The 140864-nt window shown below is 51.9% G+C and overlaps 3 protein-coding genes and 2 long non-coding RNA genes across 6 annotated transcripts; 3 read left to right on the top strand and 2 right to left on the bottom strand.

Annotated features, from left to right (window-relative positions):
• Positions 1-32106: 32106 nt before the first annotated feature.
• Positions 32107-34128, bottom strand: CEBPB (CCAAT enhancer binding protein beta). The gene has a single exon (XM_004746212.3). It carries the CDS (start codon positions 33690-33692, stop codon positions 32652-32654), a length of 1041 nt encoding a protein of 346 aa, XP_004746269.1. The 5' UTR covers positions 33693-34128; the 3' UTR covers positions 32107-32651.
• Positions 34129-54491: 20363 nt separating this feature from the next.
• Positions 54492-77287, top strand: LOC101670792 (plasmanylethanolamine desaturase). The gene is made up of 6 exons (XM_045082097.1): positions 54492-54736; positions 62376-62495; positions 71229-71320; positions 72494-72638; positions 74089-74301; positions 76286-77287. Exons 1-6 carry the CDS (start codon positions 54613-54615, stop codon positions 76405-76407), a joined length of 816 nt encoding a protein of 271 aa, XP_044938032.1. The 5' UTR covers positions 54492-54612; the 3' UTR covers positions 76408-77287.
• On the bottom strand, positions 70546-86034 carry LOC106005261. 2 transcript variants are annotated; one of them, XR_006607350.1, is made up of 3 exons: positions 85728-86034; positions 83645-83712; positions 70546-70902 (listed from the first exon to the last, which is right to left on the bottom strand). It is a non-coding gene; the product is annotated as an uncharacterized LOC106005261 (long non-coding RNA). The 2 variants fall into 2 exon arrangements; XR_001178494.2 differs by lacking the exon at positions 70546-70902 and adding an exon at positions 81336-81959 and having other exon boundaries at positions 85728-86031.
• A 17-nt stretch (positions 86035-86051) lies between these two features.
• Positions 86052-116015, top strand: UBE2V1 (ubiquitin conjugating enzyme E2 V1). The gene is made up of 4 exons (XM_004746213.3): positions 86052-86148; positions 104107-104255; positions 113137-113262; positions 114453-116015. Exons 1-4 carry the CDS (start codon positions 86127-86129, stop codon positions 114597-114599), a joined length of 444 nt encoding a protein of 147 aa, XP_004746270.1. The 5' UTR covers positions 86052-86126; the 3' UTR covers positions 114600-116015.
• Positions 116016-137476: 21461 nt separating this feature from the next.
• On the top strand, positions 137477-139853 carry LOC101679830. The gene is made up of 3 exons (XR_199021.3): positions 137477-137782; positions 137877-138182; positions 138777-139853. It is a non-coding gene; the product is annotated as an uncharacterized LOC101679830 (long non-coding RNA).
• Positions 139854-140864: the final 1011 nt, after the last annotated feature.

Genomic DNA, 140864 nt, shown 5'->3' on the forward strand with positions numbered 1-140864 from the left:
ATTTGGCCAACATTGGCTGTGAACACCATCTTTCCTAAACTTTTTCCTTTGACACCCCCTCCCCTATCTCCCCACCATCAAGGCCCTCCCCGTAGCGGCCCCAGGACCTGCCCCATTATGATTAATTAAGCCCCCAACTGTGACCTGTGTCCATGGTCCAGGCCTCGTGCCTGGTGATCTCAGCTGGGTGTGGTGAGGGTGGGAGGGATGCGGAAGCAGCAGAGACATTCTGTGGGATGATAGGGTCCCCCCCCCCCACTGCCTGCTCCCTGAGAGAAGCTTTGGCAATCGCAGGAGACAGTGGGTTTACCAAGAAAAGGAGGAAGAAAACACAGGCAGAGGGCAAGAAGCTCATGGGTGAATCAACACCCAGTGGGCGGGTAGAGGCAGGACAGTGGGCTCCGTGGAGTTGCTGGCCTCAAGGAGGTCAGTGGCCCAGGAGGGGGACCAAAGGCTGAAGGACACCAGCAGAGAGTGCGCCTGTTTTGAATGTCCATGTGCCAACTGTTATCCACTCAGACCGATTTAGTATAGGTATCCACAGTCCCATTTCATGTAACCAAACACGGAAGATCAGAAAAAGTAAAGTGACTTGCCCAAGGTCACATAGCATCTAAGTGGTGGAGCAGAGATTTAAATCAAAGTCTACAGCTCAGAAAAGGATATAAAGTACAGTCTTTATAGTCAGACCCAGATCCTGACCTGGGCTTCCCCACTTGTAATCAAGCGTCCTTGGTCATGGTACGACTCCTCTCTGGGCCTCCCTTTCTCCATATGCACGATGGCTATAACAACATGCTAACCTCATGAATTGTCAGGTGGCATCTATGAGCCAACACAGTTTTTCTCAAATCAGAAAGGGGTACTATAAGGCTGCTAGTGTGGTCTATAGTTGAATGCCCCCACTGCTGGGGAGCTCATTCCCTTGCAATATAGATTTTTTTCAGCCAAAAAACTTCTCCTTATTTTGAACTAAATAAAACCTGTCTTTTCCTGGGACCATCCCAAGGCGGCCATAGAGAACTCCCTGTCCTCCGCTCCTCCTCTACAAAATGGAATGAGGACACTGACCTTGCAAAGAGGGCACAGTCATTTGACCTTTATTGTGCTCCCCCTGTGTGCCAAGCAGTGGTCTCAGCACTGGGGACGCAGAAGTTAGACCAACAAAGTCTCTGATATCATGGGGCTGACACTCTACAAAGAGGAGACAGACATTAAACATATAAACCTCTAAGAAATATAACCACTAAATAATCATTTACTTGGCAAATCTAAATACCAGAAGCGCCCAAACAAGAGGGAACATTTAGAGTTTATTTTTCTCTTCATCCATTTTGAAAATGACATCATTATATAAATCAGATAATGTTCCTTCTTAGCTCAAAACCCCTCCACAGCTCCCAGCATCTTCGGGACCAAGTCTAGATACCCTCAAACAGCCTACCCAGCTCTGCGTGATCTGGCCCCACAGACCTTTCTGGCCTCAGCCCTCCGTCCGCTCTATATGAGCCACACGGGTCTCCTCACTATTCCTCTAACATGACAAGCTCTTTGGGTTCTCAAGGCCACCGCACATGCCATTCCTTTCACCTGGCTTTTCCTCTCACTCTCTAACTGGACAACTCCTCAACACCCTCCACCCAGGTTGGCACATGTGGGCCCTGTCTTGCCTATCAGCTTGGCTCTCTTGGCATCCTTCCCCTGGCCCCTGCAAAAATCCACGCAAAACGGAAAGAAAAATAGCCAAGGAGTGTGAGTCATTTGTTTACAGGCTAATTAATTACTAAGCTCGAAAACCTGATTTCCATTCTTCCTTTTTTTCCCCTCTCTGCCCTTTGAGAATGTTTGGAATCTACATTGTTTCCCAATGCAAAAGTATGTCAAGTTTATTTTTAGCATCGCACATGATGGCTGGGACTGTTATTCATCCCCCCTCCCCCCCCTACCCCGAGTCAGTGGGGAGCCGGCCACAGAGCTCTCAGGCTGCTTAATGCTCTTCAGATGTGGATCCTGCAAGGCCAGCAGGTCTGGAAGAGCCCTTGTGGCCCTGGAGTCAGTGGGTCCCTACCTGAGTCCAAAGCCCAGGGACTGGGGATCCAGGTTCCAGGCTGCAGTTTCTCCTCCTAACCAGAGGTGGTGCTGTAGGGGTGGGAAGCAATTTGTCCTACCCGGGTTGAACAAATGCCTTTTCTCTGGACTAGCAAGTGGGGGACTTGGGGATTTCCGCAAATTGTCCCCCCCACTTCCTGCCTTGACAAGGGCAGTGGGAGAAGCCCATTTGATTCACCTTTGGTTCAAGCAGGACAGAAGAGTGCTCATGCTCTGTCTGGTTGATACTGTGCATACTCTGTTCACTCCCTGCCCCCATACCCACTCTTACCCTCCCCACACCCTCCCCCAACCCCTTCTTGCTGGGAAGTAGTGGCCACCTGTTGTTGGAGCCCCTGCCAAGGGCTTCCTTCCAAGATGGCTGCCTCTGGTCCCTGTCCTGGGATGGGGGCCAGCAGCTACCCCAAGGGGATAAGAAAGGACCGATTTGCAACAAACGGTTTCCCAGCAACGGAGGTGACAATATGGCTGTGACATGGAAGACTGTCACCCCCAGAGGGCAGGACTCTGCCAGTCGTGTCTCTCTGGGTCCCCACTGCCTGGTATAGAGTGGGTGCTCAGTAAAGACTTGTTAAAGGTCTTTTAACAAGTAGTCACCTGATTCTAGCCTCACTGTGCAGTATCAGTTCAGTCACTTGCCTCTTCCAAGCCTCAGTTTCCCATCTTGCAAATAGGTAACTGACCTCTAACCCAAGATCAGGGGTTGCAAACTCAGCTGCCTACAGGAGTCAGGCAGGGACATAAAAGGGAAGCAGGGGGGGGGGGGGGGGCGGGTGGCAACTGCGGCCATTTCCTGCCTATGGATACAGCATCTCCACTCCAGCGCACAGTTCATGTGAGCCCTGAGTTCCCGGATTTTCCCATCTCTCAAGAGAAGCCAGAGATCTGGATGTTTGTATACAATACCCTCATTTTTCAGTGCTGGCTACTCATTTGACTTTCAGCAAAAGCACCCCACAGACAAAACCCAATGCACCTCAAGGCTGACCCAGCCCACGGACCACCAGTTCAAGTCCTTGGTGGTTCACATTTGTGGCTCACTAGGCCTTGAACAGGCCCGTCACAGCCCAGCCTGGGACAGGGGGTTGGGACGGAGAAGGCAGCACAAGCCTCACCCCATGTGGGAGTAGCTATTATCCCGGCTTATGGGAGGGCCAGGCCGGACTCGTTGGTGCTGGGGCTGTGGGCATCGCCTGGAGAGCTTTGCCTTCCACTTAATTAAGGAAGCCGATAATAATCTAGGTGGAGTGTGGAGATAGGTCGAGAATGAGTTAGCAAACTGCAGCCGGTTGATTGTATCTATTGTAAAAAGCCCAGATATAATATCAGATTAGTACACTTTGTGTGCCTATTATAACACCATGTCATTATGGGATGTGTTATAATTAAGGCCTGAGTGGGCCCCCTTCTCTCCCTGACTTTGCAGGTCCAGGCACCTAGGTTCCTCTTAACTCCCTCCTGGCCATGACCGGCCCTGTCCATGGAGCCTGTGAGGCGAACGTGGCCAGCCATCAGCCTGTCCCCCAGGGTGCCAGGCCCGGTGCTGGGCCCTAGGGACAGTAGTGCCACTGAGGCAGATGAGGTCCTGTCCTCAGAGAGCTCAGAGTCTGGGCCGAGGAAGGCTGATAATTACAGAAGCAAAGCAACATGCACAGCGAGTGATGTCATGGAGCTGGGGCGAGGGTTTGGGGGGCAGTTGGGCCAGCGGGGAGCCCCCTCCAATTGCGACCTGCAGGAGGGAGGAGCACGCTCCAAGCACCAGCCTCAAGCCCTGGGCTGGCATGATCTGGGCTGCCATGGCCCCTCCCGCCCACCCATCCACAGATTCAGTCACTCTCTGGGGAGCACTTACGGGATGCCAGGCCCAGGCTGAGCGCCAAGGGAGCACGGTGAACAAAACAGACAGCGGTCCTTGCCCTGAGGAAGAGGACAATCAAAGGAAGAAGACAGACATTAAACAAATAAACAAATGTATAATGATGGCAAGTCAGGAAGAAGGATTATGGGGATGAAGGTGATAGTGGAGGGTGACACTTTAACAGAGATGAGACCAGAATAAAGTGAGAGATCCAGCAGTGTGAAAGAAATGGGGAAGAGTATTCCAGGCAGAGGGAGCAGCAAGTGCAAAGGCCCTGGGGTGAGATCAGGCTTGGTGTGTTAAAGGAACAGCAAGGAAGCCACTGTGGCTGGAACACAGCAAGTAAGGGAGAGAGTATGGTGGGCATGAGGTCAGAAAGGCAATGGGGCCAGATGAGGCCAGAGCGTGTGGCCCTTGGAAGGATTGCAGAATGTGTTCTGAGACGGGAGCCATGGAGAGTTCTAAGCAGAGACAAAATCTGACTTATGATCCACTTGGCTCGAACAGAATCCCTTTGGCTGTGTGTGGAGAATGGACTGAGTCAAGGTAGGAGCAGCAAGACGAGGGGGGAAGTGCTTTGAGTCCCATGTACAAGTGGAAGGGGGGACCCTGGCTGGAGTCTGGGTGTGTTTGAAAGGTAGAGCCGACATGATTTCCTGACCAGTTATTGGATGTGGGGCAAGACATGAGCAACTCATCCCAAGGCTTGGGCCTGAACACCTGAAAGGGCGGACAGAGCTGCCATTTCCTGAGAGTGGGGGGCTATGGGTGGACTGGGTAGCTGGATCTGTCCTCTGCCCACTCTCCAAAAGCCCCACGCTGACCCTCACCCCAGTTTCTCCCGGGGTCAGGGTTGTGAAGGGAGAGAGTGAGGCGTCGGCCCCACCCAGGCCTCTGGGCAGGAAAGGGGCACCCAGAGCCTGGCCGCAGAATGACACAACACTTAATAATTTCTCCGCTGAGTTTTGCAACGGGCACCCTTTATCGGCTAGTGAAGGGAGTGGGGTTTTGCAATAGCCCCAATGGGTGATCATGGCTGGTGCCGGGCCGCAGGGATATCAGGCCAGGCCATAGTCATCTTCTTCTTCACCCACAAGGACTGAGTCCCAAACAGGCCATCCAGGGCTGAGCCATCATGGTGGCATGGAGGGCTGGGAGCAGGCGCTGGCCCCAGAACCAGCGGGTTAAAATCTGTCTCCTCTACTCAGCTGGTGACATTGGGCAAGTCACTTCCCTCTCTGAACCTCAGCTCTTCCTCTGAAAAAAGGAGAGCAATTAAATGAATTATTTTTAAATTTTATTTTAAATTTTAAAATTTTTAAAAATGAATTATTTTAAAATCACTCTCATACTGTTATCCAACATACCTTTTAACAAGTTCTGAGCACCTACTCTGTACCTGGCCCTGTGTTGAGGACTTTCCGTTCACCATCTCATTTAATCTTTGTATCTATCAACCAGGGCACCTGGGGGCTCAAATTGTTTGAGCATCTGACTCTTGGTTTCAGCTCAGGTCATGACAATGGGGTTGTGAGATCGAGTCCTCTGAGGACTCTGTGCTCAGCACAGAGTCTGCCTGAAGGATTCTTTCTCCCTCCCCGTCTACCCCTCCTCCTGCTTGTTCTCTTTGTCTCTCAAATAAATGAATAAATCTTTTTTAAAAAAATCATTGTATCCACCTTTAAATTGTTATTTTTCTATTTTACAATGTGAAAAGTGAGGCTCAGAGAGAGGGAGTGACTGCCCCAGGTCACCCAGCCTGTCCGGTGTGGAGCAGGGACTCGGACCCTGGCCTGCCCAACTGCAAAGCCCGTTTCTGTTGTTAGGAAGTTAACTGAGGCTCTCTGAGCCTGTTCCCTCGCCTGTAAAATGGGAATTACAAGCTGAATGGAATTAAGCAGTGCTTCTCCCATGGGGTTGGTGCCTGGCACCCAGGAAGCACTTAGAACATGGCGGCCATCGTCGTAGTTACTGGCCAGCACTACCCCTGGGGGTGCCACGCAGCCAGGATACCTCCTCCTTCCCCTCACTGCCCAAGGCAGCTACATGGGGCACAGACAGGACAGGGCCTTTAGAATCACACCCATGGCCCGGATCCCTCCTGCCTTCCTGCTGTGATCACTGAACCCATCACTAGGGTGACAATTCCTATCACTCCAAGCCATTTACAGGCCAAAGAAGGCCACTGGCCAACAGTAATCCCAGGGTGTTGGGCATCTCAGGACAGTCTTGTGACAGAGAGTCATTTACCCCATCCAGCAGAGGAGGACACCAAGGCTCAGGCTGGACCCATGACTTGCCCCGGACATGAAGCCAAAGAAAAGGGAACAGGAATGTTGCTTCCACCACGACAGGCCCTCCAACCACTCAAGGTGCTGATGGCAAAAGATTTCCTGGCAAAGTCTCTCTCTCTCCTTCTTCTCCCCTCTTTAACTCCCTGTCTGTCTTCTTCTTTGTGTCTCTCAGACCAACCCTCAAAGCGTGGCTCCCTTTGTCTCTCCACTTTGTCTCTGTCTCTCCCTCAGTGTCTCTCCATCTCTCCATCATGTCTCTGGGTCTCTCCCCTATACACTCACCCTCTGGGCCCACCCACCTCTTCTCCATTACTGGCCATAAACATTTACTGACGGAAGGTGTCTGGCCACCTAACATGCCTGAAACACTCACCCAACCCCACTTCCCTTCTCACGCCACCACCCAAGGGCTCCCCAGGAAGGGATCCAGATGAAAAAGGTCCTCCGTTCAAGGGTCCATAGCTCATGGGCAGACCTGGCCCCAGATGGATTCAGGCTTCTCCCGGGCAAGGGCAAAACCCGCCCACCACCCTCAGGGTGAATGCTGATTGGCTCAAGTCAAACATGGCCCTCTCTCTCCCCTTGCAGTGATTGGCTGAGGCGAGATCTGGAATACTCTGTGGCCAGTGAGATGGGGAAGTCTGCCAAGAGACTTCTGGGAATAGTTTCTTCATTCTTAAGAGGACATGTGAGGGCCTTTTCCTGCCTGGGCCCTGGCTCTGCAACAGAGAGATGGCAGGAGCTTTGGCACCATCATGGAGCTGTGAGGAGCTGGGCTGAGAGGAGATGGGAAGAACCTGGGGCCTCCATGATGCCCAGCCCCGCTAGTCTCCAGCTCGCCCACCCATTGTGCATTCAGTCATTCAGCAAATATTGATTGAGTACCTACTGTGTGGCAGACCCTGTAACGGGCACTGGGGCTGCAGCAGAGGACAGGGTCAAAGTGATCTCTACCTTGCATTCTGGAGTAGGGGACAGACCTCAATCAAATAAACATCTGAGAAGGTGTAAAAATATGGCCATAATGAGGGCTGCCAAGAGAGATCCGTGGAGATGAAACCAGAAAGGGGGATCAAGAAAGGCTTCCCTGAGGAGGTATCTTAGGTCTGAATGCCCAGAAGCAGAGCCTGAAACATGTGATTCATTAAAGAGTGCTTTGGGGAGAAAAGGAAAGAATGAAACAGGACACGTGGGTAGAGTGAAGCTAGGATGTGGTCTCAGCTGAAGTCTAACTTTGATCTAATCTCATGGGCAGCTCTGGAGCTTGAACAGTCTACAGAGAGAATCGCCCCCTTGAACTAAGTAGGCCGAGCTTTATTTCTCTGATTTAATCAGTCATTGGTTGTGTCCGTCCACCTCTTTGGGGGTGAGAGGACCACATAAGTGGGGAAGCTCCTGTTCGGTGAGAGCTCTAGAAAGCAGCTCTAGCTAGGTGCCCGTAGGGGCCAACGTCACATGGCAGCTGAGAGAGGAGTGCAGGGTCCAGTGTAAGGGTATCTGGGTGCGTCATCACAGTGCCCACTTCAGGAGATCCCCCTGATGTGAGATTTGGGCACTGCCTAGGTAAGGATCAGCGAGGAAAGCACTTCAGTAGTGAGTGCAGCATGTCCAAAGGCCCTGAGGCAGGCAGTAGCCAGATTTACTAAAAGGAAACCAAGGTAGCTCTCTAGCAGAGTGAATGAGAGTGAGAGTAATAGGAGATTAGGAGACACGGGTCGGCCATCATGCGGCAAGTGCAGGTGGTGATTAGGAAGTTAATCCTTATTCTGAGGGCAGCAGGAGTCATGGGTGACTGTTGAGCAAGGGAGGAGGTGATGAAGCTTACATTTTTTGAGGCTCTGTCTGGCAGCATGCGAAGAACAGACCTAGGGCTGAGACCGGGAGCAGAGATCATTTGGAGGCTATTGTAATATTACACTCAGGTGAATCACCCAAGCTTGAATGGTGGTGGGGGTTGAGAGCACAGAGAGGCGGGGACAGGGTGAGGCGAGACTGTAGGAGGTGACAGTAATGCTAGTTATTGATCACTTCCTACGAGTCAGGTGTTGTTCCAAGCACTTCACAGAGAGGCTCTCACTTAAGCACATCCCTCTGAAGTTATGAACTCTTGCCAGTACTTTCTGTTCCACCTCGATGGGTCCAGGACACTTCTAAATCTCAGGCATCCGGGGGACCTTGGGGCAGGAGGGATCCTGCCCACAACCCCCAGCTGGGAACCCCACGACCCCCAGCTGGGAACACATGGGAATCTCGCCCTATGTCACCAATCACGTTCTCATTTCAGCGTCCTTGAGAACTCAGTGCGATTATTACATCCATGGATTACCAGCCACAGATCCCATTTCTACCAAGTTCCTCACTCTTTCCTACGGGGAAAGACACCACCCTGTGTGACCCCGCAACCCAGAGAGAGGCAGGGGCTTCCCTGAGGCCACTGAGCAGGCCCCTGGTGTAGAGGCGTGTAGCACTGGTTTGGCGATCAGGCCCTGTGCTGTTATCTGCAGCCAGAGGCAAGAGGCCCAGTGGGATACCTGGGGCGCCTGATACAGTGGCCTGTGGTCGCAGGCAAGCCACGCCCAGCCTAGAGATAATCAAGACCAGATTCTGGCCAGTGATTCATTACAACACCACGACACCATGGCCAATCCCCCCTCCCACCAGGGAGTCTCAAGACTCAGAGGCAGGATTTCCTGGGGCTGGGGCTGGGGCTGGGGCTGGGGCTGGGGCTGGAAGAGGGATAGGGATGGAGAAGCGAGATCCAGGGGTCAGCAGGGTCCCTTTCCAGGAGGAATCCACACAACAACAGCAACAAAAATGTCCAGGCTGCTTCTTGGTGGTCAGTGGCTTGCTTGTGGAATACCTGCTCTGTGTCAGGTCCTATGGGACACAATGGTGACCAAGCAGACCTGGCACCTGTCCTCAGGGAGCCTCACTTGCATGGAGGAAACAGGCATCAAAGAAGGAAGATACCATTAAGACAATGGGTAGTGCTGAGTGTTGGAAGGAGAGATGTGGGGACTGTGCCTCCCCAACGAGGTGACTTTGAGCTAAGGCCTGAAGGATGTGTAGGGAGAGCTCTGAGAAGAGGTGGAGGAAGAGGAGGCTAGAAGGGGATATAGCATATGCAAAGGTCCTGAGGTGGCCCAAGTATGGAATGTTGAGGGTAAGAGAGTGGAAGGGGAGGGCCACAGGGATGAGGCAGGAGCACGAACAGATGGGCAAGTGGGTGATGAGGAGGTGAGGCCGAGGTGAGGTGTTCGGATTATAGCTTACGCCTCGGGAGCCATAAAAGGCTTCAGGCAGGAGTTGTGTGGCAGAAGTGATGAGACTGGAGTCCACTGGGTCTGCTGTACAGGATCGCATAGAGAGACCTGAGCAATTGCAAGTGCTAAAACCTGAGGATCCAGGCCTCTTGGGTCTCCTCACTTCCAATATACAGGGCTCTAACAGCCAGCAGGTAGAGGCCCGGCTGGGCCAATCCCAGGCACCCTGTGGCCCCTGGCTCTCTGCCCCCACCTGGACCTCCTAGAGAACATTCCAGACAGCGATTATCTCAATTCTAAGCACTAATTAGCTCAGTTTCACCTCAGGCCTTCCCAGGGCAGATCTGAGAGGGCCCCCTGGGGAGGCAGCCTCCAGGTACAAGGTCCCAAGGGAGGACTGCACGGCCAAGAAGCAAGGGGCCCTGAGCTGCTTCCTAGGACAAGTCAGGCCCGCAGCTACAACCCAGATGTGTGGAAAACGCCATGCTGGGGACGTGGCTTCAGCACCCTGGGCCCCTGGGCGCACACCCTCCCTCCCTGGCACTCCGCACCTTGGCCAGCCCCAGGCACCCGGCCAGGGTGCCCAGCCCCCACTCCCACCCAGATCCAGATCCAGAGAGCTCCACTGTCTCCTTCCTTCTCACTGATTTCTTTGCTACTCTCACCTGAATCCGGCTCCGTGCAAGCATGTGCGTATGTGTGTGTGCGCACATGTATGTGTGTGTGTCTTTCTCTCTCACCATCTCTCCTGCCCTTTCTCTTTCTCCCCCTGTCTCCCTGTCTTTCCTTCTTTTCTCTCCTTCTCTCTTTCCTGTCTCTCTCTGTCTTTTTCACTTCCTAGCTGTCTCTCTCTCTCTGTCTCCCCACCCCCGCCACGTGTCTCCCTGTTTCTCTGTCCCCTTGTCCCCCAACCCTGGCCCAAAGCCAGTCATGCTCCCCTTTCCCCTCTTCTCCAGCCTGAAGCTTGGTGGAAGGGGTGGGGGGCTGCTCTTCTGGTCCCAGCCCCTCAGGGGCACCAGATGGGAGTGAGTGGCCCTGGGCAGCCTCCAGGCAGAGGAGTGAAGATGGTGCCTGCACACACTGCTCCAACCTTGCCGGTTTTTCCAGCTCAGCCCCACCCTGGACTGAGCCGCCCCCTCCCCGGGGGACCCACCCTCCCTGGGCCCAGTGGGGCTGGTAGAAGGTGAGGCCCAACCAGGAGTGTCCCAGGAAACGAAAGCCGAAGCAGGATCAAGTTGCCTGGGCCCTCCATGCTGGCTAGGCCCAGGCTAGAAGCTTTACAGCCCTTTTACACAAGGGGAAACTGAGGTTCAGAGAGGGGCTTCAGGTCACACAGCCTGTTAGGGTCCAAATTCCAACCCTGGCCTCAGGAAGGAATTCACACACAACCAGGGGTATTCTTCCTACTCCTGGTCCCCCAGGTCCTTCCGCAGAGGCCACCCATGGCCTATTTCTTATGTGTCCTTCTAGAACTGTCCATGCATATCCACATTTCTCTGCTTTTATGAATGTTTTAACACAAGTGCTGAAACCACCAGCACAAACCTGCACCTGCTTTCCCACCCAGCCGTATCTTGGAGATCTCGGCTTATCAGGACCTTCTTCCTTATTTCCAGCTCCTGCTGGGTCCTCCAGGGAGTGGGTAGCCTGCATGACCAGCTCCACCAATGGACATCCCGGTTGTTTCCAACCTGTCTTGTTTTGTTTTTTTTTTTTAAGAAAACGTCACAGCCACCCCACCCCCCACAGCACAGGCACACGCATGAGCACGCGCGGCTGCTGACCTGTAGGGTCTAGTCATCCTGGAAGGCGGCAGTGAGCCTTACCCAGAGATGCGCTCAAAATCCTGGAGAGGGACTTGTGAAAACTGCAGATTTCTGGCTCTGCTCCACAGCACCTTAAGTGGAGCAGAGGGACCCGCAGAGCCGGGGGCCATGGACTGTCCGGCTGAGTTTTCATGCTCTGTTCCTGGTCACTGGGTTCCTGAAGGGATGCCCTGCCCTTATGCTCAGCTGCTCCTTCCGGTTCTGTTCATGTGGTGCCTCCAGAAAAACTGGGGGAGGGGAGGACGGAAGGGGTTCTATGCAGTGAACTAAAAGGCAACAACGAAGCAGAAAAGCTGAAAGACAGGGATGCCTGGGTGGCTCAGTTGGTTAAGCAGCTGCCTTCGGCTCAGGTCATGATCCCAACGTCCTGGAGATCAAGTCCCACATCGGGCTCCTTGCTCAGCAGGGAGCCTGCTTCTCCCTCTGCCTCTTCCTGCCATTCTGTCTGCCTGTGCTCGCTCTCTCCCCTTCTCTCTCTCTGATAAATAAATAAAATCTTTAAAAAACAAAACAAAAAAAAAAAAAAAAAGAAAAGCTGAAAGACAGAAACAGAGGCAAAGAGAGTCAACAGGGCATGCCCACGGCTGCACAGGCGTCGGTATTAATAGGCAGCAAGGCTGAACTTGAACACAGGTCCCCTGACTCTTGGGCCAGGAGCTTTCTGTTGCATTCCACCCACCCGGGTCCAGTCTCCTGTTACTGGTCATTGCTTACCTGTGTACCCGTCCACTCGTTCCTCCTGCACCTGTTCGCTGCCCATGCTGTCACCCAACCCACACCTACCTGTCCAAGTCCATCCACCCATCTGTCCATCCATCTCTCTGTCCGCACCACCAACCACCCATTCTCCATCCTACTATGAGCCAGTGCTGTTCCATGCTGGGAACACAGCAGCAATACGACAGATGGGTTCCCGCCCCAGGAGCCCGGCGCCCCTGGGAGAAACTGACCAGAGATAGATAATCACACACATAGATAATCTCCCACATAGAGACGCCAGACAGGGGTTCTGTCTGTGCAGGGGAGTGGAAGGGAGAGGTGGGGGGATGAGGGAAGGCCTCCCTGAGGACCCTCTCCTCTGAGAATCAAGCAATGGGTAGGCATGAACCCGGTAAGAAGGGAAAGGAAGCAGTAGAAGGAGCACAGGCCCGTCGAAGGGATGGGGAAGGCCGAGAAAAGGTACAGGTGGGAGCTAAGTGGCGGCTGGGCTGTAGGTGTGAGCAGGGGCACCCTGGGCCTGGTGAGGATGTCCTACTGGAGCCCCAGCTGGGGCTGGGGGTGGGTGGGGGGGGTTGGGTAGGGAGGCAGTGAGAGGATCAGAGAGGCCAGGATGGAAGCCCCAGAGCAAAAACCATTAAGGCAGGAACTGGGTTTCCCGTAAGTCCATACAGGAGCGGGGCTGGGAAGCAAGGAAGCTCCACTCTGGGCCGGGTCCTGCCTCCTGCCCCTCTCCCCGGGAGGACCAGCCCCAGCCTGTCTTCCCAGTCTGAACGCTGTCTCCCTGGCTTCCTGCCAGCCCCCAGCTCCCTACCAGCCCTGGCCCGGCCTCCCCCTCCCACTCACCGGCCCATCCTGTCCCACCGCAGGGGTGGTGGGGGCCTTCCCTCCCTACCCCCAGCTCATGCAGGGGCACCAAGCCCTCACGGTGGGAGGGGGTGGTAGACAGGGACCCCTCAGGCATCACCCATTTAAGCTCAGTGGGTCACTCCATCGACAGCCTGCGCCACTCTCGACAGTAACACGATGTTTACATGTTTACGATGTTTACAGTCCAGGCTGTGAGCCAGACCTTGGGCTCAGCACTCGCCACCAGCTCTGTCCTTGTGCTCCGTCCTCTCCCGGGCTGCCACCACCTCCCAACCCTGAAAGGAAGTCACATCACATCCCACCTCTGCTCAGAAGCCCCCCTGCCCATGACGCACATCCACACAACGCCCTCCAGCCCCCTGCCCTGCCCTGCCTTCACTTACCCCAGCCTCCCTGCTGCTCCGGGAACAGAGAAGCCTCGTCACATCTCAGGGCCTTACACGTGCCAGTCCCTCTTTCTCCAGACACCCCCGTGGCCCTCTCCCTCCCCGCTTTCAGGTTTTTGCTTCAATATCACCTTCGCTCGGTGGGCGCTCCCCCAGCGCCAAGTCCACCGGCCCCTCCCGAGGGCCCTGGGTCAGCCACAGTGTCACTATTCCTTTCCGGAAAATGCGGGGCTCAGTTCCCACTGATAACCTGTCTGTGCCTTTCCAAGCTTCACGAGAAACTCCCATCACCCCAAGCCCACCTTGACAAGAGACCTGGGTGCTGTTGTGCGGCAAACAGTGTCGTTTGCCATTTTTCCCCTCTCGTTTCCATCAGCATCATTGCCAACCGCTTCCTTCCTAGGCACGAAGTGTGTGGCCATCCTGGGGTATGATGGACGCCTGCTTGCAGACGGGCCTGACTTGCAGAGACTCAGGAACAAGAGGCCAGAGATGGGCCGGAACACAGGGAGTGGTGGTAGGCCACGAGAAGATGTGCTCTGTGAGTGGGCACGGGGTGGGCTGCGTTGCCGAAAATGTACCAGCTCCTCTGGGCCCCGGTTAGGTTTACATCGAACATCCGGTAAGAAGGGAAAGGGAGCAGTAGAAGGAGCACAGGCACGTTGGCGGGATAGGGAAGGCCGAGAAAAGGAAAGTTTACATCTTAAAAAGTTTAACAGGTTTAACAGAGGGGCGCCCGATCTCACGGTTCTGAGTTCGAGCCCCACGCCGGGTACAGAGATTACTTAAAAAATAAAACATAATCTTTAAAAATAATAATAAAATATAAAAAAAAGTATTAATAGAAAAAAGAAGGACAGCATTAAGGTATAGGCGACTACTGCAAGTTTGCACCTTCAAATCATAGAACCACGAGGAAGGGGCTGGCCCCAGGGTGGGGGGTCCAAGGCTGACTCCAGCCTGATTGGAAATGTTTTCACGCTTTAAGAAAATTGGATGTGTGTATTACTAGCATTGTTTGGGGTTTTTTAAAAAGATTTTATTTATTTATTTGAGATAGAGAGAAACCATGAGCCGGGTGTGGCGGCGGGTGCATAGGGGCGGAGGGAGAGGGAGAAGCAGGCTCTCCACTGAGCAAGGAGCCCAATGTGGGCCTTGATCCCAGGATCCTGGGATCATGACCCGAGCTGAAGGAAGACGCTTAACTGACTGAGCCATCCAGGTGCCCCAGTAGCACTGTTTTAAATCAAAATTTAATCGTGCACAAGGCGAAAAGACAGGCCAGCCTTAGGATCAAAGAGCAGTTTGCACCTACCAAGCACCTACTATGTGCTCTAGGGGCACATGCTAACAAGGTCTGGCAAGTCCCTATTTCCCCAAGTTTCATCTTTGCTCAGCCACCAATGGCAGCTGGGGACCAGGAGACCTGGCTTCTTCTCATCTCCCTATGGCCTAGCACAAAGCACTTCTCCCCACTTCCCAGATGAAAGGACTGAGGCCCGCTAGGTTAAAGAACGTTCCTGAATGTCCAAGGACACAATCAAGGTGAACGTGCTGAGTGACCTCGCCAGATGCCACAGTCCTGCCCAGGACCAGCCACAAGAAATGCCAAGGCCCTCGTCCTGAAATCATGAAGAATTTCCAGACGCAGCGGCACACCATTAAACCACGTGCGGGGCCCCTCCTGAGGCACGGAGCACTGTGTGCGTGACCGTCCAGGAAGCCCACCCCAGCCCCGCTGTAGCTCACCAAGTACTTCTTCAAAACCCAGAATGGAAATTAAGAGTGTTTTCTAAGTAACCTCCAGCCAGTCTGAAAGCTCCTTTCTCTAGAACTTTCCATCCCATGCCAGCTGTCTTAACCTGTAGGTGTTTGCGAGGCCTGAGGGCCACAGAGGCTCCCCCTTCCCACAGGTAGAAATAAACAATAGCAGCGACCCTCTCTGAGTAGTCAGTGTGTGAAGGCATAAGTCAAGTTTTGAGCACACTGTCCACCAACACCATTAGGTATCTGCTCTCATGGGCAGGCTCTGGAAGTGGAAACTGAGGCACACAGTGGAAAGCCACTCACCCAGGGTCACACAGCCAGATGGAGGAAGAGCGGGGATTCACACTGAAGGCTGTGGAGCTCCGGAGCCCACACACTGGCCCAGGAAGGAGGACAAAGGACAATAGGAGGCGGGCAAGGCTGGCAGGGCTGCTCCAGACTAGGGAGCGAGGCCCTGGTGACTCGAGCTGCTGCCTGGGCCGACCTCCGTCCTACTGCCTGCTCGCCCCACTTGGAGTCTTGAGCGCTGGGCTGGAATGGCCTTCACCAGGCAGTGGTTTCGCCATCCCTGCCAGGCCCTGGGGAAGCCTCTGGGAGCCAAACACTGTCCAGCCAGTGAGTCCAGGCCAGAGCACTGGGTAAGGAGCACACCCCAGGGTCCTCCAGCCCCAAGTTCAAATCCTGCCTCTGCGACCCACCAGCTGTGTGACCTCAGGCAGGGTAATCCCCCTCTCTGAGCACTTTGGTCCTTTTCGGTTTTTCCTTTTACACTCAGGTACGAAGGGCTGAATTATCCAACTCCTCAGTTCCTTTTTCTAAGATTTTATTTATTTGAGAGAGTGGAGAGAGAGAGAAAGGGAGGGGCAGAGGACGAGGGAGAAGAAGACCTCCCGCTGAGCAGGGAGCCCAAAGCGGGGCTCAATCCCAGGGCCCTGGGATCACGACCTGAGCCCAAGGCAGACGCTTAAGGACTGAGCCCCCCAAGTGCCCCTCCAACTTCCCAGTTCCTGACATGCTGTCTGCATTGTCATGCAGGGGCCCCCCTCCCTACCCCGGTTTTATTTATTCCCTTCAACCCCACCTCATTCCCCTGTGTCTGATGTGCATCTTAAATTCTTTTTCCTTTTTTACTCTGATTTTGAGTTTAACGTATGTAAAGTACCAAGAGGAAATCTGTCTCGCTGAGTTTTTATCTCAGTGAGTATTTACTCACGTGTGCATAAATCCATATCAATGCCACCCAGGTCAAGACAGAACCTTAGCAGCAGCCCAGAAGGTTCCCGAAAGACCCTTCCCGAGCAGTGAAGCTCCTCCAGCCACAGAAGGAACCACTGTTGTGACTTCTGGATTCATCAGACCTGGCCCAGAACTTTCTATCAGAGCGATCACAGGGTACGTGATCTTTTGTGTCTGGCTTCGGTCCCTTGGCCAATGTGCTCTCCATTCAGCCATCGTGTGCAGGACTCCATAGCTTGCCCCCCGGCACCGCGGCATAGTAGTCCATTTATAGATGTCCCACAATTTGTTGATCTTCTCACGTGCTGAAAGACATCTGGGCTGTATCCAGCTTGGGGCTATTATAAATAAAACTCCCATGAACATGCTTGCAGGTCTCTTTGGTAGACATATATTTTCATTTCTCTTGGGTTTCTTGGAGGTCAAATGTTTTGATTTGCTTTTCAACTGACTGTCGCACAACTTCTGAACTTACAGAAAAATTACGGGAGTTATAAGGAACCCCGGGATCTCCTTTGCTCAGATTATTAATGTTCTGTCCCACTTCATCATTTCCCCTCTATTTATGTTTCTCTCTTGTCCTGAATGATGAAGAGTCAGTTGTGGATGGGATGTCCTTTGATTCCGCAAACCCTCCGGCATGGATCTCCCGGCCCCCGACCCCCGCTACACACACACAATACACAAACTTGTGACACTTACCATCGATACAACACCACCCTCAAACCCACATGTCATATTTGACATTCCATAATGGTCCCCAAGAAGGTCTTTATGATTTCTTCCCGGTCCGGGACCACACCTCACTTCCTTCGGTTGTATCGGGCTCTCTCAACAGCTCCTCAGTCTTCCGTGGCCTTTCTCTTGTCCTTGGCAATTTTGAGGATGACAGGCCAGCCTCTTTGTAGCTTGCCCTTTACTTTGGATCTGCCTGAGGCTTCCTCATGGCTAGCTTCAGGTCACGCCTCTCTGCACGGACCTCGCAGAAGTGATGGTGTGCTCTGGTGCGCCGAGTCAGGTGGCACGCAGTTGTGCTCTGTCCTGCTGCTGGAAAATGGAGAGGATAAAAGCTCCCACCCCCCAGAGCTGTTACAAGGATTCAAGGAGACAGAGCCCAAGGCCCAGATTTGTACTTATTATCTCTCCTGCATTTGGAGGGAGGGCCAGGCATGGGATAAAGAACACACACAGGGCTGGCCCCATCCAGACCTACCCCCGGGGCCCCAATCCTCGCCCTGCCTCCTAGAACTTGCAACTAGGATGCAAAGAGAGACAGGGAGGCAGAAGAGCAAAATTTCTTGGCAGACCAGGCTGGAGGCCCCCTAAGGCTGGCTCCACCTGATCCCTAACTAAGCGGTGGGGACCTGAGGCCCTGAGAGTGCAGAGGGCTTCCTCAATGTCATAGGGCAAGCCACCCAGCTCTGCCCAGCTGTTGGATCCTCTACACCAGGGATTTCCAACTGAGGGTGACTTTGTACCCCCAGGGAACCCTTGACAATGTCTGGAGACATATTTGTTGTTGTCACAACGAGGGGTTGGTTGAGGAGGTGCTGCTGACATCTAGTGCAAAAAGGCAGGGAACCTGCAAAGGCACAAGACAGTGTCCCACAACAAAGACTGATCCCATCCTGGGGCACCTGGGTGGTGCAGTCAGTCAGGCACCCGACTCTTGGTTTCAGCTCAGGTCATGATCTCGGGGTCATGAGATCGAGCCCTGCTGACTGCAGAGTCTGCTTGAGACTCTCTCTCCTTCTTCCCCTACACCCTCCCCCAAAATAAATGCAACCCCCCCAAAAAAAAGAATGATCCTGTCCTAAATGCCAGTGGTGCCAAGGTCGAGAAGCCCTGGTTTACACTAAACTAATGACAGCAAGGGTGAGGCCCTGGCCAACTCACCCTGCCCACTTTCACAGATTTTACTTATTTATTTATTTATTGGAAAGAGAGAGAGAGCAAGGAGAAAGAGAGAGAGCGTGAGCAAGTGGGAGGAGGCAGAGGCAGAGGGAGAAGCAGGCTTCCCGCTGAGCAGGGAGCCTGACTCGAGACTTGACCCCAGGACCCTGAGATCATGACCCGAGCCGAAGGCAGATGCTTCACCAACTGAGCCACCCAGGCGTCCCAATGCCAGCTTTCTCTCAGAGCTCAGCTGGCTGCAAAGGAAAGGCCGCTTGGGCCTTCAGCAGCATCTGGACCTTAAGGAGAATCCTCCTTTAACAAAAAGGGTTTTGCTACCCAAGTCTGTTTTTGTTTTGAGTCTGCAAGGGTTCTAATCAACACTGCTAGAGAAGGTCTAAGGCTGTCCCAAGGTCTGGGGAGCCGAAGGGCAGGGCTTACAGGGGTGTCAAGATCAAGATCCCTGGACGGAAAACTGCAGGGAGTGGGGGATCTTAGACCATCCCCCTGCCCCCTGCAGCCAGATGGCTGGGTTGGGGGTGGTTATGACCTGAGATCCTGCATCTTTTCTGGGGTCTGATTTTATAGAATCTGAGGTTCCACATGCTTCTACTTCCAGGTAAAGAGAGAGACAACAATGTCTAGGGTGCAGCAGATTCCCAATAAATGATTTGTTGAAAAAAAAGAATGAATTGTGGGGTGCCTGGGTGGCATTAAGAATCTGCCTTCAGTCATTAAGAATCTGCCTTCAGCTCAGGTCATGATCCCAGGGTCCTGGGACTGAGCCCCACATTGAGCTCTCTGAAGAGCGGGGAGCCTGCTTCTCCCACTCCCCCTGCTTGCATTCAAGCACTGTGTGTGCGGCATCTTATTTAATCCATCCCCATGTTGCAGAAGAGGGAACACAGGCACAGAAAAGTGAAGTTACTTGCCTAAAGTCCCAAGCTATGAAGACGAACATGAAAGAATGAATGAATGAATGAATAATGAAGGAATGGAAACCAGTTCCCATCTACATCAGCATTTTCCCTTCAAATATTACAGAATCAAAAACCTGGTTACAACTCTTCTTGGGACCTAAGGATCCCAGCTTAAGCCTCCTGACCCCCGGGTCCTCTCCAGGCTAGTCTGCTCCCTCTCACTAAGTGCAACTGTGTCCCTAAACCTAAGCCTGAGGTAGAAACTTATGCCACAAAAGCCTGGGGACCCTAACGGAATGGGACCCTTTTGTTTTCTTTCTACCAAGGGCTTTCTTTCCACCAAGCTCCACATTGCACGATAGTCAGGGATGGGACAGGACACAATGCACAGATGAGGAAACAGGCCCAGGAGGGAGAGGCACTTAGATCAAATATCTAAGTGACAAAGCTGAGATCTGAACAATTGCCCATCAGACTCGTGAACCTGACAGGAAGATGGTGAGGGAACAAAGAGCAGTGAGGGAAACTGTGGGACACTGGCAGGGGGACTGTGGAGAGTCAATCTCCATTCATTCATGGGTAACACTCTCCCCAAACTCCCTCTCAGTGTCCAGACCAGCTAATGGCGACAGAGGCACATTCGATGGTGTCTGTCATTGAGGTGGTTGTGGGCGTGGCAACATTCGTGGGAATGTTGGGAATTCGTGGGAACAGATCATGACCGTGAGGCAGCTACACACAAAGGCACATTGTGATCAGAGCAAAAAGGCGTCAGTCGGAGGGTCAGAGAGCCTGTGGAGACATCTCTAAAAGACATCTATAATACAGTGTCCCAGGAATTTATGTCGCCTTCACGCCAAATGTGACCTGTTTGAGAATCGCTGTCCAGTGGAGCGTTGTGCAAGCTGGAAAACGGCTGGCAACAACCTCAATGGCCATCGAAAGGAAAATAATTCTGGGGCCTCCATGCAATGAAATATTCTGTGATCGTCGAAAGGGATGAGTTGAGGGACAACTGGGCGATGCAGTCAGCTAAGCGGCTGACTCTTGATTTCGGCTCAGATCATGATCTCAGGGCCATGACGGAAGCCCCACGTTGGGCTCTGTGCTCAGCGGGGAGTCTGCTTGAGGTTCTCTCTCCCTCTTCCTCCTCCCCTCCCCTGCCCCGCTCTCTCTCTCTCTTTCTCTCTCTCAAATAAATAAGTCTTTCAACAAAATTAAAACAAGGCAAAAAAAAATTTTTTAAATAAAACAAAAAAGAGTGAGGCAGCTCTGCAGTGCCAACAGGAGCAACCTCCAGAATACGTTGTTGAATGAAGAAGGCAAAGTGGAGGGGCGCCTGGGTGGCTCCGTGGGTTAAAGCCTCTGCCTTTGGCTCGGGTCATGATCTCAGGGGCCTGGGATTGAGCCCCGCATCGGGCTCTCTGCTCAGCGAGAAACCTGCTTCCTCCTCTCTCTCTGTCTGCCTTTCTGTCTACTTGTGAACTTTCTCTCTCTCTGTCAAATAAATAAGTAAAATCCAAAAAAAAAAAAAAAAAAGGCAAAGTGAAGACCAGTGGCCAGTGCTGCAACGTGGGACATGTGTGGCCATCACGTGTGGGCCCGCGCCGGCATGCTAGCGCAGACCTCCCACAACAAGAAAAAACCCCGGGAAAGGAAGGGAAGTGTGAGGGCCCCAAGGGCGTAAGACCAGCTTTTCACCGTAAACCCTTTCATACCGTCTGAATTTTGGACAATGAGCAGAGAGTATATATTCAAATTGAATAAAACATTAAAATAAAAATGTGTAATCTCCATGAGGTAGTTGAACTGAGAACATCCATAAGAAACGTGGCACAGGGGCGCCTGGGTGGCTCAGTGGGTTTGGGCTCAGGTCATGAGCAGAGATTGAGGAGGGCATCCTGCCTGCCTCTCTGGGCCAAATAAATAAATAAAATATTTAAAAAAAAAAAAAAAAGAAACGTGGCACAGTTTGGGGGCCAGAGCAGAGGGAGGAGGGCATCCCACCGGGCCAGGTGGGAGTGGGCAGAGCAGGGAGTGTGATGCCGAAACAGGAAACAGGTAACATATGGGAATTAATGAGATAAGCATATACATTGAGAATAATGAAAGCTGGGATGCCTTGCCTGGGTGGCTGAGTCAATTAAGCGTCTACCTTCAGCTCAGGTCATGATCCCAGGGTCCTGGGATCGAGTCCTGCATCAGGCTCCCTGCCCAGCAGAGAGTCTGCTTCTCCCCCCTGCCTCTCCCACCCCTGCTTGTGCTCACGCTCAGTCTCTCTCCCGCTGCCTCTCAAAAATAAATACGTAAATAAAAATTAAGAGTAATGAAAGGTAACATTCTTCTCACTGATGGGAAAGATCGTTCCAAACATGGAAAGATCGTTCCAAACACGGAAAGAGAAAATTAAAATAAACTCTGGGGCGCTGGGTGAGAAGCAGAATTATCCGTGTCAACTCCTAATTTTCTAAATAGATGGTACATGATAGAAGACAGATAATCAGATACAGAAAGGCTACTGATTTAAGTGTAGGTCCGTGTGCTTACACACACACGGTCTTAGAGAGGGAGCGGTGACACTCAGGCAGCAATGAGCACACTTTGTGCCGAGACCGGTCCCCACCAGAAGGAGCCAGGTGTCCTTGGAGAAATGGCCGATTCCAGGGCTGGGGCTGGGCGGACAGGAGTTGAGCTGGAGCACCTAGAGGTCCTCGTGCCAGAAAATAGGGAAGTACTCAGAGAATGAGGGGGACATGTCAGAAGGGCACAGAAGCCAGCTAGAAGGGGCTCCCAACCTCCCCTCAAACACTTACTATTGCAAAGGGGGGTAGTAATTTTACAGCTGTGAAGACTGGCAGAGCGCTTTCAGTCAAATAATCAAAGTGAAATCATCAATGTCATCACGACGGGAAAAACTGTAACCACATGAGGTGATGGATGTTCACCAGACTTCCTTGGTGATCATTTCCTAATATATACATCTACCAAGTCATGATGTTGAACTCCTTAAACTTATATGATGTTATATGTCAATTATATTTCAATAAAACTGGGGGAGGGGCAGGGAAAGTGAACAGCACGGATAACGGGCTGAAGAGAAGAACACAGCACCACGTGTGTGATTTACCTGCCGAGGACTCGGGCATAACCTGAGTCTAATCATGAGGAAACAACAGATAAACATGGCGCAGACGAGCTGGCCTGTCATTCTCAAAAATGTCAAGGTCACTAACGTCAAGGAAAGACTGAGGAGCTGTTCTAGATCAAAGGAGACTAAAGAGACACGGCAACGAAATGCAACACGTGATTCTGAACTGGACCCTTTCAGCACACCTAGTTAGGGCAGCTGATGAAAGCTAAATGGGTTCAAGGAGATGGTGGTAATGAGCTGTGTTAATTTCCTGATTCTGATGGTTATACTGTGGTTATACAGAAATTGGCCCTCTTTGTAGGATATATATATATATATATATATCAAAGTATTAGGGGGTGATAAGGCAACAGGTCAACTATTTATTTGTTTATTTATTTAGGAGAAGAGAGGTAGGAGGAGGAGCAGGGGGAGAGATAGGAGGAGGGGCAGAGGGAGAGATGGAGAATCCCAAGCAGACTCCCCACTGAGCACAGAGCCCGGAGCAGGGCTTGATCTCACCACCCTGAGATCACAACCTGAGGCAAAATCAGGAGTCTGATGCTTAACTAACTGAGCCACCCAGGTGCTCCTATTCTTTCTTAAATAATTCAGGGAAAAAGGTGTTCCTTATACTGTTTTTATAACATTTCTATATATGTGACATCTTTTTCAAAACGAAAAGGACTGGAGACTGAATGTTCGTATCCTCCAAATTCATACGTTGAAATAACCCAATGTGAGGGTTATTTCATGAGTGGGTTTAGTGCCCTGATAAAAGGTACCCCAAAGACCTCTCTCACCCCTTCCACCGTGAGAGGACCCAGCATCTAAGAATCAGAAAGCAGGTCCTCACCAGACACCGTATCTGCCACCAACTGATCTTGGACTTTTCAGCATTCAGAGTGTGAGAGATAAAATTCTGTTGTTTTCAAGCCACTCAGCTTATAGCACTCAAAACTTATAGCGCCCAAACAGACTAAGAAAAAAAAGTTTAAATTGAAAAAAATAAGAATAAGATCTAGGGTTATGAATGTTTATAGCAGCAATGTCCACAATAGCCAAACTATGGAAAGAACCTAAATGTCCATCAACAGATGAATAGATAAAGAAGATGTGAGATATACACACACACCCACACACACACACACATACATACATACAATGGAATACTACGCAGCCATCAAAAGAAATGTAATCTTGCCTTTTGTAATGACATGGATGAACTAGAGGGTATTAGGCTGAGCGAAATAAGTCAATCAGAGAAAGACAATTATCATATGATCTCCCTGATATGAGGAAGTCAAGAGGCAAGGGAGGTAAGAAATAAATGAAACAAGATGGGATCAGGAGGGAGACAAACCATAAGAGACTCTTAATCTCACAAAACAAACTGAGGGTTCCCGAGGGGAGGAGGGTAGAGTGAGGATGGTGGGGTTATGGACATTGGGGAGGGTATGTGCTATGGTGAGTGCTGTGAAGTGTGTAAACTGGCAATTCACAGACCTGCACCCCTGGGGCTAATAATACATTATATGTTAACAAAAAATTTTTAAAACTAATTTTTAAAGAAGATCTAGGGTTAAATACCATGAATAGGAGTTCACATCCTCACTCCATTTCCTCTGTGTACTATGTGTACCTACGTTCACCAAAGGACATGTATTCTATAATGTTCATCACAGCCCAATTCCAAAGAGTCAAAAGCTAGAAACAACCTAAGTGTCTCTCAATAATAAAATGTAAAGAGTTGTGGTACATCATGCAGTAGGATTCTAGGCAGTAATGAAAAGGAACAAACCTTGATACATGCAATTTGGATTAATGTTACAGTTACAATACTGAGTAAAAGAAATCAGATAACAGAGCGCCTGGGTGGCGCAGTGCTTTAAAGCCTCTGCCTTCGGCTCAGGTCATGATCTCAGGGTCCTGGGATTGAGGCCCACATTGGGCTCTCTGCTCAGCGGGGAGCCTGCTTCCCCCTCTCTCCCTCTCTGCCTGCCTCTCTGCCTACTTGTGATCTCTGTCAAATAAATAAATAAAATCTTTTTAAAAAATCAGACATGGGGTGCCTGGGTGGCTCAGGGGGTTAAAATCTCTGCCTTCGGCTCAGGTCATGATCCCAGGGTCCTGGGATCAAGCCCTACATCGGGCTCTCTGCTCAGCAGGGAGCCTGCTTCCCTTCCTCTCTCTCTGCCTGCCTCTGTGACTACTTGTGATCTCTATCTGCCAAATAAATAAATAAAATCTTTTTTAAAAAATCAGACACAAATGAATGCATACCCTGTGTATCCATCTATATAAAGTGTAGAAACAGGCAAACTGGGGATGCCTGGGTACCTTAGTCAGTTAAGTGTCTGACTTGATTTTGGCTCCGGTCATGATCTCAGGGGTGTGGGATGGAGCCTCGTGCCTGGCTCTGTGCTGGGTGTGGAGTCTGCTTAAGATTCTCTCTCTGCTCCTCCCTCTACCCCTCTCTCTCTTCCTCTCTAAAAAACAAACAGGCAAGACTAATGTTTGCTGTTAGAAATCAGGATAAGGATTTCTCCTTTCTCCACTTAGGGTGATGGGCGAGGCTGTAACTAGAAGGGATACAGGTACTAGAAGCGGTTTCTGTGCTGCTGGAATGGCCTGTCTCTTGAGCTGCATGCTGGTGGGTCTACGCAGGGAAAAACCACTGAGCCATCTGCCTATGCCGTGTGCTCTTTCCTGTGTGTGCGTATTTCAGCAAAGAGACGTGAAACAGTAAGACGCTCGTATATAAGGACAGATATCAACCCCCGGGGGGGGGGGTGCGTGAGAAGTGGGGGTGGGGTGGGTGGATGTGGGGAGCTGAAATGAAAGGGGGAGATAAAACAAAAGTGTGATGTGGGCTTTGCAAGGACTGGTAGCATCTTCAGAACCAAAAGGAGGGGTTAGCTAATGCTCTACACTTGACTTTCAAAACTAAAGAAAGAAAAGGGTCCCCATTATCTGTATGTCCCTCACCAGCCCCCAGGAGCACGAGCAAGGTGCGCTCGGTGACCAGCCCTGTTTCAGCATGAGGTCTGAGATCTGGCTTGAGTCAGGCAGTCGGGCAGTCCCGACTCCTGCCCCATTGTTCTCTCTTCCAGGGCCTACTGATCCACACCTACCAGTTTCCCTGAGGAGCCTTCCTCCTCCCTGACCTCCTCCGTCCTCGCCAGGGCTCCAGGGCTAGGGCCTGCGAGGGAGGGATCTGGTGACAGCTATAAAAATAAAAGCTCCCCCAGCCTGGCTCCCTGGCCTCCAGACTCACCCCATAGAGATCCCAGCTGCGCTGGCCCCAGACAGGCTAGCAAAGGTGCCTCCCAGGCCTGGCAGGCTACGGGCTCGCTGGAGCAGGTGGTGGCAGCGGCAGCACGAGGCGGAGGGGTTATTCCGGGTGGTGCGGGGTGTCGGATCCTGGCGCCGCCTCCCTGTGCTCTGTGAGCTGTGCAGCAGGGACTGACCCTCTCTGCTTCCAAACTGAGGACCTCCTTCATGGTTTGCGTGTCGAGGATACCGGGCCAGGATTCGACCTTGCTGGGCTCAGCAAAAGAGAGTCTGTCCATTCCACACAGGTTGATTCCACTCGGGCAAATGTGTCAGTTAGAAATAGCTTCAGCTGGGCACCTGAGTGGCTCAGTGGGTTAAGCCGCCGCCTTCCGCTCAGTCATGATCTCAGGGTCCTGGGATCAAGTGCCGCTTAGGGCTCTCTGCTCAGCAGGGGGCCTGCTTCCCTTCCTCTCTCTCTTCCTGCCTCTCTGCCTACTTGTGATCTCTATCTGTTAAAGAAATAAATAAAATCTTTAAAAAAAAAAAAAGAAAGAAATAGCTTCAGCTGCCAGTGACACGGAGCCAAAATGACAGAGACCTCTGTAAGATTGTTTTTATTTTTATTTTTTATATCATATAAGTAAGTCCAGAGCTGCACTACCATCAGGAACCCAAGTGCTATTTATCTTCCAGATTCATCACCCCTAGTAGGTGGCTTCCATGCTTCCACGTTTGCCACACCGTTCAAGGTGGCCCCTGAAGCTCCAGCCATCGTATCTGAGCTCCAGGCAGAAAGTAGGAAGAAATGGGGGGTGGGGGCTTGGAAAGGGTGCAGAGGAAGGAGGCAAAAGGAACTGTACCTCATAGCTGAATCAGCAACCCCCCCACCCCCAGAGCTTTCCTGGAAACCTCACCTACAACTTCTGTTTATACTCATTAGTCATCCCTTGCTGCAAGACGATCTGGGAAATGTAGTCTCTTACCTGCCCCCAACACTAGAGGGTCCCACTGCTAAGGAATAAGGAGGGAGCAACTATCCAATAGGCAATGTTAGCGACGATGAAGAAAAAAATACACATGAAGTAAGAATTCTGGAAAGAAAGAACTGCAAACAGAACTCACGCTACCATTGCCCTGCATGGATTTACCTGTCAGATCTCTCCAGAACACCATGAGGAACTTCATTATCTTCTTAGCACAGAGAGGGAGAACGGAGGGACACCAAGATGCCGTCACTTGCCCCGAATCACACAGCCAGGAAGTGGGGGTTTCAGAACTAGAAAGCAGGGAGCCCAATCCCAGCGCCAGAGCTCTTCACCCACCCAAACGGTCATGAGATTGTTAATAATGACCATGATGGCTGACGCTCACCGCAAGCTCACACGGCTCTGAACACGTTGATGGATTCACGTGTGAATTCCTCACAACGACCTTACGAGACAGGTGCTACTGTTCCATTTTACGAACACGGAAACCGAGGCCAGAGAGGTAAAGTGACTTGTCCAAGGCCACACAGCGAGTGTTAATGGGGTTTATTTCCCAGAAGCAGAATGATGGGCACTTTCCATCTCCTCCTTTTATTGATGCCCTGCCTTGTCCAACCCTCCCACCAGGATCGTGCATTGCTTGGGAAATCAGAGAAAAAGGAAAACACCTCTCCTGTGGTCCAGCCTCCTGCATACCCCCCCTAAGACTCCCACCCTGGAGGCCTCAGGGAGACCAGGCCCCACTTCCCTCTCCAGCCTGGCCTTCTTCCCCTCTGCCCCCCGCCCCCCTCCCCGTGCTCTCTCCTCTGCAGTCAGAGCTGCCCAAGAACTCTCCCCCTCTTGGCTCCCCGCCTTTGCTCCTCCAGTACCCCTTCCTGGCATGGCCTTCCCCTCATTCCTGCCTGGTGAACAGCTCACTGTGGCTCCAGGCCTGGGTCAGAGGCTGCTCACCCATGAGATCTCCCGGGCCCCAGGCGGGAGGCCTCCTGTGCCCTTCACCCACTGCACTTTGCCTCCTTCTGAGGCCGGCGGGCCTGTTCCGTCCCATCAACAAACTTGTCAAGGGCTTTCCAGGTGCCAGCCCCTGCCAGGGACACCCACTCCTTCCTCCTCCAAACAACCTCCGTCAGCCTCATGCTGGCCTCCACGGCTCTGTGTGAGGGACCCCCCCACCCCATGGTTCTCCTCTCTCCATGTCGCCCCTGGCTCCCTCAAACCCTAGGCCGGCTCCTCGCTCTTTCCCAGCACACTGAGCTCTGTCCTACCTCATTTGCTCCTCCTCTGCCTGGAATGCTCTCTCAACACCCACCCCCTGTCCCATCTACCACTCCCCTGCACCTTCATTTTCTTCTTTCTCCCGCAGCAGAGTGTCAACTCGGGGAGCCCAGAGACTGTCCCAGCCCACAGTAGGTGCTTGCTTGACTGACTAAGTACGTGACTATATACCCAGGTCCAAGGAGGTCAAGCATCTTGCCCAGAGTCATCCAGCAAGTAAGGGACAAAGCTCAGAACTTTTTTTTTTTTTTTTTGGCCCGAGCATCTTAACCCTCAAAGGCTGTAAAATCGAGGTTCGCCCATCTGTACCCCCAGAGTGCAGTGATGGCTAAGCTTGGGGCTCACACAGGTACAGATTCTAATATCCATTCTGTTTTCTGGGCAGGTAATGTCCCCTCTCAGGGCCTCAGGTTCCCCCCCTACCTTGGCCTTGAGGATACCCAGGAGGGGCTCAAACCCTGACAGGTGGGGACCCCGGAAGCTCCAGTCTCCCCAGCACCCACCTCCCTCACTCCCCTGCACATTGCCACAGCCAACACAAGGTTGGACACCCTCAAGGAGGGGCAGCCAAATGGACAGCTAGGACTGCTGGGACTCCCTCAGGGGTCACCTAGAAGGCCAGGAAAGGATGGGGGAGGGGGCAGGACAGGAAAACAGAGCAAATGACAAATCTGGGGCCACAGGCAGAGATAGGAAGAGAAGGATTCTCAGGTTCAAAGGTAAGACGTGAATTCAATTGTCACACAAGTCACTCATCAACTGTTGGGACAGTGACTTCGTCTCTCTGTGCCTTGGTTTCCCCAACTGAGGAAGAGGAATGATAAACAGCTCTTAAGTCATTGGGTTACTGTAGGACTAAAAGCCGTATAAAACATAGCACCCAGCACAGCATGCGCATGCCCAATAAACCAAGGCCCGTCCCCCTCACACCTCACCTGGCTCAGATGTCTGCTCGAATGCCGCCTCCTGTGAGGCCTTCCTGGACCTCCCAGCCACTCCCTGCCCCACTTTCCTTCCTTGAGAGCCCTTGTCCCCACCTGTCATTACTTTGTTCTAGTTAGTGGACACTTAGTGTCAGCCTCTCTCCCTAAACCATCACCTCTGTCTTGGTCACCCTGTCCCCAGCCCCAAGCATTGGGCCTGGCACTCCAAAGGTGCTGAGCAAATGCTCGCCAAACAAATGGAAAAAGTAACTGGACAGATAATTATCTCAGAAACAAAGACAAAATGGTCCCAGGGACTCCGGGGGAGGAGGACACGTTTAAGTGTTTCCACGGGGGAGACTCCCTTCTCTTTCCTACCCCAACTCACACATTCTCAGTTGTGCCACCTTGGACAGGTCCCTTCCCTTCTCTGAGCCTGTCTGCTTGGCAGGAAATGCCCATCCACCAAAGCCACAGCCTACAAGAGGCAGCCGGGGTAATTCAACGGGCAAGCAGCCGCCAGTGTCTCTGGCTTTCACTCTGGACACCCACTTTTCTCCCTGGTGAAATCACCAGGCTGTGGGACAACTGCCTAGGATTGGGAAGTATGAATGTGTTTCATCAACTCTCCTGTCCTAAGCAAACACTGGTTGGGGCTCCCAGCTAGTCTCAGTGGTCAACCCCATTAAATGGGTCTGTGGTTAACATGATCAGCCTTCTTGGGCAGACAGAAGGATCCAGCAAGTCCATCTGAGCCAAGGCCTTGGAGGGGCACTTTCCCCATCATAAGCACCGAACTCACACATGCTGTTGTTACTATTCCTCGAGGCTCGTCTCTGGCCTCCTGTCACCACTTCCCCCAGCCTACTCCCTTGTTTTCTGACTTGTGAGTGGCTTCCTCCCTCCTCCCTGCAAGCCTTTAGTCCTTTTAGCCTTGTGATCCATGAAGTGGCTGTTCCTCACCTATGACATCTCCCAGAGTCCTTTGGGCACAGCTCTGTCCACAGCACTCCTGCACCAGGCCACCCAGACCATCAGCAGAGCCCTCAACCTGCTAACTTTTTCCCAACCTTCTTCAGATGGGCTCAGGGTCAAATCCCTTGTCTTTTGCTTCCAAATTGTGAAACTGTGTGCAAGTCACTTAACTCTGGCATTGGGGGTACCTGAACTTGGGGCCAGGCAAGGAGTCATCAGACAGGGCCCAGGACTGGGGAAAGGGGCTAGGATCACAAGAGGCTCTAGACGCCAAGCTTTCCCCAGAGACCTAGGGGTCAGACCCAACTCTGTAACTGGCTTCACCCCATTCCTTGAGCACTAACCCCACTTCTGTGGGCCGCAGTTTACTTTTATCAAATGGGTATTACACCTTCGCTGGAGTGTTTCCGGAGATTATATCCAGATGTGAGCGTGGAAAGGGCTCCAAGACAGTGCTCAGGAGAAGGAAGCCTGGGGTCCCCATGTGGCTGGGCGGCTCCCCTCTCACCTCGGAGCAGCAGCCACCAGCCAACTCTCAGTGATCAAGAGGAAAGTGGGATGGGGAAGGTGCATTTCTGAATCATGACCTCCCCATCCCCAGCAGGACTGAGCCCCCTCCTTCCCTGGCATCAGGCTCCCAGCCTTTGCCCTCAAGCCCAGGTGCTGCTGCTGGTACTTGGCGGGCCCAGGGATATAATCAGTCACCCGCCCAGCCAGGACAGAGCGGAGACCTGCTGGGGAGTGGGAGGGACAATGGAGGCCCAGGACCAAAGTGAGATTTTCTGTGCCCAGTGCCCGTCCAGCCCCCGTGCCACAAACAAAAGGTTGGGGTTAGGGGGGTGGAGTTTGCCTGGCCCCTCAGCTCCTTGACTATAGGAGCTGCTTATCTCTGCCTCCCTTATTCGAGGCTCCCACAGCAAAAGCACATCCAGGCCCCCAGAGGGAAAAGGAGGGAAAAGCATGTCCTCTTCTAAAACCACCATACCAGCAGCTGTTTCTTGACCCCAGGCTGCCCCAGGCCCTTGGCAAACCACTCTCTGAAGCGCCCATCTGACCCCACCCCTGAATTCCTAGGACAGGGGAACCCCAAACCATCTTCGTACCCTTAGGGATGTGACAGAAGTCTGCTCCATGGCTCTAAAAACTGGCCTCACTATCATACCCATCTGTGCCAAGGTTGTTAGGAGGCTTACATGCAATGCATTAGGTCCAGGACTTACTGGACACCCGACCCCTGGTAGGCACTCACCACACTCTCGCTGCACTGAAGACTGGTTGCCAAATGCCAGGAACCTCCCAGCAAAAAATAATAACAAGAGTAAACGCTTACATAATACCTCCTGTGTGCCAGGCCCTGCGGGATGCCGAACGTGTACCCACACTAAGCCCTCCGTGTCCATCCTCAGCTCTCAGGAGCGCTGTCCAGGGCAGGAAGGGCCATGGGGGTGCAGTGCAGAGGGGTGGGAGGGTATCAGGGGGCAGAGAAGCAGAAGACTCGCCAGAGGTCCCTTCTGTCCCAGGGAATCAGAGACAATGGTCCCAGGTTCAAACCGGGCTCAGCCACCATGAGCAAGCACGTAAGGCTGGAACTTGGTGTCCACACCTGGGCAAAGAAGGCAAGCTGGTAAACCTCCTGCCCCAAGGAAGGGGAATGGAAATGTAGGAATCCTTCCCCCACCTCCCTCCACCTGGCCCAGCTTCTCCCCTCCGGCAGGCCAGGGACACACAAACACAAGCTCGCCCACACACCCAGGCTCCTCTTAAAATAAATATATACACACACAAAGTATTTTTTAAACAGCCCGCCCAACTACACTCACCAAAAAGAATCTGCCCCAACTTGGGCTCAACGGGACCAAGACCCTCTTCTCCTACATAATGTGGCCTGCTGGCCCGATCCCCAAACACTGTAGAGAGGTCACAGAGACCCCCCTGAACCCAAGGCTGGCACTCAGGACCAGCGGGCGGTCCTAGACCTCTCCCCAAGCAGGGTTCCCAGTCACTCCTCCTCAGCACCCAAGGGCGCTGAGTCACTCTGAGAGGCTGACCCAGCACTCCTCTGCCTCCCCCCACAAGCCTGGCACCCCCATCTCCAAGCACAGCCTGTGGAGGGAGTAGCAGAGGAGGAGAGGAAAAAGAAACAGCTGTAACACCCCCACCCAACCACCAAAAACGCCAAAATTAACAGGACCCCCCCAACACACAAGAACCTCCCCCACACACACACCAGGAAAGCAAATATAAAATCATAGAAACCAAAAATAAAGAAAAAAAAAAATCAAAAGCCAACTACTGCCCCCAAAAGGCCTTTACCCATTCTTAAAAAAAAAAAAAAATAAAAAGTTTATTAAAGTGTTCTTAATGCTTGAAACGGAAAAGATTCCCAAATATACAGACGCCTCTTTTCTCATAGAAATAGATTATTTTTTATAATACAAAAAAAAAAAAAAGACCAAAAAACAACAACAACAACAACAACACAACATCAACAACCCCGTAGGAACATCTTTGAGCGATTACTCAGGGCCCGGCTGACAGTTACACGTGGGTTGCGTCAGTCCCGTGTACACACGCGTTCAGCCATGTTTAAACCGATTGCATCAACTTCGAAACCGGCCCGCCCGCCGGCGCCTGGAGAGGAGGCAGGGGGAGAGGCAGAGAGTTTATCATTCATCTGTACACATAGACATTTCTTCTTTAAATAACACCACGGGCGGGCGCCCCATCTGCATGTGCGGTTGGTTTGGACAAAAATATAGATATATATATAATAAAATATTAAAATTACCGACGAGCTCCCCGCGCTGCCAAGTGCCCCAGTGCCAAAGTTTTGCCGGCGCCACCAGGGGCGGGGGCGGGAGCGCGGGCGCTTCCCGGAGTCTCCGCGGCCGCGGCGCGCCCGGCAGCGCGGAGGCCGGCCGGCAGGGGGACGCGCGCGGGGGCCGCGCTAGCAGTGGCCGGAGGAGGCGAGCAGGGGCTCGGGCAGCTGCTTGAACAAGTTCCGCAGGGTGCTGAGCTCGCGCGACAGCTGCTCCACCTTCTTCTGGAGCCGCTCGTTCTCGGCCGTGAGCTCCAGGACCTTGTGCTGCGTCTCCAGGTTGCGCATCTTGGCCTTGTCGCGGCTCTTGCGCACCGCGATGTTGTTGCGCTCGCGCCGGATCTTGTACTCGTCGCTGTGCTTGTCCACTGTCTTCTTGGCCTTGCTCTTGACCTGCGAGGGCGCGGGCGCCGCCCCCGCATAGCAGGCGGCCGGGGGCGCCTTGGCGTCGGCGGGGCTCGGCGTGCCGGGCGGGCTGGACGACGAGGACGTGGACAGGCTCCCGCTGCTGCCGCTCGGCACCGCCTGGTAGCCGAGGTAGGCGCGCAGCGCGTACGGGAAGCCAGCCGCCATGCCTGCGGCACCGCCGCCCGGCGCTCCGGCCTCCTCCTTCCGCTTGCAGTCCGCGGGCTCGAAGCCCGGCTCCGCCTTGAGCTCGGCGGGCTGCGGCGGCGGCGGCGGGGGCGGCGGGTGCAGGGGCGCGAAGCAGCCGGGGTGCAGTGCGCCCTTGGCGGCCCCCAAGCGCCCCAGGCTCACGTAGCCGTACTCGGATGCCTTCTTGCAGTTCTTGCCCCCGTAGTCGTCGGAGAAGAGGTCGGAGAGGAAGTCGTGGTGCTGCCCGGAGGAGGCGGGCGCGGGGGCGGGCGCGGGCGGAGCCGCCTCGAAGGTGTCCGTGGCTGTGGCCGGCGCCGGGGCCTGCGGCGCGCCCAGCGGCTCCAGGTACGGGCTGAAGTCGATGGCGCGCTCGTGGTCGCCGATGCTACCCAGCTCGCCGGCGGGGGGGCGCGGCCCGGGTCTGGCCGCGGGGGGCGCCGCGGGGGCCGCCTTGCCGGCGTACGCAGCAGCCAAGCAGTCCGCCTCGTAGTAGAAGTTGGCCACTTCCATGGATTTAAAGGCAGGCGGCGGCGGCAGGGGCAGACATGCTGGGTCCCAGGCCACCAGGCGTTGCATGAACGCGGGTGCCCGGGGAGGGGGCCTGGGGCTGCCCGCTCCGGCCGGCCCGCAGGTGGCGCGGCCTCCTGGCTCCGAACTGTCGCCGCTGTGTCGCTGCTTGCTGCTGCTGCCGCCGGGGTGGCCGCTACTAGTGCGGGGGCTGACGGCTGGACCCTCGCGTGGGTCCTCTTCCCGGTCCCGTGCGCGGCTCTGACTCGCTAAAGTTTCTCCTGAGCCCGGTTATTTATAAAGCGGCCCATGGCAACGGCTGCGTCACGCTGGCAGCCTCCCCGGCCCCTCCCGCCGCCGCCGGGACGCTGTGTGGCAGCCCGAGACCCCCGGGAGGGCGTCGGCTGGGCACGGCGGTCAGACCCGAGAGCAGGAGTGCGCCTTCGGGGGTCGGTGGGCCCCGGGGGGCGGCCTTACGCCCCCTGCCCACCCCCACCCAGCCACCGCGGGATTGGGAGCGAAAGGGGGAGGCGCGACCCCGCCCCCGGACCGCCCCCTCTGGGCTGGAGGCTGTACTGGAAGGGGGGGGGAATCCGTGGAGGGGGCAACGCGATCGCCTTCCCCCACCCAAAACACGGCCGCTGCCCGCCCCCTGCTGGAGGAGGCCGTGGCTTCAGGATCCGCGGCGCCCAGTCCGGACGCCCCACGGAGGAGACGCTAGCGCGCCGGATCGCGGAGACCCCAGTTCCCCCCGCCCTCCAGCTCTGGCTCCTGGAGAGGTGACCCCGGGCGTGGCCCCGCCCCCAAACTTGCCCCCATCCCCAGCTCTCGGAAGGAGGGGATTCCACGCCGGTGGAGACTCCCCTCCTAAAGCCACATCCAATACAAGGACCCTGGTCGGGGGGCATGATGGGCTGTTCACGGGAGCACTCCACCCGGGTCTCTAATGCCGCGACTGCGCCCCTCCCCTAGCCCCGCCCATCGGACCCGCCCTCTTCCTTAGACCACACCTGGGTCTTCTCTGGCCCCACCCGACCCGGACCCGGGCCCAGGAGGTGGAAGGGGGCGGGGGTGCTAGAATCTGCCACACGATGTGACCTTGGGCGAGTCGCTTCGCTTCTCCAAGCTCCGTCCATGAAGGTGCCGTTACGGTTATTAACTGTGTTACTGTCTACGCCACAGGTTCCCAAACATAAGGCTTCATTTTTAAGTCCACTCTGGGAGGCACATCAGAAAGAAGCCACCGCCCCCCACACACACAGGGTAAGAAGCAGCCCTGGTGGGGGGCTACTAAGACACTCAGGGTCACAGGGCCTCGTTGCCCACCCCCCCTAGTCTCCAGAGCTCTTGTCAGGGCACCCTAAGGACCTATTTGCCAACCTGAGAAAAATTTACTCCTGAGGCTGGGGTGGGGGTGTCAAGCCAGACCCCACCGAGAGCCATGTAGGAGAGAGAAGGGATTTTCCCCGTTGTCACCAAGTCCCCACTTTGTACTGAGGGTGGGCCTGGCCCCAGGGTCCACTTTTCCACCCTGGCGGGAGGATGCTTCTGCTACTCCTGCTACACAGAAGGGAAGACAGGCCGGGGCCCATCCTGGATTGGAACAGGGGGCTGCATGGGCTCAGCCCCATTCCTAGGCCATTTGGGCAGCTCCCTGGGCCCACCCCTCTGCCACTCCCAGCCCAGGCCGCCCAGGCAGGAGCTCCCAGCCTGCCTGGGGATAACCCCCGGCCCACTGACCCCAGCCCTGGCCCTGGCGGGCGGGCAGGCATTGCTCAACCTTCAGTGTTATCTGCTGAGCTGGGGTGACCTCCGCCCCAGAGAGCTGGAGAAATGACATCTCCAAGCGCCCTTGGGGGGTGGGGGGAGCAGGGAAGAACAGGATGAAACACTGACCGTGCCCGCTGGCTTTCAGGGCCTTCCCAGCAGCCTCTGGGACAGGGAGGGATCTGAGGCCCCAGGGCTACTCAGCCAGGCCTTCCAAGCGGCAAAGTGGGACGCTCAGAGTTCAGCAAAGTGGGACGCTCACACCACCTCCAAGAGGCCCTCCTGGCCCCACCTGCAAGTGAATTTCCTTCCCAACCTGTCACCAGCTACCATTATCCTACTTGTCCAGTCTACCTCAGTCTCCGCCCCCGCCAAAACCTGCCCATTCCATGAGGGCTGGCCTGTGAATACTGGACCTCCTTGCCTGGGCATGACCAAAATTTACCAGTGGTGATTGCATCTGCTGTTCCCTCTGGACCAAGAACACTGTTCCCCTAGCTCTGCCCAAGATAACTCCTCAGGGTTCAGCCCAAAGGTTACCTCCAAGAAGCCCTTCCCACCGAAAGTCAGACCCTCAGTGGCTTCTTTCACTTTCCTGTATTCTCTTTACAATCAAAATTGTCTCCCTTATGCATGTGGCTTTCTGTCCCCACTGTCCCCTCCCCATGCCATCCTCATTAGGGCAGGTATTTTTGTTTAGTTCATTGATGTGCCCCATGCCTAGAACAGTGCCTGACACAGGAAAAATACTCAATGTATGAGGAAGCGGAGAAAGCCCATGTGCTGGGCTGTGTAACCTCGGGCAAGATGGTTTCCCTCTCTGGGCCTCAGCAGCCCCCCCCAACACACACACACACACACACACACACACACACACACACACACCCCTATCAGGGTTCTGGGGAGACTGCAGTGAGATCAGGGGTTCTGAAGCTCATTAGAGGATTTGCTGTGTGTCCTCAAGCATCTTCCACCCTCTCTGATCCACATTTTAAGCTCTCCGCTTGTATTAACTCATTTAACCCTCTTGAAAACTTAGAGGAAGCAGGTCCTGTTACCTCCACTTTACAAATGAGGAAACTGAGGCCGACATCACATTTAAGGGGGGGAAAGGACTAAAACCTTTCCAGGCTCACCTTCCCCCTTTGGATTTATAATAAATCATAATGGGTCTGGGGATGTCAACCCCATTTTCTGAGTGAAAGAAGTGAGACCCAGAGGAGGCCACCCCGGGGTCACACAGTGAGTGGAGGGGCAACCCAATCCTGGTGACTGGCCCCCAAGAACCAGACTCACCCCGCCAGGGTCTTGTTTGGCTGGCCTCCAGGACGGACTTCACCCACCAGACACTGAGCCTTTTTTGCTGCCCGCCCTTCCCTGCTCCAGATTCCCTACTCTGGCCTGACGGAGAAGTCCATGACCACCGCAGTGCCACCCTCGGCGCGGGCACAGAAGCTGTGTGTTCAGGTGACGTAAGGCCTTGTGTTTATAAAGCTCATTGCTCAACAGGCCCTGCCCGCTGCCGCACCGTGAACACTCAGCCTCCCCTCCAAGGAGGGTCTGATGGGCATGGAACCCCTAGGGCCCAGGGGCCACCAGCATGCCCCGTGTCCCTGTGCCAGGGACAGGCCAGAAGCCAGGTTCCGCCTGACACCACCCACAATGCCCTCTCCCAGCTACCACCCCACCTACGTGTCTGTAGGAGCCCGGGATGGGAGAAGGTCTCAGATGGGGAGCCAGGAGTCAATCCAACCTAGAAACATGTTCAGCGTGACTCTCTGGCATTTTGCTTTATTGTGTGTGTGTGTGTGTGTGTTTTTTTTCTAATGAATTTATTGCTAACATTTAAAAATCAGGAGACTTCACATCAAAATTCCAATTTTCAGCTTCTCTTTTAAAACCAGAACCCGTGGGCTGGGCCTATGTGGCTGCAAGTGTGGGCAGGAACCAGGCGGGGGCTGTGGAGGAACAGGATCTTTCCTACCCGGATACACCCTCCTCTGCCCCCAAACTGCTTTCAAAATCCCTTCTCCCAGCCTCTGCAGCTTCTCCTCGGCCCCATTTTCAGGAGGAGAAAACCAAGGCAACTTGCCCAAAGGGAGTCCCAGTGTCGCTCCCTTGATGGAGAATGGTTAAAGGTGTTCGCAGGGGGTAGAAATCAGCCCGCGGGTAGAAACATAAGTCTGAAAAAGGAACCATCAGAGATGGTCTCTAGTGGATCTGGAATGGGGGGCTTGCAGGAGGTGAACTTTGGTTCCTGTTCTGTACCCTCCTGGCTGGGGACACTCCAGTGTGTCCTCTTGACCTCAGTCCCTGGTCTGTAGAGTGGGGTGATACTATCCCCCTGTCTTGGGCCTTCTGAGCCAGCAGTTGCCCCTCCCACTGGGCCACCATGACACATGGGAGTGCATCTCCTCAGCCCCTCAGAGGGCCTGACCCCAGTCAGTCCTGGAAGCCTCACAAAGTAGGCTGATGGGAAACAGGTCCAGAAAGGGTTCAGACCTTCCCCAAGATCACAGGGAACCAGTAAAAGAGCCAGACCCCTGATTCCAAGACTTTCCCCCACGATACCTCCTCTTTAAAGTCCACTTTCCCCATTTACCAATTGGGGCTGAAATTAGATCCCTGAGGGCTGTCAAACCAAATATCCCGGGACCCAGAGTTTTGGAGTCCGGGGAGGCGCTCAAGGCCAGCTGGTGAAACTTGTCTGTGCGTATGCTGCCACCATGTGGCAGGATCTGGGAATGCAGGAGTGATTTAAGTCACTCTTGTGGCTTTGGGATACAGAAGTCGGCACTGTGGCTAGGATAGATAGCCACAGGACAGGAGAAGGCTCCTGCAAGAAATTAAAATGTCCAACGGACCAATTTCTACAGACAAAAAGTGCTCATTTTCACTTAGTCATTCATCATATATTTTTTGGCACCTATAGTGGCTTGTGCCCTAGAAGGAGACAGAGCGATTCCTATTTTCATGGTGTTGACATTCCCCTTGGAGAAGACAAACAAGAAACAAGGTCAATGAGTAACAGATACATTGTGTTAGATCCTGGTAAACACCCTGGAGAAAAATACAGCAAAGGAAGGGAATGGGGGGGTGGATTTTAATTTTACATTAGGGAAGTCGGGGGAGGCCTCCCTGAGGTGACATTGGAGCAAAAACATGAACACAGATAGCTGTGGGGAGGGTGGGCCCCGCAGGGGGAACAGCACGTGCAAAGGCCCTAATGTCAGAGCCTGCCTGGCCCATGCAGTTGCTGTAGGTGAAGAAGATGGACAGTAGGAAGAAATTATTTCAGAAATAGTGGGGGCCAGGGATGCCTGGGTGGCTCAGTCCGTTAAGCGTCTGACTTCAGCTCAGGTCATCTTGGATCCTGGGGTGAAGTCCAGCATCGGACTCCCCGCTCAGCAGGGAGTCTGCTTGTCCCTCTCTCTCTGCCCCTCCCCCTGCTTGTAGCCTCTCTCTCTCTCTCTCTCTCTCAAATAAATAAATAATTTTTTTAAAGGAAGAAAGAAATAGTGAGGGCCATATCACACAGGGTTTTGTGGGGCACTAAACAGACTTCGGCTTTTACTCCAGGCTAGCTGGGAGCCATGGAGAGTTCTGAACAGAAGAGGAACAGGATCTGACGTGGGTTCTAACAGAATCCCTCTGGCTGCAAGTGGGAAGTAGCGGGTGGTCGCTACTAGCAGTCAAGGCCGAAGCGGGGAGCCCAAGGAGGAGGTAACCCCAGTCCATGCAAACAGCTGATGGGACACTCCCCCAGCAGGGTGGCTGTGGAGGTGGTGAGAGAAGGGGTCAGGTTCTGAATCTTTTTCTGAAAGGAGAACCTTCAGGATTTGCTGATAGATCCAATTCTGAGACAGCCACACTCCCCATGGACAGCTCCATGGCCATTTAAAAGGATACAGTATTTGACTTCCCGAAGCACAGACACCCCCCCCACAGGAAAGAAGTAGATAAATCAGACGATGTCAAAATTAAAAACTTCTGTGCAGCAGAGGGAAAAATCAACAGTCGTAAGTCATCCCTGAGGAATGGGAGAAAATACTTGCAAATCATGTATCTGATAGGTTAATATCCAGAACATGTAAGAAACTTCCTACAACTCAGCAACAGAGGAACAACCCAATTAAAAATGGGGGGAGGACTTGAAATCGACATTTCCATTTCTCCAATGAAGATAGGTGAATGGCTAATAAGCACATGAAAAGATGCTCAACGTCACGGATCCTTAGGGAGACACAAATCCAAGCCACCACGAAAAGACCCCCCCATACCCACTGGGATGGCTACTCTCCAGAAAAATGGGAAATAACAAGTGTTGGTGAAGATACGGTGAAAATGTCGGTGTGAAAGCAAACTGGCGTAGCCACTGTTGGAAACAGTATGGCGGTTCCTCAAAAAAATTAAAAATAGAACTACCATGGGATCAGGTACTTCCAATTCTAGCTGTATGTTCCAAAAGAACCGGAAGCAGGGTTTGGAGGACATGCACGCACACCCATGCTCATCACGGCGTTATTCACAACAGCCAAAAACGTCGAAGCACCCAAGCATCCATTGACGTATAAATGGATAAGCAAAATATGGCCTCTACAAACGACAATTATTCAGCCTTTAAAGGGAAGGAAATTCAGAGATACTACAACATGGATGAACCTTGAGGACACGACGCTAAGTGAAATACACCAGGCACAAAAGGACAAATACCGTATGAGTCCACTTAGATGAGTTCCTGAGAGCAGTCACACTCATAAAGACAGAAAGTAGCATGGTGGATGCTAGGGGCCAGGGGTCAGAGGGGTCGGGGGTTGTTTAATGGGGAAAGAGTTTGATGAGAAGCTTCTGGAGACGGATGTTGGGGAAGGCTGCACTACGTGAGAATGTACTTAATGGCACTGAACTGTGCATTTAAAAATAATTAAATTTATTTTTAAAATAAATGTGCATTTAAAATAATTAAAATTATTATTTTAAAAATAATAATGAACAATTTCATGTTATCTGAATTTTACCACAATTTAAAAAATAAATCAATAAAAAGGACAAGGCAGATCTTCAGATGTCAACATGGGAACGTACCCAAGGGCCCAGTGAAGTAAAAGAAGGATGTGGCGAAGCAGGATCCTGGTCGAGTTATGTTTGTCTTGAAAATATTGGCCATTAGTTAAAGAAAAAATGTTTTTCATTATACGTAGTGTTGATGGTGCAGGAAAACAAACACTCTTACAAACGTCTAGTGGCCGTGTTAAATGGTGGAACCTCTAGTTGTAATTTGGCCCAGAAACGTCGCTGAGCCCAGAAAGGCTGGGCATTTATACTACAAAGATACAGCTGCACGGACAAAAATGGACATGGTCATAGCAGGAGCTTGTGGACAGCATCGGGAGCGCCCATCACGGGGTGGGGGGCACTATGCTGCTTCTGGGGCTGAGTGATGAGGGAGAGGACCAAGGGAGAAGATCTAGACCCGCACTGTCCCATAGAACTTTCTGGGATGATGGCAATGTCCTACATCTGTGCTGTGTCATATGGGAGCTACAAGCCACCTGTGGCCCGTGAGCCCTTGAGGCTAGTATGTAATGGAGGAAATGAATTTCTTTATTTTATTCCATTTTAATTACATTTAAATAGCCTCCTGTGTTTAATGGGTACTGTGCTGAACAACACACATCTAGAATCAAGATCTAGGAGGAGACCATTAAGAGGAGAAGGCCAAGGGTGGGCCGGGAGGTGTGGTGTGCAAACCCCACAGAATTGAGAGGAGATGCAGGAATTCATTCCTGCGTGTGTTTGTGGAGGTTTCTCCCAATGGAAGGGCCACCAGAAACTGGCGACCAGGGGCAGCCTAGGGTATGGGGTGCTCTGAATACTGTTGTGTGATAACACACCCCGGAACTTAGTGGCTTAACACAATCGCCATTTGGTTTGCTCCCCATCCTGTGGGTCAGAAATCTGGGCAACTTCTCTCTGCTCCAGGGCCGGCTGCTGCTGGAACGTTCAAGGTGACTCCCTGACCCCTGAGTGTGACATCTCAGCTAGGATGACCGGGATGGCTGATGGCCAGCTGGGGCATATATCTGCCAGCTTAGTCCTCAGTCCCTCTGTTCTGCATCATGCAGTCTCTCCCTCCCACCGTGGTCCTCCCAGCACAGTAGCTACACATCTTATACAGTCGCTGGCTTCCCCGAGAGCAAAAATGAAAGATGCCAGGCCTTCTTTAGGCTTAAGTCCCAAACCGGCCTCACCATTCATCCTATTGGTGGGAGCCACTAAAGTCAGTCTTCTGCAGGAAGAGGGGGGCTGACGTGGGAGGTGGGAGGAAGCCCTACATTTTTTTTTCTAACTTTAACCCACTGAGCCAGCCAGGTGCCCCTTTTCTTTCTAACTTTAAAATGTTCACAATGGATATGAGTTACCGTATTATTTGTCTCGAGTTTAGAAAGCCATACATTGCATGGTCCTGCCTCCACAACTTGGCCTGTGCTGTTCCCTCTGCCTCAACACCCTTCCCTTCCACCTGCAGCTGAGACGATGCCTGGAGAAACCTTCCCCGAATACCCCAGTCAAATGACTCCCTGTTGGCTCTGCACTCCCCCCCCTCTATGCCTCTAGGATCTCATTCTGCCCCTACTGGAGTTAGTTTTGGGTAATCTGCCTCTCCCGGAAGCCCCTTCAGGTCAACCCAATCTAGGTCATGTCTGTACACACATACACACACACTGAGTAGGTGCTCGGTGAATTCCGGCCCCAAACACTTGCCCTGACCCACCATCTCCCCACCCCACGGGACCTTTGCTCGCATCTGTGGGTGCACTGTCCAGAATCACCACCAGGTGGCAGTCGAGCCCAGCCTCCAACCTCCCCAGCGCCTTTCTGAACCAAGAAAGACCCCGCAGGTTGGAAAGCTGAGAGGTCACCGAAGGCCAGGGCAGGGGGTCCCAAGCCTAGCTTTGAGGATAAATTACCCATCCCAATTGTCCATGCACCTTCTCAACTTCACAACTTGCCTCCCCCTCAAGCAAGCGGGCTTTAAGACGTACCAGCCTTATTTAGGAGGACCCACCTACAAAATCTTGAACCAAGAGAAAGATACCAGACACAAAAGAATGCACCCCGCGAGCTTCCTTTGGTATGAAAATATTTTTTCCAGGGGAGAGAGACCTATTCAAGTTCCTTGGCCATTTCTGAGTCAGGTTCTTTATGCTTGTGCTTTTGAACTTCACTTAATTTAAAAAGTCCTTTCTCGGGGCGCCTGGGTGGCTCAGTGGGTTAAAGGCTCTCACTTTGGCTCGGGTCATGATCTCGGGGTCCTGGGATCGAGCTCCGAGACGGGCTCTTTTCTTGGCAGGGAGCCTGCTTCCCCCTCTCTCTCTGCCTGCCGCTCTGCCTACTTGTGATCTCTGTCTGTCAAATAGATAAATAAAATCTTAAAAAAAAAAAAAAAAAGTCCTTTCTCACCTCTGGCATTAAGTCACTTTCTATTCTTCTATTAATGTGAGAGGGCTTTTTTGGAGTAAAGTATATATAATATTTATCATTTTAACAATTTGTTAGAGTATGATGCAGTGGCGTTAATTACATTCACAGTATTTTGTACATAATCACCACTATCAATACCCAAAACCTTTCCATCATCCCCAACACACACTCTGTCCCTACTAAACAATACCTCCCCATACACCCTTTCTTCAGTTTCTAGCAGTCACTGTTCTTTCTGTCTCTATGAATCTGCCTATTATTGTTCTTCTGTGTCTGGCTTATTTCCCTTAGCATAACACTTGCAGGATCTCTCCATGTCGTAGCATGTGTCAAAACCTCTTTCCTTTTTTTAAAGATTTTATTTAGAGAGAGAGTGTGTGTGTGTGTGTATGTGCATGCAGGGGGAGAGGGAAAACTTCAACCCAACTCCACGCTAAGCACAGAGCCCGACACGACCCATGAGATCATGACCTGAGCCGAAACCATGAGTCAGATGCCTAACCGACTGAGTCACTCAGACGCCCCTAGATTAATTACTGGAGAAACATCAAGTAGCTATGCTGTGGGAGATGGAGAATCTCATCCAGGCACTGAGATACACCGAGCCCTGAGTCCTGCCCTCATGGGGCTTACAGTCTAGTGTTAGGGCAGGTCGGGGGAGACAAACACCCGTATGGGATCATTTCAGGTACTGATAATACAATAAAGGAAAATAAAGCGGGAGCTCGATCTGTGTCAGTGGCAGCATTCTTAGAGGGCATGTCTGAGGAGGTCCGGGAAGAGGCCAGAAGGAGCCGCATCTGGTCTATATAGACTGCATGTAAAATACCAGAGGAAGATCCTGACACATAGTAAATGCTCAACTAACAGGGGCTCACAGCTCTATCCTACCGATGTGTTTCCAGGTTTGCTGAGAGGCACATGTCCTGGGCTACTTTCACATTTCTTCCTCCCTTGCTCCCTCCAGCTTAGAGGCAGCAGCGGCTTCTGCTGAGAAACTCCGAGCTTTTTCATACCCTCTTTTTTGACTTTTGGGCTCCTCCACCACCCCCGTCACCAATTCCTTACAGGAAAATCTCTCTGCTTAAATGCACAGTGGTTTCCTTTCTTGAGGCAAGGAAGGGATCTGAGAGCAAACTGGCAGTTGAACAGCGTAGCAGACTTTCACAGCCCCTTCCCCCTTCTTCCCTGGTGGCCTACAGGCAGGAGAGGCCGCTGGGGGCTGGGGACCAGGCCTGGTTTTGTCCTAGCTCTGCCAGGTGTCAGCTCTGCAAACTTCATCAAGCCAGGTTCCCTCCCTGAAGCCTGCTTTCTCACCTGTCCTGTGGGGAAAAGGGCTGTACTCATTGGGACAGGGTGTTCCGAGAATTTGATGGGGTGTGGCATGGACAGCCACAACCGTAAGAAAGAATATTAAAGAGGAGACTTCCCCTACCACCTGAAAAAGGCACATGCCAGTATAAAACAGTGGGGTCCTGGTGCACAGAGACACGCGCCAACGAGGGAACGCAGTGGGGTGGGAGCCGACCACAGCTGTCTGAGAACCTCAGGGTCTGGATCACAGCCTGCCCGGGAAAGGAAAGATGCTTCAGGAGATGGTGTTGGGAAACTGCCCCCCCCCCCCAAAAAACTGTGAACAAAGGCAGACTCTTCACATGGATTAATGTCTTAACACAGAGGGGGAACACCATAAAATGAGTCAAGTTACAGACACATGGTGGAATACTGCTCAGCCATAAAAAGGAATGAGATTTAGGGGTACCTGGGTGGCTCAGTCATTTGAGCCCTACACACTGTGGGGTGTCTGCTTGAAATTCTCTCCCTCTACTCCTCCCCCAACACGCTCACATGTGCTCTCTGTCTCAAATAAATAAATCTCTAAATAAAACTAATCTAATGAATGAATTCTCTCATCACATCCTCACTAGACATCCATATGGGCAGATGAGTTCATATGTTATAGAAGAAGAAACGGAGGCTCAGAGAAAGTCCCAATGCGCCCTCCCTTACCTAGCTAGTAAGTACGGAAGCTGGAATTCAAACCCGGGCCACCTCCTCACCTTGGTGCCTTCCTTCCAAATCTCCTTGCTCTGCGGCTGTAGATTAATTACTGGAGAAACATCAGCCCGCCTGTACCGCTCCTGGAAATTTCCAGTGCCTTGCCAAGCTGGGCTACAGTTTCACTTTATGCCAGGAGGGGTCGCCAGAGAGTTCCTAATGGTGACAGTCCAGGGTCAGCACCCCAGAGCATGAAGGTGCCATCGTTTATCTAGTGACCTTTAGGATATCTCCAAGTCTGTCTTCCATAAACCAAGGTGCAGCTCTATCCTAGCACCTGTGGTCACCAGCTCCAAGGTGAGAATCTCTCTGGGAATGGATTCTTAGAAATGGCGTCGGAAGAGGAGTGAACATCTTTGAATTGCTCAAATCCCGGGAACTTGCTAAGCCTGATTTACAGCTGAGGAGGATGGGGCCCCCAGAGGATGGGAGCCACAGACATGGGTCACCCCGGATTGTTTGCAAGTACAAGGCCAGTTCTGAAACCGGCTCCTCTGGCTACAGACTTTTCCCACCGCACTCTGTCGGAAGCTCCCACCTCGGCACAAGGGCGGTCCCTGCACTTTTATATGTGTGCGGACCTGTGTCTGACCATTCCTTCTGTCATTCAATCATCTGTCCACTTACCTAACAACTACATTGGTAAGATACCAGATCCATGCTGTTCGAGAATGGCTCCAATAACAAGTGCTTCCTAGATAAGAAAATAATTCATCTTCCTTTCTTACATTAATCTGAAGGATTAATGGTATCAGGCTTCATGGTATCAGGGACCTGGACTCTTCCTTTTTTTTTTTTTTTTTAAAGATTTTACTTATTTATTTGTTTGTTTCTTTAGAGAGCACGAGTTGGGGGAGAGGCAGAGGGAGAGCCACACTGAGCACAGAGCCCAACATGGGCTCCATTTCATAACCCAGACATCATGACTTGAGCCAAAATCAAGAGTCAGATGTTCAAGCGACTGAGCCCCCCACAGGCGCCCCAGGATCCAGACTCTTTCTATCTTAAAGCTCACCCATCTTCAACTGGCAGCTTCCATCTCATGGCCCAATGTGGCTGCCCTAACACTGCTATTACATCTACATTCCTGCCAGTGGGAAGTGGAGAAAAGGAAGCAGGAACCAGCCTCTTTAAGGGCACGACCCAGAACATTTTGTGCCACTTCCGCTCTCATTCTAATTCCGCCAGAATTTGTCACATGTCCTACACTGCTGCAAGGCAGGCTCGAACAGCGGTCAGTAGCTAACATAGCTGGGCAGCTGGCCACGCTGCTAAAACTCGGGGTTTATAACCAATGAATATATCGTCCACCCCCTGCCACCCACACTTTTTCTGAGCACCAACCATGTGTGAGAGAAGTTGCCTCAGACTAGATATAGCCCATACTTTGGAATTTGATTCATCTTGGGTTCAATTGCAATTCTGCCTTTCCCCACTGTGGGGCTCTGGGCCATACTATCCTCATTTATAACCTGGAGGTAAGAGGGTAAGTATGTTCATGCCATGTGAGCACATGCGGACTGAGCATTGAGTCTGGCACACATCTGGCACCAAAGGAACAGCACCTGCTTCCCAATGAGCTAGACCCTGAGCTGGGCTCCCGGGGGCCAGAGGTGACTCAGCAGAGGCCCTGCCCTCAATTCCAATGGGGAGACATTACCAGGCAGCCTCCGGTTAAAAAAAAAAAGCCAAATGACCGGTCAGCGTATAATCCCAATGCGTCAACTGTGCGTGAGTCAGAAGCAGTTATGCCCACAAGTCGTAAAGTAGCAGCTGGACCCAAGATAACTGGCATCCTTCCAACCCCACCCCCCCACCCCCACCCTGGCCCTGTCTTAAAGAAGAGCAAACAGAGCTGAGGGACGAGCCGTGACCACAGCGTGACTCCACGGTTTTATTTTATCAGTCTTGTCCTAATAGGACCCGTGGGTTAGTTCCAGTTTGGAGCGATCATCAACAGCCTCGCTGAGCCTCCCTGCGCCTATAGGAGTGACAGTTTTCCGGGGTCGCTGGGGAGAAACAGAATTGCTGGGGTGAACTAGAAGCCCAGAGTGTGTTCCGGTTGCGGCAAAGGCGGGTGTCTCTCCCCAGCTTGCTTTCAGATCAGTTTCTCAGCCTCAGCACTGGTGACATTTTGGGCCAGAGAATTCTCTACCCTGTGCATGGTAGGACAGGTAGTGGCACCCCTGGTTTCTCTACCTGGGTAGAGAACATGTCCTACCATGTCACCACCCCCCGCTGTGACAACCACAACCACAACTGTCTCAGCATGTCACCACCCCCTGCTGTGACAACCACAACTGTCTCAAGACCTTGTCAAAAAGGGGTCAAACATAGCCCCAGGATGGAAACTACTGCTTGAGGTCTACAGAGCCTGCAAATAGGAATTCTAAGCACAGATTCTTTAAGCAGATTTATGCTTATGGATGTGAAGGATTTTCTTCTCTTTGGGCAGGTAGGATTTTTTTCTCCAGGGAAGGGGTACAATGACCTTGGTAGTCACTAAAGATTTCAGGTCATTATGGCTAAAATTAGTGGTATTTGAATATGGATAAGAGAAATTATATTAGAATCTTCTGTGAATCTTAAATTTCCTCATTTTGAAACCTGTTTCAAACCCATGGCCACGTATGAGAATGTCTTTGTTCTTAGGAAATGCACACTGAAGTATTTAGGAGTAAAAGAACGTTGCACCTGTAACTGACTCTCAAATGGTTCAGAAAAATTATAAACACACAGAGAAAATGATAAATCAAGTGTAGCAAAGTGTTGATGATTGGGGGATCCGAGTGAAGGAGATATGGAAGCTTACTGCACTATTTTTGCAACTTCTCTGTTAAAATAAAATTATCTTAGAAATTATGATTTTAAAAGGATCTTATCATACTCACCTATGTTTTATTCTAGTTCTTAAAACATGGTTTTAATCTGTTATTCCCTGGACTCCGAATTACTCCTGTTCCCTGAATAGTACACGGAGTTACATTCACACTTCATCATCCTTGATCTCACCACACCTGCTGCCGAACATACCCTCCTTCTCTTTTCTCCCTGACAAAATCTTACTCATCTTTGGGCAAGTTAACTTTTCTGAGCCTCAATCTTGTTTCCTATAAATGAGGCCAAAAAGCAAGTGTACATAAGATATCCAGCACACAGAAACAGCCACCTTCAAACACCAGTCTCCCACACTTTTCTCCCCAATCCCACGCTGATCTTGATCCTTATACTCTGCCAGTAAGAAAAAAGATGTAAAACAAAAACAGATGTATTGGTTTCCTATAACTGTGAAGTCCAAAAGAAGATCACACACAGTTCAGGTAAGGTTTGCTCTGGGTATTTATTTAATGCTAATAATAATAGCTATAATTTATTGCCAGGCACTCTTCTAACCACAATGTATTTATTAGCTTATCTTCACAACAACCCCCAAAGCTAGGCATACTCTTGTTACCCCCATTTTGCATATTAGGAAACTGACGTCCTAAGAGAATAAATAATTTGCCTATGGTCACACAACATACAAGTTGTGGGGCTGAGACTTAAAACAAAGTCTGGCTGACTGGAAAGGGGTACCGCTTTCAGGTAAGGTTTGATCCAGCCTCAAAGATCTCACCAAGGACCTGGTTTCTCTTGGTCTTTCCTCTTTCCCTTTTCCAGGGAACTCACCCTAAAGATTACCCCCTCATGGCTGCCAGCAGATTCTGAAAAGACTTTCTTTCTCATTCACATCCAATGGGGTAAAAGCATCTATTTCCCAAAATGTTCAGATTCCTGGATCCATGAAATTCCATGGCAGGATCCTGAAATTCACTCTGACTGGGCCACCTGAAGTCACACACCCATCTCTGAACCAATCACTGTGTTTCAGGTGGCTGGACATCTCTTGGCTTATATTAAAGACGTGGAGTCCATTCCATGCAAACCACAGATGAGAAAGCAGGCAAGAGAGAGTCCTCCAAAAATTCAGAGTATTGTTTCCATGAAGGAAGGGGAATGGGCGTGGGCACCCAGAAGCAGATGTCTCCATTCCCATGACTCACACATACAATAAAACACTTTAAAATTGGGGGCGGGGGGAGAGGAAGACTTAATTTGAGGATGGCTGTGCCATAGCCCAGGCACGCACCACACCGTCTGGTCTAGTCAGTGTAGTCTGGCCATGACCTCCAGGGAAGGAGGCCTTCCTGTCTATAGCCACTCCCTGTGGTGCTAGCAGGGCCAGGAGGCAGGCCCCCTCAGGGTGTTGGCAAACAGCCTACAGCAGGCCAGAGCACAGCATGGGACACTTCCTTCCGGGTAGGAGGCCCTGCTGGGAACAGGGGAGATGGAAAGGAGATGTTCCCATAGACTGACAGAGGGAGCAAACAGCCCAGCTGGGCACACAGGGCATCTAGAGGTAGCGGGATAGCTGGCAATGCTGACTGCATAGCAGCCCCCCATCTCTGAGACTCTTCTCACAGCCAGGACACTCTGACGTCCTTGGTCCTTCCACCAGGCTAAGACATGGACCTTCTTAGATCCCTATGGACCCTAGTCCCACTTTTTCTTAACAGCCCACACATTCAGTCAATCATGAAAGCTAGTAAGCCTCCTTCCCACCGCAGGGCTCTTGCACTGGCTTTTTGCTCTGTCAGGAACACTCTCCCCCTACAGTCCCACATGGCTCCCTCCCTCCGCTCCTTTAATCTGCTCACCTTCTATCTTTAGTCTATCACCTTCTCCATGAGACATTCCTTGGCTTCCATAGTTAGCTATTCAACCTGCCCTCCAGCCCCCACCTTCCAATCCGCCTTACCCTGCTTTGTTGTGTTTTCTCCCCCCCGCCCCCCAAGCATAGTTTAGAGCATAGTTTAGCACGAGTGATTATTGTCCATCTTCCCCTTCTATCCTCCACCCCCGGCTGTCAACTCCAGGAGGCAGAGATTTTTGTCTTCTTTCTTTCCTGTTACCTAGAGCAGGCCCTGCCTTGTAATACTTGCTCAATAAATATTTGCTGGGTGAATAAATGAAGGTAAAAATGAAACTCTGAGTGAAGCTCGTGTTTGCAGTCAGTTTGTGTGGTGCGGAGCCTACATAAATACGCACGAGGCAGGAGCTTAAACATTTCCCCTTAACATAGGGCACTGTGTGTCACTAGGAACGTCTCTCAGGAATGAGACTCCGTTCTCCCCAGGTCCCTCAGCCCGCAGCATGGGGCTGGCTCGGGGCAGACCCTGAAAACACTCACCCAGCACAAGCACACCCAGAAGGTTGAAGAGGAGGCATAAAGAGGGGGGAGAAGGAAGTCTGCTGGCACAAGCCCCCATCACAGCCTCCCTTGACCTCCAGCCCCCTCAGCCATCAGCCCTGTGGACCCTTCTTTTTTTTTTTTTTTTTTAAAGATTTTTATTTATTTACTTGACAGACCGAGATCACAAGTAGGCAGAGAGGCAGGCAGAGATAGAGGAGGAAGCAGGCTCCCCTCTGAGCAGAGAGCCCGATGCGGGGCTCGATTCCAGGACCCCAGGACCACGACCTGAGCCGAAGGCAGAGGCTTTAACCCACTGAGCCACCCAGGCGCCCCCCTGTGGACCCTTCTTATTCATCTCCCTGCCCTCATCTAATGCACCTCCTCTGGGCAGCTAGAGGGAGCTTCTCAAAGCACAAATTGGATCTTCTGCTCTGCGGGGCACCCTGGTGCTGCCCTTGGAAAGGGCAAGATTTCTCTGTAGGGCCCCAAGCACGCCCAGGCCCCCATGGAGCTTCCATTTCTCTGCAACTCTCATGCTATACCCCGGCCTGGCTTACTGTCTTTTCTTCCATTCAGTGAGTAAAACAATCTCTCACCCCTGGGTCTGTGCACAGGCTAGGCCCTGTGTCTGGAAGACCCTCATACCTCACCTGACTCCCTTTCCCCCAGCCAGTTCTTTCTTAACATCGGATGTCAGCTCAGGCATCCCCTCCTCCAGGAAGCCATCTCTGATTTCTCATCCTGAGGTTGGTAGCCATTACATATGCATTCCCACAGCTCTCTGTCTGCCTCTTTCACTCATGCATTAATTCAACACTTATTTGGCCTAAATGATGCCGAACAATCTGGCTCCCTTGTACCCCTCTGATCCCACCTTCCCCCTTTTTCTCCACTCACCCTCTGCTCCAGCCTCATAAGCCTCCTTGCTGTCCCTTGAGCACACCAAGCATGCTCCTGCCTCAGGGCCTCTGCACTTCCTCTCTGGGTATCTTCTTGGCAGCTCCTTCCCTTCCTCAAGGTCTCTGCTCAACTGGCACCTCCTCCGAGAGGCCTTCTGGACACCTTCTGCTCCCCGTCTGATGAAGCCCTCCCTGTCATTCTCCACCCATCTCCGCAGCCTGCTTCACTTTTCCACATCATTGGTCCCTACCTGAAATTAGATGATCTTTTTACCTGTTTGTTGTCTGTCCTGCTTACAAATCTAAGGACAGGGCGCCCACATGTCTTGTTTGCTGCTGCACCATCAGCATTTTGCACAGTATCTGGCCCACAGCAATTCTCAGCAAAGATCTGATGAATAAGTGAATGGAGCCATCCAGATCAACGAGACTTGAGGCAAGCCGGCAGGGGCTCCATCCCCCAACACTGTGACACCTTGTGGGGGTGTCCATCTCGGGCAGCTTTGCAGCCTGAGTCTCAGAGCTAGGAGGAACTGGAGAAGAGAGACTGCAAGGGGGAGAAGGGGCCAGCCACATACCTCTCCAGGGAGACAGTTCACCAGGAAGCAGGTACAGCAAGTGCTAAGGCCCAGCAGCAGGATGACAGTGAGAGATGTGAAGACACATGGCTGGAGAGTCAGCAGGGCCCAGACCAGCAGGGCCTTGAACGTCAGGTGAGGGTGTGGATCTCGGCCCAACACCTTCATTGTCAAGTATAACACACAAGGGAGGTGATGAACATTTTTCTGCACTGTCTCCTCACTACCTCTCATTGTGTTCATTGTGAACCTTATGAAAGCCTATGACACACTCTCTTTCCTTTTAACAAAGGAAAACGGACCTACATAGGCTCAGACACAGAGCTGTGAGACTCCAAGTTTCAAAGGCTGAGCTCCTTCCATGGCCCAGCACTGCCTTTGACATTTGCACTGTCTGCCCATTCCCACCGTGGGCACATGATGCTGCCTCTTCCCTCCTTACTGACTTTGCTCTAACTTGGTGATCAAAAGCACATGTCATCCTCAAGGCCAGAAAAACAACTTGATGCCCACTTGATATCTCTGCTCAGAACATCCAGCGTGCACCTCACACACAATATGCCCAAAACAGAACTGCTGTTCTCTCCCGCACCCCCAACGTGCTCCCACTGTGTTCTCGCCCAGCTCAGTCAATAGCACCTCCATCCTCCCAGTGGCTCAGGCACCAGGAACCTGAAACTTCTATTTCCCTCACCCCACTCCATCTCATTGATCAGCAAATGCTGGCCCCTCCACCTTCAAAAACACATCCAGAATCAACCACGTCCCCCACGTCCACAATCACGCTGGTCTGACCCTCCATCTGCTCCTACCTGAGCTATCGTGGTCACCTCTTCCTGGTGTCCTGCCTCTGCACCGTCCCGGAGTCCATTCCTTGCAGGCAGCCAGAGAGACCCTATTAAAATGCACAGTCAGGGTAACTGCACAACTCTTTACTAGAAGTGCCCAACAGAACTTTCTGTGATGATGGACATGTTCTACATCTGTACTGTCCAATTCACTTGTCACCTGCCACAGGTGACTATTGAAATGTGCTTAGTGTAATTGAAGGGCTGAATCTTTAATCTGACGTAAAAAGCCCCACTCTGTTGGCAAGGCTGTGGGAAACAAGCTCTCTTGAACACAGCTGTGGGAGTATAAATTAGCATGTGATTCTTTTTTCTTTTAAATATATTTATTTATTTGACAGAGAGAGGGATCACAAGTAGGCAGAGAGGCGGAAAGCCCAGCAGGGAGCCCGACACAGGGCTCGATCCCAGGACCCTGAGATCATGACCTGAGCTGAAGGCAGAGGCTTAACCCACTGAGCCACCCAAGCACCCTAGCATGTGATTCTAATCCCAGTATCCACCTACCTAATGATGGTTGTTCTATATCTGCTAAAATGACAAAGACATTTAACTTTATCACAGTGATCCCAGTTCAAGAGTGTGTCATCTTGATCTACCTTCACATGCAACAGTGACGTTGCATAAATAGTTGACAAAATCTAAAGACAGAAACAATAGGCATTCCATTCCATTGTCCATTCAATAGGCAACTAGTTAAATGAATTATGGCCCAGCCACACAATGGAATATGATGATGTTGTTAAAAAAAAAGAATATGGAAATATAACACGTAGGGCACACAGAAAGAAAAAACACAGAAACTGGACTTTATTGAAAGTAAAAACATCTTTTTAAAAGTAAAAACATTTTTGTGCATCAAAAGACATTATGCAAGCAGTGAAAACACAACAAACAAAATGAGAAACAATACTTGCAAATCGTGTATCTGATAAGAGTCCAGTGTCCAGAGCACATAAAGAACTCTTACAATTCAACAATAAAAAGGCAAATAATCCAATTCTTCAATGGGCAAAGGATTTGAATGAAAGCATTGGGCTGAGCCTTAATTCACTCAGCAAGCATTTACTGAGCTTCCACCGCGTGCCCTATGCCGATCCAGACATGGGGATTCGGCTGTGAACAAAGCAAACCCTGGCCCTCGGGAACCGGTTTTCTGGTGGGTGGCACATGAACTGCAAGTTCATTGCCCGTGACAAGCGCTGTCAAGACAAAACTTGATGATGTCACAGTGACCGGAGGAGGGAGCAACTTTGAGCAGGGAAGTCAGGAGGGGACTCTGAGGCGGCAACATCACTGGTTATTAGGAGTCAATGAAAGGCTGTTGACGAGTTCTTGGCCCGGCGTCTAACAGATACTAAGCGCTCACCAAATCGAATAAGGACGCTTAAGGTCATTCTCATCCGTGTACTGTGCTCTCCCTCGGGAGAACAGCAGGTCCTGGGAGTCAGGCTCGACGACGGCTCTCCTCCCCAGGCGCTCAACACCTGCGGGCAGACAGTAGGTGTACGCACGGTCCTCGTCACCTCTGCACGCGGTAGGGCTCTAGAAGCTAGCCCAGGCGGAGAGGGCCCCAGCCAGGGAGCCCTGCTCGAAGTGTCCACCAAGCGCGGGCTCCCTGACCCCGGCCCAGCGCCCCCCACTCGCGCTCCTTGCACACAGGAGCCGCTTGACAGTGCATGCTGAAGAAACGCCCGTTTCTGGGTCCGGCGGCGCACGACCTCGGCCCATTACACAGGCCGGTAAACCGAGCGCGACGGGGGTGCTGCCGCGCCCGCGGTTTCCGCGGGACAGGCAAGGGGCTCCGGCCGGGGGCGGATCGCTGCCGGGAGGGACTCGCCGCCGCCCCACGCTTCCGTGCCCAGCTGCGTCCAGCTGCGCTCCTGCCTCCCGAGCACCGCGGTTGGCTGCGGCTCGGAGGCCGCTGATTGGCCACCTCGGCCCCGGCGCGGTCCCCGATTGGCTGTGACGCGCGGCCGGGCGAGGCCCCCGCCGGCGCCTCCGCCGCGCCCGGCGCTGAGCGGTCATTGGGCGGCGTGATCTCGCCGCGGTTCCGCGGCCCTGCCGCCGCCGCCGCCGCCGCTGCTAGCAGAGCGCACCGGGCGGGCCGGGCGAGTGGCCATGGCGGGCGCCGAGGACGGGCCGGGTCAGCAGCCGGAGCTCGACGAGGATGAGGCGGCGTATTGCCGGCGCTGGGGCGCGCAGCACGCCGGGGCCCGCGAACTGGCCGCGCTCTATTCTCCAGGTAAGACCTCCGCCTCCCCCCCCACTCCGGGCCTGCAGTCACCAGCCCGGGCTTCGGACAGCGACCCCGGGCTCCCCAGATCGGAATCCCAGCCTCGGGCCCTGATGTAGAACTCCAGCCTTGGCTCCTAAACTTGCACATAGTGTTCCCAAGTCCGGGACCCCACCCCAGGGCCCCTTCCAAGCTCCAGGCACAGCTCCGGGCACGGGGCTTTCTAGATGCACAGACAATCCCTGTATCAAGGAACTGCCGTATCAGCTCCCCGGGCCACATACAGAGCTCCCATCGGACCCCCAGATCCGGATCCTAGCCTCAAAGCATCCGCGGCTGCAAAGAGCGCCCCTAGACTTGGGGACCCCCATCCTAGGCAGCCGGTCAGCTGCCTGCACTGCCACTCCCTCTAACCGCCCCCCCCCCCCCCCACCCCGGCCTCTTATAAGTCACATCCCATCCCAGATTCCTCAGATCCGGAATTCACACCCTAGGGCCCCATCTGTGCCCCAGCCAGGGCCTGGGCAGCAAACAGTGACCTCACCCACCAAATCTGGGCACGTCAGCCTCTCTGCTCTAGGAACCGCAACTTAGGGACTCCCGGCTACCTAGCGCCCCAGACGCCGCCCTTCCCCCAAGCCCTATTCTGAGCTTCAGTGGCCACAGACCATCCCCTCCCCCAGCAGAGCGGAGCCTCCGCTCTCTATTCCGGTATCCCGGTATCCCGAGTGGTGAGGGCACTGTAAGTCTTCCAGCTTAAGCTCCTCCCATCTGCAAGCCCCAAGTCCAGCCCTTGCCCCTTTCCCATTGCAGGCATCAGCCCCCTCCATTCTCTAAAACCCACAGCAGTTTAGAGACCTTTGCCGCCTGTTCTGCCCTGGCTCCTTCCCGCTGTGCCTACCATTTATGCTCCAGCAAGCACCGGCTCCACCACTCTTCTCTGACTTCCAGTAGAGCCCAGGGAATCTCACTGCGGGGCCGGGAAGGGGGGGTGTGTGCTGCCCCCAGGGGTTAAGGAAGTGCCTTGGAGAACTCCAGAGTCAGGTGACTGGGAGCCGCAGGAGGCCTCTCCACCCCAATGTCGCCATCACACCAAGCTTTGTTTGTCAAACATTCTGACATCTTTTGCCAGGGGACAGCCACCATGCACAGCCCTTGCCTGGGGTGGGCATGGTTCCACTACCACCTTTGGCTTTCTACCGTGACTGGCCTGGGTTTGCATACCATCTCTGCCATTGCTGGCTGTGTGACCTTGGGGCATTTGCTTTCTTGTTGAGACCTAGATCACCAGAGGCCCTTTCTGGACTTGCAATTCCATGCTCTGGGTGTGGTTGTGTTTTTGTTTGTTTGTTTGTTTGTTTGTTTGTTTTAGTGACTTGGGTACGGGGCACATGATACGGTAGTTTCTTTAGCTTGTTCCCAAAGCACCTAGCCTATGGACCTAAAACCTCCTGCACTCCCTGGGACAGTCTGGGCTTGGCATCCTGACTGCTGCTTACTGTGTGACCCTGGCCAAACCACTTTCCCTCTCTGAGCCTCAGTTTTCTCATCTCCAAAATGGACATTAAGTAAAGTTTACCTGTTCCTCAGGTAGTGTTTGGGGAAGAGGAAATGAGGTCGTCCACTTTGATGCTCCCCCAATAGGCTGGTGTTTCCTGTGAGTCTTGAAGTAAGGGGTTGCACTCTCTTGTCCAGACTCACCATCTGAGACTCAGGGTAAGGATTCCTTTGGTGTCCCGCTCTGCCCACCTGAGTAAACCCTACCCACTTTCAGCCAGATCATACTCAGGGATTCTGAGCTCCCCCAAGAGACTGACCCTTTCTCCATTCCGCTGATGATTGCATTTTTGTCTGGTTCTGATTTCCCCCAAATGCCCTTCACCCTCTGAAGAACAGCCATGCAGGGCTCTGAGAGTACAGACAAGCCTCCAGATGCCCCCAAATCTTCAGTAAAGGCCTTTTCTCCTCTTGACTCAGAGCTGGAAGGAGGCCAGGTGGTGAAGAGTGAGGAGTGGAGAAGCAGGAGACTGGTCAGACTGGTTTCTCCAAATGTCCTAGATCTCCCTCCCTCTGTCTCTCTTCCTTTCCTGTGTGGCCTTGCAGAAGTACCTTGACCTTCTCTGGACCTGACTTACGAAATGAGGAACCAGGCTTGGGGCACCTGGGTGGCTCAGTGGGTTAAGCCTCTGCCTTCAGCTCAGGTCATGATCTCAGGGTCCTGGGATTGAGCCCGGCATCAGACTCTCTGCTCAGCCAGGAACCTGCTTCCCCCTCTCTCTCTGCCTGCCTCTCTGCCCACTTGTTCTCTCTCTTTCTCTCTCTGTCAAATGAATAAATAAAATCTTTAAAAAAAAAAAAAAAAAAAAAAAAGAGGGACCAGGCTCATTACGTCTCGTCTGGAGCATCTTTGTCCCGGTCTCCATTCTAGGCCCTGAGGGCAAAGCAGTGAATAAGACAGAAAAAATAGAACTGGCATTTTACTAAGCCCAGTAAATAAGGAGAAGAGATCCCTTGCCCTGTGGTGGCAAGCATTATGGAGAAATTATATAGCAGGAAAGGGGGAAGTGAAATGTTGTTGGGGGCAGTAACATTTTAGAGGGGCCAGTTAAGGCTTCACTGAATCAGTCATATTTGAACACAGACGTGAAGAGAGGGAGGCCTGAAGATACTTGAGGAGGGATTGGTCCAGACCAAGGACCCAGCAAGTGCAAAGGCCCTGAGGTGGGAGCATGCCCAGAGTTGTTGTAGAACACCAAAGAGTCCCATGGGCTGGGGAAAAATGAGCAAGGAGAGAGTAGGAGAAGCTTCTGGGTTCCAGGACTGAATTCTTGATATTCTTGGGGCCAGAGATGGACTGGCAATGTGACAGTTGGCAGCAATAATAAGGCAGTTGACATAATTGAGATTTCTTTTCTTTTTTTTTTTTTTAAAGATTTTATTTCTTTATTTGATAGAGAGAGATCACAAGTAGACGGAGAGGCAGGCAGAGAGAGAGAGAGAGAGGGAAGCAGGCTCCCTGCCGAGCAGAGAGCCCGATGCAGGACTCGATCCCAGGACCCTGAGATCATGACCTGAGCCAAAGGCAGTGGCTTAACCCACTGAGCCACCCAGGTGCCCATAATTGAGATTTCTTTAGCACTGCTCGTGCTGGACGTTTCCTTCATGGGATCTCGTTTCGTCCTCACTACAACTGTCTCAGGTGTGCCCTCAGTGCTAACTGCATTTTTTAGGGGAGGAAACCGAGGCTTCCCCCCCACCACCACCTCCTGTAGCCTCCTCATGGCCCAGCCCCTACATGTGTTCTTCGTAATGCTTGTCCCGTGTAGGATCAAGCCTGCCTCTGCCCCTCCCAGAGGGCAGGGTCCGCAAGGCCAGGACTGCTTGTGTTTGATTTGCCTGGCACTTCATGGGCCCCCTGTCCATCCCGAAGACGTTTCCTGAGGCTTAGCAAAGAGGAGAGCCTTGGCCACAGTCACACAGCCATTCAGCGGCGGGGCTAGAACCAGAACACTGATGGAAGGAGGGGGGATGTTCTAAGTTCCATGTTCTTAGTCTTCACTGTGGAAGGGAGCCAGCCCAGGGTGGGTGTGCAGGAGGGGCCTGGTGTTCCAGGTCAGTGGAGCAGCATGTGTGCAGGGCCGGCGGCAGAGCGAGTGGGCCTGGTGTCTGCGGGGAACTGTGAGTAGTCTGATTGGGGCGGCACTGGGTGGTGGGACGGCCCTATCCTGTGGGCCCCGAGTGTCTGGCCAAGAAGCGGGGGCCTGGTCCTGCGAGTCCTGGGAGTCATGGAGGGTCCCCTAGCCCACTGCACTCCGGGCTCGGGGTTCACGCAGCAGCCTGCCCTGTGCCAGGATTTGTGAAGGACCTGGCAGGCTTGGCAGGCCTCGTGGGCAAGCCTGGGGGTAAGGCTTCGCACAGCTTCCCAGCAGGTACCCACGGAAACCTGGTTGTGGGTGTGCTACATCTCAGGGGCTCCGGGCTCCAGGGGTGGGCCCTCAGGGGTCACACCACCCTGGCTCACTACACGTACTTCTGGCCCTGGGGGATACAGGATCTCTTAGCCTGGGGCCAGAGCAGAGATTCAGTCCCCCCAAATGGGCCTGACGGAAGCCAGAGACCCGGGGCCCCTTCCCAAGCCGGGCCTGGTCCCTGCCACTCTGGGCTGAGTTTTCTCTCTCTCTCCCTCAGTCTCGTTCTTTTTCCACTTTGTCTCTCCTCTCTGGCTACACTCTTTTGTCTTTTTTCTCTTTGTCTCCCTATCATCTCTCCACGTCTCTGTTTTTCCTCTCTTCCTGTCTCTCTGTGTCTCTGATTCCTGTTCTCTCGCATCTCTTGGCCTCTGTCTCTTCCTCTTGTCTCTCTCCGGTTCCTGCCTTTTCTCTACCTTCTGTCCCCGCACCAACCCGACGCTAAGGGCCATCCAAAGCGCAGGTTATTCAGGGCTTGTCTGACTGAAGCGAGGAGAGTCGGGCCTGATGCCAAGCCCTTGGCCGCCGAGGCCTGCTCCCAGGAAAGCAAAGATGGCCGAGGCCTGGCGCCTGGCCTCCCCTGCTCCTCCCAGCTGTCCACAGCCACCACACGCAACAGGCCAACGGGCATTCACTGCCATAACCCGGAGCCCAGATCATGGACCCTGGCCAGGCCAGGGGCTGGCTCAGGAAAACAGGGCCCAGCACTCTGCCAGAGGTGGCCCGAGCACTTGTGTCCTAACCAAAGCCCTTCTCTCCCCCTGGACCTCAGTCTACCCATCTGAATAGCGATGCTGCTTACGCCCCCTCGCCGTGCAGGCCCTGCCAGGCTGGCTGTCCGTGCTGTGACTTTGGACTAGTTTTTTCACCCGCTGAAAATGAAGATTTTTTTTACCCTCCGAAAAGTTTTACCCACTGAAAATTTTTACCCTCAGTATCCTCACCTGGGAAGTGAGATTATATAGCTCATCCCTGGAAGCACTGAGACTTGAGGGAGTGACCTGGTCTCCGGGTCAAAAAGGCCCCCAAAGGAAGCCACCCAATAGGAGGCCCCAGGAAAAGAGAAGAGACTGAGCCAAACCAGGAGCTCTTGCCCCCTTCCGATGGGGGTGGGCAGCCCCTGCTACTCAGGCCTGGGCTGCCCAGAGCCTTGTGTTCACAAGGGAAGCAGGAAATCAGAAATTGTAGGTGATTTTTTTTTCTTAATGTAGCTTTTCTTTCTTTCTTTCTTTTAAGCCGAGAGCTGGAGGGCACTGGTCTGCAGCATCTCTAACGTAGGCTGCCCCGGCACCCCGGCCTAGCCGGGGCGCGTGTCGGCCATTGTTACTGGTACTCCATTGTGTTGCTGCCCCTGCAGTCCGGGGCGGGGGCGGGCAGGCTGGTGTGGACGAATCCCCTTCTCCTCACCCCTTCCACCTGCCCCCTGCGGGCTTCTGCTTCCGAGTCTCGGGCCCGGGCCACAAACAGGAACCAGAAAGGGGAAGGCTGCGCTGGGCCAGATTACAGTGACCCCAGGTAGGGGCCGCTGGAGCAACAGGGTCACGTGGCCCAAGGGAAGTGGCCACTAAGAATTGGGATGCGAGAGGTTCCAGGCTACTTCTGCTGCTGTGGGACTGCTGTCAGGTCCTCGCCCTCGCTGTGCCTCAGTGTCCTCATCTGTACGAGAAGGGGGCCAAGGGGGTGCCACCCTGGGCATGTTCCTTCTCCTCTCTGACCCTCGGTCTTTGCACAGGGTGAGGGGAGGGCCGCTGTTCTGATTCTGGCCCCAGGCTCAGCCTGCTTTTGTATGGCCTGGCCAAGGCCCTTCTCTCTCTCTGAGCCTTTTTCCCTCTCAGGAGCAGTGGAATGCCTGATAGTCTCTTCTAAGGTGCTTCGGTGAAGGGCACCCAGAGACAAAGCCTGGCAGTTGTCCTCTAAGATTCTGTTAGATATTCGTTCATTCCACAGGCATTTAGTGAGTATCAGCTCTGTGCCAGGGCCTTGGTGAGCAAGCCAGACATGGTCCTGGGCCTTCTGAGTTCACATTCGGGTCGGGGAGGGTGGATGTCATAGGGGCAGCCCTATGCCGGGAGAGTCCAAGAGTCCGAGGAAGCATCATGGATAGCCTCCTGGAGGTGGAGGCTCCAGGCCAAGGTCTGCAAGGCCATTGCCAGAGTCTCTCCGGGTCAGAAGGGAGTGAAGGGAATAGCAAGCATTAAGAAAGGAAAGACACAGGAAGAACCCTCTCTCTCTGCCGTGTCCCCTTCAGTTGTTAATCACTCACAAGGACCTGCCCGGCCATAGGGTCCTAGTCGATAGCTGACTAGCCGGACAGCCTTACGTTCCTTCCTCGGGACCACTCTGACCCTCTGATCTCTCACCTGCAAAATGGCATCACCTCAGCAGGTACCTGGCACAGAGCCACTGCTTAGTAGATGTTAAACACTGATGATAAGAAAATTATTATCATTAAGGGTCTTCCATGCCCTTGGGACCAGCCGCCTGGGAAAACAATATCCCCAGGGGTCCTAGAGCACAGTCTGTACCGCCCACACAATGTTTTCCTTCCTTTTTTTTTTTTTTTTTTAATTTTAATTTACAATTACAAAAGATTTTTGATCGGGGAGTGCATTCACAAACACAAAATCCCAAGGGGAGTAAGTGAAAGCCAGTCTTGATGAGGTAGCTTTTTCTTTTCTTGCATAAATGGCTGCCGGTTAGCCCTTGGCTGTCTTGCATTCAACAGTATGTCCTGACATCCTCCATGTCCACATATAGACAGCCGCCTGGGCATTTTTTGCTGGCTGCAAGGATGCGGCAGACCAAATTAATTTGGCTGATCCCCCGGGCTTTGGCCACTTGCAGTGTTGAGACCCCCCAAAAGACCCCACAGACGGGGCTGCAGTGAGTGAATTGCTTGTCTGAGCTCACATGCCTTTTAAAAATATGTGGCAGGAAATTTAAAAAGATTTCACACCCATGTCCTCATTTCTGGCTTCTCTTGGGAATTAGGAGCTCGGGCACTCTGGGCCCATACTCCCACCTGGCGGGGGGCTGCCCATTAGTGACCCTCCTTCACGCAGGGCATGGGGGCCGCACTCCACGGCCCCCGCGCAGCGCACCTTACCCCATGTCACGTGCCTGGCCCCTCCTCTCCTGTGTCATGCCCCCAGACCCCCCCTGCTCCCAGCAGGAGCCCTAGAAGTGATAACCAGGCCCATTTCTCCTAAACCCTGTGACTCGTTGGACCCCTTGCTTGGTGGACGTTGGGCAGGATCTGATCCTCTGGGGTTAAAAGGTGTTCGTGGCCTCCATCTCCAAGTAATTACGTACAAAAGGGGAGAAGTGATGCCATGGTGTCAGAAAAAGCTCATTAAATTTCCCTGGAGCGTGTCCACACAGAGCCCACAAGGGCCCAGGAGACAAGTTCTGGTCCCCTCCACCAAAGAATTGGCCTGTGCAAGGCCAGCTTTGTGGGCCGGTGCCTTGGGCAGACTCTTCCCCTTCTCTGGGCCACAGTGACCTCATCTGTGAAATCTTTTATTCCCAGCAGCGCCTACGTTCAGCCTGTGCTTGGTGCGTCAGGCTCTGTGACTGTGGCAGGAGAGCTCATACAGGTCCGGCTCTGTCTGGCTTCAGTCCACAGCCCCGTGGCCTTTGCCACCCAGGCTGCGCTCACCCCCGGCCTCCTGTCCCCGCAGGCAAGCGCTTCCAGGAGTGGTGCTGCGTGGTCCTGTGCTTCAGCCTCATCGCCCACAACTTGGTCCACCTGCTGCTGCTGGCCCGCTGGGAGCACACGCCCCTCGTCATGCTGGGTGTTGGTGAGTGCCTGGGGTCCCCAGGGGTCAGGGACCCACCTGCTGTGCACATGCCCATGTGCACATGTGAACCAAGGACATGCCATGGGAACCCCACCTCTGTCTCGGTGACACCTCCGTTCCTCCTCTTACTTGGGCCAAAACCCTGGGCATCGGCCTCAGTTCCTCTCTTTGTCTTCCGTTCCACATCGAGACCCTCAGCAAATGCCCTCGGCTCTCCTTCCTTCCTTCCTTTTAATGATTTTATTTATTTGAGAGTGAGAGAGTAAAAGAGAGCACAAGTGGGAAGCAGGAGGGAGGAAGCAGGCTCCCCACTGAGCAATCAAAGCAATGTGGGGCTTGATTCCAGGACCCCGAGATCACAACCTAAGCTGAAGGAAGACGCTTCACTGACTGAGCCACCCAGGCGCCCCTTGGCTCTATTTTCAAAATGTACCCAGAATCCAAACATTACCTTCCATCTCCACTCTCCTTGCTCTGGTCCAGCCACTGGCCTCTCCTGCCCGGACTTTTGTGGGAGCCTCTTCCCTGGTCCCCAGCCTTCCCCTTTGCCCGCACTGTCCATACTCACTGGTAGCCGGAAGGATCCCATTAGATCATCAGTAAAGTCACGCTACACCCCCGGTTCTCTGTATACACAGAATAAAATACCGACTCCTCAGTACCGCCTGGTCCCAGTTCCTCCTCAGACACCATCTCCCTCTGCTCTTCTCTGGGGTATCCTGCTCCCTCTACACAGACCGCCTCATTGTGTCTCCCCTATGCACTTTTGGACATACTCATATCTCAGGGCCTTTGCACATGCTGTTCCTGTGCCTGGAACTCTCTTCCCATAGACACCTACCTGGTTCACTTCCTCATCCAGGTCTCTACTCAGAGATCACCTCCTCAGGGAAGCTCTCCCTGATACCCTTCAAAAATAGAAGCCCTACCATACACCATCCCCTCGACATAATCCATTATACAGTGTACTTATTTGCTCAGTACCTGTCTCCCTCCACTCAAATCTCAGATCCCCGAGAGCGGACATTCTTGTGTGTTCCCTGCTGCAGGCTCAGCCCCAAGCAGGAGGCCTGGCACACAGTAGGTACTCGATAAATACTTACTGAATCAGGGAACAAAGGAATGAGCAGCCGCAACTTACAGAACCTGCCCATGCTTCCCACTGGTCAGGCCTCCCCTGTCCACAGCTGGGGAGTCAGATGCCACACTTGTCCTCACTTTCCAGACGAACAAACTGAGGCCCAAAGAAGGGCCAGCCGGTGTCACACCTCAAGCCAGAAGCATAACCTAGTTCTCCACTCGCCGTCTCCACTCCCAAGTCCCGGGGGGACTCCTTTCCTTCCTGTCTGCACTCTGGCCTCCCCTCTGCCCTCGAACTCAGGCTCTCCTCCCCTCCCTGCCCCGGGTGCCCAGGCAGAGGCGGCAGCTGTGCCCTCGGTCCGTCCTCCTGGCCCTCCCCAAGTGTTCAGCTCCTGCAATCTCATTAAAAACACTCTGGCCGCCTAAGCCAATAGTGCTCAGGCTGGCTAACGGAGCCATCTGGGTGTGCCGTAGGGTGGGCCTGTGCAGGGGGGCAGGGGGGCTGGGCCAGCTGGGGGAGAGGGAGTTAACCCATCCGGTGCCGGGGAGCCTGGGTCCCCCTTGGGAGCCACACATGTCCCCTTTGCCCCGGGGTGAGAGGGATCTCCCCTGCAGCCTCTCTGCCTCCAAGCACTGCCTTCAGGGGCAGGAATGTGGCCGGCGTGAGCCCTGTTGCCCCATCTGGGGGTGGTTAGGAGCAGGCCCTGGGTTCCAGTCCCAGCTCTCCTGCCCTGTGGCTGTGGGGCTTTGGGCGGGTGTGCTTGTGCTTGCATCTCTGAGCCTTGTTTTCAACATTTCTATGCTGGGGCTGCTCGGGGTACCTGCCAACTCGGGCTGTCCCGAGGCCAAAGTGCAGCTGCATGTAGCTGCCAAGGGACCAGTGACAGAGCAGAGGTGGAGAGGCAGCCCCCGACGTACCACTGTGCTCGGCAGTGGATATTTCCCAAGGGCCTACTGTGCACCGAGCCGCACACTGGGCGCTTTTAACTCAATTCTTTGCTTGCCAGTTGGCCCTCCCCTGGGCCGCCACCGAGTCTGGGGTCATTTGCCCAGACATGCCCTGTACTCAAGCCACAGCCTCTCCCAGCGGGGCCATCCAGCCTGCAGTTAGTACCTGGAAGAGAACATGTTGGAGCCCTGGTGTGTGTCCCAGGCAGGTCACCACCTCCTTTCCCTGGTTGGGATCAGAGCTTCCAGTCCCTGGCTCAGGAGCTCTCTGGCTGTCCAGTCACCACAGGTGACACCAGTTCCCCCATCCCACACCTTTGCCTCTGGGCGATAAGAGTAGACAATCTCCTGATAGTGATGTTTGCACAGTCCCTAATCGATTTAAGTAGCCACCCTGATTTGTGTGTTAACACGCAGGAGGCTAGGCACCATGCCAGTCTGCAGAGCCTACCTCTGGCCCAGCGCTATCTCCCCAGAGGCTCCAGTGCCTCTGGCAGGCCCTGGAAACCAGGAGAGGCGGAAGCATGAAAAGGTGCCCAGTTAATAAACACGGGCCGATGATGCAATGCTGGGAAGCAAAACGAAGATAAGAAAACAGGCAGTGAAGGCCTTTCTGGAAAAGTGGCATTTGCTGGGAGACCTGAAGGAGGTGAGGGAGGAGATTAGATAAATATCTGGGGGAGGGGTCGCAGGGAACAGCAGGTGCAAAGGCCCAGAGGCTGGTGTGTGTCCAGGGAACCGACAGGAAGCCAATGTGGCTGGAGAAGGCTGATCTGAGGAAAAGTAGTTGGTGGCAGCTCAGAGAGGTGGAGGAGGGGGGTGTAGACAGCAGGACTGTGGTCTAGACTTGGAGTTTTGTTCGGTGGGCCATGAGGGGCCACTGATGAGCTACAGGGAGGACGGATGGGGGCGGGAGGGCTGGAGAGAGGCGAGCGTGGTGGCCCAGACCAGGTAGGGCAGTGGAGGTGGTAAAAAACCATCAGATTTCCAGCAAGCTGTGTGAGGCGAGCAGCCAGAGGGCCCCGTCAGCTCGGTGGTAGAGGTGAGGAGGGCCTGTCGGTGGTAATTCTCAGGCTTGGATGGAAGGGCCATTAACAGAGGTGGGAAGAGGCAGCTTGGGGGGAGATGCTTGAGCTGCCTGCCTGAGAGCCCCGGGCGAGGTGCCAAGCACAAAGTTGGAAATCGGCGTCTGGAGTCCAGGAAGGGGGCCAGGGATAGAAATCTGGGGGGTCCTCGCAGTAGAAGAGGTGTCTGAAGCTCAGATGCTGGCGGAGTGCCCCCAGGGGCTGGTACAGGCCGAGAAGAGGCCCAAGGCCCTGGTGCCTCCAGGCTGGCGGGGGAGGAAGAAGAGCCAGCCAAGGGGTGGGCGGGATTACAGAAGGCAGGAGGAGAATGTGTCTCCAGAAGATTTGGGGGTCCACTAGGAGCGGCTGCGGAGCGAACCAGCAGGATGGGGCAGCAAGGGGACCACCGGATTTGGCCACATGGAGGCCATCAGGGACCTTGACAAGGACAGTATTATTCTCAGCAGAAGCGTGAACAAATGATCGTCCCTGGGAGCCTTGAGCTGTTTGCTGAGCGTGGGCGCTAGAGAGCTGGCCCTTGAGGACTGAGTAGGAGTTTCTGGCGGACTAGTAGAGGGGAGGGCGTTCTAGGCAAGGGAGCACAGTGAATGCAAGGACTGATGTTGAAGTCAGAGGTTACCCAGCCTCAGGTCAGGTGAGGAGTCAAGCTGAAACCTGGGAAAAGGTGATGAAGCCGGGATTTGTGAGGCCAGGATTTGGCCCAGGCCCCTGTGGAGCAGCCTGCCTTCAGCTGATGGTGTTTTTCTTTTTTCTTTTTCTTTTTTTTTTTTTTTTTAAGATTTTATTTATTTGGGGGCACCTGGTGGCTCAATGGGTTAAAGCCTCTGCCTTCAGCTCAGGTCATGATCCCAGGGTCCTGGGATCGAGCCCCCACATCGGACTCTCTGCTCAGCGGGGAGCCTGCTTCCTCCTCTCTCTCTGCCTGCCTCTCTGCCTACTTGTGATCTCTCTGTCAAATAAATAAATAAAATCTTTAAAAAAAAAAAAAAGATTTTATTTATTTGTCAGCAGGAGAGAGAGCGGGCAGGGGAGTGGCAGGCAGAGGGAGAAGCAGGCTTCCTGCTGAGCAAGGAGGCTGGTGCAGGCTGGATCCCAGGATGCGGGAATCATGACCTGAGCCAAAAGCAGACACTTAAGCAATTGAGCCACCCAGGTGTGACCACATCTGTCTTAGCTGCTCTCCCTGTCTCCATGCCAGGCCTTGAAATTGGAGGGGACTAACCAGGCACAGCTGGCTGACCTGTGGCCACATGCAGTCCCCACCCGGTGGGTCAGGGTAGCCCAGAATGAGTCCTGTACCCTATTCCAGTGTCCTGCACATGGGATGCTGACCAGCCCCAAGCTGCCCCCAGAAGGAGCCAGCTCCAGCTACTGCCTCCTACACTGGGACAAAGATGCCCTGTGTGTTTGCCTCACCACCCCTGCCCCCATCACAGCCTCTTCAGGCAGCAGGCCAGGAGTCCTGGAGTCACTGCTCTTGAAACAGCCTCTTGCACAGACCCGGAGCTCACAGAGCCTAAGGATGGGGTGTGTTCCTCTCCAAAAGCAATTCCTGACATCTATCCAAAGCACACATCCCTCCCTGCCTGGGAGCCTGCCAAGGCCAGGTGCTGGTCATTTGACAGATGACAAGACTGAGGCCTGGGGAGGGGGGTAACACCTAAGCTACTAACTAGGGCCACTCCTGGGAGCGTTAACCATGTCCCAGCGACTGACTTTACGAGCATCAGCCCAGTTCATCAACTGATTGTGCTTAAGGAAAGTAAGTGCTATGAACGTCCCCATTCCGCAGACCGGGATCTGAAGGCTCAGCATCACTGGGAGCTGCCCTCACGATCGTCCCTGGCTACTCACCTGCAGCCCCAACCGCCCTTTCCTTCCGAGTCTGGAAAAGTCAGGATGGGTTGGGCCCTATCGCTGTGGACGTAAACTAAGATGATGCAGTTTTTCAAAAACAGAGCTTATTTACTAATAGTTTTAGATTTACAGAAAATGAGCAGGGAGTACGTAGAGTTCCCACACAGCCCCTGGCCCCAGTTGCCCTTACTGTTAACATCTTCTATTTTACATTAGTGTCTGTACATTTGTTACAGTCAAGATACCAATACGGATACATTTATTATGAATTAAAGTCCATTGCTTATTCCAATTTCCTTAGTTTCGACCCAATGTGGCCTTTTTCTGTTCCAGGATCCCATCTAGGATCCCACTCACATTTATGTATCATGTTCCTTTAGGGTCCTCTTGGTTGTAACAGTTTCTCAGGCTTTCCTTGTTTTTGGTGACCTTGACAGTATTGAGGAGCCCTGGTATCTCATAGGATGTCCCTCAATGGGAATGAGAGAGCCCACATACACGCAGTGGGGAGGAGCAGAGGGAGAGGGAGAAGCAGAGAGCCCGATGCGGGGCTCGATCCCAGGACCCTGAGATCATGACCTGAGCTGAAGGCAGACGCTTATTAACCCACTGAGCCACCCAGGCACCCCCATTTTTAACATCTTTGATACAGGGCCTGGCACACAGGGAGAGCTCTGTAAGTGGTAGCCACTATCATAAATATTGTTTTTCTCTTATTTTCATTATTATCATTCTTGTCATCTGTAAGGATTAAATGCTTACAACGATTAAGGAGATAAGATGTGTAACCGGCTTAGGACTAGCCTTGGTCCAGTTTAGGGATTAAGAGAGATAAAACATTTAAGGTGCTGGCACAAGGCCTGGCACCTGTAAGTGCTCCATAAATGTTGTGAGTGAGAACAAATACGTAGCTGGCGTCTCAGCCCCCGAGGCAGTGCAGGCATGTGTCTGCCCACAGGCTTGCGTGTGAATGTTCACAGCCTCGACTCCTAGCAGCTGCACCTGGAAACCACCCAGATGTCCAGCAGCTAAAAATGCCCCATGGCGCATCCCAACTATGGAATATGGCTCAGCAGGAAAAAGGATGTGCTGTGGCAGATAAAGCGGGGCGGTGTGACCCAGCACCTGCCTGGGAGGGTGGCTTTAGCCAGGAGTCTGGGGTGATGTTTGCCCCGAGCCCAGGAGGACTAGCCCCCCCCCCCTTGCTGGGGATCTTCAGGGAGAGATGGAGTATGACATAGGGGAGCAGCAAGGGCAGAAGCCCTTGGCTTGGGGCCACCTGGGTGGCTCAGTCGGTGAAGCGACTGCCTTTAGCTCAGGCCATGATCCCGGAGTGCTGGAATCAAGCCTCCCGAGTCCTGCTCTGTGCTCAGCAGGGAGTCTGCTTCTCCTTCTCCTTCTGCCTGCTCCTCCCCCCGCCACCACTGGTGCTCTCTCTCGCTCACTCGCAAATAAATGAATGAAATTAAAAAATAAATAAAGATTTTATTTATTTGAGAGAGAGAGAGAGAGCTCAAGGTGGGGGGGTGGGAGAAAGAGGAAGAGGGGGAGGCAGACTCCCCACCGAGCAGGGAGCAAGACCCTCGGGCCATGACCTGAGCTGAAGGCAGTCACCCAACTGCCTGAGCTACCCAGGCGGCCCTAAATAAAGTCTTTTTTTTTTTTTTTAAGATTTTATTTATTTATTTGACAGACAGCAAGAGAGGGAACACAAGCATGGGGAGTGCGAGAGGGAGAAGCAGGCTTCCTGCTGAGCAGGGAGCCTGATGCTGGGCTCGATCCTAGGATTCTGGGATCATGACCTGAGCCAAAGGCAGACACTTAACAATTGAGCCACCCAGGTGCCCCTAGCCCTAAATAAAATTTTAAAGGGGAAGAAAAAAAAAAAAAAAGCCCACTCCCCTAGCCCAGGTGTCCTCGAGGAGCAGGACTGCCCAGCCTGGACGGCACCTAGGGGTTTTTCTGCAGCCTCCACAGTGTCCCAAGGCCCTGGTCCCCTGTCACCAAGGAGGTAGGGACCCCAGCAGAACTCAGAGAATCCCTAAAAGGTTCCTGGTGTGTCTCAGATTTCACAGGAAGAACCGGCCTGGGGAGGAGGAGGGGAAGGGTTTGTACTCGAAACTGCATTTGTGGCCTGCATGGTTCACAGCTTGCCCCCACCCCCTCCTATCGCCCTGCTCCAGGGGACAGTGAGCTCAGTGTCTGCTGCGTCCCTGGCTCTAGAGCTTAGCACACAGTAGGTCCTCCCCAAATGGTGCTTGATAGACAAAATGATTGAAGAATGATTGATCTGCTTGCTGTGTGCCAACCACTGTAGTTAGTGGGTTTGCACTGATTCATTCCCGGAATGTTTACTGAACCCCCTACTAAGGGCCAGGAACTGGGACGAAGCCATAAACAATTAAAGTCTAAAACCCTTGCCTTTGTGGAGTTGACATTCTTGAGCGAGGGAGACCATGAGCAAACAGAGGATAAGTGCTTGGAAAGAAAGAAAGGAGACAGGAGATGCTGGAAGCTGGGGGTGGTGATAATTTTAGATCAGATGTCTCCAGCAGATGTTTGACAAAGCCCTGGAGGAAGTGAAGGAGTGTGCTGCACCACACCTGGGGAAGGAACATTCCAGGCAGAGGGAACAGCAAATGCAAAGAGAGAGAGAGATGCAGAGGCGTGTGAGAGATGCAGGGGGAGAGGGAATAAGCCAGGAGGGCTGAGATGGCAGTGAGCAGGGGGAGTAATGGGGGACGGCACTGGGGTGCTCCCTTGTACAGGCAGTGGGCCAACCTGCCTCGGTTTCCCCCCGTGTGCAGGGGAAGTAGATTTGGACCTCAAGACAAGTTAAGAGCCCCTCTGTGCCACTTGCCATCTTTGTGGCCTCTGCCTAGTCCCTTCTGTTCTGCAGGCCTCCCATTTCCGCCTCTGTAAGGAGAGCGTGAGGATGGTACCAACTTGGAACAGACTGTGGGACCCCACTGAGATCAACATGCAAAGAGCTTGTGCCTAGTACCGAAAGTGCTCAATAAATGACAGCTGCATTTTTTTTTTTTTTTTTTTTTTTTTTTTTTTTTTTTTTTTTTGGTGATGACCATTCCCATCCACCTAGAGGAAACTAGGACACAGAGAGGTTCAGCATCATGCTCAACATCACACAGCTAGTGAGAGACAGCTAGGATTTAAGTCCAGATCTGACAGCCCTTAACCTCTGTATTATACTGAGCCCTCAAGTGAGTGAACGGTGTTGGGGTCTTTGAGGGAACCCCAGTCCAGTTCCAAACACATTGAGAACAAAGTCAAGGAAAAGGCTGCCAGAAAAGCCAGATTGGAGAGGAAGGCGTGGCTCCCGTCTACACCTGAGGTGTTTCCCAACAGCAGACCCCAGAAGGATACTTCCGTCTAGTCACTGGCAGCGCTGGAACAGAGCAGGCTTCCGTCTGTAGTGCCTGGAGCCAGAGAGAAGCGCACAGTCAGCTCCTAACAGGGAAAAGTTGAGTTGATCTGCTCATGCCCAGTTTATGTCCTCCAGACTCACCGAGCAAATGAGTCCCCACATATCCCCGGGCAGAGCAAGTAAAGGGACAAGAGTGTTACACCTAAGGCTCCATTCAGAGGGAAAAAGGCAACCCAGGTAGAGAAGGGACATCATCCCCTATAACAAATGAGTGAGTGAGCAAGCAGGCGAGTGAACAGGGGCTCCCTACTGTGGGGTGGAGGGCAGGACTGTCCCTTGGGGTCCCCCACCCCTACCTCACCCTCCTCTTGTCCACAGTTGCAGGAGCTCTCATTGCTGACTTCTTGTCTGGCCTGGTGCACTGGGGAGCTGACACTTGGGGCTCTGTGGAGCTGCCCATCGTGGGGAAGGTACGTACCGTTGCCCCAGCCCTGCCACCTAGCAAGGGGTTGGGCTGTCTGACCGTGGGTGAGCCCCCTCCCTCTCAGAGCCTCCCATTTCCCTGTTTGAAAGACAGAAACCATCGTTCCAGTCTGACCCCATGTCCCTCTTCTGGGACGAGAACAGACTAGAGAACCCTCTGGGATTTTCTGGAAGCAAAAGCATGAAGCCTGGGATAGTCAGAAAGCTTTGAGCCCCCTGAATTTGGGGGCCACATCTTGTTCTCCTTTGCCAGCCCTGGTGTCCCTGTTTCTTTAATTGAACTTAACCTTCTGTCAGGTTCCTTTGGTTGTGACAAAGTCCAGTACAAGCTGGCTTAACCAAAGGTCGTCATTCATGTAACTGAACAGTAGAGTAGAACCCAGGGAAAGCGTTGCCGGGTCCAGTAGGACAAACCCAGCAGTCCAGTCATACCATGTTCTCATGATTCTCTCTCCACGTCTCCCTCCGCTTTACTCTCTGTTGGCTTCATTGTCACCTAGGCTTTTCCTTCATCCTACCAGTGTGGCCCTGTAGGCGGAAGAACTCTCCTTTCCCACAGTTAGAGCCAAAGTCCCATGGCTCCCTCCCACTGGCCCAGCGGAGGTCACATGCCCATCCCTGTCCTGCACCGTGGCAGAGAAATGCTCAGATTGGCCGGGCCAGGATCGCGTGCTCACTTTGAACTAGGGGGTTAATTAGTTAGTTAGTTGGTTGGTTGGTTAGTCAGCCCCATCGGAACAGCATGTACCAATACAAGAGGAAGATGAGGAGACAGTTACCAGGAGGGGCGTGGCCGTGGGGGAGAAAAAGAAGGGAGGCCTTCCTGCCACTGTGAGAGCCGTCCTCAGCTGTATCAGAGTGGGGCAGAAAGGTGGAGATCGTCTGCATCTCCCCTCCCACCTCTGAGGGGGGGACTGAGCACCATCCTGGGGTCCCGGCCAAGTCATTAGGACTGTCTTCTGCCAAAGCTGTTTAGGCCTGGACCCTGAAGGCCGGGTGGGCTCCACGTCGGCAGCATGGTGGAATGTTCTGGCATCCCAAAGGCCAGGAGGTGAGCCTGAGTCTGGTGTGCCCAGGAGGTAGTGGAGAGGCGCTGGCCGCCACAGGCCAACTGGTCCCATCTGTCCCTTCTCTGGCCCCCACCCCCACCCCCACCCCAGGCTTTCATTCGACCCTTCCGAGAGCATCACATCGACCCCACAGCCATCACCCGACACGACTTCATCGAGACCAACGGCGACAACTGCCTGGTGACCCTGCTGCCCCTGCTGAACATGGCCTACAAGTTCTGCACCCAGAGCCCCGGTGAGTGCGCCAGCCGCCCAGCTTCTCTTGGACAATCTGCTCTGGCCATCCTGGGTCCTTGTTCCCATTTGGCTTCACGGGGCAGGAGCCGTGGCCGCCATCTTTAGACGGTCCCCATGACCCCCTGCTGCCCGACCCCTGCCCACCTTGCTCCTGGGCGTGGCCTGCCAGGCCCTGAGGGCCGCTGGCTTGGCTGCCTTGGCTTAGTAATTAGAATACAGCCTATGAACTCGGGAAGTTCTGAGTTCTGATCTCTCCCTGCCTGTTTGGGGGAAGAAAGAAAGTCATTTTCACCTCAGTGAGCGGCAGTTATCTGTCAGGTGGGCGGGGCGGGCGGCGGTGGTAAGTACTTTCCTGTGCCCGGTCTTGTTCTAACAATTTGACACCTTGTGCATCCTTGGAGCAACCCCTCCCCCTGTGGGTAGATGTGAGGAGTTTCTGTGGTACAGTGGCCGCTGCAGTGCCCGCCCGTATCCTCTTACACGGGCAGGCGCCCATCCCCCAGTTGCCATCAGTGGTGGTTGCTCCCAGCTGGCCCTTCTGAGAACTGCCAGAGCAGGTCCCACCTCTCCCCTCGGGATAAGTCTGAAGCCCAAGCCTATGGGGCGCCTGGGTGGCTCAGTGGGTTAAAGCCTCTGCCTTCGGCTCAGGTCACGATCTCAGGGTCCTGGGATCGAGCCCCGCATCAGGCTCTTTGCTCAGTGGGGAGCCTGCTTCCCCTCCTCTCTCTCTGCCTGCCTCTCTGCCTACTTGTGATCTCTCCCTCTGTCAAATAAAATAAAATAAAATAAAAATCTTTTAAAAATAAAAATAAATAAAGCCTAAGCCTAAAGTGACAGGAAAAACCTACAGAAGACCAGTCCTCTCACCTCTGGGTGAGACCAACTCTATGAAGCCATTAACTCTCCAGAGCTGCCCCCCAGGATCAGGCTGAGACAAGATTCCCCTAACCCCAACACTGCTTAGCTCTTCCCCTGCTTCCCTTACCCCCTCAGATGTTTTTCTGAACAGAGGACGCCTCCCCCATTCCTCCTCATATAAATTCTGAGCATGTGAACCCGTGTCTCAGGCTCTGCTTCTAGGGAACCTGGACAAAGACTTACTCCCATTTTACTGATGACAAGGTTGAGACTCAAAGAGGCAGAGGCACTGACCCAAGCTCATATAGCCAAGAAATGTCAGAGCACGGACCTGAAGCCGGCCCTGCCTGACTCCAGAGCCCACATCTGTAATGGTTCATCCACTGACTCCATTATCTGCCCACTGAGCAGAAGAAAAGACTGAGGCCCAGAGGGGAATCTGAACTTGCCTGAGACCATTGGCAGGGGCAGGGGGGCGGGGAGAGGCCAGGGAGCTGCCCCAGGGCAAGCGGTAAGGGCCAGGCTGGTGGTGGCCCCGCCCTGTGACCACTCAATGGCCCTGTGTGCACCCCCTTCTCCCTGCCCTGCAGAAGCCCTGGAGCCGCAGTACCCCTGGGAGTGCTTCGTCTTCTGCCTGATCATCTTCGGCACCTTCACCAACCAGATCCACAAGTGGTCCCACACGTACTTTGGGCTGCCACGCTGGGTCACCCTCCTGCAGGACTGGCATATCATCCTGCCACGCAAACACCACCGCATCCACCATGTCTCCCCCCATGAGACCTACTTCTGCATCACCACAGGTGCGGCTGCAGGGTGACCTGGAATAGGCCATCCCCACCCCCCACCTCTCTGTGGCTTCCTCCTCGGGGTCAGTAGGGCAGAGGTCACAAGAGGAGGTGCTGGAATCCTTGTCCAGCAGGAACTTGCTCTTACAACACGCACAGACCTACTATGTGCCGAGCAGTCTAGGTGCAGAGGACACGGCAGTGCAAAGGAGCCAACCTTCCCCACTCCCCTCTCCCACCTCGTGGGCTGGGATTCCAGCCAGCCAGCCAGCAAATACTTGCTGAGCACCCACTGTGTGCCCCACACTGTCCTGGGCTTAGAACACAGCACTAAACAGACACAGACACAAGTCCCTGCCTTGGTGGGTTCCCATGCTCATAGGGGACATGCCAGACCGTACGTAAGTAGTACATTTAACCATGCCAGCTGCTCTGGAGCAGAACAAAGCAAAGGGTAGGAGAAGGAAGTGGGGGCCTTCACCCTTGAGAGAAGGCGGTGAGGGCTCCCTGAGAGGTGACATTTGAGCTGGGGGACAAAACAATGCAGATCTGAAGGAAGAGCACGCCAAGCCACAGAGAGCAGCAGGTACAAAGTGCCTGAAGGAAGAACGCAGATGCCTGGTTGGTTTGAGGAACGGCAAAGTGGTTCGTGTGGCTGGAGCGAAGGGCATTGGCGGCAGAGGAGAGGGGAGATGACTGAGTCTAGACAAGAGAAATGCCCCCACTATGGGGGGCAGAGCAAGGTGAAGGGCAGAGAGTCATGGAGTGAGGAAGCAGAAGTAGCTGTTCGTAGAAGGAGGTGAGGAATCCAAAAACAAGTGTGAGAGGGACCTGACCGCCAAGTCAGGACAGACCAGAACAGCAAGTGCAAAGGCCCTGAGGCAGGAGCATGCCTGGTGTGGTTGAGGAACAGTCAGGAGATCCACATGCCATTGGTTGTTCACGGACTGGTACCAAAGGTAAACGGAGCTGGTTTGCCGGGGCCAGCTGGCGTCCAACTTAGATGTGGCAGAGCTGCTCTCAGCATCTGACAGCAAGTCAGGCCGGCATTGGCTCTTATGAGTCTCACAGACCTGACTGGGTGTCCTTTTTCTCCCCACAAGATGGGGCCCACAGCCCCCTCCTTAGGTGCCACCTTCCCCTGCTGGGCTGTGAATGGCACTGTGGCAGGCGCCAGGTGCTTGCTCTATCAGAGGGCCCGGATCACGCACAGCTCCTGGTTTGCATAGGGAGCAGGGGGCATTGTCTTTCTGGAGGCAGAGCAGAGAACCACAAGAAATATTGTTTTGTATGTCTGAAAGTCATGTTCTTTAAGGGCAGGGGGAAGGGTTAGAATTTAGACTGTTGAGATCAGGTCACTGCTCAGCCAGGCCTAGGATCCCTCCTGGTTTGGCCGCCCACTCGGGAGACTCCACTCCAAGCCAGTCTTCACATCTGGAAAATGGGATGAATAGTACCTACCTCATGATCGGGGGCGGCGGGGGTGCTGTAATAGAAAGTGGGATTGTAAGCAGCATTTCTGGAGCATCTACTCTGCGCCAGTGGGATCCCCAGTGGAAATGTCCTGCTGTGTGGAGCAGGACATTCTAGTTGGGAGTTGCAGAGAAAAACCAACACAACATGGAAAGGTAGTGAATTAGAAGGTGGAGAACGGTTATAGGTTATCATAAAAGCTATAACAAAACAAAAGAGGGTGATGTGTCAAGGAAGGCTTCCTGGAAGAGGTGGCAGGTGAGCCCAGTGATAAGAAACGCTGCCCCTGTGCGTGGCACATACTAAGCACAGGGTAAGAAAGTGAATGAGTGAGAGGAGAAAGGTATGTCTGAGCAGCCCCGAAGCCCATTAGTGGGAGGTCCCCATCCCCAGACTCCTTGGTCAGCCCTTGTCCCCCGCCCTGTGCAGACTTACTCCTAAGTGTTCCTGCCCCAGGCAAAGCCAGCCCTTTCCTTCCATCTCCTCGACTGCTGCTCAACCCTCCGGTGCCCTCTTTCCACTGCAGGTTGGCTCAACTACCCTCTGGAGAAGATAGGCTTCTGGCGACGCTTGGAGGACCTCATCCAGGGCCTGACCGGCGAGAAGCCTCGGGCAGATGACATGAAATGGGCCCAGAAGATCAAATAGCTCCTCCGAGCCTGCCACCTTATTGCCAACCTTCCCCAGCCCCCCCAAACCGAAGCCATCTGCCAAACTCCAGCCTCCTCGTGCTGACCCCTCCAGATGGAGAGGACGCCTCCTGGGCTGGGCCCGGGCACCCCCCAGCCCACCCCTTGTGACACAGAATACTTGAGCCACTGATTTTTCATTTCCTTTTTTTTTTTTTTCATTTTCTTTCCTGGGCCCCTCCCCAGCCACCTGAGCTGCTCTGTCTCCAAGCCTGCCTCTGCAGAAAAAGGAGCTCCACCCTGCCAGCCATTCCTTGGGTAGAGGGGGAGCTCACCCACTCCCTGTCCTCCTCCAGGACCCCCGCCTCACTGGGCGGCCCTTCACCGTGGGTGGCACTGGGGCCATGGAACTGTCTTCTCTGTCTTGTTTGCCCCAGGGGTCTAGGAGCTGCCCCAGGCACCACCTTCGGCCTGGCCTGTCCACCCAAGGATGGCCCAAGTGCAGCAAGCGTCTGAGGGCAGCCAGCCAGAAGAGGCAGGAATCCCCTGCCCAAGCCTGGACCTCCTCCCCCTGTCCCCTCCCCAGCTGCCCATGGGATTGCAGCCAGAGCTGATACTTCTAATCAGAGGATGTGTTCACAGAGCGCAGCCCCTGCAAAGGGTCCTGGTCTTTGGGAAGGGGATACAGAGTCCCCTCTGGCTAGGGGGATGTCCGAGAAGGAAGGAAGGGGCTTTTTTGTTTTGGTTTGGTTTTGTTTTTTTTTTTTTTAAAGGTGCTTGCTTGTTTAATGTAAATAATAGAAAGCCTTAATATCTTTTCTGTAACACGGAGTAATATTTTAATGTCATGTTTTGGATGTACATAATATATTTATAACAAAGCAGCAAGAGTCTACTTATCCTCGGCTGCCTCGTGTTTCCTGGTTGGCTGGTGGGGAAGGGGGTGGTTAAGGATCCTGGAAGGTAAGGCCCCACCCCTATCCCATTCCTAGCTCCCCGCTTCCCGTCTTGGGCTCAGAATGGGAGCTTTGTCACCTGACACAGTGAATCAATGTTGCCTTCTGCTCCAGACACTTTTGGAGGGGACCCACGGCTGGATGAGGAATGTTCTTCCTGCAGGAGATCATGAGGGTAGAGTGATGAAGGCAGATCCCTATTAGTGAATTCCTTCAGCAGATGTTCTTGGCATGTGCCGGGCTCTGACCTGGACACTGGGGCACACAGCAGTCAACAAACAGACAAGGACTTAACCCTGGTGGAGTTGACCTCCCGAGGAGACAATAAACATAAATAAATGCACATGTACATTCAGATGGTGATTTGTGAAGAAAATAAAAAATAATGTATCATATTGGAAAAGCAGGGTGGGGTAGGTTTGGCAGGGTGGTCAGCGAGGGTCTCTCCAAGGAGGGACATTTAACCTGAAACCTGTGGGAGAAGATGGAGCCAGCTGGGGGAAGAGGCTGGCAGACTGGATGGCAAGTGCAAAGGCCCTGAGGCAGAAACAAGTTTGAGGTTTTTAAAAGACAGTGGGCCGGACTGGAGTGAATATTGGGAAAGTAGAAGATAGGGTTGGAAAATTAGGGACTTATTACCTGGAGCCTCGAGGCTGAGGAAGTTGGGAGACACTAGACATTTTAGACAAATGAGTATCTTGTTCATTTATCCACTGAAAAGACGTTATAAGCCACCTCCCATGTGCTAGGCACTGAGATTCAGTAGTGAATATAAAGACATTACAATCAGTATCTGGTCTGGGCTAGTTTCTGCAATACTAGCCAAAAAAAGGGGGGGAGACAGAGATGATAAAATACTCTTTAGAGTGATCATAAAGCTTTTTTAAAAAGGTGACCCATAACTTAATTTTCCTTAAAGTTCGCCCACCATTAGACTTGATTTGTTACTGTCCGAGGGGATCACAAAAGGAAGGGGAATCAGAGTTCATAAGTAACAGAAAATAATAAGTAAAAATAGCTAAAGAAATTTGATTAACTCCTATAACTGAAAAGCTGAGAGGAGGTGGTTGTGTCTTAAGGTTCGGCAAGACTCAGGGGTCATTTGTGAGAATGGGGTGGGCACTGCACAGACAAGTGTGCACGAGGGCTGGGCAGGGGAAAATACTATCTACTGAACGCTTATCACACGCCAGACTCCACGGAGCTCCGTGCATTGAACCTGAGAGGTGAACACAATTTGCACAGGTGGACACTGAGACACTGGGGTCATGGAACAGGCCAAGGTCACACAGCTGATAGGTGGCAGGGCTGGGACCAGAGCCTTAATTTGCCCTCGGGCCCTTCTACTTTAACACTGGCCTATAGCCCCAGCGGAGGGATGGAGGTGAGGTGGCAGGTGGCGAGTGAGAAATGTGTCCCTGGCAAGAAAATAGCTACAGGCAGGACGGGAAAGAGCAGCTGACACTGAGGACTGGGATGCCCTGGGGACCTGAGGCCCAGAGAGCAGCTGCTGCTCACATCAGCTGATTAAAGAGGAACCAGAAATCCAGATTTTTTTTAAAAGGCTGGCTCCATTTTTTAAACAGATGGTAGGCAAAATAAAACAGGTGTACGGGCCCGACTTCTGCCCTCAGCTTCCCAGCCGGTGCGGAGAGGGCCCGCTTTTCGGTGGATTTGTGCTGCTACCTGGTGGTGGCGTGGAGCAGGTAGCAAGCAGTGCGGTATTTCCAGCTGGGCTGGGAAGGTCATGCAACTCCCCTCTGTGCTGGCTTCTTGCTAGAGAGGGTCTGGGCAGGGCTCCTATCTCCAACTTTAACTCCACCCCCTTGATAAACCTAAAAATCTCAAGCTACCCTCTAAACTTTTTTTAAGGATTTTATTTATTTGAGAGAAAGGGTGAGCAGGTGGAGGGAGAGAGAATCTCAAGCAGATTCTGCACTGAGCGCAGAGCCCAACAGTGGGGCTCCATCTCATGACTCTGAAATCATGACCTGAGCCAAAAAAAAAAAAAAACCGTTGGGACGCTAAACCGACTGAGCCGCCCAGGCGCCCCAAATATTTTTTAATAGGTAATGTCTGCATTGTCTGCATAAGATACAGAGTAAGAATCAATACAGAAGGATCTAGAGCAGGGGTCGGCTGATAGCTCCAGGGACCCAGATCTGGTCCACCTGTCATTCTATGGCCCCATAAGCATTTTTTTAAGTGGTTGGAGGGGAAGAGGGGTTAAAAAAAAAAAAAAAAAAAGAAAAGAAAGAGTATCCCCTAACACATAGTTTATTTTTTTTTAAGATTTTATTTATTTATTTGACAGAAATCACAAGTAGATGGAGAGGCAGGCAGAGAGAGAGAGGGAAGCAGGCTCCCCGCTGAGCAGAGAGCCCGATGCGGGACTCGATCCCAGGACCCTGAGATCATGACCTGAGCCAAAGGCAGCGGCTTAACCCACTGAGCCACCCAGGCACCCTAACACATAGTTTAAATTTCAGTGTGTGGTCAAGTTTCCCTGGAATACAGCTTCACCCATTCATTTGCATATTATCTAATACAGAGGCAAAGTTGAGAGACAAATGGCTGTCAAAGCCTAAAATACTATCTGGCCCTTTACAAATAATCATCATCATCAGCAGCAGCAGCAGCAGCAGCATCTAGAGTGAAGAGTAAATTGCTCCCAGTCGAGTTCTCCACACCCTCAGTTTCCAACCCTAGAGGCCATTATTCCAACAAGACCCGTGAGAGTCCCTGGGACAGGCAGAGAGGCACGCCCCGCCCCTGCTTTCACATGATAGGTAGAATATTACACACACAGTTCCACACTTGCCTTTTTTTTTTTTAAGATTTTATTTATTTATTTGACAGAGAGAAATCACAAGTAGATGGAGAGGCAGTCAGAGAGAGAGAGGAAGGGAAGCAGGCTCCCTGCTGAACAGAGAGCCCGATGCGGGACTCGATCCCAGGACCCTGAGATCATGACCTGAACCAAAGGCAGCAGCTTAACCCACTAAGCCACCCAGGCGCCCCCACACTTGCCCTTTTTTTAATACTGTGTTGTGGAGATAGTGTTCTATCGATTGCTTCCTTCCTCTTTTTGACAGCTGTATAGCATTCCAACTTCAGAATGGACTCTCCTGTTTTAACTCATCTTCTGTTGGACACTGAAGTTGTTTTCAATCTTGGATAATACGAACTGCAGGGGAGAAACTAAGTCTTTGCTGACGAGGGACCGGAGACCTGAGGGGTCAGGTCCTAGGAACCAAACTGGTGGGCCCAGGATGTCTGTGTTCCATTTGGATAGCTCATAGGTTAAACTGCCTTCCAGTTGTCCATCTAAACTCACAACTTTGGAGAGTGCCAGGTTCCCCACACCCTTGCCAGCACGGTGTGTTATCAAGTGTTTTGTGCTTTGCCAATCTGATAGGTGGTTTTAATTTGCATTTCTCTTACTCTATTTCACTGAATCTAAGCTATCATTGATTGTAAGATGCATCCTGATTCCAGAGATGTTTGAATGCAAAAATGTGCATCTTAGAATCACTGAAATGCAATGGGTTAAGTAAGATCAAGTATCTTACCTCATGTCCTTACTCTGTACATGTCCTTTTCCTATTTTGCTTGGGAAGCAGGGTAGTAGTGGTTAAGAGCTTAGGGTTCAAACCCCGGCTCTGCCGCTTATAAGATTGTGACCTTGGCCAAGTTACTAAACCTCTCTGTGTCTCTGTTTCCTCATCTATAAGTAGTAATGATGGTACTGAATGCATAGGGTAGTTGTGAAGATTAAATTAATTAATATATGCAAAACCCTATGTTCCTGGAACATAGTATGTGTTTGCTATGATTAACATCTTTTTTTTTTTTTTAAGATTTTATTTATTTATTTATTTATTTGCCAGAGAGAGATCACAAGTAGGCAGAGAGGCAGGCACAGAGAGAGGGGGAAGCAGGCTCCCTGCCAAGCAGAGAGCCCAATTCAGGACTGGATCCCAGGACTCTGAGACCATGACCTGAGCCAAAGGCAGAGGCTTAACCCACTGAGCCATCCGGGCACCCCAATTAACATCTTTCTTTTGGAGTGTTTATGTTTTTTTCACCATGAGTTGCAAGGGCTCTTGATAATTTAGGGAAACTCAGCCTTTGGTTCCACCCACCCTGCCATCCCAGACCTCTGGTTCTTATTTATTTTTCCCTGATCACAAAAGTAACAGATGATATAAAATTCAGACAGTACAAAATAAAGTGTATAGGAAGAAAGTCAATAGAAACAATTCAGATGTCCATCAAGAGAGGAATAAATGGGTTGCACAATGACCCCCTACCCTACCCACTCCCATCCCTTTTGGGCTGTAGACTTCAGCAACTCCATCAAATGTTAGATAAAACATCTTAATGCTATACTTCAGACACAGTCCAGAGGGACATAATTCCATATATGTGCCATGAAATGCCATTAGCAAATGTGTCTCCCACATCCCATCAACCACAGACACCCTCCCCAGGCATCTGACTCTCCATCTTCTGGATGTCCATGACCTTTCTTCCTCTGTCAACAATTTGTCCCCTTTACTTTCTGTAGTTTGTATCATAAATGCTATAGCAGGAGGTTGGGGGTTTTTCTTACCTATAAATTGGAAATATAAACATAAAATGTATGCAATGTTACTGACAAGCTTGCTACTCAAAGTGTGATCTGTGCATTCCCTAGGTACGTTAGAAATCTCAGCACAAACCTCACCCCCAAACACACAATCAGAATCTGCATTTTAACAAGATTACTAGTGATCTGTGTGCACAGTTGAGTTTGAGGACTATTGCTCTAAAAAAAATAATACTGTTGGTTTTATAAAAAACGTATTGCATTTTTTTTTTTTACACATTTTGAATGTACTACTTATGTGTTTCACATCACAGAGATTCCCAAACTGCCCAGATGTTTTCCCACCTTGTTGAGAAGAGTCTTTGAATGAACACTGTGGACAGTCTGCGTCTGTGACTCTTCACTGGGCACTGTGCCAGCTATTAGGTATGCTTTTGACTGTAGGTAACAAAAACCGACCTCTAAGAGCAGCTGAAGCAATAAAGACTTATCTCATGTCTTAAGAAACTTGTAAGTTGGGGTGCCTAGCTGGGTCAATAGAAGAGCAATTGACTCTTTTGGTCTCCTGGTTTTGAGTCTGAGCCTCATGTTGGGGGGAAGGGGAGGGAAGGGAAGGGAAGGTGGAAGGGAAAAAGGGAAGGGAAGAGACAAAAGAAAAGAAAGGAAGGAAGGAAGACAGAAACTGTAGGGAAACAGCCGCAGGATTCCTTCAGCAGCTCAACCACATCATGGGTGGCCCTACCTCCTGACATCTTTCTGTGGACACCTACAGTCTAAGTTTTCTGGCTCAGGACTGCCACAGCTCCAACCATCACAGCCTCCTTCGGAAAGAAGAATGGGGACCAAAAAAGCTTTCTTCTCAGATATTCTCAGGGGAGGGAAACTTTCCAAACACGGCCCCTCTTCAACTCATTGACTAGAAAGAACTAGGTGACAGGCACACCCCTGGACCAATCCCTGGCAAAAAGAAATGGCCGTGCCAGGGACTGGCTCGGATTCACACCTGGAACTGGCCCTTGGGCCTCCTGGACAAAACCAGCTGCCGTGCGCACGCGGTCAACAGCGTGCAACTCTCCCCCTCTCCGGACTCCCCGCCTCCAGTCTTGCTGCTGCCCAATCACTCTTCTCCAGGCAGCCGGGCTGCACTTTGTAAAAATGCAAACCCACCCACGCTTTGCTCAAAACCTCCCAGGCTCCACAGAGGAAAGGGCAGGTGTCCCGGGGTTAAGAGAATTGAATTCCAAACCTTTTACTCCTTCCTTGTTATGTAACCCTGGAAAAGCATTCTCACATTCCCGAGCCTCAATTTCCTCATCTGACAAATAGAGATGACAAAAGCTAACTTTGCAGGGGTCACCGAGGATTAAATCATAAGAAATAAATAATAAGAAGAAAAATAGTAGCTAATACTCAGCGCTCATTCTGTCAAGGCCTTTTGCAAATTCTTTAGTTCCATTAACCATTTCAATCTTCCCAACAATCCAATAAATCAGACTCTTGGCCGCACCAGATGAAGCTACCCGCTCCAGCGCAAGGCGGAGATGGGGCTCAGACACCGGAGGAATCTGGCTCTGGAGACAGGCTGTGACTTCCGAGAGAGGGGTGGAGCCTCTCCGAGGGAGCGTTGGTGCGGAGGACCACAACTCCCGGTAGGCTCCGCGACGCAGCCGAACTACAATACCCAGCATGCCCCCGGCCGTCGGGCTTACCGTGTTCTTCCAGCGAGGTCCTCCGCACGGAATTTTCTTTACTGTCAATTTTGCTTGCCAGAAATTCCCTACGAGAACCAAGGAATCTATCGAGTAAACGTTTACGAGCATCGTGGATAAGTGGCTTGCGTTTTCATCCTTACTCCTCCTGTTAGCTCCGAGTCTGTTTACTCATCTCTACAATGGGGATATCCCTAGAATTTGCTGCATCCAGTTGTGAGGATTAAAAACTGGATATGAGGGTTTGGTAAATATCAGCTGTTTCTAGTGTCCTTCCTCCCTCTATGCTAAAGGGTTTTACAAAAGCGTTTTATCTCTCCAGCAACCCTTTGAGGTGGCTACTATCACTCGTCTTTTCAGGAGGGGGTACAGATGCCAAGAGAGATTCAAATCTCTTGCCTGAAGTCACACAGCAAAAGGAAGGGTGAAAGAGCCCTGGAATCCAGAAAATTTCACTCCAGAGGTGAGTCTTACTTTAGGAGTCCAAATGCTTCCCAGTTGTCACCCTATGCTTTACAACGACCCAAATTCCAGGGCAAATATTTTCTGTGTTTTTCAAAGATAAACTTGAATTGTGTGATTCACAGATTACCAATGATTCCCTGGTGCCAGTGCTGGGAAGGAGACACATGTGGCACTTGGAGAGTCAATTATAACTAAATTGGATCTGGAGAAATCAGGGAAAGCTTCCCAGAGGGGGTGATGCTGGATCTGAGAACTGAAGAGTGGGAATAGCAGGCAAAAGCCCTGAGGAGGGAGAGGGCATACTGCAGAGGATTTGAAAAGGGTCAGCAAAGGAGAGGTACAGGCAAGTCCCAGAGGTACAGGCTATGCCAAGGACAGGGGAAGGAGGCACTCAGGGTGCAAATTTTAGGAAAGTATTCACTTGCAGAACTGAGGCACAGAACTGAGACCTAAGAATAAGTTTCCTTAAATGAGGCTTAAGTGAAAGCCCTAGCTATCTCAGCGGCCTCACTGGTCATGGCCCTAGGTCCATAGCCTTTGGTTAGGGTGGCTATCCATTCTAGAGTGGTTTGCCCTGAAGAGTCCCCTTGTTCTGGCAAGATTATACTAGGTCTCCTTTCAATCTGATCATTGTCTTTGTTGGATGTTAATTCTATGGCCATGCAACTTGGAGAGTCTGTATTTTATCGAAAGGAAATGGGGAGCCACTGAAAGATTTGACTCAAGGCTGTTTTGAGCAAATTTTGGCTGCCATAGAGAGAAAGGACCATGGGGGCAAGAATAAAGGCTGCTGGGATCACCCAAGTAGGAGACAAGAGCAGCCTACCCTAAGTGGGAGAAATAGATCGAGCTGAGAAATGCTTAGGAGGCGCTACTGTCAGAACAAGGTGATGCACTGGGTGTGCTCGATGAGGGCTTCCCATTTCCTTTTTCCTCTGTACTCAAAGTCCCCATCCTTCCTCTGCCCGTGTTCCACTGTGTGACCTGGAGGTAGTCCCTTCACCTCTCTCAGCTTGTTTCTACATCCGAATCAGCTGTATCAGGGCTTCTTAGACCATTTATGATAAAGGAGCAGTCCCTTCTTGGATTTAACATATATTTGCAAATATGTGTCTGTAAGACCTTTGCACATGCTGGTCCCACTACCTCCTAATCGTGCAGTCTCTCTTGAAATGGGACCACTTTAGGAGGCCCTCCCTGACCACTCCGTTGCCCCTTCCCTGGTTTACTCTCTATCTTATCACAGTCATATTCTTTCCTACTTCTTTGTTAACTAGCTCTCTATCTCCAACTATAATGTAAGCCCGTAAGAGCAGACTTCGTCGATGTATATATATCCATCCCCAGGACCTAGCACAGTATGTGGCATACAGTAGGTCTTAGTATTTCTTTGGATGAACAAATGGATTGATGAATGAATGAATGAATAATGAATGAATGAATGAATGAATGAATGAATGCTTTCCCTGGCATCTTAATGCCCTAGAACAAACCTTCTCTGGCTCGGAAGCATCTGGAGTGGGTTCAAATTCTGACTCAGCCATTTAACAGCTAAGGTTAGATAAATCGCTGAATCTCGCCCCCCCATCTCAGTTTCAATTTTCACATTAATCCCTACCTGGTAGAGATACTGTGAGGATCCAACTAGATAGGAAAATGGCCGAAACGAAACAGGAGATATTTTTTTAATATTTCTTTTCTTCTGTGTCTTTCACAACCGCGTCCTCCCAAGTCTGATCACCCCTGCCTTTCTCATCAAGCACCTCAGTATCTCCTTCGCATCCCAGCCTGGAGGGACGTGAAGATTGCTGGGCCCTTGCGCACGCAAATCATGTTTCCTTCCTCTGAAAAAGCAGGAAAAAAAAAAAAAAAACCTTCCCCGCAACGGGTCGCGGGGTCCGCGGAGCGGGCGTCAGCGGCCGCAAGTGCGCACGCGTGCGCGCCTGCGTATAAGGGCCAGGGGACGGGTGGGGGGGGGGTGAAGAAGGGGCCGGCCTTCGAGCGACAGCGACGCAAGATGGCAGCCACCACGGGCTCGGGTGAGCTGGGGAGCCGGGCCGGCTGGCCAAGGGGGCGCGGGCCTGGGCCAGGGACCAAGGACCCTCAAAGGTCCTTGCAGCGGGACCAGGGCTTCTGCGCTGCCTCTGTCTGCTTGGCTCCGCGGTGGCGACCCGGGCGGCCTGAGTGGGGAGGAGGAGCAGGCGGTGGCCGGAAGCACGGGCGGGGGCCGGAGGGTCCTGTGGGCGGCGCGGCGGGGCCCACAGGCTCCCCCGGGCGACGTGAGGGCCCGGTTGAGAGGAAGGACTGGGCCCCAAGGCACTACTGAGGGACCGGAGCTAGCGAGAGGCGAGTCTAGAGGCACTCCTGGGGATACCGAGGCTGGCGGCTCGGGGGAGTTCAAGTGGTCTCTTTGGGGGATGAGAAGGGTCCCCAAAACGCATGAGAGTCCTTTACTGGATGCTAGAGGTCCGAGCCAGGGGGGAGCCTCAGGATGTCCGTTTGGCGGGGACTTCAGAGAACCCCTTAGGATGGATGGGAGAAGAAAACAGGATCTCAAGGGGTGACCGAGGATCCTCCATTGGTTAAGGGGACGGCTTCAGCGTTAGTTTGGGGGATGGGGTTAGCTGAAGAAATCTCTATGCTGATTGGAAAGGGGGCGTCTTGGGTGGCTGTTTTGGGGGAAGAGGGATTAAGGGCATCTCTGCAGGGTAAGTGAGAAGGGAAAAAACGTTCTCTTAGATTCCAAGAGGAAATGACCTCGTCATTATCAGGCTTTTATTTGAATAAACATGTTGGGTTTTAGGAGGCAAGCTCTGAGTGGAGCAGTAGTGGAAGCTTTCGATATTAGGTGAAGAACAGGTGAGCTAGGAGCCCTGAAGGGGTCTGTCTGGAGTGGGAGGGTCAACTGATAGAAGCTCCCAGGAAGTGAGTGAGAGTGGGAAAAAGTCCTGTTTCAGAGATTTTTCTTTTACAGGAGAAAAATCTCCTCTGTTGGATGAAGGAAGCATAGCCTAAAGTGTCTGTTTTAAGGAGATTGTCACTCCCTAGCATTCCTTTGGATGTTGGTAAAAGATATGTGGGTTCAGCTCAGAAGATCCACCTCGAGTGGATGGGCATGGGGAGAGGAACAAATGAAATGAGAACTCTGGATGACTTTGGGGCAGGAAGGGTGAGCAAACCCCCATCTTCAGGATGCGGAAGAGGGAATAAGGGAGCTATACTTTGGGAGAGGGAAGTTCTTCCAGTCCCTTGTAGGTTAAGGGAAGCAGCATTTTTGTTTGAAACTTGATTCCCTTACTGCACTCCTAAGATGGGCCAGAGGATCAAATCCTGAAGGGTCTGTTTCAAGAGTTAATACACCACAAATGGGCATCAGGGGATGAACTTAGATGGCCTTCTTGAGGGGGCTGGGGTAAAGATGGGCTGGGGGAGATCCCCTGGAGGGGCTGATAAGGCAAGAGAGATTCTGGAAGTGCAAGTTTTGGGGAAAGACTGAGTGTCCTCCTTACGGTGAGGAGGCTGAACCCTGAGGTACCTTGCAGTGATGTTGGCCATGGAGGTCCTCACAGGGTGACGATGGGTGACCGCTGATGAAGGAAGCAAACAGGGCCACCAGCCTAGGTGCTGAAATCCTCTGGCTGGTTAAGGCCACAGCATCAGCACTGTTAGGAGAGGCTTGGTGACCTAAAGGGAACAGAGTGAAGGGAGTCCCATCTTTCCAGGATGTTGCTCCCGCCTTATCCCAAGGAGCCAGCCCTGTCTGTTAGAGTGGCAGTAGAATTGGCTGTAGGGGATCAGACTAAAGTGACCTGTCACAAGCAGTGGGGTCCCCTATGAGGGATAGAGGAGACCACATATCCTTTTCCTAGATTTTGGTTTTAGCCAGAATAGTGCTGAGTCAATTCATGTTTTAAGATACTGACCCAGAGGAGAGAGGCTGAGTCAGGCCAGACTGCTGTGGGAAACTTCTCACCATAATAGCACCCCTGCCAGGTTGCTGTGAAGTGGGGGTACAGTGTGCCTGTGGCAGCCAGCATTATGGTCATATTGCAACTCAGCCCTGTTTGCAGTCACTTGAGATTGGCTGCCTACAATCTGTTGTAACAGCTACTTAATTCTAACTTCTTGAAGCCCTGCCAATGGATGAGTGCTTCATAAATGCTAATGTGGTCAGATAAAACACCATCAGCTGCTGTCTTGTGTCAAGAGCACTTGACGTGGTTTAGATAACATAGAACCGGCTTTAAGGTGCTCTCTAAATAGTGGGCTTCCAGAAAGTCCTTTGTTTATTCAACAGATATTTATTGAGGGCCTGTTTTGTCCCATGGTAAATAGTGGACAAGATGGACATAGCCCCTGTCCTTGAGGAGCTTACATTCAAGTCAGTAAGAAAGCCATTAAAGGACTAAATCATTAAGCCAATTTCGGATAGAAACTAGTGCTATGAAGAAATTTGTGTGATGTGATAAAGAGTGTGTGGAGTGGTGATCAGGGAAGGCTTCTCTGAGTAGACGGCATTTGAACTGGTGTCAGTGATGGAAGGAGCCAAACTTGAAGTGTGTATCGTAGGCAGGGGAGGTAGGGTCAGTGAGTGCAAAGGCCTTGTGGCAGGACCAAGCTCAGTGTGTTGAAAGAACAGATTAAAGTCCTTACTGTGCACGAGAGGCATGTTAAGGAGATGAGGTGGGGAGATATGGCTTTGGATTTTATTAAGTGTGAAGGGAAGCCATCAAGTTCGCTGTTATGAAGTAGGCATTCTAAATATTTATTGAATGAATGAGTCTGAAAAATGACAGGGAAATGACAAGGTGCCGGGCTGGCTCAGTTGGTAGAGCCTGCCACACTCAAACTCAGGATTGTGAGTGCAAGCCCTGTGTTGGGCATGAAGCCTACTTAAAAAAAGAGAGAGAGAGAGAAAGAGGGGAGTGAGAGGGTCTGACCTGTGCCCCTGTGTAGTAAAGGAGTGCAGAGTGCCTAGAGTGGCAGCAGAAGGGCCTTAATTGGGTTAAATGGAAATGAATGTTCAAGCCTCTGCTTTCTAACCCTGAGAAGTCTTTCAGGTTGGTCAGGGACCCTGAAGTCTTTCTTAGTCGGGTTTAGAACAAACCACTTTCTTAATCTGTGCCCCTAGTTGCCAGGAAATAGCTCTGAAGTCTGAATTCCTGTAAAGGGTTGGCCTTCGTTGTTGTTGGGGGTTTTTGTTGTTGTTGTTGTTTTTAAATGGTCACTACTTTCAACACTTGGGTTCTGCAGTGCATGAACTCTGCATAGATCCCTAGAGAGTGGACTGTGAGAAGCCCACGAGAATCCATCAGGATGCTGGTGCTGTGATGGGTAACTTCCTCCCGCCTTGGCCAGGATTGCAGGACCTCAAGCCCTTGGTTGCCAGGCCCTTCCCCTCTCCCAGCACCCCACAGGCTTCCCTGACAGTTGCCAGAGACCTGAGTGCCAGAAGAAGCAGCCCTGGCTGGGCCTGACTTTAAATTTGCATTCACTGGAGTGGCCTCGTGTCCACATTCGGCAGGTGCGAATGGAACCTGCCGCAGTGGAGGTTCAGCCGTTTTCCATTCCATTCAAGGGTGTTCCCGAGAGCTGGAGACCGGTGATGAGAACCTATAGTCTGAGAAGTTGGTCTTGTTCCTGTGTGTCTCCCCATGTGAGTGTCTTGTGCTGATTGTAGCCAGCTGCCTTGTGTACAACGGCGGGAGCTCCGTGCCGGAGAGCTGCCTCCTGCTCAGTGCTCAGCTAGAGCCGCGGGCTCTAGGGACGGAGTCGGACCATACCACCTGTTGCCCTCTTCAGGGGTTCCTGAGGTTCATTTTGATGATTTTGATTTTCCCCTTCGTGGTAGCTTTCAAACCATGCTTCTCACTCCACCGCATTCTCTTTCTCCCACCCTTGTCTCTCACCTGAATTGTAGCCACAGTACTTTGATAAAAGTGGAATACAAAATGTAAAGTCAGGAATGCTCTGTTTGATTCTGAAAGGCCCCAGTGAAGTACAGAGCAGTGTATTTGGTGAAGTAAACACTGAAGTTTCCCGGTAATTTCACTGACCTGTTACGTCATCTCGTCCAACTCCCCACAACCCAGTGAGCTAACCAGAGTCAGTTTTGTCCCCACAGTATTACTGAGGGAGATGGGTGGCTGAGTGGCGGCACTCGGATGAGAGCCCAGGGGGTCTGTCTCCAGCTCCCTCCAGCCTGCTCCAGCGCCTTAGGAAAGAACTGGAAAGGCATGGATTTGGGGGATCGGTTCTTTGTAGGTATTGCAGTGTTTAATCTTGGTGAGAGAAAGGGCTTTAATGAGAGGGGTCTGCCAGCTGTCACAGGGACCCTTTTTATAGCAGCCCTGGCCACTGTTTGTCTCATTCTGGGTAACCTGCTGTCCAGTGATAGTGAAGTCCATTTTTAAGGAAGTCAGTACTCGCTAGGCTTGGGGCCCCTCCTGTCATTGACGGAGTAGGGCCTTATCTTCATTTACGTGCAAGCTGCAAGCTCGTCAGACTTTTTTTTTTTTTTTTTAAGAGGGTGGAGAAGGGCAGAGAGAGAAAGAATCCTAAGCAGCCTCCACGCCCAGCACAGAGCCTGATGTGGGCCTGATCTCACATCCCGGAGATCACTATCTGAGCTGAAATCAGGAGTTGGAAACCCACCTGACTTGAGCCACCCAGGCACCCCCAGACTTGTTTTTAAAGTGTACTTCTAGGGCCTGCTATGCGCTAGTCAGTGTATTCAACTCAATTCAGCGATCCCGCCCCTCACAGCAGTGCTTGGAGACAGGTACCTGCCGTGAAGGTGAGAAACTGAGACACAGACCTGGTGACTTGTGGAGCTAGGGTGCAGCACAGTTCTGCCCCCCCCAGGGCATGTGCTTTCGGCCACGTCATCATCCTTCCAGCCCCCACTGCCTTCTCTCCAGCCAGGCATCTCACCTTCCTTCAGCCTCTGGCAGGTCCGTCGACATTTCCAACTTGGCCAGTTAGTTCTTTCACAGGTGGATAGTCGAGGCGCTTAGATAGGGTCATTTCCTCATCCTCACATCCATCCATCACAAGTCCGGTAGGTAAAACCCAACAAAAGTTGCTAAATCCTCCTTTGCATCTCCACTAGTTTCATTCCTGAAACTAGACCAGAACCATCTCTCTGAAAGACCGCAGAAGCCAGCTTCCAGTCTTACCCTTTTCCAGTTCGTTCTCTTGAGGAAGCACAATGATGTTTTGCAGACTGAAAACAGAAACTGCCCCCCCCCCCCACTGCAGAAAGCCCTCAGAATCAAATCTCCTTGCACTTTGAATCAGATCATTCTCTTCTCTTGGGGCCCTGAAGGCCCTCTGGGGCCCGCCCCCTGACCTCGCGTGGTATCTCGCACACCTCTGCTCCTGCTCTAACCCCTTTGGGAATGATCTGCCTGCCGTTCTTCAGGTCTCTGCTCTGCAGAAGGGACATCCCTGACCACCCCATTCAATATAGTCTTCTCAGTCATTATCACATCTCTTTTCTGTTCTCTTCTAAAGCACTCGCCTTATCTGAAGCTTTCTTATTTGCTCTCTTGCGTATTTTCTGTGCTTTTCCACAAGGGCGGGATTTTTTTTTTTTTAAAGATTTTATGTATTTGTTTGAGAGAGAGACAGTGAGAGACAACATGAGCGAGGAGAAGGTCAGAGGGAGACGCAGACTCCCCATGGAGCTGGGAGCCCGATGCGGGACTCGATCCCGGGACTCCAGGATCATGACCTGAGCTGAAGGCAGTCGCTCAACCAACTGAGCCACCCAGGCGCCCGAGGGCGGGATTTTTTCCTGTTCTCCACTACTGTGTCGTAGCACCCAGCACAGTCCCTGACCTGCTCTGTAAATATCTGTTGACTTTTGCAATGAATTAATCCAAGGTCTCATCTTGATGTAGCCAAATATATAAATTTGACATATTTGGAGAAACAATGTATCTGATAAGGCAGAAGCAAGAGTGACTCTTCAGCCTTTCCAATAGGAAAGCTCTTGTCCTGACTAGTTGGTATTTCTAGAGGGACTTTAGCTAGACTTAACTCTGTCCTCTTCTTCCCTAACTGTCCTATACCAGTTCCCACATTTTATTCTTTGCTTCTGCCCCTGTCAGAGAAAATCTGGTCCTTGTCCTTGGTCACCCTAGTATCTGAGAAACCCAACATCTCACATTTTGTCACCAGCTCTTTGTTGTCCCATCGTCTGGGCTGTAGAGACAGATTGCCACTCTTCCCCTAGATCAGCAGCTCCTAAGCTAGTGTCTGAATCTCTAGGATTGCTTGCTCAGTCACTGGGTTTCACCCTTAGGGTTCCAGGGTCTGTAGTTCTGTAGTGTGTTGTGGTGTTCTGGGATGGGGCATGTGAATTTACATTTCTAGTAAGTTCTCAGGGGATGTTTAGGCTGCAAGTGTGGGGACCATACTTGGAAGATGATTGCTGTAGAGGAGAGAACAATTCTGCTTCTCTGGGCAGGTACTAACTATGCAGCCAGACTGCCTTTGGCAGTTGCTCCGGAATAAAAGTTACCTGCCCCTGACTTTATGGCTACTTTTCAGAAACATTGAAGCTGATGTATCACCTCCAGGCCTCCTTATTTTCCAAAACAGGAGTAGCACCAGACTCCTGGTTCACAGTCTTCCTTAAAAAGGGCAACCAGACCAGTTTTAACTGGCAACTTTCTTTTCAGGAGAAAACCTGTGAGGCTCAGCTGGGCCAGGGTTTTCCAGGATGGGGTGCTATGGGAGCTGCTGCTTTGTGGCTGTGACTTTCCCAAAAGGTGTTGTAAAGGGCTTCACATCCATTTTGTACCACAAATACTTTACTGTGTTGCTGTGTCTCCAATGACTGCATTAAATGTTTTACTATGACATGGTGTAAAACCCTATCAAATATTCATGCTTTTTTACCTGGTTGTCACATTTTCTTTGCAATATCCTGCAGCTGCTGACTTTTCAGCTTATACTTAGCCAGGAAAATAACTGGCTGACTCTTTGCTGACACAGATCCAGGAAAAATCTGGAAAGAATTCTGAAGTTACACAGGATGAATATTTTCTTTAAAAAAAATCATGGACTACTGGGATATCTTAGCACCTTGGTGAAGTTATCTTAACATTTCCATTGTTAAATTTTTAATAGTTTACCAAGATTAACAGGAGTTCATTTCTGCATCCTCTGTATTGTCCCTTGAAGCTGCTTCTCTAGCTGCCTTTGGTGTAAGATTCACACACAAATATTGAGGTTGATTCAGTGGATTAAAGTGCCATAGGAACTAAACATACAAGGAGTATTCTTAAGTTTTTCTGACCTACTACGCCTCTGTTCTTTGGCATGTGTGGATTTAATTTTTAAGTATATTTATGGAGATATTTTGTTAAAATTAATGTATCATCATTTTAAGCTTATACTCTCCATTCAGGGTGGGATGAAGTCCTAACCTGTAACTGATACGAGGTCTATAGGATTTCTGAACCCCAGTAATACATATTTTTTTAAAGATTTTGTTTTTAAGTAATGCTGCACCCTATGTGAGGCTCTTATTTGTCACCCCAAGGTTAAGAGTCACACAGTCCTCCTACTGAGCCAGCCCCAGGCACCCCGGAGCTCCACCAGTATTTGGATTTGTGTCCCTAGATAGCCCCTGAAGTTCTAGCACTAAGGTTGTCAGACCATGTAGAGTTAAATGCACTTGCTTTGTAGAAAATACTGATGTATTAACTTTGTATACAGTTTCTAAACAGTGTAGAATATCCTTTCATATATATTTTATGAAACAAAGGTCATCTTGTAGTGAAGAATCCTTTGGCTTGTGTGATTTGGGTAAAAAAAACAAAAACACAGTTTTCCGTCATTTTAAAAAATGTAGATTTCCCTAAAAGTCTCTATCATACTTGACTAAAAAATAAACTTAGTTATCAATTTTTAATGATTTAAAAATAAAAGACATTAGGTTTCTCAGTTACATGGTATCAGTGTTCAGTGTTTTGGCCACAGTAGACCTTGTTAGAGTTTACAGTAGAAAAGGAAGAGCTAGTGCTGTGTCTCCTGACAGGAAACATTTATTGAGCGCCATTGTATACCAGGTAACACACCAGATTCTGGGGAGGCAGGACTGAATGAGTCACAGCTCTAGCTCAAGAAGCTCTGAGAGTGAGTCAGACAATAAAAATGAAAGAAAATAAAATGTAAAGAAAAAAAGAAAAGGTCCAGCACAGACATTGCGTGAGGGTAAATGGATGTGGGGGAGGAGCGCTCCAAGAAGACCTTTGCCTGGCTTCTAAATTAAGATTTCTGCTTCTTCCCAAGATCATTCAGAATTCAGTGTATAACTTTCCTTCGGCTATTTAATCCATACTTATCATCTTTCTAACATAATGGCTTTCTTTTAATAGTGCTATGAATGTTTCCATGCTGTATTTTCAGAAATAAACCAGAGTTAGAATTCTGTGACATGGAGCATTATTCATTCCGAAATAAGATCCCTCGCTGACCCCCAGCCACCCCTTCATTCAGTCGGCAAGCACTTGAGCACAGAGGCTGGCAAAGCGCTCCTTGCGGGGCTGAAGGTTTGGCAGTGAACAGAAGAGACGGAGTTTCACTCTCACGGAGCTTATTTATGTTCAGATGAGAGAGACAGTAGACAAGTAATAATTAGAGATGAACGTATTAAAAATGTCAAGTGGTAGCCAGTGCGGTGAAGAAAAGCAAAGCAAGATAAGGGAATGGGAAGTCCAGCCTTAGTGAGGAGTAAGAGAACCACCTCACCGGCCATCCCGAGAATCCCAGGGGAGGCAGAAAGTGAAGTTGCCAGTTCGTGTGGGAACTGAACGAAGGTGGGTACGGCCAAAGGAGGACCAGGAGCCAGGGCGCGGGTGGCAGGAAAGGCTAGAGACACGGGTGGTGCTCCAGTGTGTGCTGGGTCGGCCAATGGAGGGCTGGGTGAGTGACAGGAGCAAACTTACTTTAAAAAGCTCACCGCGGAGACGAGACTGTAGGTATAGGCCAATAGGCTGGGCACCAGTTAGGACGCTGAGGGGGCACGGACTACAGGGACCACAGTGGACATGGCAAAGATGACCAGATTTGGAATATATTTGGAAATGGACTGAGTATGGGGGGTGAGGGAAAGATTTCTCATCTTGACCCCAGGGTACTTGACCAGAGCAATCCGGTAAATGTTTATGCCATATATACTGAGATAGAGGAGTGGGTGGTTTGGGGAGATTTTTTTTTTTTTTTTTTTGGAAGGAATACAAGGTTCTGTTTGGAAGTGTTTTAGGTTGTAGACATCTAACCTTCCTTCGTTTGGGTGAAATAGCCTGGGGATGGGGGAATGGAAGAGAAAGAGGCCAGGCAGTCAGTATGTGGAGGTTGGAGAGGTGAGCCGAAGGAGTCAGTGAGCTAGAAAGAGAATCTGAAGCTCAGGGAAGCCCCTGAAATCGCCACTGGAGCGCTAGGAAGTGGGAATTGGGGCTGAAAATCTGCCCCAGGTTTTGCTAGAGGGTCCCCTTGTGCCCCTGACCAGAGCAGTTTTGGCAAGTGACTAGACAGAAAGGATGATTAGGACAGGTGCAGGTAAGGTGCAGAACGGCAGACGAGAAAAAACCCTTAGAGGTTTTTTGCTAAGAAGGAACAAAGAAGTGAGATGGTAGCTGGGGAGAGTCTGGGATCGGGCGAGAGGTTGGGGGTTTGATTTTATGACAGATGATACAATGGGCTAATAATGAAAGGGATGCGATAGAAAAGTTACTCTGCCGGGAATTCCACACAGCGCTTTATGGGTTTTATCTCGTCAGTTCTTCTTGCCACCCATAGCGTCAGGGAGTGATGGCATCCCTGCTTCCCTGAGCCTCGAGGTAGCTGCTAGAGTCACACAGCTAGATTGCCAGGAGACTGTGGAGCGGAAACTTGATTCCCAGGTCTTGCTCTTAATCCTTTGTGGAGAGATTATAGAATTTTCTCTAGCATGCACGCTGATTGTTTTGTGTGGGAGATAACTTAGCCATTGCTCTGACGAGCGTTTAAAAATTGGAATGATAACGGGGCACCTGGCTGGCTCAGCCAGTACAGTGCGCAGCTCGTGATCTTGGGTTTGCGAGTTCAAGCCTTAACATTGGGTGTAGAGATTATTTAAAAATCGAATCTTTCAAAATAAATAATAGAATGCTAGCCCAGGTGGGTATCCTCATGATTGTGTGTTTGTGACATGTAAAGATCACTATTCCATACAAGGAAGCATGGGTGACCTTGTGCTGTTTCTTGGGGGGGGGGGGCAGAGTGAGAGAGAGAGAAAGAGAGAGAGAGAGGGAATCTTAAGCAGGCTCCACGAGAGTCAGACACTTAACTGATGGAGCCACTCAGGCACCTCTATGCTTATTTTTTTATAAAATGGAGTTTGCATACCTTTTTATCCTCTCCCCCTACCTCCAATTTAGGATTTTTCAACAAATACTCAACGGTAAGCCTGCTGTGTACAGGCCAGCAGTTTTTTTTTCTCACATTGTAAGAATGGGAACCACTGCCACAGTCATGCAAATTGATATGTGCTGCCTTAAGTCTCCTTAACATTCCTTTTGGGGGGGAGGGTGGACAGAGAGCAGGAATGTGTACAAGCAGAGGGAATCTCAGGCAGAGGGAGAGGGAGAAGCAGGTTCCCCACAGAGCAGGGACCCTGACGTGGGGCTCAATCCCAGGATCCTGGGATCATGACCTGAGCCGAAGGCAGATACTTAACCAACTAAGCCAGGTGCCCCTCTTAATGTTCCTTCAGTTTCCCACCGCCTGGCACCTTGATAAGATGTTCTGCCATAATACTTGCTCTAAGCAGATGCTTCTGGCTGTGCATCCTGAGACGTCGCTGGTTGCGTGCTCCTAAGCTGGCCTCTCCTCCTTCCCTGCCCAGCCTGGGCATTACGCAGGATATTCACCTTATCTCTTGGCCTACTTGGAGCATAGAGACCCTGGCGATAAAGTCTGGTCCCTCTTGGTAGCAAGGCCCCACCTCCAGCTTTCATCAAATTCAGAGGGGTCTTGGACCCTCTCATTGCCTTGTGATAGGCTGTGTTTCTGTCATTCAGTTCTGATACTGTTCTGTTTTATTGAGCTTTGTATGTGTATACCTTTTTGGCATGTGTATTTTGTTTTCATAGTGAGACTTTATACTTTATTGAGCTGTGAGACTTCTGTTTTTATTTCTTTCATAGCCCTTCGAAGGTCTAGCATGGTATTGGATAAGTGTTGGGTATTCTTGCACAGAAAGAAGTTGTAAACGATTATGTTACTGACAAATTTATAGGAAAATTTTGACAAGCAGGTAAAAAGCCTAGCAAACTTTTTTTTCTTTTAAAGATTTTATTTATTTACTTGAGAGAGAGAGAACAAGCAGAGGGGAGAGGGAGAAGTCATCTCCCCACTGAGCAGGGAGCCTGAATTAGGACTCAGTCCCAGGATCCTGGGATCACAACCTGAGCCAAAGGCAGACGCTTAACTGACTAGCCGCCCAGGCGGTCACCCCTCCTAGCAAACTTTATTTGCAGGTCTGAAACGTGTGGATTTTTTTGCTTAGAAGTGTGGAGTGAGCTCAGTTTTACACACATTAAACATGGTTAACCCCAGAATGGTGCCTTACCAAATAGAGTTCAGTAAACCACTTAACTAGGTGTTCATTAGCCATTCCTGTGTAAATATCAGAAAAAACTGAATGAACTGCTCCATAATTTTATAATCCCTGATTTCTGCTAGCTGTTCTTATTCTCCAAAACTGCTTTTAGTCAGTTTTTGAGTGAAAATAAAAGTTTATGTCTTAGTAAAAATGAATTCAGAGTGACAGTTCCCTTTTAAAGCTGTTGAGTTTGTGGACTTAAATTCTTCAGTATTTAGCTAAATAAAGGTGAACAGAGTACTTAGCCACCCCATGCCAGATTAGCATAGTGTTTATCAATCTTACCCTTCTGACAAAAAAGTCTTTAAGAACTCTCTGAGCTAAATCTAGGATGTTAGGGATCAAAGAGATTCTTGAGAACAATTAGGTGTCCCCACATATAGTGATGGTTCATAAGCAGAACTTGACCCACAAATACTTGGTCAGACCAGAGGAGTGACTGTCGCCTTTATTTATTTATTTAGATTTTGTTTATTTATTTGACAGAGAGAGAGATCACAAGCAGGCAGGGGGGTGGGGGGAGCAGGCTCCCCACCAAACAGAGAGCTTGATGCGGGGCTCGATTCCAGGACCCCGAGATCATGACCTGAGCCAAAGGCAGAGGCTTAGCCCACTGAGCCACCCAGGCACCCCTGACTGTCCCCTTTGAATAGGACATATATTCTCCAGCTTACCTCGGTTCTTAACACTCCCTATTTTAAGCCAGACATTAAAGAAAATTTGTAAAGCTATCCTACTCTTCTCACTAATTTTCTTTTGTTCTTTGGAAACTAGTTATCTCGTAAGATAGGTTATTTATCTGAACACATGATGATTTGTTGTAGTTAGTTTTATTTTTTTAATATTTATTTCTTTTTATTTTTTTAAGATTTTATTTATTTATTTGACACAAAGAGAAAGATCCTAAGTAGGCAGAGAGGCAGAGAGAGAAGGAAACGGGCTCCCTGCTGAGCAGAGAGCCCAATGCAGGGCTCGATCCCAGAACCCTGAGATCATGACCTGAGCTGAAGGCAGAGGCTTAACCCCCTGAGCCACCCAAAACTTGAGAACTGCTGTTCAAATGGAATGAATGCTTATTGTAATTAATCAGTATATTGTTCAATTATTCCAATATTTATATATATGTTCCAACTCCCACTTGGAATGTTTTTGGACAACCTAATAGATAATTAGCCATTCCAGAGTTTTTTGATTTTTTCAACTTTTTTTTTCTTTAAGTAGGCTCCATGCCCAGCATGGGGCCCAACACTGGACTTGAACTCATGACCCTGAGATCAGACCTGAGCTGAGATCAAGTTGGATGCTTAACCACCCACGCACCCCTTAAACTTTTTCTGAATCCTCTTTTATAACTTGAATCAAATTTAATGATCCTGTAATGTCAGTACTGCGAGAACTGTGCGTTTCTCTGTCCTGTGTGGTGCTCTGCAGTTGTTCCAGATGCGAACCCAAGATAAGTGGAACCCTTTATTTCATTGGTTCAGTTGTGTACATGGGCTTTAACTGAATGTCTGATCCGGTAGAAATGACTGTTGGAAGTACAGAATTAAATAGTAGAATATTTTTTCCCTATTTCACAAGTAGAAATCAAACATCAGAAGAATATAACTTGAATTTACTATTTGAAACTAATACAATGAGCTTGTGATCATTGGATTAGGAGTCCCTTATCAGATCTGCTTGTTAATGAAGAGGTAATATTTCCAGCCTCAACATTTTACTTAAGTTTACAAGAGAGGTAGTCTTATCAGGAATAGTTAATCCAGCCTGATTTAGATAACTGACACAAGAAGGCACATTTTTCATCTTTCCAAAAAGAGCAGCTTGAAATAGAAGTCACACACACAGCTTCTGTTCCGAGGGCTCAGTTATGGTAACTGTTGTACTTTGCCATTATGCATTTGTCTTGAACAGGTTTTAAAAATATTAAAAAATACGGACTACTTACTTAAAACTAGTCACTTAAAAAACCATTAAGTCAGATTCCTATTCATATGAATGAGGGCCTGAGAAGGTAAGGGAGCTTGATAGGTATCTGGGGGAAGCGTGTTCCAGGCAGAGGGAACAGTCAGTGTGAAAACCCAGACATAGGACCTTGTTTGAGTATAGTTGGCATATTTCCTAAGTGTTTTGTTTTGCACGTAATGAGATCGTGGTAAAAGAAATCAGAAAATACAGAAAAGGTAGGGGACGGGGATTAAAGAGTACACTTATCATGATGAAAAAAATAAAATGATTTTAAAAAGAAAACACAGGAAAGGGGTTGGAATCACCCATTATCCTTACACCTAGAGATAACCATTGTTACCTTCTCGGTCTCTAACCTTTTCAGCTTTGTTAAGCTGCTTAAAATGTCACCTAGCATCTGCCTTAGTTTCCTAGGGCTGCCGTAACAGTACCACACACTGGGTGGCTTACACAACAGGAATTTATGTGCTCATGGCTCTGGAGGCTAGAAGTCCAAGCTCAAGGTGTCAACAGGTTTATTTCTTCTGAGGCCTCTTCCTTCGCTTGCAGAGGGCTGCCCTCCTCCTGTGTCCTCACACTCTGTCTCCGTGCACTCCGTGCACTCTTGCTTCCATTGTTTCTTTGTCTGAATCTCCTCTTATAAGGACACCAGTCAGATTGGATTAGGGCTCATCCTAATGGACTCATTTTAGTTTTCATTTATGTGTGTGTATTGTTTTGTTTTGTTTTAGAAAGTATACGCATGGGGTTGGGGTTGGGGGGGTTGGTCAGAGGGAGAGAGAATCCCAAACAAGCTCCCTACCCAGGGAGCCCGACATAGGAGGAGCCCGACATAGCGCTTGATCCCAGGACCCCAAGATCATGACCCAAGCCAAAATTAAGAGTCAACCAACTGAGCCACTCAGGAGCCCCTTTTGTTTATATATTTTTAAGAGATTTTAAAAATACATATGTGTGTGTGTGTGTGTGTGTGTTTAAGTAAACTGCGCCTCCTACATGGAGCTCAAAATCACAACCCCAAGATCAAGAGTCACATGCTCTACCTTCTGAGCCAACCAGGTGCCCCCAATGGTCTCATTTTAACTTAATCACATCTTTAAAGGCCTTATTTCCAAATACTGTCACATTCTGAGGTGATAGCAGTTAGGGCTTCAGCATATGAATGGGCAGGGACACAATTCACCTGTTAGACCATCTGACATTTATCAGTCTTCCTCTCCGGAGGATGATGGTGTCCCTTCGGTACTCATGGTACTCATTTCGTTAGCGCAGGCTTATACATTAACCAGTGGTAATAGCCGTAGCTCCACACAGTGATGCCCCTCCCTGCTCCGCTGCCCAGGCAAATTACTTAGGATTAGTAAAGATTCAGAGTTAACTCTCTGGACGAAAGACATTGTATTGTCTGGTGTTTTGCTTATAACATCATAAACATCCTTTAGTTTCGTGTTTGCTGAGGAATGCAAGCCAGTATAGCCGAATAATCCAGTTGACTATTTAGATTAAAAATGCCAGTGCTTTACAAATGAGCCATTCAAGTATGCTTTCCAGTTTATTCTGTTTCCTTTAAAGTACTGTCCGTGTCACTTACTCTTACCTTCAGTCAGCCGACTCGTTTGCTTACATTTATGCTAAAAGGAAATTTTTTACCATACCATCATTGTACATGGGAAGTTAGTATAATATTACTTGGCCTTAAATTATTTTCCCATCCAATTACTAACCAGGCCCAGCCCTGCTTAGCTTCCGAGATCAGACGAGATCAGGCGCGTTCAGCGTGGAATGGCCATAGATACCTTAAATTATTCTTAAAAATGAATACAGAGGGGCACATGGGTGGCTCAGCGGGTTAAAGCCTCTGCCTTCGGCTCAGGTCATGATCCCAGAGTCCTGGGATCAAGCCCCTCATGGGGCTCTCTGCTCAGCAGGGAGTCTGCTTCCCTTCCTTTCTCTCTGTTCCTGCCTCTCTGCCTACTTGTCTGTGTCTGTCAAATAAATAAATAAAATCTTTAAAAAAAAAAAAAAGGCTCTGCCTTCAGCTCAGGTCATGATCCCAGGGTCCTGGGATCGAGCCCCTCATTGGGCTCCCTGCTCAGCAGGAAACCTACCTCTCTGTCTCCCACTCCCCCTGCTTGTGTTCCCTTTGTCACTTGTCTCTTTTTGTCAAATAATTAAAATCTTTTTTTTTTTTTTAAATGAATACAGAACTGTCAAGTGAAGTGTTCAGTTCTGGCCACCGAGATCCTCTCCTGTAACTACCATTGGCAGCTCCGCCTTCCACTTGCTCCGACACAAGCCGGGAAGCCAGAGTGGTAGACTGCTCTGCTTTCGTGCTTCTCAGGCAGTCTGGCCGCAAGTCTTAGCACTGTGTACCTCCCGAATAGCTGGAATTGCACTACTTCTCACCACCTTCACCAGCCCAAGCCAGTATGTTCTTTTGCCAGGATTTTTACAGGAGGCCGAAGCTCCCTTCGCCTCACTCTGTGCACAGCAGTCAGAGAGATCCTATTTTTAAAAAGCAAGTCAGATCCCACCACTCCTCTGTTCGGAACCCCGCTGTCTTCGCAGATCAGTAATTGGAGTCTACCCATCCCCTGCTCCTCCCTCTCACTGTCCCGCTGCTAGCTGAATTGGGCTCTTGCTGTTCTCTGACATTCCAGTCAAGGTCTTACCTGCGGGTCTGAGCGCTTGCTCTTTCTTCATTGGAAGCCTCTCCGCTCAGCTCTCGTAGGTCGTGCACCTTCACGCAGGTTAGGGACAGGACCTCAGGACACCTGGTCGCAGTAAGGCTTTCCTTGATCTCCCCCGTTTAAAGATGGAGCTCCTCCCCCTACTGCTCCCTGCTCCAGAACGCCACCAGCTGTCCTCGTCTCTGATCTGTATTTCTGTTCTGTGATTATCTGTCCCCGCTAGCATGTCAGCTCCACTGGGGACAGGCATTTTTGTTTTTTCACTGCTTAGTCCCCGTTGCCTAGAAAAGTGCCCGACACAGAGCAGGTGCTCCGGTATTTACTCCAGTTGAACGAATAATAGAGGCGCCCCACCTTAGGAAACACTCATAGATCCTGGGAACCACCTCCTAGTCTGCAGTCCCTCCAGTGAGTTTTCCTCCACGGCTCCGTGGTAAGTGCTGCTCACCTCAGGATGTCTGGCCAGTCGGAGGCTCAGCATTCAAGGCAAAAGAGAGCGTATAATTTGTCTGAATTTGAGTTTTTTTCCCCCAGAGGTTATAGGTCAAATGCCGGGGAGGCAGGTGGAAGAGGGGACAGAGGGGCAGGCAGGCCTGGCTGGGAGAACATTCCTGGGAGGGTTGCTCGGAGCCCAAGCACAAGAAGAGAGTTGCTCTCCCTGCCCTTCCACAGCCTCGTCCCCTGTCTGTCCCCAGTGCCTCGGTTCTCTTCTGGAAAACACCCAGAAATGGCTCAAGCCTTAATCTGAACTCGGGTATAGTAGCTTGAACCTGTGAGATGTGTTTGTGTGATTTCTTCCACGAGCTACTTGCCAGGCTTTGGAATTTTTGGAAACAAGTAAATCAGAGAACCAGCTGCTCTCTTTGGGCTTTTTCATAAGAGAGAAACTACGGCTTGAATAACTGAAAATTTTACCCTTGGCGCCTTCAGTTGACTCTTAGCTGATCAAGAGAATACTGTTTTTATTTCATGTGGCTGTCGCGGCTGGTTGTTCCTCCTGAGGTAGTCTGAACGTCTTTCCAACAAATGCACATACCCTTGGCCTCAAAAACGTGTAATAAGAACGAAACAAAAGCAGGAGCCTTTTCTCTTCTGAGGCAGTTGCTACTCATGATAACCAGTGTTGGTGGTTTTCATCTGTTCTGGACGCAAATTGATCAACATATTGACACAAACTTTTTTTTTTTTAAGATTTTATTTATTTATTTGACAGACAGAGAGCACAAGAAGGCAGAGAAGCAGGCAGAGAGAGAGAGAGAGGAGGAAGCAGGCTCCCCGCTGAGCAGAGAGCCTGATGTGGGGCTCGATCCCAGGACCCTGGAATCATGACCCGAGCCGAAGGCAGAGGCTTTAACCCACTGAGCCACCCAGGCACCCCTTGACACAAACTCTTGATGAAGTTTATCGAAGCTGCGGGACCTGGGGGGGAGGGGGCATGGTCTTTCTAGGCTTGGTTTAGTGGTCACTTCACCTTAAACAAAACCACGACCCTTCCTCGTGGGCACGCTGCTCGGTCCCAGAAGCTCTGTAAGCAAGTTTAAGAGACGACAACTCTCAGCCAGTTTTTTTTTTGCATGTCAGCATCTCTATATCCACATAGTAATAATGAGCAGCGAGATCTAGGCTTACAGGTTCCCCTGGAGTTGCTAGTATCTTGAATTTCTTTCCATTTATTTTAGGAGTAAAAGTCCCTCGCAATTTTCGACTGTTGGAAGAACTGGAAGAAGGCCAGAAAGGAGTAGGAGATGGCACAGTTAGCTGGGGTCTAGAAGATGACGAAGACATGACACTTACAAGATGGACAGGGATGATAATTGGGCCTCCAAGAGTAAGCGTCGAGCTACGGCTATAAATGTCAATGTCTTAAATTCACTGTGCCTCCTTTTAAGAAATATTAGCCTTAATCACGGAAAAAACTCGGTATATTTTCTGAAATGTGGCTATTCTGTTTTGACCAGTTTCAGTTTATATATTTGAACCTCCTCTGATGCTGTTTAATCCCTCTACATGGTAAGCAAAAACCTGTTCAGACTCCTAGAGTGAATTTCCATGGCAGTGGAGGCAGGGAGCTGCAAGGTCATTGTACCCTCACGTGCACTTCAGAAGAAATTCGTGGGCTTATCAAATAACAGGTTTCAGATACAGCCAGCGTTCCGAAGACCGTGTCCAAACGAACTTCGGAAAGCCTTCACGGCTATGGATTTCATTCACAGTTTCCCGGTCTGCCACGCGCCCATGTCCTAATTCATCAGGCTGTTCAGCAAAGGCTTTTTGCCTGCCTGGTTGGCCCTGGTCTCCTGCAGGCACCGTGAGATCCAGAGGCCTTTGCATGGAAGACAGAGACAGCGGGGAGGAGAAAATTGACCTCTCTTTTAGAGCTTCGTGATCTGTGAGGGTTCCCAGACTTCATAAGTGCTAGCTAGCTTTTTAGTGTATGTAGTAAAACCCCCAAGAAAAGTCATTGAATTCTCACAAGAACCTATTGTTCGAGAACCTGTTGTTAGTAGCATTAGTATTACTATTGTGTTGTCACATCCCATTGTACAGGTGAGGAAACAGACTCAGAGAAGTCAAGTCACTTGCCCAAAGTCGCATACCTGATAATTCCCAAAGGGGTTCAGACTCCCTACCCTGTGCTCTTAACCTTATGCTACATTATCTCTTTTCTGTTTAGATTTTGAGTTTTCGTTTGTTCCCTTATAGAATTACCTAGAATGTTAAGTAGTAATATGAGGTAGGAGTAAGGAAATGGATTCCCATAATATGACACTTGTTTCAGACTATGGGAGATTCTGCCTGAATGTAGCAGGACCTTTCCTGTGTGTGCTTGTGCTTAAAGATGATGGCGGCCATGCACTCTTTTCACTGCGTGCACAGGCCCTGCACCAGCTCCGGGGGCAGTAGACAAGTGGGATGTGGCGCCGTCTGAAACAAGGAGCAAGGTCATGCTCATTAACTGTTAGGAAAATCTATTGTTCATCATGGACCGTCCTAAACACTCACGGTGAATGACTGGCTTTGCTGTTTAATGTTACTTCTTGAATCATCTTTGACCCTGTGGTTTTATTTTCTGGGTTTAAAAAAAAAATCCAATTTACTATTTTAATTTATTTTTTTTATCTTAAAAAAAAATCTCTGAAAACCAGGATTTCTGGATCTATTAAATACTGGGGAAAACTCGATCTAGAAAGCGTGTTTCTTCATGGAGATCGTTTCTTGCCATCTCTGAAAGCCCGCTGTTTGCTGACGGCTTCCTTCACTGCCTTTCTTCTCTGCCTAAGAGCGGGTTAGGCGGCTTGAGGAGAACCCTCTTCCCTCGACTCCCGCTCGCACCTGGAAATGACACAGCGTGAGTTAGTTGTTCAGGAGATATGTCCATTAGCAGATCGATGCTCAGGCTCTAACAAATTAAGAACGAAGCAGTGTACAACATTGCGAATACTAAATACTACTGAACCATATGCTTAAACAAATGAACCACCAAACTCCATTGAAAATATTCTGTTCTACCTACAACACCTTGGATTATCCTGAGTTTCATTTTAACTCTTTCCGCAGGGCTCTCCCTTTTAGTGAGTGGCCATGGTATGCAAGGGGCTCTCCATACATTCTGTATATTTACATGTATGTGCATGTATACACACACATACATACATGTATGTATTGTATTTTATATGTGTGTGTGTGTGTATAGTAGCTTCACCGAGATGGAATTCACATATCGTAGAATTTACTTACTGTAGAATGTACTTACGAAGTTACTGTTCAGTGGATTTTGTTATATTCAGAACTGTGCAACTGTCACTAATTTCAGAACATTTTCACTACCTCAGAGAGAAACCTCCTTCCCCATTGGCAGTCACTCCCAATCTGTCCCCCACCGCACTCCCTCACCTTTGACAACCTCATTTACTCTCTGTCCCTATGACTCTGTCTGTTCTAGATATTTCATATAAATGGAATCACACAGCATGTGGTCTTTTGTGGTAGTTTTTACTGTTTTCAGGGTTCATACAAGTCCTAGCACTTACCAGTTGTTCATTCCTTTCTGCGGCTGAATAGTATTCCATTGAGTAGATGGACTGTATTTTCTTCATCCATGAACTAGCTGATAGATATTTGGGTTTGTGGTTTTGCTTTTTGTTTGTTTTGTTTTGCCTATTATGAATAATGCTGCTATGAATATGTGTATACAGGATTTTGTGTGGACATAAAAGGTTTCATTTCTCTTGGGTGTATACCTAGGAGTGGAACCGTCTGGATCTTATGGTAACTTTATGCTTAACATTTTAAATACCTGCCAGGCTGTTTTCCCAAGCGCCTGTACCATGTACATTTCCACCAGCAGTCCATGAGGGGGTCTGCTTCTCCACACCCTCACCAGTGCTTGCCACTGACTGGTTTTTCACCCTTTTAGTTACACTTGCTCTGGTTCCCCAAGGTTAAAAACAAGGTCGTAAAAAGAACTGTCTGCTTCTAGGTGCTTCCTGTGACCAGTCCGCTTAACGACTAGCCTACAAGGCATATGCTGGGCCTCTGGAATAGCAACATAATTATTAAAATATATAAATAGAACACTTAGCAACTCATCTGCCTACTGGATTTTTGTATAACTGTATAACTCAAAAGAAAATCCTCCATCAAAAGTGACCCAGCAATTCTCGGAATTTACTCAGCTTTTTTTTTTTTTTTAAAGATTTTATTTATTAATTTGACAGAGAGAAATCACAAGTAGACGGAGAGGCAGCCAGAGAGAGAGAGAGAGGGAAGCAGGCTCTCCGCTGAGCAGAGAGCCCGATGCGGGACTCGATCCCAGGACTCTGAGATCATGACCTGAGCCGAAGGCAGCGGCTTAACCCACTGAGCCACCCAGGCGCCCATACTCAGCTTTTTTTAATGTGTTGCCCAAATGCCTGTTTGTGCATTCGGAGTTCCGGAAGCCACGTCAGTGTCTTTCACGAGACCATCGTGTGTACTGTTTAGCTGCTGAAAAGAGACAGTTTAATGTGTGCTGAAATGGAATGATTTCCATGATATTTAAGTGAAAAAAGGTACAAAGCAGTATAGGAAATGCTGCCCCCGGAGTTTGGGCGGGGAGGGGCAGGGAGAAGAGGGTCATACATACACTCGTGCTTCTTTGTGTTTACAGTACTTTTGGGGGAACAGGAAAGAAGTTGGGGGCGACGGTTGCCTTCTTCAGAAGGGATCTAGCTGGCTGGTACGAGGGTGGAAAGGAAACTCATTTCTTACCATATGTGTGTTCGTTTTTGAATTTTTATGTGTGTTCGTTTTTGAATTTTTTTTTTTTTTTTTTAAGAAGGCAAGTTCTCCAAACCTAAAAGTAAGTTTCTCATCCAAGTGCCCTTTGCAAAATGCAGGCAAATCCAGCTGTCTGCAGCATTTAACGTGGATTATTTCTGCTCTGGCCACAGAGGTGCTAAGAAGAGCCAGGTTACAGAGCAGTTTCTCGGCTTCGGCACCACTGACATCTTGAGCTGGATCATTCTTTGTTGTGGGGCCATCCTGTGCATTGTTGGATTAGCGAGACCCCTGGTCCCTGCTCACCAGATGCCAGTAGCACCTCCCTCCCGGAGCTGTGACAGTCATTAATGTCTCCAGATGTTTCCTAATTCCCACACCCCTCAAGGGAGAAACCAAGTCAGAAATTGCCTTGGTTGAGAAACACTGTTTGTGTCTCTGGGTTGTCCAAGATAATGTTTTTAGGTGTGAGTTAGAGCCTGGGTGTGTTTTTACTTATCTAAAAATACTGTACGCATGCTTAAGAACGAAACATAATTACAGGAATGTGTGAGGTAAAAGGAAAGTGATCCTTCCCCCATTTCATTATACTCCCCACAGAATGAGTGTGTTTCTACTGGCTTTTGCTTTGGGGACATAAACATAAGCACATAGCCTTTGCAATAAAAATGAGACCTTGCTGTACACAATGTTTTGCACCTTCATTTTTTTCACTTCACAGATGGTGGATGTCTTTCCATGTCAGTGCATCTTGATCTGTCTTTTTAAACAGCTTTATGTGGCAGGTCTGGTACATGAATATATCCTCATAAAAAGTCTCAAACAATACAGAGTATGTAAAGTAAGAAGTTCCCTTTGTTCCCCTTAACTCTTTCGGTTAGTCAGGAAAAGAGAAATGATGCTAGGTATTTCAACAGAGAGAATTTAATATAGGAAGTTGATCAAATTAGTGTTGGACCAGAAAAGCAGGCAGGCACATGTGGGACCACAGAGATAACACTGCAGGGAATAATAACTGCCCTGGCGCTGCGAGGACATGGGGGGCACAGCCATCAGAGCCGAGCATGGGGAGGAGCTGTCCCAGGAGGCAGTGACAATGTTGGGGACCCTCTTGCCACAGCAGGATACCCTGACTGTGGCAAGAGGGAGAGGCTCGGTGCAGAGGAAGATTTTTGTGTCTTGTCACTGGAGGGGTTTGCAGAAGCCCACTTAAGCTCCACACCCAACTTCCTCAGCTCTGCTGCTGGATGCTAGGGCTGGGACTCTGTGAACTACATTTTTCCTTTGCCAGCTGGTGCCCTATTAGGTTCCTCCAGTCAGGGACACAGCAGAGTGCCCAAGCGGCAGGGAGAAGGGACTTGCTTCTGCTTGTTTGCCTGTTCTTTCTCCGCCACTCTGGCAATGGTCCTTCACCCTGGCATCAGCAGCGGGTGTTTTCAGCCCAGTGACACCTGTTTAACCAATTCCCTATGTTAAATTCGCTGTTAAAATGCCTAGTGCTATGTCTCGTGTCCTGGCTTATCCCTGCCAGCCATATGCCTGCTCTCCAGGTGGACTCTGAGCCGCGTCGGGTCCACCTCCTGGACGGCTCTTCTCGTGCATTTTCTTCCGTCTTCATCCAGAGCTATAGAGACTTTCTCCCTTTTTGAAGGGCCCACTCCTCCTCCTCACACAGCACGTGCCGACCTTGGACAGCACACCTAAGTTATGCACACCTGTGGAAGCTGTTGCTTGAGGAGCGGTCATCTGGTTGACCTGAGTCACCTTTTCATATACTGAGATTTGGTGATTTTCTCGTTTTTGCAACCAGTACCTTTTTCCCTTTGCTCATATCCTACGTTTTAAAACTACACTTATTTCATAGTACTTTTAGATTTCTAGAAAAGGTGGAAAAGTCTGGAAAGTTCCATGTGTACCTCTCCCCCAGTTTCCCATGTTGTTAGCATCTTCTGTTGGGATAGTACCTTTGTCACCAGTGGCCCCATATTAGTGCCTTACTATTAACCAATGTCCGTGTCTGATTTAGATGTTCTCAATTTTTACCTTGTGTCTATTTTCTGTTCCAGAATCCTATCCAGGATACTACATTATATTTTGTTGTCGTATCCTGGGCTCTTTGTGGCTGTGACAATTTCAGGTTTTTCTTGCCTTTGACAGTTTGAAGCACGCTGGTCAGGTATTTTGTAGAGTGTCTGTATTGGAATTTATCTGACGTTTTTCATCATGATTCAGCTGGGATTCTCTTATGTATATATTTTAGGCCCAGGAAGTGTTTGCCATCGTTAGGCTCCGGGCCTGTAGTGTGCAGTGGATGAAACATCGCGTGTGCACGTTCACATAGCCTCAGATAGAGGGGGGTGTCTCTCTGCTCTTATAGGTTGTACATATTCTGCAACTGGCTGGTTGTACCAAGACCCATGTCTTGTCTGTCTTTGTCGATCTTTCCATGTGTGTATCTGGGCCTCAGCCTTTGAAAAGGCTACGAAGTATCCAGTTTTATGAATGTGCCATGTTTGCTCAGTCAGTCCCTTGCAGGTGGACATTTAAATTGTTCATAGTTATTTTTGTTATTGCAAACAATGCTTTTTTTTTTAATGCTTCATATTTTTATGCAGAAGTACAGGTGTGCTGTAGGAAGTTCCTCGAATTTCTGATTTAAGCATGCCCGTTTCACATTTGATAGGCACTGCCAAACTGCCCCATGAAGCTCTAGCAGTGTCAACAAAGTAGACGGTGTTTCATGATCAAGTAACGAATCTTGAGCAGTGTTCCTCATCCACAGAATGTTCTAGCCGTTCTTCTCCAGGCACAGTTCCTTTCTTCAGTGAAACCTTTTTAGCAGGTCTCTGGAGCACTAGTAAACCAAACCAAACAGAAAACCAGAACCATTTTCCCATTTTCTACAAAAGTCTTGCTTTGTCCTTTTTAATGATCCTTAAGGTATCTTTATGTTTGCTTGACTTGAGGCATTTTTTACTATGTTGCTGTGAATTTGTCAGTTGAACATCAGTGATCAGAAATTTAGTATTGCCTTTCTGCTTTCTAAGAACTTCGTCTTAGAGGCACATTTTAAAATTAGACTTCATAGTGTCAAAAGTAATAAGATCTAATATATGTAATAATCAGAATCCTGTCACCGAGCTGCTCACCTTAGTGCTTAACCATTTTGATGATTTTGTAACTTAGAATGATGAGTGAAATTTTTTCGAGACCGATAAGCCACAGAACATCCCGGCAGGTGAATTCATTGGTGCATCAGAACCTCCAAAATGTGACATTGAATATTTTTAAAAAGACTTACTGATTTTGATATTTACCACAAGCACATACCCCCAGGGACTATTTTATATAAGAAGTTTCTGTCTGAATTATGTGACAAAACCATTGAGCATGAATGTAAGGCAGATGTCCAGGGATGAACTTGGGATCCACGCAGTCAGCAGATACGGCCAAGTGCAGAGTTGCTGATGGAGACTGTGCTAGGTGCTGAGGATAGACCTTTATCCTATTTTCCATAAATACCTGTCGTTTCCTTCTTGTATTAACTGAGTGAATTTTGATCTTCTGAGGGAGCACCTTAGTTGCAACAGACTGTTCATTTTATAAACTTGTGAAGAGCCATATGTGAGTCAAGGAGCATTTGAGAAATCAATTCTGTTGAGGCCTCTGCCCTCCTTGTTCTCAGTTTGTTGGGGGAGGTCTGACAGGAGACCTCAGGTGGGTGATCAGGAGGACATCTGAGAGGAAGGTGTTCTGGAGCCAGAGAGCTGCAGGGTGGACACAGAACGGCAGCTGGTGTCGGGGCCCCATGGTAGAGAGAAGTTGGGGGCTAGATGGAGGAGAGGAAGGCAGGGCTGCGCAGGGTCTGATCCCAGGACGTGGGCTTCCTTCTCGGGTCCCTAGCCACCATCGGAGGGGTTAAGTTCTTGGTGTTGAGAGATCGGTCAGGCTGCTGTAGTGGAGACCAGATGTAGGGGGGCAGCGAGAGCAGCGACCTGGGGTGACTGAGGGGAGGGGCGTGGTGGAGGGACGTGGGTGGGTGTGGGATCGCTCTTGGAGGTGGAAGCTGAGACCCTCTTTTGATTAGAAGGGGGGGGTAAGAGAAAAGGGGGTTGTGGCCGGCTCCTGTGTTTTGCTTTAACTAACTGCTCAGTGGTGGTGCCATTTTTAAAGGAAGGAGAGAAGACGAGCAGGTTGAGGGTGGCTGAAAATCCAAAACTGAGTTTAGATTTGTCACAGTTTGGAGTCCCTGTTAAGTGGATGTGAAGGATGAATGCCTTCTGAATCTTAAAATAAGTTCCTGTCTTTTTCTCAGGCGTAGACCACCGTTTAGACGTAATGTTTTCAAGGATTTCGGTCACATCTTCTGTAATTTATTCCCCCAAAGACAGCTAGATGGCGCTGTTTGCGTGGGAGCTGTTGCTTGTGCAGGAGGCGCTGAGGAAGGTGGGAGTACTGGTGCCGAGAACGGGACCCATGGGAGGGTGGGTGGCCTCTGCCTTCGAGGGGCCCTATCTAATCAGACACCTCACCTTTCAGGGTGGTCTTTAGACATGTAACTGATGATAACATCGCCGCTTCATATAGGACAGAAAGCGGTGGACTCACCTGTCCCGTATGATGGCTGAGCACGTGTGAGCACGTGATGTTTGAACTGGGTCTTAAGGATGTGTGGTAGTTGAGGTGGGGGCAGGGTGCTCGAGGCAGACGGAACAACCTGCTAGTGACAGCGCGTTTTGCTGCTCATCAGGTGGAAGTTACAGGGAGAAAGTTCATTGCTGTGGGGGATTGGACTTCCCAGTGTTTTTCGACAGAGCCACGGTTGGCATGTGAAGGACGGTCTTTTCCTCTGGGGGCCTGGCATCCGTGGCTCCCCACCTCACCCACGACATGCCTGTAGCTGCGCAGGTGGATGTAAAGCCTGCAGGGGGAGATGGTGCGGCACACGGCCCCAGAGTGAGGAGGAGGTGGGAACGCGGCTCCCGCATGTGCACCCACACCCCTGCTTGTGTTTCACATTGAAGTTCTTCTAAAGAGCCGCCTGGCCTGTGCTTTGCACTTGGCGCTAGTTAATGCATTGCTGGATGACCCTAGCGTGAATAAGCATTTGGTGTGGCTTCCCAGAGTAAGGAGGGCCCCTTACACACCATTACCCAGAGCACAGGACAGGCCTGCAGAGTAGAGAAGTTAAAGCAAAAACAAGTCCACCTGATTGGACTTAAACTTGAAACTTCAGTGATACAGTTTTAAATCGTCTTTGTATACCCCAAGAGTTCATAGACACTAGTGTGGGAACTCATTCCTGCTAACTTCACAGGTAACGGGTAGACTCTGTATAAAGGAAGCAGATGCACCAGTTCCAAGGCAGGGAGGAATGGGGTTTCAAAAGATCTGCCTTTTTGAATTCATGGTTTGTAATTGCCTGATGTCTCTGTACCTTTTTTTTCCAGACAATTTATGAAAACCGAATATACAGCCTTAAAATAGAATGTGGACCTAAATACCCAGAAGCACCCCCCTTTGTAAGATTTGTAACAAAAATTAATATGAATGGAGTTAATAGTTCTAATGGAGTGGTAAGTTGTTTTTCCTGCCCACGCTTGTTCCTTTTGGTTGAGAAGTGCTTTGTGCTTAAACATCAGGGGCGCTGTGGCCCTGAGTCCGTATATTTCATGGTGGTTTGATGCTGAAAGGTACTGCAGTATGAACAGGGGCAGACTCTGGGTGAGGGCCTGTCCCCAAACTATATTTAAATCATCATTTTATGCCACACTCACTCCCGGCCAACCCCCTGCTGCTCACGCTCGTTCTGTCTTCATGATGGGTCCTCCTGAGGTGGGGAGGAGGGGCCTGAGGGACAGAGGTACGGAATCCTGCCCAGGGTCCTACTTGGACTTCCTTTTTTATGGTACAGGCTGGTTTTTCCCCTTTAATGGCCTTGCTTTTTAAATTTATTTTGACTACCATAAATGGAAAAGCAGTCTCAGTTGTCCCAAGAAGGCAGTAATGGCAGCAGTAAATACTACAAAATCAGAGTGATGTTGGTAAATTCTTCCTCCCAGGTTTCTTGCCAAAGGCTTTGAGCCTTTGAGACTTGCTCTCTTATTTAAAGGGGGGGATCAGCAAGCGTTGAAAGGTTTTACTCATTAGCATCATGTGAGCTAAGTCTTTGTTGTGAGATATTGAGAAGACTTGAAAGAACAAAAGAGATGAGCCTTTTTGCTGTGTGTTCACTGTTTCTTGCATCTGAGTTCCACCGAAAGTCCTGAACCCAGAACTCGACCCATGCTTTGGGAGACTTCTTTCGGGAATTGCTGCACTAACTTGAGAGAGTGTGACTCGGAGACAGATCCTTGTCACGAGAGTGTGGATCTGGGCCACCGCTTGCCTTTGCTCCTTACTGCCCCGTGCAGCGGTAGTATCCACCACCTGGGTGTGGAGTCGAGAAGGGGCCAGCCCTGAGCAGTGGCAGCAGCCGGTCCAGGAGAGCAGGTCACTGTTGAGAACCAGTTGGACTCTTGCCGAGTGTCAGGGCCCTGAGGGTGGCTTTACTTACCCATTGTTTCCTTCTCCCAAACAGTGAGGGTTTGGGACACAAACTGACCTGGGGGAGGGCATCGCACAGGTCATTCTGCCCGTCAGATACCATTATGTGATGGACGTGTTCAACTTGAAAAATGCCTTGAATCCTATCTGCCGCCTTACTCCAGCCTGTAGTGATTCGTTTGTTTGAGAGCCTGACAGTTTTTTGTTTGCCTTTTTGTAGGTGGACCCAAGAGCCATATCAGTGCTAGCAAAATGGCAGAATTCATATAGCATCAAAGTTGTCCTGCAAGAGCTCCGGCGCCTAATGATGTCTAAAGAAAACATGAAACTCCCTCAGCCGCCTGAAGGACAGTGTTACAGCAATTAATCAAAAAGAGAAACCACAGGCCCTCCCCCCTCCCCCATTCGATTTAAGCAGTCATTTTCCACAGTAGTACATTTTCTAGATACGTCTTGTAGACCTCAAAGTACTGGAAAGGAAGCTCCCATTCAAAGGCAATTTATCTTAAGATACTGTAAACGATACTAATTTTTTGTCCATTTGAAATATATAAGTTGTGCTATAACAAATCATCCTGTCAAGTGTAACCACTGTCCACATAGTTGAACTTCTGGGATCAAGAAAGTATATTTAAATTGATTCCCATCCTAACCGGTGGGGCACATCTAACTCAACTGTGAAAAGACACATCACACAATCACCTTGCTGCTGATTCATGGCCTGGGGTCTCTGCCTTCTCCCCTTCTCCTCCCCCTGCCTCCCTCCCTCTGTCCCTGCAACAGCCCCTCCAGCCCGGGGTGGCTTGCTAGAGTAGGCGTGAAGGTTTCAGGTCGCAGCCTGTGGGACTACTGCTTAGGTGTGCGGGGGTGCTCCGGCTGCACCCCTGGTTTCTTTTTTTAAGTCTTAAATGATGCCCTCCCTCCCTCCAAGCCATCATCCTTCCTCCACTTCCCGTGACCACCCTTGGCCGAAGCATAGATTGTAACCCCCTCGGCTCCCCTCTGAAATTGGCCTTTGGTGAGGAATTCAGGGCTTTCCCCATATCTTCTCCCCCACCTTAATCGAGGGGTGCTGCTTTTTCCTTCCGCCTCCTCAAGACCCTTTTGCACCATCACCACCCAACACTCGACACACTTCCTTGCTTTGGCCAGAAGCCATCAGGTAAGGTTGGAAAAGAGTCTCTGACTTCCCTCGTTTAGTTTTGGAACCATATGTACTCACTCTCCACCAGCCTGGGAATGAATACTGGGTCCTCAGCCCTGCCACCCTCTGCTGCCGCCGTCGTCAGCCGATGTGGTTTTTTAGCTCAGGTTTTGATAAAGTGAAAAGAACAGTCACCAGGGGTACTCAGACCTGCCAGCTCTCAAAGTGCTTGGTGGTTAAACTTGGAGAAAGGCCACAGAAGACACTTGTAAGCACACACGATCCCTCTGAATGAATTGTTTTTCTTTTCCTGTAATTGCTTTTGCTTTTAAAAATTGAAGAAGTTTTAAACAGGGTTCTCATGTGGTCATCTTACAATCCACTGGGGTCTGGTTTGGAATCTGACAACTGGAACAAAAAAAGAACCTTGAATTCGGTGCAGACTTTGGTTTTGGTGCTGCTGCTTCTCACGGTCCTCAGCAGGGATTAAGAAAGAGCTCGGTGTGCGCAGCAGATCCCCGAAACTGGCGGGCTTGACTTCCTGGCAAATTGCTGCATTTTTCCACTTTTCTGTTCAGGACCACTAAATGCTGAGATGTGGATGCATACCGAAATAAAAGCGATTCATTGTGTTCTAAAGGGTTTTTTTTTTTTTTTTTAACTTAGTGTTTATATAAAACCACCTTTTGAAGCAGCAACTATCAAGTCTGAAAAGCAATCGATGTTTCCATTAATCTTTTTCTGGGGGATACCTTAGTTCTAAGGATTTAACATCCTATAAGCAAAGTTGAACATAACAGTATTCCATAAGCAGCCTTTTTATTGTCAGACCATTGCCTGATTTTAATATAATAAAAAAAAAAAGTGTGCGTTAATATTTAAGAAGCTGTGCCCTTCTTCCTCTTGGCATATAATTTAGGAACAGAATTTCATGTCTTAGATGCTTTGGGGTTCAAATGGATGTCCTAAACCAGGGGTCAGCGGTTTGCTGACCTTCTTCCTCCAAGGTCCTAAGTCAGTAAGTACTTGGGCTTTGTGGGCCAAGAGGCAAAACTGAAGGTACTGTGTAAATATTTATATAGTGAGAAAATGGATTTCCACAAAATTGGTTATTGATGGAATACAAAAATCTAGTAACTGAGTATAGTTCTTTCCTAACGTTAGAGCTCAACTGATGAGAAGAACGGAATTCTTTCTTTAGAGGATAACATTTTCTTACTGGAATTCAAAGTTCGTATTCCTGGTTTATCAAATCTGTAAATGTTCATCTGTAAAAATAGTTCTTTACCAAGGGGCTGTGCACAACAGTCAGTGGGCCAGCTTTGGCCCATGCACCACAGTTCACCAACCCCCAACAGGCGAGGTGATGGCACAGGGGGCGGCGGGGCGGGCTAGGGGCGGTGTCTCTGCTTTAAGTAGCTTTGTAGACTCCAGCTACTAAGTCCCCTCTAGTACCTACTTAGAGCCGGATTTAGGAGTCTATTGGAAGAGACTTTCACATGGATTTTTGGTGTTTGAGATAAAATTTTTGCCTGACAGTGGACAGTTTATCTACTGCCTACTGTGTACGGAGTGGACATGTGTCTGTGGCCGTTTTTATCCAGGATTTGAACTTCTGCTGTGGTCCCAACCGCCAGCAGGCACGACCTTGGTGTCCTGTGGCAGGAGCCAGGCCATTCTTTTGTGGCTGTTGGGGCCAGCTCAGATGTCAGAACCTGGTGCCCGGGTACAGCCAGATTATTTCTGCCAGGCCACTCAGAGAAGGCACTGCCCGAAATTCTGCCAGGTGGGTCCCTAGGAGGCCTCTGGAGTGAATTCCTGCCTTCCAGCTGTGGCTTCTCCGCACTCAGTCCTACCTTCCCTGAGGGAGGGAAAGGACAGGGGAGGTTCTAGAATTATTTCAAAATGCTGCTGGAAAACCCCCAAGGCCAATTCAGGGCTGAATCTAAAGGTGGCAGCCCTCTTGTGCATGTGACCTCCAGAGAGACGAACGAGCCATCTGAAATGCTGGAGTGTGCACTTCTCAGCTTCTTGGTGTGCGACAGAGAACTGACCTCCGAGCTTGTGGAAATTTGCCCAGAACCGTCTTGTGATAACGGAATCTAATCTGTGGTTATGCTCCCCCAGACATGTGATTTGCCCCTCACTGTTGCTGGTGGGTTTACAGGTGGTCTGCACTTTGGGCAGAGAAGTTTAGGGCAGAGAAGCAGCACTTATCCGGGGGGCTGAGCACGCTGCTTCGCCGGGTGGCCTCCGCTCACATCTCCAGGCCCTAGCGCCTGCAAGGTCTTTGCTCTTGAGGGAAGACCCTTGTGTTCTTCACCGTGTAGACCTGCAGGGTGTCGGGGTACATAGAGGTCTTCAGAGTGATCTGAGAGGAAGCACCCCCTGATAACACCAGCAGCAGACTGTGGTGGGTCTCCATTACCTGTGACCTTGGACTTCAATCGTAGGATGCGGGCAGGGCTCTTGAGCTTCCGCTCCACCAGGCTGGGAAAGTTCCTGGAGCCTTCTGGTTGGGGGCAGCGCTGGGGTCCTGGTGCCTTTAGTTGTGATGGTGTCGAGTAAATGGCACAGACTCCATGCGCTGCTGCTCCGCCCACCCTGGCCATCCGGGCTCCCTGGTTGGCCTCTGGCCCTTTGTGCTCCCTCCCGGTCCCCAGGGAGCTAGTGGACACTCAGCCAACGTTCCCCTCCCCATGTTGTGCCTGCTCTGTGTTACTGCATCATCAGAAGCCCTTGGGACAGAGCATTAGGGATTGCCCCTTCCTTACTCAGCAGAGGAGGAAATCGAAGGAAAGCAGGTCTTCTTTCCAGCCTGCGAGTCCTCCTGTGCCGGGTGGGGGCTCTGCAGACTGCGCAGTTCCGAGCTGTGCACACGATCACTGGACGTACCTTGAAGGCTTTCTTGGGATGACATGAGGTGACCCTCTTATGCTTGTAGTCCAAGCCGCCCCATATTGGCTGGAGGTGACCTTGGAGGAGGGAGTTCTTAGTGCTAGAGCCAACCTCACTGCGGCCACCAGATGTCTCCCTGTGAACAAGAAGGCACAGGCCACACGGTGGAGCTGAGGTATGTGCCTGATGGCTCGCGGGCAGGTGGGGACAGGTACACATGCCTGGGATGTGGGCTCCGTGAATGGCAGCTCCTTGATTGGCAAGACAAATTATGAATGCAGACTTTTATGCGGAATCTCCCAACACTAGTGTGTTGTCTGACCTTTTTATTCCGTGTGTAGTACAAAGTCCCGAGACAGCTGGCAGGCCATGGGGGAGCTCTGCGTACCTACGGCTCTGTCACCAGCTCCACCTTGGTCCTCCTAAGATCCTGGTGGCCTTTGCCCCTCCCCGCCGACATACCATGGGTCCTTGGAGCAGGGGCAGCACCACCTGTGGTACAGGTGAAAGGTTCTAAGAAATCAGAGTTGCTGCAGGACCCACAGGAAACAGACCCAGGTTTCACTGAGATGTACCATTATTTTATGTCCCACCAAGAAAAAGTGCTGTGTAAGTGTATAAGTATAAGACCCTACTGATTGGGGTGCCTGGGTGGCACAGTTGTTAAGTGTCTGCCTCTGGCTCAGGTCATGGTCCCAGGGTCCTGGGATCGAGTCCCGCATCCAGCTCCCTGCTCAGTGGGGCGCCTGCGTCCCCCTCTCTTCTGCTCATCCTCCTTGTGCACGTGCACGCGCGCTCTTTCTGTCACTCTCTCTGTCAAATAATTAATTTTTTTTTTTTTTAAAGACCCTACTGCTTCTAAGGAATGTCCCAATCCGGAAGTGTTAAGGTGTGAAAGCGTTCGGTTGGTGCAAAGCGGTGCACTGTCCGCTGTGATAAGGACGGGGGAGGCGGCCGCGCTGGCGGCAAAGGACAGACAGCACATGGCGTCCCCTGTGAAGGACACTCCGCACACCTGAGCTGGAGGCTCCCACTTCCGTCTCAATGAAGGAGAGTACCTGGGCCTAGAATGAACTTCAAACAGGGACTAGAAAGGAAGTGAGGTTCTCTCCCGCGTCTGACCCCATCCTCTCCAGGCCAGCACCTGGGCTGTGGGTCCCTCTGAGGTCCAGTTCGCGTGTGCAGACCCGTGCTCCCTCGTCCTCCCCGTAGCTCCTCCCCACCATTGTGCTTCGCGTAACTGGGAAGGTGGCCTCCACTGTTCTCTCCCCCTGGATGTTTCCTTCCAAACGGGGCCTCTCAAGACCCCCACGGGGCAGCAGCAGGGGAAACAGCCGTGGAGTTCTGAACACCCAGTCCACGGCGTGCCCTCACCCAGGTGACATGGCCCTGGTGGACACAAAGGTGTCTCTGATGTTTTCAGCGCACGCATGGGTGTGTGTGTGTGGTGCACGTGTGTGTGCGTGCACGTGTGTGTGCGTGCATGTGCGTGTGCAGGTGCCCATCTGTGGAGCCCAGTCCTGGAAGTGGGCTTCTCCATCCACGGACAGGGGCACTTTCTGTCATTTTCAAGCTGTCTCCCAAAGACGTATCAACTCACCCCGCATCAACATTCCATCAACAAGGTGGGACAGGTGTCCCCCTCCTGGCCTCTCTGATCATACCTTGAGGTCCCCGGCTGCTGCCTGGCACGGGCCAGTTCTCACCTGCCTCCCGTCTCGGAACCGAGCGGCTGTCCCGTAGTTTCATGTGCATGTTCGCATGTGTGAGGCTGTGTCTTCTCAAGTTGGAAAGTCCTGTTTTTTCCTCCCCCGCCCCCGTGTCCTCTCTGTTCCTTTTTCCGACTGATTTCTGAGAGTGTCTTACATAAAGGAGTCCTCACTGTCCAACACGGCCATCTGAAGCACAAGCCAGCGGGTCTGGCGGACTTGGCAGGTTGGCTGATGGGTGGACCCTTCACCAGCCATCAAGGGCCCTGTGGTATGAGGAGGTCAAATTGGAAACCCTTCCCTTGTGGTCAGCTGGGGACCTTTCGGTCCCTGCTCAAGGCCTGTCCACCCATCCTGTAAGTGAGTAAGGAGGAAGACAGGCACGTGGCCAGTGGCCCAGCTTCCTGACCCCCCCCCCCCGGGGCTGGCTGTGTGGGCCTGGGGGTGGGGGGGCTGTGGGGGTTCTGACGTGCCCTGTCCTGGCGGTGCTCGGAGAAGCACAGACCCCATGCCAGGGAGTGGGTGCACTAAGTAACTTCCTTCCAGAAGCCAGTTCTCACATGCTCCACTACCTTCCCAGCCCAAGCCACTGCCAGCGTCCTGGGCTCTCAGCTGTGCCCCCGTCTCCACCCAGAAACCCAGCCTAGAGTGCCCTCCCCTCTTCTCCGTGTGGCTGGCTCCCCAGCCCGGGCCAGCAGCTCCTGTGTGTCCTCTCCAGAGAGGCGTTCCCAGCCCCTATCCCTCTCTGTCCACATCACCTGACTGTGTTTTGTTCTTGGCAGTCACTAATCTCTAACCATCTGATTTGATGGTTATTCCTCTTTCCCTCACTGAAGTTAGAGCACATTAAGTCAGCATGTGAATGACTCCCCAGAGCTGGGCCTTCCTCTCCAGGCCACTGACAATGAGTCGGGGAAGGGGGGGGTTGTGTGTCTCGTGTCCTGTGATGCCTCCAGCCGCCTCTGCCATGAACTCACTAAATGACATTTGGGCAGCAGGGCGGGTAGCTGAGTGGGTGGAGGGCTTGGCTGAGTTTGGTAGCTTCAGATGAAGCTTGTAAATGGTGAACAGGTGGAAATGAGGGGGTAGAGGTGAGATCTTCATGTTAGCTACTTCACTGGACCCCAGTGCAGGGCCCTGGCCAGGAGTCAGGTGGGCCAGCCCCAGCTCATCTGTCTGCCCGCTGTGTGGTCCTCGGCTGGCTCCTTAACCTCTCTGTATCCGCCCCACAGGCTTACCAGAAGTTTTATGTGTAGTGGGATTCTCACAGTCCTCAGCACACAGCAAGCCCCCAGGAAACCTGAGTTAGCTACTGAACACTGAGCAGAGCAGAAATTTCCCAGGTCTCCAGGCCCTTGGTGCCCCATTCTGGTTGAGACCTGTACTCCTGATGTGGCCAGCAGAGGGCGCCCGTGCGCCGCGGACCGCTGCCCCGAGCTCTGCGGGCCACACCTCGGGTCCCCGCCCAGCCCCAGGGACAGATGTGGCAGGGAGGAACCACTTCTGAGCTGGGCTCTGCGCATTTAGCAGAAGGGGCTTTGCGGGAAACCCAGGGAGAGGATGTGCAACCTCCTCCCCTGTACCTAGAGGAGCTCTACCCCTAGTGCACGCTAGCTACACTCCTGTAGCCTCTGGCTGCAGGGGTCACAAACCCAAAAGCCTCAAGGGCCCGTCAGGGGCTGCTGTGAGCTGGAAATCTGACCTATTTGCCCCTGGAGTGTGGGCTCGGGATGGCCACATCTTTTGATTTTTCAAGAGAGAACCCAGACATCCAGATTTAGTAAAATATCTCAATTTCTGTGATGGCAATGGATTAAAGGCTTTATTTCCCCCCTTTTTTACTTTTTTTTTTTTTTTTAATAAAGATTTCTTTCTTTCTTTCTTTCTTTGACAGACAGAGATCACAAGTAGGCAGAGACACAGGCAGGGAGAGAGAGAGAGAGGAGGAAGCAGGCTCCCTGTGGAGCAGTGAGCCCGATGTGGGGCTTGATCCCTGGACCCTGGGACCATGACCTGAGCCAAAGGCAGAGGCTTTAACCCACTGAGCCACCCAGGTGCCCCCCAACTTTGTACTTTTAATCACCATTTGCCACCTCTGAGCTAACTTTTAATGCTACCTTGGAGGAAGGCATTTTAAGATAAGACCATGACCCTCTGTTTCCACACCTGCCCCCCAGGCTCCCTCCAGGCCCCAGTTTGCAGGTCACCCCAGTCCTCTGGGTTAGGAACCACCCCCATCCCTGAGCTTTTCCAGAAGAGCTTTCATTCATTCGTTCATCCAACAAGCATTTACTAAGTGCTTTGTGCTGACCACTCTGCTGGGGACACAGCAGGGAGCAAAACAAAGATCCCCCGCCTTTGTGGAGCTGATGTTTGACTGGGGGAGACGGACAACAGACAATGTTATTTTTTTTTTTTTTTTTTTTTTTTTTTTTTAAAGATTTTATTTATTTATTTGAGAGAGAGACAGTGAGAGAGAACATGCGCAAGGAGAAGGCCAGAGGGAGAAGCAGACTTCCCATGGAGCTGGGAGCCCGATGTGGGACTCGATCCCGGGACTCCAGGATCATGACCTGAGCTGAAGGCAGTCGTCCAACCAACTGAGCCACCCAGGCGCCCGACAATGTTATTTTCAAAGCATTAAGTACATACCCAAGTAAATGGAGGGGACAGAAGGGCAGCAGCACTGGGCAGAAAGGGCCTCTCTGAGGAAATGACTCCCAAGTATGTGAAGGGCCTGGCATGCCCAGAACCTGGAAGGGCAGACAGTTCCGGGTGAAAGAAACAGCAAGAGCAAAGGCCCTGGGGTAGGAAGATGTATGTCACATCATCACCTTAAAAGTCCACAGTGCCTGAACAGATGGAGAAGTAGACATGGATGTGCCGTGGCAGGCCTTGTGCTGGGCATAGGGAGGCGATGCCCGATGAAGAATGAAGGAATGAATGAACAGAGCCAGTTCAGCGGCTCCTGCTCTGGTTTCATCAGCTCGATCCCAGGCCTCTCCCACACATGCCCTGGCCCAGCTGGGAATGATATTTCAGTTCTCCCTCTGGCTGTCAGGCTCCTTCCACAGCCCCAGACATCCTCCCATCAATAGCCTGAGCCCCCTTTTCTATGCTCTACAGACTGACTCAGAGTCCACGTGGACTTGTCAAGGGGCACGGGGTAGGGAGGAGCAGCTGAGCTGACACCGGACTTCCCTAGGCCAGAGTGGGCAGGAGGCTCCAGGAACATCAGCCCTGTCCTCAGAGAAGGGCGGTGATTTGGGGGCCACAGAAGCACTCCCCACCCATCCTCATTGGAATCCAGCCTGGGTGAAATGGAGCCTTTCCTAAAAAAAAGGTAGGTTCATTGGCGCGCCCGGTCATGAGTGATGCACAGAGAGCAGCCCCGTCTGTCCACTTGTTCGTTCCGCGCACGCCGGCAGGGCTGCTTCTCCACCAGACACCGGCTGTGCAGAAGAGGAGAGCCCAGAAAAGTCCTTTGCCCTCACACTGCTGTCATTCTGGAAATGGGAGACACAGAGTAAGGAAATAATGAATAAATAAGATAATTTAACAACTGAATTGGGGCAATAAAAATAGTCCAGTGAGCTCATGTGGTAGGAGGAAGGACAGGGAACTGCTTTAGATGCGTGGTCAGAGAAGACCGCTAAGGAGGTGACACCTGAGCTGAGTGCTGATTAGAGAAAGAACTGGCAGAGGAGCAGCCGGTGCAAAGATCCTGCGGCTGGCATGAGTCTGATGGGACGACAGAACAGCAAGGAGGCCAGCGTGGCTGGAAGAGAGTGTGTGAGGATCTGGGCGGTAGGAATGAGGCAGACCCCACAGGTCCTTAGGGACCTTCGGTGGCAATGGGGTGACTTCCTCATGAGGTGATCAGAAGGTAAAATGAGACAGTACAGGAAAGTGTCTGGAGCACAGTACAAGCTCTTATCATTACTAGTATTACCAACTTCAGGCATTCTCCCTGGGTCCAGGCCTAGGAAGCACCATCAGGTTTTTCAGGCCCTATTGGTGGCTTGTAAGGGCAGTAGCCCCCTCTATGGGCCCGGTTGCTCCCATCAGGGCCGGGGGGATGGGAGTGGACACTGCCTGGTGTGGAGTGGCAGCTTAGCCTGCTGCAGGGCCCCCCCCGCTGCATGCCAGCCCACAGCAGCTGGTCTCCCCTCCCCCTGGCTGCCATGTCCCAGTCATTCACAATCTGGGGGCACCTCCCCTGGCCTAGTCCAAATCCTAGCCATCTGGGGTCACCCTGACCTGACTCTTTGACCTCTCCGAGCCTCAGGCAAGGCCACCACCTAGCCAGGCCAGCCCTACCCCTCGCCTCCTCACCCCACCCCCACAAGCGGCTCCGGCGCCCAAGCCATGGGTTCCTTGGAATGTGATTATTTTTCTTCCCAGATAATTCAGGCCAGAAGACTGGGCCGGCCACTTCCTGCCACGCTGAACCCACTGCCTTCCTGATCTTTCTCTCCACAAACTTGACACTGTGGTCAGAGGCCTAAAGCCAGACGCAGGAGTCCCCTTGTCTCCCTTCCTTGCCTTGGCCCCTGATCGGGGCCCATCTCTGGGAATCTGACTGTAAACACCAGGACCCTGAGCTGCCCCCTTCCCACAAACCCCAGCTGAGAACATGCTGACCCAGCCGTAGTGTCTGGGGAATATTACCGTCCGCAGTTTTCAGGGGGATTCCCAATCGCAGATCTCCCTAAAGCTTCCCAGATAACCCAGGGACGTGTCCTCCAAATTCATTCATTCAACAAGTATTTAATGAAAACCTACAATGTGGCAGGCTCTGCCCCGGCCCAGGGAACGTAGCAGAGAACAAAACAGGCTGGAAACGCTTGTCTTCGTGAAACTGACATTCTGGGGGTGGGGACCATGGAACCGGGTAGGAAGAAACAAGTAAAAATTCAATTTTTACTGGAGAATAAATTCAATTTTAATGGAGAATACTGGTTGGTGATAAGTGATGTGGAGGAACATTAAGCAGGGTAAGTGGATGGGGGCGATTGGCTGGGGCAGGAAAGACCTGCTCTTTGAGAAGGTGGCGTTTGGACAAAGACCTGAAGAAGATGTGAGAGCGCGTCATGTGGACACCTGGGGGAAGAAAATGCTGGGAAGAGGAGGCAGCCAGTGCAAGGGCCCTGAGGCAGGAGCATGCCTGATTTGTTAGAGAACAGCCAGGAGGCTGGTGTGGCTGGAGCAGAGGTGGGGGGGGGGGGTCAGGGAGAGGATGAGGTCTGGTGACAAGGGACACGTCATGCAGGACCTTGTCAAGATTTGCCTTTTTCTCTGAAGGAGCCAGAAACTGCAAAGGAGGAACAGGATGTGACCCGGGTTTTCACGGAGTCACTCTAGCTGCGTGCGGAGGACGGACCGTGGAGGGTGAGCTTGGAAAGCAGGGGACGGGGAGGTGACGGAGACGGACCAGGGTGAGGAGGGTGGCAGAGAGCGTGGGGCTGCCACAGGCAGTCCCAGGGGACTGGGTGAGGAGCGCTTGGATGCTGGACGCCACACGTCCCGGACTCCAGGGCGCACATCTTTTCACACTGTTCATCTCTCCAGTCTTTTTCCATGGCCTTTTAGACTCAAGGAAAGCCGAGTGATCAGACAGTGAGCCTACGGTGTGGGTGCGGCGGGGAGGGGAGAGGAGCAGAGACCCCCAGTCCTGGGCCCAGCCCAGGAAGCTGGAGTTGTCTTTTCCTGTCCCGGGGGGGGGCGGCGCTCAGAGGAGTCAGTCTGGGGACGCAGGGGGAGGCCACACGTGGCCTGCGCTACATGGCCTGCGACTCCAGACCGAGGGATCAAGGAGGCTGGTGTGTCTAAAGCTGAGTGAAGACCTGGGGTAGAGACAGATGCTGGGGCAGGGGACAGAGGCCACAGTGGACAGCACAGAAATGGAGTCTAAGGCCCAAGTGTGAGCTTCCCAGGAGCAGCTTGGACGGAAAGTTGCTCATGCTTTCAAACTAGGCTCAGGTCCCCTTCCTGCAGGCATAAGCCTTCCAGGGCTTATGGAGGCCCAGAGCCATTGGCGTCCCACACCTCTCCTTATGGGTACAGCCCAGCACCAGGCACGGCATAGCTGGGACAAGACCAGGCCCCACTCGGCCCTCTGCTGCATGGCCCTGGCGTCTTCTATGTTAACAGGATGAAACCAAGGCCCCGAGAGGCTGAGTGACTAGCCCAACATCACACAGCTCTGAGCCACAAAGTGAGAGTCACTCTGACCAGGTTGGCCTCCAACCCGTCCCAGGGCCTTACCTGCCTACCCCCACCACCCCACCAGGACGCTTGTCGCCGCTCGGCCAGGCTGGTCAGGTCCGTTGATTCAGCACGGACTAAATACATCCCACCCCCAACCCTCAGCATCCCTTTTCTTTTCCACTGTGCTGTGATGCTGTTGGTGTCCCCATTTTACAGACGAGGACCTTGAGACAGAGAAGTGAAGTTGCTAGTATTGGGCGGCCCCCCAGACCTGGGATCTGAACCCAAACTGGCTTCATCCAGAGCTTTTCCCTCTGGGCGCCTGAGGGGACAGAGTCCAGGGTGGTGCTCAAGTGACCCAGGGACTAAGGATAACAGTCAGATCCTGACAAGCATCTTCTGTGCGCTGGGCACATCACAAAACTCTCTTCCCCCAGCCCTAAGGCAGGGACTCTTTACCAAACCCATTGTATGGAAGGAGAAATCGAGACCTTCATGATTGTCAGAGGAAGTCCGCTGGCTCCTGCCGCTCCCGGTGCCCCTTGGACCCCAGCCTCCCCCCGGGGCCCCGAGGTGCTGAGAGAGGCCAGAATGCTGGGTGACCTTAAGCAGTTTGCTCGTCCCTGAGCCTTGGTGCCCCAGCCTGGCTGCAGACTGTGACTGGGAGCTCTGAGTGTCCCCCGTCACCTCCCGGAGTTCAGCCCTAGGAGAGGAACGCCAAGCCCCTGGTCACCCCCAGCCCGGGACCAGATCCACTGGGCTGAGGCCCCTGACACTCCGGCTGACAAAAGAGAGAGTCCGACCCCAGCCTCCAGCGGGGGACAAATCTTGTGGGCTGTCGTGGGGGAAGGGGTCTCTGCACCCCCCGCCAAAGCTCTGCTCAGATAAATCACAGAGCGGGCACTGCCGACTGGGCACTTGGTTCCATGCGGCACCTGCTGGCCCAAGTTCCTGAAAACCCGACAGTGGGAGGTAGGGTCAGGGAGAAGAGCACCCCCCTGCCAGGTGTGGTCACAGTGGCCCCTGAGAGAGGTCCCAGTGAGAGGCTGCAAACGCCCCGTACAACCCCGCCCCCCACCATCCCTCCACCCCAGAATCCACTCGGCTCTTGGCCGCACCTCGCAGGGGATATAAGAGCATGTGGGTTGAAAGCCGTGATTTTGAACAGCAAGAGGCCCACGACCCAGGCCAGCAAATGGGCACACCCCCCCCCACCCTGCTCATGCTCCTGGGCACCAGAGTCACCCCAACCTTCATGCACCATCCCACTCTCCATCTTAATCCCCCCAACAAGAAGATGGATTTGCCAAAGCCAAACGCATGCATGATTGTCATCCAGCTGTATTTTTATGGGAAAATGTAGGACTTGGCTGAAAGCTCATCTACTTTGAGTGTGTCTGTGGGCGTGCGTGTGTGTGTGCGTGAAGACAGGGAGGAAACACTCCGACATTTAACACCCTTACTCCTGGCTTGCTGCCAGCCACGGGCTGCCCCCTCCCTGGCACCCATGGCCGCAGTCACAGCTCCTGGGAGCTGCCGGCCTCCGGTGGGCAGAACCCAGGGGTCGCTGCTGAAGACCCCTCGTGGGGCACCCCCACAACAGGGGATGACCCAGCTCGGAATGTCCAGAGTGCAAGGTGGAGAGGCCCTGCCCCAGCCCGTGGGAACATGAGGGGCTTTTCTCTGCTTCCGTTAGCTCCCCAGATTTCCTGACGGGAAGTGACCTGCAGTGCCGCCAGAGGACAGAGTTCGAGGTCGCAGCCCGGAGCCCCACCTGCTGCGTGCCCCGGGCAAGAGTCCTTCCTCTCTGGTCCCCAGCAGCGGCCAGGGGGTGCACACGATGCCTCCGCCCACCCCTGCGACCCTGGGAGGGTTCGGTGGGATGATGCCTGCCGAAGGCCCAGCGTGTAGGAGGCCCTCGGTTCAGGAGAAGCAAGCTGATGTTTGTGTCATTAGGACAAATGACTGTGACAGTGTCCGTGCCCAAGCGCCAACCATACCCAGGGCTGGGCCAGCAGGTCACACAGAATCAGTAAGGTTCCCCACCACCACCACCACAGCCTTTTGAGAGAGGCATGATGATCTCCCATTTGGCAGGTGAGGAAATTGAGGCACAGAAAGATTAGGCAAATTGCCTGATGTCACACAGCAAGTAAGTGGCAGGGGACGGATGAAGATCCTTGCTTCCCAGCCCGACCGCTGGCTCCCACCCTGCCTCCAACACCAGAATAGGGTCAATTTCCAGCTGAGTTTTCCCCATTGTCTTCTCTAAAACTTGGTACGATAAGTCTTTGCTGGAATTCAGATGATTGCTTGCTAAAGTGACAGATGCCCCCTTAGACTTGGCCACCATTTTCCTGCCAGGGGTCCCTCTTTACCCCAGTTCCCAGAGAGGGCCCAAGACCGCTGGGGGCTCCTCAGCCCCTCCTGCCCTGAACCAACTTCAAAACCCTCCGTGTCTGCAGCCCTGCTTTGATTTCAGGCATTTTATGGGCATGAAATCCAAGCCTTGGTCCTCCTAAAGATATTGAGCTCCTTGGGAGTGGAGTGGCTTTGTGGGGCCACTGGACAGGCCACGGGCCAGGGACTGGGGCTCTGAAGGGGTCCGAGGCCGGGAAGGGCTAACTCCCTTTAGGATTTAGGGCTGGGTTCTGGGAGAGCAGGACGCCGGGCCCACTGTCTTAGTCAGCACCTACGGGCCGGGTGCCCCGCCAGCCCAGGACCAGCTTTGTCACTGCACAAGTCATCTCACGTCCAGAGGCACAGCAGAAGGACCAAGGGTGAGCAGGTGGAGAAATTCCCTCCTGACAGCCTGGCTCTGGGCTCCACCTGTAGTTGAGGAGAGTGACTTGGGTGCACATTCTGAAGAGTGTCCGCATTTGAGAATAAGCACCTGCTGTAGCAAATCTGAAAGGCATCAGGAGCGGGGAGGCCCTCAGAAGTTGGGGGTCCACACGGGGTATGTACGTGGGCTTCTGGGGACGGGGGGGGGAGAGGTGATGTCTACACGACCTGATTTCCTTGTCACCTCCGCAGCTCCCCATGCTCACGCCCTCTCTCGCTGGGCCGCCTCCAGCTCCCCAGCCCCACAGCCTGAGCAGGCACCCCAGGAAGTCACCGGGGATGAGGACAGTCACCTCACCACACACAGCTGGCCGGGAGCAACCACCCAAGCTGCTTTTGGAGCGTTCCTTCACTCACCTGTTCGTCTCTGTGAGCAAACTTCATGAGTGTCCGGAGGCAGCCGTAACCAGGTCCCCCAAACTTGGTGCCTTAAAACAAGAGAAACCCAGGTCAGCAGAGCCGCGCCTGCTCGGGGGCTCCAGGACAGAAGCCTTGCCTGTCCCAGCTCCTGGGGGCTCCCGCGATCCCTTGGTTCATAGACACATCCCTCTGGTCTCTGCCTTCATCTCTACATGACCTTCTGTGTGTCTGTGTGTCCTCCCCTGTCCTCGTTAGGACCTCAGTCACTGAGGTAGGGCCCACTCCCGATCCAGTAGGATCTCGTCTCAAGGTCCTTAAACTTACGACACCTGCAAAGACTGATTTCCAAAAAACCACATTCTGAGCTTCTGGAAGGACGTGTGTTTTGGTGCCTGCTGTGAGCTCTGGGCCCTAGGGACAAACAGGTGGGTGAGACAGAGTGGGCTCTGCCCTCACAGAGTCCCAGTGCAGGAGTGCCCCGGAGGGACAGAAACCCAATCGCAGGAACGAGGCTGTGATGAGCTCCACCAAGAAACACTAGACTCAGGGACACACAGCAAGGGGCCGGACCATCAGCACCCCAGCTGCCTGGCTGCCTCCCCGAGTTCTGGGCAGCAGCCTCCCACAGGCTTCTTCCTGCCCACACCTCCTGGGGCCTCTGCTACAACTCATTTCCTCGTGGAGGACTCTCCCTGGCTGGGAGGCAGGCAGGCTCCCCAGGCAGCCCCTGCGGGCTCCAAGGCCTCTTGAATTTCCTCCCAGCATCAGTAGGTGGTAGGGTTGTCTTTTTTACTTGAGATTTCTTTATTTATTTAGAAAAAGATTGCTTTCTGTTAAAAAAGAAAATTTAACTAGAAGCAGCCATAGAAAAGTGCACTGGCTTTCTCTCTCCCTAAATCCGCGGTCCAGTATTTCTCTCTCCCGCAGGAAGGTACATTCGGTATAGTCACTGGTACACAGTAGGTGCTCCATAAATGTCATAGTGCTAGGCCCTGAGGACAGGGAGATAGTTAAGTCACCACCCCTGGCCTCCAGGAAATCACTGAGATACAATCCCCATGCTGCCTAGTCCAAGTGGGGCATACGGTTGGTGCTCCATTAATGTTGGAGTCCCCTCTGTCTTTCCTGCTGTCCCTGGTGAGAGAAGCTTTGGTGTAATGAGGGCAGGACCTGGGTGAGGTGGGCCTGGAGGACCAAGGGCACAGCTGCTGGAAGGGACTCAGGTGGGCTGCCAGGTGGAAGAAACACTAGCCTTGGCCTTGAGGGCCTGCACGTTCCTCTGAGCCTCCACCCCAGTGGCCAACTTTCAACATCCGTATCCTCTGTCCCCAGCTGCTGCCCAGACATCAGGACTTTGCAGGGTCCGCTGTCCTATCCATGAGCCTCTGCTGAGCCCCCCGGGGTGCCCGGGGGCCACTCTGCATCAGACCAGTCCTCCCACTCCTTCCCTCCTGGAGCTGGTCTTCTGGGTGTGGAGCCTGGCCGACAAGTCCACAAGACATCACAGCCTAGTGCCAGGGAGAAAGAAGGTGGAAACGATCAGGGAGGGGCAGATATTAAATAGGGAGGTCAGGGAGGCCTCCCAGAGGAAGTGACACTTGACAGAGACGGGGGTGGGGAGCATGGAGGTTCCGCGGGAGGAGCTTGTCCCGGAGCCCAGAGATGGAGGGCAGGGATGCGATGGGGCACGAGCTGCAGGCCTCGTGGCCGCTGGGAGGACTCGGTTGTCCTCTGTACGAGGTGGAAGCCGTGGAAGATCTGCGCACGGGACAGACGGCACGGGACTCGGGATTCTTGGCCTGGCACTGTTGCCATTGGAGTTGGATGCTTGTCTGTCCCGGGGCCAGCCTGGGCACTGGACGGGGTTTAGTGGTGGCCTCCCCCACCAGATGCCGGTAGCATGCGCCTCTGCCTGGGTGACAACCCACAATGTCCCCAACCTTGCCATATGTCCCCCGGCGAAGGGATGCAAAACCTCTCTATTAGCCCGTAAGGGACAGAGGGGGAACCAGGCTGGAAGCGGGAGAAGGGGCTCGGGGAGGGGAGGGGACTGTGAAAGTCCCACCAGAGAGGCCGGTGGTGGGCGGCGGGGAGGGCCGGAGCCTTATTTTCTAGCTGTGATTTTTCTGTACTTCCTGAAGTTTCTGCAAAGGACATGCTTCTCTTGTGCAATCAGGAAGAAACAAAACCAAGAGAGGGGTGTTTTGGTGTGTTTTTTGGGAGAGACTCACAGGAAGCTATTTCTGCCTGCCCTTAAGAAGAGCTGACTCTCTGTGCCTCAGTTTCCTTGTGTGGGGCTGCACTGCTGGTGAGACCATAGAGGACCACGGCAGCGAGGACCAGTCAGCCATAGCTCTCAGAACACTGAATGCATTTACCCTCTAGCTCTCCTCCCAAGAGTTGAGCTTCCAGAACACACTCCCAAGCCCCCAAACACAGGTGCAAGGTTGGGGGGGATTCACCGCGGCATGGTCCCTGGGAATGACCACAAGCCCAACCCCAGTGGAATACTACACGGCTGGGAAAAGGCCCGAGGCTGTGGGAAGCCTTGGACAGGCTGTTAAGTACAAGCACCAGGCACCCGGCAGTGCCTATTGGAAAACTACTAGGAAAACGAAAATGAAATCAGAAAGGGAATGTGCGTGGATCTGTTTGTGGGCTCTTGGGCAAGCACTAGAAGGTATCAGAAGACAGCTACAAGTAAAGGTCTTTGTTTGTCCGATGTGTTCTCCATTTATTGTTATTTGTTAATGCAAAGTAGTTCCGGCCACCAAAGAAAGCATGAAGAATGACAGCCCCACTCCCACCCCAAGAAAGGAAATACGACGCGGGAGAACAGAGCCATCCTCGTGACTCACCCCCCGCTAAGGGAACCACCATCCCACTCTGTAGTTTAGCCTTCCCACGAGTGCCTTCCCCTTGGCTGCTCCCTGGGCGCCCCTCAAGTTTTCCTGAGTTTTGCACTTTTTTCCTCTGTGTGGGTTACCTCTCCCCTTAGGGATGCAGAAAAATGCATGGAAAAGAAGTGTTCTTAAACCGCCATCCCTCTGGATTCTTCCCGGAGCTTTGGTTTCCTGGGAAAGGGGGCTGCACCCCTGGCCTGGGCTCCCCCCAGGTCCAAGGACAGCAGATTGGCCGGGTGGTGGCATGGACAGAGACCCCCGGGCACAAAAGCCCTCATGCGGCTGGCCTGGCTTCTGCAGGCCTGGGGCTCTGAGCCAGCAGGCTGGAGACAGGCGGCCTCCCGGGCCTCCTCACAGCCGCTTTTGATAAAGCCCCTCTGTGCATGGGGTGGGGGGGCCCGGCCGGCTGGAGCCAGCCCACATCTGGAGGCCAGCACAGGCCCGGGGCAGCCGGCGCGGCTGACAGCGACGCCACCCTGAGCCGCACGCCCGGCCCTGGGTAAACACGCCCGCGCCCACCCAGCGGCTCACCTTTCGCCCACAAGGCTGCCTTTCTTCTCGGACCCGGGCCGAGGCCACCACGAACATTCCTCCCTGTTCAGGGCAGAACAGGCTGCTGACCTCGAGGCTGGGCTGAAATCTGAATCCAGGCGCTAGGCGATGGGGCGGGAGGGGGAGGAGAGGCAAGGAAAAGCACCTACTACCTGCCAGGGGCCCAGCTCGCAGCAGGCCCCCTTCTGCCCTGGGAGTGGGGACTTGTGGTTAAGAGAGTGTGCTCTGGAGCTGGAAGGCCTGGGTTCGAAGGACGGCTCAGCTGTGTGATCCTGAGCAAGGCTCTCTACCTCTCTGAGCCTCATTTCCACATCTGTAAAATGGGCGGAACAGGAGGTCCTCCTGCAGTGGCTTATGTGAGTTCTAAAGTTACCGGAAGTTCATTGTTCCCAAGAGTGCCGGGCCCGTAAAGTATGGCTGCTTGGTCACTCGCTCAACCAAGCCGCACAGAGAATGTCCTGGGCCGAGCATAGGTTAAGAGTGTGAGAGACGGGCGCTCAGTGGTTGGGATCTGGAGGTGTGATCACCAGGGGGTCATCCCCCGAGCTTGTTCTGCAGCCTGTTCCCCTGGGACGAGGCTACTGCCCAGCCAGGGCTCCAGGCTGGTGTGGGGACACGGGGTCAGGCCAGGGCTCCTCTTCTCTGGGGGATCTCAACCCAGAACCAACCAAGGCAACAGCCAGCCTGGGTCCTCACCTCCTGTCCACGATGTGGGCTCTCGGGTCAGTGGGCAGGGCCGGGACAAGCAGCCGGGTCTCCTGACTTGGGATGGGCGCCCTGTGACCCAGAGAAACAGCTCTAGCGCACACCTACCTCTCCTCTTCCCGGCAGTGAGGCCCTTGCCGTGTCCCGCTGCCTCCATGATGCCCTGTGTCCTCACTGACAGGGTCAGAAGGTGGAGACTGCATAGGGAGCTCCTGACCCTCCAGCCCCTCGTCTGCGGAGGGGTCAGAGCAGGGCTCCCTGCGGGGAGATTCCATGAGAGCGGCCGTGGGAAGGGCACAGTGCTTGGCACAAAGGGAGATGTCTGAGGGGAAGTCCAGGCAGCTTCCTGGAGGAGGCCACTGTGCTCTCAGAAGCAGGAATCAAAGGCCTATCAGGGAGAGGGGGAGGGGGACTGAGCAACATCTGCAGCCCGCACAAAGCCTGGCGGTTCGCAGGAGCCACGTCCCTGACCCTTCCAACAATCTGCTGAAGTCTGAACTCCAGCCATCCCCATTCTACAGATGAAGAAACTAAGGCCCAGAGAACAAAAATAGTTTATTTGCTCAGGGAGTAATACTCAGAGCCAGAATTTGAACGTAGGAAGCAACATACCTCCTCATCTCCTTCCCTCCCTCCTGCGCTCCCCTCCCCCCTTGGGTCTTTACCATGCCCCCACGGTATGCGGTATGCCGGTCTGCTGGATTCACAGAGACAAAGCAAACCCAGCGTCAACCTCAGGAGCCCCTCCCTCTGTCTACCGCCAACCTTGAACCATCCCTTGACCCTTCTGGACTTCAGTTTCTCTCCTCTGAGCAATGGGTTCAAGCTCTGCAGCCCCTTCCCGCCCTGCGTCCCTGACTCAGAGCAGCATGGAGCATGGATGGCGGCTGCCGAGGCCGGCTGCTTGGAGCCTCCCCGCCCCACCGAGACGGGGTGGGGGTCCTCCACCTGCTGCCACCCCACCCCCCCGCCCAGTCCCCCGTGAACCTGCTCGCCAGGCTGGAGCCAGCCACCATCTGGAGCAACGGGCTGTTTATGGAGCCAGGCGGCGGCGGCCCTGGCCCTGACCCGGCCAATCTGGAAGTGATTAGCAGCCCGAGCTGGGGAGCATTTGGAGTTCTCATCAGTCGGTCGGGACCCCCCCAGCCCCCACACCCCGCGCCACCCGGAGCCGAGGCTGCTCTGGGGGTCTCCAAGGAGCCCCTTTTCTTGCAGGGCACTCCAGCTCGGACCTGCTCCAAGGCCTAGAGCTCTGAAAACCAGCAGCGTCGAGACTGGGCCACACACAGGCCAGGATGCGGGGGCGGGCTGGGGAGGGTGGGGGTGGGGGGATCTGGGGCCTTCCCGAAGGAAACCTCTTGCAGAATTGCTTTCTGGTGTTTGGTTTTGAATATACATCCAAGCACACAGGGGAAACGCACACACACACACACACACACACACACACCCCAGCACAGAGGGTAGAAAGGTGTGGAGTGAAAAGTCCGGGTCCCTAACCCCCTCCTCCCAGGTCTCTACTCCCTCTAACCAGAGAATTCAATGTGGCCAGTGTCTTGGGTCTCCTGCAATGGTGCAAATGTTTGCACACACACCATCTACTTACTCTTCTTGCCTTTTTGTACAAGTAGCAGCCCACTTCACGTTCTGTCCTGCCCCTTCCTTTTCTCTCCCTTGGATTTATTCATATTTCTAACATGACTGCCGCTAATCATCTTGTTAATAATAATGGCACCAAAGGTTTCTGTACCTCTGACCTCCTATACCCGGGCACAATTCCAAATGCTTCACGTGGATTAATTAATCAGCCATAAGGCTGAAATGATCTTATTAAGAGGCTCTGTTCTTCTCATCGTCCCTATTTTGTAAATGGGGAAACGGAGGCACAGAGCAGCAAGGCACCTGCCTAGTACCACAGCAGTGATGGAAGAGCTAGGATTTAGGCCCAGGCTGTCAGGCTCCCAGGTCTATGCTCCAAACCTATGTACCATTTTGCCTCTCCCAAGGCTCCAGAATATTCTGTCTGGATGGATCCTGGCGAATTTGATGAGGCCTTGGGTGATGCATCCTTGGGTTGTTTCCATCTTGGGCTGGTGGGACGTCATGCTTATGGGGTTGGGGGTTGGGGTCCTTTCCCCAAAAGGCCTGGCCAGTCACGGGGGTTAGCATCGGAGGCCCAAGGGCCATTATCCAACCATCCTCGTGGTAGAGGTGTGCTGACGCCTGATCCGGTCCCCTGGGAGGACAGGGGAAGCCTCAGCAGCAGCCTGTTTCCAGGCCTGTTTCCAGGGAAACTCGGATCCGGGCCAGCACATCTGAGCCTGCCTGCCTCCTCTCCTCTGATGGGTGGACAGAACTCCGGCCTCTCGCTCATCTTCCCACCTCCAGCCTCCGCTCTCCAGGCCAGGCCCCATGCTGCAGCCAGAGCAAAACTTGCGAAGCCTTCATCCAGCCAGGCCTCTCCCAGATCACCACCCACCTGTCAGGATAAGGTCCCACCCCCGCCCCCCTCCCCTCCATCCAGGCCAAGCCACAGACAGGTCCCCAAATCACCAGGCCCCCCTCACCCTCTGCACAGTCCGTCCATCGGGAACAGCCTCTGTACCCTTCATCTGGCTAACTTCTCACCCTTCTGGTCTGAGCTCACCACCTTCCCCACACCTCCAGACTGGGTTAAGCAGGAGCCTCCCCCTGGTTCTCCCTGCCCAGCTCCAGCGAATCTTAGCTTGGGTCACGCTCTTGTCCAATGGCTATGTCCCCTGACAGAATGTCACCTCCAGGAAGATGAAGATTTTTGCCTGTTTGATTCATTTCTGAATCCCCAGATCCTAAAGCAGAGTCTGGAGCACAACAGGTGCACACACACACACACACACACACACACGTTGTTGTATGCATGCATGCCGAAATGAATGCATGAATGACCAAGTTAGGGGAAAGCCTGGATCAGCTGGCATCATGGCTGCCCCAAGGGCAGTGAGCTCCAGCACTAGCCCCAGGGGGAGGAGGAGGAGAGGGGGTACAGTAGGGAAAGGAGGAAATAAAGAGTTTACAAAGCACCTACTGTGCATCAGGCACTTTCTCGTGCCAATGAGAAGACCCATTCTACAGATGAGGAAACTGAGTCCCCTTCATTCACTCCACAAACCAATCCTGGGAGTCTCCAGACTTTGGGTTGGGAGCTGGGGTGACAGAAGAGAACAAGGCAGGCTTGCACCCTGGGTTTTCCAGGCGGATGGGGGAGGCGGACCCCACAGGGAGTGGAGCAGAATGAACCAGAATGAGAGCCTCCGCACCCCACACCACCAGCGCAGCCAGCGGCGGGCACCCCCACAAGAGAGCTTGTTTAAAGGGTACATTCTTGTCTGCATCCCCCCGTCCTGGGTGTTCCGCCACAAGAATGAGTTCCGATGTGCCAGGCTCTCATCTGATCACTTGACACGGAGGAGCGGGTTGGATTGTTACGGGCCCTCTGAGGGCGGCGTGTGGTTGCTCCCATCACAGGGAGGAGCAACCCCAGGCCCAGAGAGGATAAGTGCCTTGCCCAGGGACACGCCGAGCAAACCCAGGAAAGTAACATGATGAAATCACACACATGGTCAGGCACGCCAAATTCGGGATGAAGTCAGCTCTGGAAGGGGGGCAGGGCACGCACAGGGTCTTCCGTGGTTTCTGCCACGTTTTCTTTCTCGGAGCGGGAACGCAACACTCAGGTATGTTGACAATGGTCCATGCAGCCGCATTACGCAGAGTGACTAACAGTGGACATCCGGCGGGCTTTGCCCCGGCTCTGCGTGACTGGGGCCTGAAGCTGGCTCAGCGTGGGGGCCCCGCCCACCTAGTCCCCGCCCTCGCCTCCCCCCACCTAGTCCCCGTCCCCGCCTCCCCCCGCCCCCCAACCAGCCCTCCCGGCTCTCAGTGACGCAGCTGTGGTGGCATTTGGCAACCCTGGCTGCCCACAGTTACGACAGCCCCGCATCTGCCAGCTGGGGGCGGGGAACCCGGGACCTGCCCCTGCCTCTGCCGCTTGCCGCCTCCTCCCAGAAGCCCCCTCCCAGGAGCCCAGACACCCTGTCTGCAGCCCTTCCCACTCTCCCTTTCCCCATAGCGCTTTCCACCACCAACATCACCACTGTTTGCAGCCACCAGAAAGTCAGGGTCCCCAGGGCAGGAATTGTGTCTGTGTTGGTCATGCTCTGTCCCCAAACCAGCCTGCAATCAGAGCCCGGTAAGCATTTGCTGAATAAACGAATGAAAAGCTGGATAAGTAAACTGCAAGCCCTCCCTATCTTCTTTCTTCCTTCTCTTCCTTCTTTCCGCAGAGAGTGATTAACCCCTGCTGTGGGCCAGGTCCTGCGCCGGGTGTAGGCGCACACTGCGCGGGGCACGGGCAGAGCTCCCCCGTCCTTGGGAAGCTCGCGTTCTAGAGAAGACGATGCTCGTCAGCAATGCAGTCACCGCTCAAACGAAATGCAGAAGTGCAGCTGTGGACGAGGAGGAGACAGGTTCCCGGCAAGGTGCACCTGCAGCGGCGGGGGAGGGGCGTCTGGGGCGGGGGAGTGTCTCCCTGACGCGGGGCCCCTGCAGGGGCTGGTTCACGTGTGGATGGCGCACCTACTCGTTGCCAGGTAAAGCGGGGAGAGCATGGGAGTGGGCAGGGAAGGGTTATAGGAGAGGAAAGCCTTGGGCCCCTGAGCAAGAGTGTCAGGGCCTGACCTCGACCTCCCAGCCTGGAAGGGTCCCTGAGGAAGTGGCGCCTGAGCAGCCTCCAATAGCGGCTGAGGAAGAACATTCCCTCGGGGCACCAGCTGGTGCAGAGGCAGGAAGGCTGCCCCACCCCGGGGAGGCTGGCCTGGCTGGCGGTTCTGCCTGGGAAGGCCTCTCTCTGGCCTCACTTTCTCCTTTGTGCAAAGGGACTGGGGCCCCCCACCCCTTCAGGAATGCTGGAAGGTTCTCTGGGAGACTTTTAGGAGCAGGGCAAGACCATTGATTTAAATCCTGCAGGGTGGGTTGCTTTTTCCGTCCTCCGTCCTCCCCACAGGGCCCAGCACAGCCCGCGCACAGTAGGAGCACAGGCAGTGTCCGGGGATTTAATGAGCCGGCAGGTCTCAGTTTCTCCATCTGTGTGATGGGGATGACACTGGTGTGACCATGGGTTGGGACCAAACTGCTCTCCACACATTAGTGTTGACTCCTCACCCCACCTTCCCTTGCTCGGACAGGCCTCTGGGGAAAACCCCGAGTCCTGGAGAACGACCCTCTCTGTGGCTGGGGCAGAAGGACGGGGACGGAGGACCAAACAGTCCTCTAGCTCCAGACTTTGAGGCTGGACCCTGAGGTGCCCACCAGGAAGTGACAAGCGGCCTCCTGTACAATGGAAGGAAACTGAGGTACGAGAACACAATGGTGCAGTCACCTCTGACGCTTACCCAGCTCGGACTCGGAGCCAGGCGCCGTGCGAAGGCCTCAGCCCTGCATCGTGCCCTTTGGTCCTCTCCACGCCGTCATGGCAGGAAGTGAATACCATCGCCGCCACCTGACATGTGGGGGGCAAGTCGGACCCCACCACCGGGGAACAGGGCACCTGGGACGAGAAGGCAGGTCTGGCTCCAGAAGCCAGACTCATAAGCTTGGCACTTCCTGCAGGGAAGTGGGGGTGGCTGTGGGAGGGAAGGGGTGAGGGACGCTGGTTGAGACAAAGATAAGCCCTTATCTGGGGGACAGAGAGCTGTGGAATAAATACTTGTGAGAATGAGGGGTACCTGGGTCGCCTGGCTGGCTCGGTCGGTAGAGCACGCGACTCTTGACCCTGGAGTTGTAGGTTCCAGCCCCACGTTGGGCAAAAAGATTACTTAAATAAATAAATAAAATCTTAAAAAAAAAAAAAAGGAATGTAGGGTCTCCCAGGTCAGTTCTTCCTACCTTAGACTGCCCAGGGCAGCTTGGAGAAGTCCCCGTCTCCAGCCTGACCCAGCAATCACAGGATTCGGCTTCATTCATTCAGTCTGTCAGTCTGTCGGTCTGTCAGTCAGCCAGTCAACAGGAAACAGAAGAGAGGAAGAAAGGAGACCAACATATCCACGTAAATAAAAAACGGGTTGAGTGGCTCTATTAGGAAACATAGACTGTTACATTGGATCAGAAATTAAAATTCATTCATTTATTTATGGGACAAATATCTGTTAAATGTCTAAAGTATTTTAGGTCCTATTTTAGATTCTAATGATAGAACTTAAAAATAAAATCTCTGTTAAAGAAGGGGAAATAGGGGCGCCTGGGTGGCTCAGAGAGGTAGGCCTCTGCCTTCGGCTCAGGTCGTGGTCTCAGGGTCTTGGGATTGAGCCCTGCATTGGGCTCTCTGCTCGACAGGGAGCCTGTTTCTCCCTCTCTCTCCGCCTGCTTGTGATCTCTCTCTCTCTCTCTCTCTCTGTGTGTCAAATGAATAAATAAAATCTTTAAAAAAAAAAAAAAGAAGGGGAAATATGGGGGCGCCTGGGTGGCTCAGTGGGTTAAAGCCTCTGCCTTCGGCTCGGGTCATGATCTTGGGGTACTAGGATAGAGCTCCGTGTCATCGGGCTCTCTGCTCAGCAGGGAGCCTGCTTCCCTTCCTCTCTCTCTGCCTGCCTCTCTGCCTACTTGTGATCTCTGTCAGTAAGATGAATAAATTAAAAAATCTTAAAAATAAAAAATAAAAATAAAAGGGAAATGTGGGGAAAAGAGAATTCAGGGAGAGAGACCTGTAGGTGCAAAGGCCCTGAGGCTGGAGTGAGCTGGGAGAACAGAGGAGCAAAAGGGGCCAGGTTGGAGAACAGCGCTAGTGAGCGAGCGTGGTTGGGGTGTGGCAGGAAAGGCCAGCAGGGCCAAGTACCCGAAAGCGTAAGAAAGGGCAGTGGCTGCGGTCAGCTCACTAGCACCAGGGAGGGGGAGAGGCAGAAGGGCTGGATCCTGTTTACATAGAGCAGAAGGTCAGTGACCAGCCACACTAGCCGGACTCCTGACCCTCTCCAGCCATGGAGCCAAGAAGGCCCAGCACAGCCTCTCCTCTGGGAAGACCTAGCACGAACTGAAGGTCTACTGGGTGCCAGGCCCTGTCATTAGGAGTTTACATGCTGAATTAGCTCAAAAGTCCTGCCGCCAGGTTAGTTTTCTCCCATTTTGCAGAAGAGAAAACTGAGCCTCAGAGAGGAAGGGTAACCTGCCTGAGGCCACACAGTGAGTGACGGGGCCAGGATTTGAACTCAGGGTGTCCGACACTATCACATGCCTTCCTGACATTGCACAGCCACTTCTTAGGAAATGGCAGGGGGGAG

This window comes from Mustela putorius, unplaced genomic scaffold (assembly GCF_011764305.1).
Source record: "Mustela putorius furo isolate JIRA1106 unplaced genomic scaffold, ASM1176430v1.1 tig00000592_pilon_pilon_pilon, whole genome shotgun sequence".
Classification (NCBI taxonomy): Eukaryota; Metazoa; Chordata; class Mammalia; order Carnivora; family Mustelidae; genus Mustela; species Mustela putorius.

Excerpts from the sequence above, each read along its gene's own strand:
- CEBPB (XM_004746212.3), bottom strand. The coding sequence starts at position 33,692 with ATGCAACGCCTGGTGGCCTGGGACCCAGCATGTCTGCCCCTGCCGCCG.
- LOC101670792 (XM_045082097.1), top strand. The coding sequence starts at position 54,613 with ATGGCGGGCGCCGAGGACGGGCCGGGTCAGCAGCCGGAGCTCGACGAG. Across the intron at positions 62,496-71,228 it reads CCTCGTCATGCTGGGTGTTG|TTGCAGGAGCTCTCATTGCT; the intron begins GTGAGTGCCTGG and ends TCTTGTCCACAG. Across the intron at positions 72,639-74,088 it reads GTTCTGCACCCAGAGCCCCG|AAGCCCTGGAGCCGCAGTAC; the intron begins GTGAGTGCGCCA and ends CCTGCCCTGCAG.
- UBE2V1 (XM_004746213.3), top strand. The coding sequence starts at position 86,127 with ATGGCAGCCACCACGGGCTCGG. Across the intron at positions 104,256-113,136 it reads TGATAATTGGGCCTCCAAGA|ACAATTTATGAAAACCGAAT; the intron begins GTAAGCGTCGAG and ends TTTTTTTTCCAG. Across the intron at positions 113,263-114,452 it reads TTAATAGTTCTAATGGAGTG|GTGGACCCAAGAGCCATATC; the intron begins GTAAGTTGTTTT and ends GCCTTTTTGTAG.